The sequence below is a fragment of the Papio anubis genome, chromosome 8 (assembly GCF_008728515.1).
Source record: "Papio anubis isolate 15944 chromosome 8, Panubis1.0, whole genome shotgun sequence".
Lineage (NCBI taxonomy): Eukaryota > Metazoa > Chordata > Mammalia > Primates > Cercopithecidae > Papio > Papio anubis.
Window position 1 is genome coordinate 98,542,762 of NC_044983.1, and position 117,106 is coordinate 98,659,867.

Here is a 117,106-nt window from a genome sequence, read left to right on the forward strand (position 1 = left end):
GGTTCTCCAGCCCTGGTCCTCTCTATGGCCAAGGAATCCAGGGGGCACAGAATGCACCTACCTGGAGCCTGAGTCTCAGTCCCTTCTAACCTCCCTGTTGGGTAGTTGAGTCCTTGCAACGGTCTTCTCCAAACCCCCTGAGCCTACTTCAAGGGCTTGTACTGGAAGCAAACCCCATGAGGGCAGACCACGTCCGCTAGGCACATGCTCCTCAGCCAGGGGGATGGCCAAGGGCAGCTATTTGTGGGAGGGGAGTATGGACAGACCTTAAACCCATGGGCCCACAAGGACCTGTGTGTAGCAGGACTGAACTGAGAATAGAAAGAGGAGTGGGTGGGTCAATTCCACCCACAATCCCACTGCCATGTTCAGTGCAGAACTCCAGAGATTGAGAGAACTCTACATTAGAACCTGGTCTTTTAGATTGTTATGAAGATAACTTGTCAAGGTAGGAGGACAGCACATGTTTCAATTAAACTTGCTCACTTGGTTTATAGCTTTTACAATGTAGACATATGGGCATATGGTTTCCATTTGGCCCCAGCATACCCCTCCACTGCATATCACATTTACTCTGTTTCCTGTGCTCACCAAGCTGCAGCTCTTTCAGTTTCTTTCATTTTCTAGAACTCTCCCAGGACAGTCTAACTTAGACACTGTTTCTGGCCTGTCTGCTCTTTGAGTGGTAACATCACGAAGTAGCTGGTTATGAAAGGAGCACTGTGCCATAGAACTGAGGAAAGCACAGGCTCTGCTAGAGATGTTAAATATTCTCTCTCCTCGAAAGCTGGTTCTTCTGAAATCAAAATATTCAGGGGGAAAGCAAAAGGGGCACAGGGCATCTGAATTCCAAAGGGCTAGGGAAGCCACCACTTACCGGATAACTGCACTCCCTCCACCTTACACCTAAAACAAGGTTGAAGAGGCCTGCCAGGGCCATCTCAAAAGGAGAAGCAAAGCCTGCAGAGGAGGCCAGCCTGAGCCCTGGGGTGGGAACGGGTGCTGGACTCAGCATGATGAGGAGAGCCTGGGGTCAGTTCCATGAATCTTGGCTCCCTTCTGCATTATGAATTCTGGTTAGTACCTGCCAGAGGGATGTCTGATGGCTCCACCCTCAACTGGATCACCTTTAGCCCAAATTGCAATAATTTAAGTGAATCAAATTACTATAAAAAGATACTTTATTATTCATTCACTGGACATTTACTGAGGGCCTACTATGTGCCAGGCAATGCTCTGAACTTGCCCTGCCTACTGGATGTTACGTACTGTTATAGACAATGTATTCTAGTACATTCCATAAATTGTATAGTATATAATGAGTACTATATCTATATTCTCTATGCTTGACATGCTGTATTAAACATCACACCCTGTAGTCTACATATAGTGGATAATATACACAATATATTATATATGTATTATGTCTACTAGAACAGTCTTTTGCCACAATAGGAATTTAGTATATATACATTCATTGAATGAATGAATGAATATGATACTTACTTAATACCATATTCTAGCAGAGCTTGGTCATTGAAGAGTTATTCTTCCAAACCCTTCCCTTTCCTACCCGCTTCTTGAAGGCTAAGAAGATTTTCATCTTTCACCACCTGTTCTGGATTCTTGGAACAGGTAAATTCATTGGCCTACCCAAGTCTGAGCTCTAGGTCTGAACCCGCATGGACCTGAGGGTGCACCGGGAAAAGAAAGGCTGACAACTGGACCCCAGGAATGTCAAGGCCACCCTGGGCTTGGAGGGAGGAGCCATGCCTCCACGATCCACTCAGAGAGGGGGTTCAGGATACTGGGTGGTTCCAGGTGATCTATTGCTTTCTGGAGTTTAAAGTTCAGGGGATAATGAAGTCCCACAGCTGGAAGGGGTGTTAGTGACACTGCCTAGTCCAACTCTCTTAAAAATCATAGCCCTACTCCTGCCTCCCCAAATCAGATAAGACAGGCATAGGCTCTGACTGTTCCTTAAGTCTTAGCGGCAATACTCTGGCCGGGTTTGCGGGGTTGCCTCCAGTTCCATTGCTTTTGTAACAGGTGGCCAGAAAGCTTGGGGTCCCATGATAAGCGTTTCAGTTCTTTCCAGGATGGATCGAAAGAAGGAAGGAAGGATGGATGAATGAATGAGTGGGTGAGGGGATGGATGGATGGATGGATGGGCCAGAGACTGGGAACGGTAATCGCGGCCCGACGGGTCCGAGCCCCTCCGGAGCCCCAGCCCTCCTCCGGCTGCGGGGCCGCCGCTCCTGCTCCCGAGCCGGCTTGGAGCCCTGAGGGAGGGGGCGGGCGAGCGGGGGCCCTGGGGTGGCCAGGGCGTGGGGAGGGAGGACTGGGCGGTGGGGACCGGAGGGGAGGGAGGACCTTGGAGACGGAGAGGAGGGACGGGCGGGGAGAGGGCCCGGCGGAGGGGCGGCGGACACCGCGGGAGCTCCGCGCGGCTGCAGCGCGGGCGGGAGCGGGGACGCAATGTCGCCGCTGCCGCCTCCTCGCGGGCCGGGGCTGCGCCGCCGGGGCTGAGCCGCCGCCAGAGCCTACAGCCGAGCAGCCGCCGGGCGCGCCCGCGGCGCAGGAGGATGGGCTGCGGCGGGAGCCGGGCGGATGCCATCGAGCCCCGCTACTACGAGAGCTGGACCCGGGAGACAGAATCCACCTGGCTCACCTACACCGACTCGGACTCGCCGCCCAGCGCCGCCGCCCCGGACAGCGGCCCCGAAGCGGGCGGCCTGCACGCGGGTAAGTGGCCCGGTGCCTGCAGACCCTCGCCCGCCCGCTTCCCAGGGCGCCTTGGCCCGGGCACTGAGAGAGGAGCCGGTTCCCCGAGGAATTGATGGCTCGGTGGGGGTGACTGGGAGGAAGCAGAGGCAGGACCTGCCCGCTGAGCGGTGGACAGACGCAAGCCCAGGGAGCGGGGTCGACCAGAGCCCCTTACCGAAGGCTGCGCCGACCCCCAGCTTTGGGAAGCCCAACGCTGCTTGGCCTTGTTCAAGGCTTGCTCGCTGGTCGGGGGACCGGTGGGTGGGAGGACAGCCCACCTCCCCCGCACACCTATCCCTCAGCCACCCACCCTGATCCCCCCGGGGCCGCCTCCGCCCCGTTTTGGCCCATCTGCCACCCCCGGCCACCTGCGTACCCAGCCTGGTGACTTCTCATCCATTGGCCACCTGGCGCCCCTCTCCCTGGATTTATACACAAGGCGCCTGACTGGGTTCGCCTGGGTGGAGTCTTCCTTGTCGCTTCCCCTTTTCTCCCTCTAGGAAATGAACCCAGTCGCGGTCTTCAAAGACCAGAATCCTAGTTTAGGTCAAAATAAATGCATGCCGGCCCCATCGCTAGTTCTGCACTTTAGGTTACTTTGGAGCAGTTGTTCCATAGCAAAGGACTTCTCTCCCTACCCCATGGTGTCCCAATGCTTTGTAGGAGGCAGGGCATACACGTGGATTTTGACTCTAAATTAAATACTCTTGCCTAGGTCTTTCCTCATCCAGCAGAAATCTGATAAAAGGAGATGCAAAGAACTGTCTGGTCAGGTCATGAGTCAAGATTTTTTTTCTTTTTCTTTTTCTTCCCCCCACCCCTTTTTTTCTTTTTTAGCAGAACAAGTAATTACAGTGCAGAGATGCAAACTGTTGCCACAGACTGACCTTTAACCATACACGTATTGGTGACATTAAAAGGAAAAAAATCTCACTACTTATTACATGGATGTTGTCCAAAGCTAGATCAATATCTGGATAAACATGTTTTAAGTGTTTCTTCGCCCACTGATGTTTTTGGCATTTTTGAATAATGAAATCTAAAATGGAAAATAGGGTTAATTTGAAGCATAATGTATATCATAAGAGGAGGAAGGAAATGCAAATTACTTTTAAAAGGTTAAGAATCTTAAATCCATGCCTACTAAATAAGAGCTGTCACTTTAATCGAGAATAGGTTTCTCCATTTTTAAGGACCAAAGCTGGCTCCTTTTCCACATTAACTTTGTGACTTGCTTTTATTCTGTCTGTGAAAGCTATACAATACAATACACACTATATTTGTCTCTTGGTTTTCTGACTCACAGTGGCAATCATAATGGTTATTTTGTATTGCCTATGCTTTTAGCAAGTTACCAAATGCTGTGTTGGCTGAATTCAGTGTCAGCATGAGCATAGATATGAGCCTTCTAGATGGACCTGGTAAATGTTAGATGTGACAGCGTTTCCCAAGGAGGTGTGGTACTTCTCAGCAGAGAGTCAAAGGCCAGAGATGTACTCCAAAGAAATAAGGGTGAAAAGATCTAGCATGAAAAAAATATAATAAACAATCAAAACCCCGTTAAGTACCGCTTTAAGAAATGGTTACCATGGTGACTGGGAGTATATGGGGTATGTGTGTGTCTCTGTGCGTATATGCATGTGTATGGGTATGAAAGTTGTTATGGGATGGCTCATGTACATACATGTTCCTCACAACTTTCCTGACACTCCTTGATTTATTACTCTGCTATACTAATTCACATCCCATCCATCATGAGATCTGGTCCCCGCAACAGGTGGGGCCTGGGACAGACACACTCATTCATGGTACCCTGCCAAACATGGGCCAGCCCTGCCAGACAGGTGGTCCTGAAGGCCTGCATCCTCCAGAGGAGGAGCTCCACTTCAGCCCCAGGACAGCACCCTGAAATTGGCAAGATGCTTGTATGGGCAGGGTCATTTTAATTCCCTAGGAATTTCTGTTAGCCTCATGGGAGAAGGATATTTCTGAAGACTAAGATTAAATCAAGGCCTTCCTTGGGGGTGTACTGACATTCCCTAGGGCCTTTGGGAATGGCTTGACTCCTGCGGGTTTTTCAGACTGGGAGCTGGTCATCTTTAGTCAGAATGGGTCATCTATGAAAGCCACAGATCTCCTGGGTTTCAGCCACCCTGGGAGATGGGCCAGGACTCTGTATTCCTTTCATCCTCTTTGCCTCCTCACTCCCGCCTCACCCACCCCCTGCCAGCGCTTTACTCATGAATTTACCGCCAAGCTGCTGGGGGATACCTAATAGCCCCCAGTGGCTGTGTTGTGATAGGAGGCCAGAACGCTACTTTTTCCTGTTTACAGCATTTGTTTTCTGATGGGAGAGGTGGGTAGGAATGAATGAAGGAGCTAGATTCAGGAGAGTCCAGATTGTAAAATCAACAAAAATGGCTTCACTACTAGAGTTCTAGAGCTGGAGAAGGTCTCTGGAAGTCAGCCAAGTGAGGCAAATGAGACTCTCAGGGGAATCATCCCTGGTTGAACACTCCTTCAACCACTCACAGACTTTACCCTCAGTTCCCAAGAATCCTTTCTGGGATCTTAGTGATTCTCCTTTGGTGTCAAACTGAAGCCACCTTTTCTTCTGGCTACTTCAGGACTTTTGAGGGTTAGGGGTGAAGCTAATTCATCTTTGCATCTTCTGTACTGAGCACATCTGGGACTTTGTAAAAGTTTTCGGAATGAATGGATGCTCTGTGTAAACCTGTCCTCCATCCTGTCAGCTCATCCTGTCAGCTCTTCCTAGATCCCCTTCTGCCCCTTCTTTGCAGTCCTTGCTACTGAGGTTTTCCTACTTGAATCAGTGTAGCCTAAATTCTCCCAAGGGCCTTTCTGATCTCCACTTCTCTTTAAAAAGTTCTCCCCAACTTTACCCTACTCCCTTCAAACACCTGACCCAACCCAAAGATTCCATTTCTTCTGTAGCCTCCCTGAACCCACCACCTCAACTCCACAAACACATCTGTCCAAGAAAAGTTCCATTTAATCACATCTGCTTTTAAATCTCACTTGTGTTTCTCTTAGCCCAATCCAGATTGAGGGTGTGTCCCGTGACAGGTGTCCAGCAGATATTTGTTGAGTGAATTCTGAATTTCACTGCAGATAGGGAGGGGCATGTTTTTCTGCCAGTTCCACAAAGAAGAGGGTTTCTTGCATCTTCTTCTTACGCAAAAAGTGATCCCGAGCCTGTGGTTCCTGTTTTTGGAGATCATCTCCACTACTCAGCGGAACTGAATTAATTTTTTAGATTTGACTGTTAAGTAGGCTAGAATTTAAGACCTAGCTGAAGCCATGGTATGTGATAGCCATTGCTTTCCTGTGTCACCAAAGTCTGTCCCTCTGTTACAGAAGAAAATCAGATTGGTCTGACATAAATTAAGCCTCATCAAATTAGTCTGCTGGATTGATTTTTAATTCTGTTGCCTGGTGGGGGTCTCCAAGGAGAAAGGAAGTCTCTGAGGTTGCCATGACCCAACCTAGCTCAGTCATTCCACACATTAATAACTTCCTAGCTTCACCTCAGTGTAATCACAAGCCCCATAAATTGCATCCTTAAGCACTCTTTTTTTTTTCTAATTTCTGCAGAGAAAACATTTCAAAACTTTCTAAAGAACTTCTACTTTACATTTTTAAATTGCTAAATAATTATCTTAATATAATAGAGGTTCGCAGAATTACAGACAGCAAAATGATTTACCTAAATAAACTGAAAGTCAAATAAAATGGAGAGTATTTAATATTACGATTACCCATCATTTATTAATGACTTACCAGGGGCCTGGTGCTTTGTTGGGCACTTTGAATTTTCTCCATTGAATCCTCACTGCAGGAATGAGGCAGGAACTATAACCACCCTCCTTTTATAAGTGAGGAAATGAGGCTTGAAGTCTGCAAGTAACTTTTCCCAGTACCAGCCTGGAATCTAGCCCTATCCAATTCCAAAGCCTCTACTCCTAAATACTGCCTTCCTGATTAATAAGGGATATGCTATGAAATTCTTGATTTTACAGTTCACGAAACTCAAAGTCAAGTCTGATCTTTTGATATTCTACTCTGATCTGAGACAGCACAATTTTCTTCTGCATCATCTCTAAGGACGGAATATCTTTTCCCTAAGGAAGGAGGCCTTCCCATACCTTTGTGGGGCAGTTCTCTTGTGAGACTCTTCCTGCTTCCTTGTAATTTCTACCCGGTGAGCTCCAGACCTGTGTGATCAAGTTTGGCACAGACAGCTCTTTCAATATTTGAAGATGGCTGTCACATCTCTTACCATTGATCTTCCAGGCCAAATACATGCAGTTCCTTCAATCTCTTCTCACACCTCATGTAGGCCTGACCACATTCTCTAAATACACTACTCGGTTTGTCAAAGTCCCTCTTGATACAAGGGACCTATGGCTAACTCTGAGCTACTGATGTCAGCTGAACGGCATAGGGCAATATGAGGTGTGTTATGATATGGTCATTGAACAGACCTCTCTTGGTTTGTTCAGGTTAGGATTTGTTTGTTTTCCTGCTGTTGTTTTTGCCATATTACCTTGATGACTCATATTAAGCTTATGATTAGTTGATTAGTTAAAACCCTTAGATCTTTATGACATCAAGGACATTGTCTGTATTTTCTCTGCTATGTACCCAGCACCTGGTACAGTGACTAAAACATAGGTGGCGCTCAATAAACGTTTGTTGAATGAATGAATTTCTTTCCTTATGAATCCTGAATTGGTATGATTGATTTCAGCACCCCAAATAAGGAATTTTTGCATTTATTTCTGTTAAATTTCATCTTGTTGGTTTCAGTTTAGTGTTTAAATTTGCTGACCTTGATTCATTTTGATAGAGCTATGAAGACAATATTCTAGGTCTTTGTTTCCCTGTGTTGATAGAATATGATAAAAGACATGTCTTTTTTAGCTCTTTTGTTCACTGAATAGACATTTGCACAAAGATGACCTGAAGAAGTTACTACTATAGGGAAGACAGACATAAAACTGGACACCATTCAGGTCAGCATGGTCCATGGTCCATACTAGAAGGGCATGGAGAAAAGCATTAGAGGCATTCAGGAACTAAGCAGTTTGTTCTGCCTGGGGAGGGGTCAGTGTGTATACAGAGCCCTGCAGGAGCCCAGCAGAGGAAGGGGACTGTCCCAGCCAACCCTCCCACCCTGGAGAGGAACAGGAGGGCAGCCCAGCTGGCCTGACTGCATCCCTGAGAGTGAGAGCACCTGTGGAGAGGACAGCCTGGGCTTCCTGGTGGATAAACCCCCCTCCACCCACACCCCAGCTGCCTCCACTTACCTGTTACCACTTGTAGTTCTATCTTTGAATAATTAGTGACTAATAATAATAATTAGTCTGCTCCCCTCAAGGATGGCTGTTAGGTTTGGTAAGGCAAGGGGTCTGTTGGGTTAGATAAGGGGTCATTTCACGCACAGTCCTATCCCTGTGCCTAACGCTGTTCTGGTTACATTAGGACCCTGAGTAATTTCTCATAAATGAGTAAATCTAAAACTTCTGTTTGTCAATTTCTTCTTATAGACCCCAGAGATGGTGTTCTCTTTCCTTATCAGTTCCTCTGCTTAACTTTTTGTTGTCTGTCTGATGGGCTGCATAGTAAGAAAACATCCCCACCTTCCTTATACCCCTTTTGCCAAACACAAGTCTCTTTGTTATAAGTTGTTTCTTAAAATCACTGCAAGAGACAGGTGGTGACAAACCTAGGCAGTTTGTAAAGATTTAGGAAGCCTCATCTTCCCATGGCCCTTGTCTCCTGGGCAGAGTATCATGTTGTGCCATTGGGTCTCCAGACACTTTGAGAGTCTAGTGATGGTACGTGTCACACTGCATTGCCAGGGCTTGGGTATTCCTCTGTCTTTCTAGTTAGTCTGTGAGCTCTTCCAGGTTGGGGACCACATGACTGACATTTGCATGCCTGGCATCTTCCACACACTTGTCGAATGACTGTGAAAATGAATAAATGAATGAATGATCTGGCTGTGCAAATGAAGCTTAGTCTGTCATTCTTATAACCTCTTTCCTGAGTCTCATCTTAGATGCTTTTGTCTTAGATATCAGTCCACTGAACCTTGCCTTTGTTGGACGTTAGATAAAACAATTCCAACCCTAACCAAAGATGAATTTAAGGTGACTCCACTGCAGGGTGTAGTAGCATCCTAAGTGCATTCCAGAATTTCCTCCAGAATATGTAGAAAGAATGAGTAAGACCTACTATTTGATTTGATTTTTTTTTTCTTCGATTTATAGACCCTGGTGGGAAGGGCCTTCTTCTTTGAGTCAGCAAGGGGTCTTTTCCTGGCTCATCCTGCACTCAGCAATCCCTCAGGTTTGGACTCTGGAGGTCCCACCTTCACCCTGGGATCTGTGCACCTGTGATCCACAACATCTTCTTGCTGATAAGGCCATTCTGCCCTTGTGAAGTTAGGTGTCTGAACCTGTTCTTAGACAATGATGCTGGGCCATTCATCCCAGGAGCCCTCCCATGTCAGGCCCACAGCCTTGAGACACGCTCAGCAGACTTTTGGCCTCTGCTGCAAAATCCTATCCCTTTGAAGACTCCTTCAGAGCCTCTCTGGCCAGTCTATATGCCACATTTACTCTCCTCTGCAGAGCAGACTTGAGGGGTTTACGCTGAGCCCAATTGTGATATAGCTCCAGCTAGCTTGGCTAACGAACACTTGCTTCCTCACACACCTGACTCCCATTCTGTCTCATGCCCAACCACAGCCATCTCTCTTGAGAATGTTGTTCTTTTAGAATGTTGTTATGGGCTGATTTGTGTCTCCCCCAATTCACAGGTTGAAGCCCTAACTCCCCTCTACCCCAGTACCTCAGAATGTGACCTTATTTGGAAAGAGAATCTTTAAAGAGGTAATCAAGTTGAAATGAGTTCATTAAGGTGGGCCCTAATCCAGAATGACTGGTGTCCTTATGAAAAGGGGAAATTTGGAGACAGAGACAGACACATAGGGAGAACTCCATGTGGAGATGAAGGCAGAGACTGGTGATGCTGCCACCAGCCAAGGAGCACCAAAGTCTGCTGAAAACCACTGGAAGCTCAGAGAGAGGTAGGGGACAGATTCTCCCTCAGGGCCTCCAGAAGAAACCAACTCTGCTGATATGTTTTTTCATTTGTAATTTCTGTGGGTACATAGTAGGTGTACGTACGTATGGAGCACATGAGATGTTCTGATACAGGCATGCAGTGTGAAATAAGCACCTCATGGAGAATGGGGTGTCCATCCCCTCAAGCATTTGTCTTTTGAGTTACAAACAATCCAGTTACACTTTGTTATTTTAAAATGTACAATTAAGTTATTATTGACTATAGTCACCTTATTGTGCTGTCAAATAGTAGGTCTCATTCATTCTTTCTGCCTTTCTTTCTTTTTTTTTTTTTTTTGTAACCGGCCTGCTGATACCTTGGTCCTGGAGACTTCTGGCCTCCAGAACTGGGAAACAGCAGGTTTCTGTTGTTTAAGCCATGCAGTTTGTGGCACTTTGTTATGGCAGCACTAGCAAACCAATGCAAGTGTGTTTATGAGCACTAACACTGTGAACATTTGGAAATAATAAGTCGATGGATTTCCACTGTTACTTACTCACACTTTTTTCTGAGATTCGACTTGTTTCCTGGCTGTTTAGATTCAAATAGCATTTATTTGAATCTACTATTTGCATTTACTGTATGTGAGAATTTTTCTTTTTGACATTAGTTTGTATCACCCTCCGAAATAACCTCATAAACCATTGCTCTCGTCACTTGCCAGAGGAGGAGCTTGGATTCAATGAGATGAAGAGATTGAGCCAGGCCACCAGCTTGGAAGTGGGAGAGCTGGGATCAGAATTCAGGTCTCTTGTTTCTGAATCCAGGGCAGGGTACATTGTGCTGTGCTGCTAAGCATGAATGTAGTACCCTCCCCCACCCCATCTGCCTTGGGTTTTTCTGAAAATATTAACCATTTAATGTGGGAGCCTCCTGCCAGCATTTATATGGCTGAGTCCCGCAGCTCTGCAGTGCTTACACTCTCCTCTTCCTGTGCTGAGTGCTCGTGCTGCTCCAGTCTCCATCTCCATAGAAAGCGTTGCAGGAGGTGCCCCAGGTATCACCTGCATCCCAGTCACCTGATAGGCCCATTAAACCGGAACAGTCTTTAGGCAGAATCACATATTTTTTTCTAGTTTCAAATGCAATGCATGCTCCTAATTAAACATTTAGAAAGTATAGAAAAAGCTTGCAGAGGAAAATAATGCCTCTCTCAGCATTGAGGTTTCATCTGTCAGGTCCCATGAAGATGATGCTGTATTTACATCTTACGTGAAGGTGATGTTTAAAGTTCGGGATGGGGGATGGGAAAAATTCCTCAAACCACTTGGAAGCTCAAAAACCAAGAAAAAAGATTTTTTGTTCATTTTTATATTTAGGAAACCATATGCAGGTAGTGGGAGCCCAAGTCTAGTTTGAATGGAGGAAGAGAAAGGGGGCAAGGTCATGGAGAAGTAAAGGGATTTTTCTTTTTTTCTTTCAATACTGAGCAAATATACTTGAATTCAGGCAAATTACATACCAGGGAAATGTACATGTGACTCTACTGTACGTAATTCCTCCATGTTTCCCTCTTACCTCCCCCTCATGTCCCCACAATAGGCTCAGGCTGAGTATGCTGTTCTATGTTGTTCCTAGCTGTTTCCTGGGATTTAGTCTTTTTATAGGTTGTATTAGTCCGTTTTCATGTTGCTGATAAAGACATACCTGAGACTGGGTACTTTATAAGCAAAAAGAGGTTTAATGGACTCACAGTTCCATGTGGCTGGGGAGGCCTCACAATCATGGTGGAAGGTGAAAGGCACATCTCACATGGTGGCAGACAAGAGAAGAGAGCTTGTGCATGGAAATTCCCCTTTATAAAACCATCAGATCTCATGAGACTTATTCACTATCTTGAGAACAGCATGGAAAAGACCCACCCCCACGATTCAATTACCTCCCACCAGGTCTCTTCCACAACATGTGGGAATTGTGGGAGCTACAATTCAAGATGAGATTTGGGTGGGGACACAGTCAAACCATATCATGTATATAGAAACATGGCTCTGTGTGTGTGTGTGTGTGTGTGTGTGTGTGTGTGTATGGCTGGGTGTGTCTGTGTGTGTGTGTGCAGGGACCAGCTTTCTGAGTCTCAAATGCCCATGAGGTCAGACAGGTTGGCTGCCCAGAGCTGTGGCTGGTACCACTCCATGCGCTTCCAGCTCCAGGTCTTTGCATCAGATGGGATAGGTACCTAATGTCTGCCTACATCTCACCATGTGGCTTCTGTGTAATAAAGCAAAGCCAAAAGCCTGGGTAGGTTTTTCTTAATCTAACACAATCTGCTTTACAAATGATGCCAACTTCTCCTAGATTCTGGGATTAGGTTGTCTACCAGTCTTCACTTGTGGTGATGTTGTGAGTTTTGGTCTTTTTCTATGTCTTCATGGGCATTTTAGTGGGCAGTTAGGCAAAGCTGATGCCGTTTGGCCTGGAAATCCAACCCAGGGATTCTTGACCTTCTTCTCTAAGCCATTATCCTGAATTCTGATGCAGCCACACCCACAGCATCACCTGGCTAGATCTGGTCTCTGTTTACAATTTCGTACACTTCCTCCCCAACTAGTGAGCCAGCTTTTTGCGAGCATCATGACCTCAGGTCCCTGGACCTCGACCTGATCTCTTCATCCATCACTCTCCCTGTTACTTTGTTTGGAATAATATAATAGTTCAGTTGTTAAGGAATTTGATTTTTTTTTTTTTTTTTTGAGATGGAGTCTCGCTCTGTTGCCCAGGCTGGAGTGCAGTGGCTTGATCTTAGCTCACTGCAACCTCCACCTCCCGGGTTCAAGCGATTCTCCTCCCTCAGCCTCCCGAGTAGCTGGGACTACAGGCACATGCCACCGTACCCGGTTAATTTTTTGTATTTTTAGTAGAGACGGGTTTCACAGTGCTAGCCAGGATGGTCTTAATCTCCTGACTTCGTGATCTGCCTGCTTCGGCCTCCCAAAATGCTGGGATTCAAGGCGTGAGCCACCTCGCATGGCCTAGGAATTTGATTTTAACAACAGGCATTTATCAACTGTGTGACCCTGAGCAAGTTTCTTAGCCTCTCTGGGTTTCAGTTTTCACATAGTAGGACGGGACTTATTGAAGAATTAATGCATTCACAAGTATGAAGGGCCTAGTGTTTCAGTGTTGTGCATTCTAGCAGCCAGGATCCCCTCACATCCTCAAGCTTGCACCAGGCTTGTCATGCCAATCTCAAACCTTGGGTCACCTTTCCCCTCTGTTCCTTACACACTGTTTTGGAGCTGCCCAGCATTTCTGGAAAAAGTCATGAATGTTGTGATTGCCCCTATGAGCAATTCATGCTCTAGAACAATGATCTCACCACCTCTCAGCAATTCTATTCATTCCTCATTAATATGTGGTAACAGAACCCATACAGTAGCCCCCGATGCTATCCTATACTTTCCCTCTGAATATCAAAAAAAATCACAGACTTTCTGTGAATTCTCCCATTTTTCCTTCCAGTGACCCAGCATACATCCTTCTTGCTATCTGAAGGTTTCTAAACATCTTTAGCCACCCTTTCCTCTTAGTCCGTCCATTTGAATTCTAAGTGCACTGACAAGGTTGCTCCTTGTTGTAATCATAAACAGGAAGCTCACAGGCAGCTCCATTTGTATGAAGGTCTACTCTGCATCTCCACGGGCCCTCCCCAAGCCAAGCCACATCTGTCTTCCACTTGAACATCTGCCATAGCCTGCTTCCATTCATACCCTTGACAATTCATTCTTCATGTCTTAGGCAGAACGATCTTTTAAAAACATATGTCAGGTCCTGTCACTCTCTTGTTTAATGCCTTCTGATAGCTTCCTGTTCTACTATGCGTAGAATAAAATCCCAGTCCCTTCCTTGGCCTCCGGGGGCCTGCATGACGAGGTCCCTGCTGCTTTTCCAGCATGATTTCATTGTTTACTCTGCTCTGTCTTTTGCTCAGCATGTTCCGGCCACGCTTGATTCCCCTCTGTTCTCTGAATACACGGAGCCCCTTCCTGTCACAGGCCTTCACACTTGCTGGAATGTGCTTCCTCCCCACACCCACCCCCCTCTGTGTGGTTAACTCCTCTTCACCCTTTGGTTCTCAGTTCAGATGTCACCTCCTCAGAGAGACCAGCCTTCCCCAGTGGCCGGCTGGCCATTTCCTTCCTAACACCACAGCCTGTCATGGTCTTGTTCATTTACTGTTTAGTTTTTGACTCTCTTGCTCTGTGAGGTCAAGGGTCTGACAGACTCATCCACTGTTACAGTCCAAGCGCTTAGTGCAGTACCCAGCACAGAGCAGGCCCTCGGTGGATGTTTGCTGAATGAAGGGAACCCTCCTCACCTGTTGGACCAGTTAGGGAGTGCATCTGGCTGCCTGAACAGAAACCAACTCCAGGAATGGGATTTAGCCCATGGAAGGTCTGCACAGAGGTCTGGAGGTCAGCGGGCACACCCAGTCACAGACATTGTTGAGGAGCTGGGCTCCTTTAGGTTTATTGTTCTGCCATCCTTAGTGTATGGATTTCATCCTCATGGCTTCAAGATGCTGCACCATCTTATTTCAAATGGGAAGAATGAGAAGGGCAGAAAGGGGTATTCTGCCTGATCTGTTCCTTATCTGTAAAATGATAGTTTTCCTAGAATCCAGTAAACTTTGCTTGGGTCTCATTGGTCAGAACTGTATGACGTAGGTGTTCTGGGCTGCACAGCGTCTAGGAACTCAAGACTTTTAGTTTTTTACCCTGTATTGACCAGGCATTGGATGTGGGCTTCCCCAGCAAGGGGACGTGATATTGTGTGAGGTCATTTCCTTCTACACAGGGAACTTTCAAGCTACCCTAAAAGTATCAGGGTCCTCTTGGCAAAGGAAAAATGGTAGAACAGATACTGGGCAGGCTGCCAGCAAAGTGGTCACATCTTTTATCCTAAAGCTGTGGTCAGAGAGGAGAGAAGATTTGTAGGAACAAGAGAGAAGGGGAAAAGGAATTAAGTAAGTGAGGAGGGAGAGAAGTTCTGCCAGAAACCAAGGTGACAAGATTGCTAGTATTACAATTTTGCCATAACAACAATAATAATATATTGTTTTTAATAGTTTCATGTTTCAAGTAAGTTCATAAGGTAAACATTTTCTGGAAAAACTACGTGTGCTAATATTGAAATAATTTTAAAAATAATGCTGCAATATCTTAAACTTACATCTTTTAGAATGGTCTTTTAACTTCAGACTGTGCTATGTACATGAAATGCACGGTGGACATTCCCTTGCCTTCTGCCTCATTTTCCTGCAAGATTAATGCCAACCAGAAATTGATGTGCCAGCTAATATTCCACTGAACCAATTTCCAGTTAGTGAGAACATTTGTGGAAGTCTGCTGTGCAGGGTCACACTGCTGCTCAGGCTGGGAGCTTCTGTTGGAGAAGCAGCTCACAGCCAACTGGCAAATTTAAAGAGATGACAGTGTTTTCTGTGGAAGTTCAAAAAACCCACCGTGCTGCTGTCTCTAGGGTTTGTGGACTTTAGGGCATGAAGAAACTGGAAAGGCTTGCAGAAAATAGCAGGGCAGTTTGGGAAACCGGTCGCCATAACAACAGGGCATGGCAGCGGTTACAATGGAAGCAGAGATCTCCTGCACACCCTTCCTAAGAGGAATGATTCAGGGTTAAGCACCTCAATAAACAACTGGAGTGTTTGAAACCGAGGCCTCATTAAACGATTACCTCCAAGAATCACTTTTCAAGGGCAGTCTTCATAGCAGTCAGGCTCACACTTTCTTGCTGGGGTGATAAGTGACGATGTACAAGCACAAACGAACACAGCTACAACCTCATGGTGTGGCTTCCATTAATTGGGTGCTCAGCATGTGCCGGGCTTTGCAGATTTATTACCTAACTCTATTATTTCCATTTTACAGAAGGGGGTAGTCAGAGCGGTGGGATGGCTTTTCTATGTGTACATGGGCTGTGAGCAGCGGGGTGGGGTTTGGAAATCGGGTCTGTCTCATTCTGAGCCCTGCGGTCTTTCCTGTACACCAGCCCCTTCACAGATTGCTAGCTTCTGTCCTCATCGCCTTTCACCCAGCATTTGCAACAACTTTTGGACTAGTCTTCCCACCCTCAGTCACTCCCACTCCAATCCCCTTCACATTATTGCCAGGTGAATACTCCTCAAGCACAGCTGGGATCATTATTGTGTTATTCTTCTACTCAAAACCTTTCATGATTTCCCACTATCTACTGAATGCAAATGTCTTAGTGTGGAATTCAAGGCTCTCTCTCCAGCCTCTTCATACAGCCTTTGGGGTGACGGGTGGCGCAATGGGATCAGGTGCCTCAAAGGGCATCCCATCTGATCCCACAGCCTCACCCATCACCCCAAAGGCCTACTGCTCCTGCCCTTCTGCTTCAGTTATGTGTTCCCTGATAGCACATGCCATTTAGGACACTTACTCCATTTTGAGTTTTCTTATTTATCATTGTGACTTATTTCTGCTATTATACTGTATACTCTTAAAGACAGAGCCCAGAAACAGACTCTGAGATAAACCCTTACTGGAGAGAGCTCTAGTAAACCAGCTGTGATGTGGGCCTCTTAATCTATCTCAAGATATATATATATCTTGGTTATATACATATATATATATATGGAGAATAGTATAATAAACCTCCATGTACCCATCATCAGCTTCAAAAATTATCAACATATTGCAAATCTTGTTTCATCTCTGCCTCTATTCCCCTTCACCAATTAGACATTTTTGAAGCAAATTCCACAAGTCATGTAACTTCATCCACGAATACTTCGGTATGAATCTCTGAGAAACTAGGACTCTTTAAAAAAGATATTAGATTGGACCATAAGAAACTATTATTTTTGTAGGTTGAAATAGTGTAATATTAGCAATTTCATATACTTCAAACTAATATATAACCACAATACCATCATCACACCTAAAAATTAATGAAAATTTCTTAATTCTGTAATGTAATAATAATTCAGTCAGCATCCCAGTTTTTCCAACAGGGTGAGGGGCACAGGCCAGGGCAGACGGAGGAGTGGAATGGCTGTTGCAATAGGGATTTCAGCCGATGCCCCAGGGAGCTCTGGAGCTGGAATGACCATTCAGCAATTGAGAAGACAGGGCGTTTTTACCCTGTATTGGCCAGGTGTTGGATGCAGGCTTCCCCCAGCAAGGAGATGTGACCTTGGGTAAGGTCATTTCCTTCCACAGGAGCAGTGCCTGGAGAGGCACTCGGCTGTGATCCTTTAGCAGCTAACTCTCCCAGCAGCTGGAGAATCTGGTGCAGCAGTCCCACAGGAAGACCTGGCAGGGGTGGGGGCGTAATCACCTTACTCATCTTTCTGCTTCCCTAGTGACTACATATCAGATTCACCTGGGGAATCTCAAACAAAGGTCCCACCCCTGGCACTTCTGATTTGGTAGTGCGGGTGAGGCTAGAAAACCTGCAGTGTCTCCATGTTCTCTAGGTCCCTGGAGAGTGGAGTTTTGTAGGTCTGGGGTAGACCTCAGATTCTGCGTGTTTGACAGGCTTCCAAGTGATGCCAATGTTGCTGGTCCAGAGGTCGTAGATCAGTGGTTGGCAAACTTTTTCTGTAAAGGGACAGAGGGTAAATATTTTAGGCTTTGTGGGCTATGTGATTTCTTTTGCAACTACTCAACTTCTCTGTTTTTAATGCCAAAGCAGCTATAGACAATACATCAATGAATGAGCGTGTCTGTGTTCCAATGCCCACTCCTGTCCTAGGTGATTTTGAAGCACAACCAGATTTAAGAGCCACTGTCTTTGATCCCCAAGGCAGTGTGGAAGAGAGAAAAAAAAAGTATAGGATTTGCAGTCACTAGTCCTAACCCTCAAATACACCTCTAAATAGCTCAGCACATGCTGAATACTCAAACAATCTTTCTAGAATAATGAACAGACAACGAATTAATGGAATTAAGCTCATTTCTTATCTTGGAAGCAGTTTTTAAAGTATCTCGGATGACATTTGCTCATCAAGGTATTAGAGATTTTATTATGCAAATCATGCTCTTGAGTTGGGTGGGATTCAGGAAGAATGTGGCATCATGCAGAGTAAGGTAGAGGGTGCTTGAAGATCAATTTCATCTTCTCAAGGAGTTCTGCTAGCCTTGGGCTCTGAGGAATGTTGGGACGCCTTTGTCCCTTCAGCAGAGGTCACTGTTGATTTAGAGAGTTGGGTGCAGCTACCATGGCCTGAGTTGTTTTCTCAGCTGAATCAGATTCAGAAAGTGCTTCTTCTGAGAGGGTGGAATGCTCTTCTAAGAGGCGTGAGGAATAATCATCTCCCTGTGTCTCTGTGAGTTTCACTTTCCTTAACTCTCAGTTATTGCCACAGGCTGTAATGCCAGAAATGAGGGTTTTTGGAAAGTCGCTGCATGTCTGCTTGGTTGTGAGTCTGGGCAGCTGATGAATGGGTTGCTGTTATGGTGTTTACTTTTCTGAATCAGGTGTTCCTCTGCAGAGGCGGGGGGCTTCCACCCATTATGTAAGCTTTCAGAAAATACCCAACGATCTTCTTAGAGAAAAAGCACCATTTAAATAGAAGCTACTAAAAATGTTAACATGGAGACCCAGAGAGAGTGTGCCCACGCCCTTTAGCCATATTTGTCTCTTTTGAACATAAATTCAAAATTCAAACACTGTCTGTTCTTGGGATTCCAAAATCCTGTAGCAGTAAGCAAAAAATTAGTGTGGAATGTATATGATATACAAAAAAGTTATATGAAAAGGTGATTTGAATATGTGTGTAGGTACACACACACACACACCACACAAATGGGAATTATTTCTTCAATTGAGCATCAAACACCATCTGGTTGCAATTGCTCAAAACAATTATAGAACCCCTTAATTGTAGCCTTAGACATTTTTTAATATAACATTTCAAACATATATGAAAATTTGAAACTTTAAAACTATGCACACATATTTCAAGCTATATATATATATATAGAGAGAGAGAATAGTATAATAAACCCCCATGTATCCATCACAGCTTCAACACATTGCAAATATTGTTTCATCTCTGCCTCCATTCCCCTTCATCAATTGGGTAATTTCGAAGCAAATTCTGGAAGTCATGTAACTTCATCCATGAATACTTTAGTATGAATCTTTAAGAAATTAGGACTCTTTAAAAAAGATATTGGGGCTGGCATGGTGGCTCACACCAGTAATCCCAGCACATTGGGAAGCTGAGGCAGGAGGATCACTTGAGCCTATGAGTTTGAGACCAGCCTGGGCAATATAGTGAGGCCTCATCTCTACAATTTTTTTTTTTTTTTTAATTAGCCAAGCGTGACGGGGCACAGTGGCTCACGCCTGTAATCCCAGCACTTTGGGAAGCCGAGGCAGGCGAATCACGAGGTCAGGAGGTCGAGACCATCCTGGCTAACACGGTGAAACCCTGTCTCTACTAAAAAAACAAAAAATTACCTGGGCATGGTGGCGGGTGCCTGTAGTCCCAGCTACTTGGGAGGCTGAAGCAGGAGAATAGCATGAGCCCAGGAGGTGGAGCTTGCAGTGAGCCGAGATCATGCCGCTGCACTCCAGCCTGGGCTGCAGAGTGAGGCTCCATCTCAGAAAAAAAAATTAGCCAAGTGTGGTGGTGTGTGCCTGTAGTCCCAGCTATTCTGGAGGCTGAGTGGGAAGATTGCTTGAGCCCGGGAGGCAGAGGTTACAGTGAGCTGAGATTACACCACTGCACTCCAGCCTGGGCAACAGAGCAAGACCCTGTTTCAAAAGAAAAATTTTAAAAAGTAAAAAGATACTGGATTGGACTATATGAAATTGTCATTTTTCATAGGTTGAAATGGTGTAATATCAGCAATTCTATATGCTTCAACCTAATATATAACCACAATACCATTATCACATCTCAAATTAATGAAAATTCCTTAATTCTTAATTATCTAATGTAATAAAAATTCAGCCAGTGTCCAAATTTTCCCAATGGTCTCATAAATGTTTTTCTATCATTGGTTTGTTTGAATTGAGATACAAACAATGTCTGCATATTGTCTTTGGTTTATATTTTTCTTGTTTCTTTCAGTTTATAGGTTTCCCATTTCCTCCCTTTCTCCTTCAATTTATTTGTTGAAGAAACTGGTTGTTTTGTCTTGCAGAGTTTCTAATTTTTTGGATTTTGCTGATTGCCTCCCTGTGGTGTTGTTTAAAATGTTGCTATATTCAGTTAGACAGGAGGAAAACCTTCAGGAAATCTATTGCACAACATGGTGACTAGAGTTAATAACAATGTATTGTATAGAGTAGTTCCTCCTTATCCATGGAGAACAAGTTCCAATACTTCCAGGGGATGCCTGAAGCCACAATTAGTACAACACCCTATATATACGGTTCTTCCTTTCCTTACCAAATAGAGAACTTTCACACCTTCTTTTAAACAAGCACTTTAGGGCTTCTCTTTGGCATATCGGAATTGCCACCATCACTACTCTTGCTTTGGTGCCATTATTAAGTAAAAGAAGGGTGACTTGAATGCAAGCACCATGATACCTGGACAATTGATCTGATCACCAAGAGGGCTACAAAGTAACTAACAGGCCAATGGTGTCTACAGCACGGATACATAGGACAATACATACAATACATACATACACATCCCAGGCAAGACAGAGCAAGATAGCGAGACATTTCATCATGCTACTCAGAATGGCACACAATTTAAAACTTATGAATTGTTTATTTCTGGAATTTTCCATTTAATATTTTTGGACTTTGGTTGACCATAGGTAACTGAAACTGCACAAATGAAAGCTGCAGGTAGGGAGGGACAACTGTATTTGAAAATTGCTTAAAAAGTAGATTTTAAATGATCTCACCACAAAGAAAGATATCTGAGATCATGAATATGTTAATTAGCTTGATTTAGTCATTCAATAATATATATATGAAAACATCATGTTGTACACCATATATAAAATTTTATTTGTCAATTTAAAAATTAATTAATTGAAAAAAGTTTCTGTATTCTCTGTAAACTGATAGAACAATAGGCTTGATGGAATTCCGGTTTGATTTTTTAGTAAGAAACTTCATAGTTGATGAGGTATTCTGCATCAGGAACCACACATCAGGTTATCTCTCATTTTTTGTGATGTTAAGATTGGCTTAGGCCACCTGATCCATCCTTTATAAAGTTTCTCATCAGCTTTCTACCTAATGCTTTTAGCAGCTATTGATAATCATTGCCTACATGCATTATTTCATTAAGCATTACAAAGTGGTGATAGTCTAACATTTCTTCAACATTTATTACCAGAAATTCTTTTATGAAGAATAACTTTTCCCCACATCCCCTTTGGCTTCCCTGAAAAGTCTGAGTTAATGCCAGATGTTTCCCTTTAATGATCAGTTCTCAGTTTCTCCCCTAGTATCCTCTGAAGGTGACCCAAAGAGTGTTTCTTAAAGCATCATGATGGATTCATGGCTCATTAGCATATTGGATGGGTTTTAATTCATTGCACTTATTATCTTGTATGTGTGTGCTTGGGGTTTCCCATCTTTGGCTAGTGGGAGCCCCTGTTTGACTCTTGACTCCTTTTCACACACCTCTAGTAGTCTTTGATAGTCCTGGCTTTCTGGTATGGTATGTTTTTCTAGGCTTATTATTATTTCTAGGCTTATTATGTTTTTCTAGGCTCATTCTTTTATTTTTCTGGGCTAGGACTTGGAATTATCGATATCTCTAAGGAGCCCTGGTTCCTGTAACTGAAATATAATACTTAGAGCCTACAGCCTGAGCACCTAGGCTGCTTGTTGCTACTGGATTAGTTGTTGTTTATATCCCTTTTCACTGGACAGAACCAGAAACTATTTTTAAAGAGACTATGTGTTCATATTGATATTATCAATTCAGATTTTTCATCCTTTTAAAACTTTATTCTTTTTTTAGATGCTAAAATTCTTGGTTCCTAACGACATTATAAGTAAGCAACTAAAGTTTCTTTGTCTTACATATGTAACGGTATTGTTAACGGTGGAGGGAGTCCAGTTTCTTGGCATCTTGAACACATAATTGGACAAAATGCACAAACAAAGCAAGGAAAGAATGAAGGGGGATTTATTGAGAATGAAAGTACACTCCACAGTGTAAGAGCAGGCCTGAGCATAGGGGCTCAAAGGCCCCATTACAGAATTTTGAGGAGTTTAAATATCCCCTAGAGGATTCCACTGGTTACTTTGGGTATGCCCTATGTAAATGGAGAGAATGAAGTAAAGGTACAAAGTGATTTACCACCTATGCCCTATGGAGAGGATGTTTTCTGTTATAGCTGAAGTGTGGATCAGCCTTATGTTCCCTACCTCCAGACTATTTTCCTCCCTCAACGTGATGACTGAAAATGTTTGTAAAGATTTTGTGGGAGATTTTGTCTTTAGGGTATATCCCAATAGGAACATATAGTTAGATTACTGTGTTTTAAAGTACATTGAAATAATTTCTTGCTGGGTGGTTGTATTAGGGTTCTCTAGAGGGACAGAACTAATAGGATATATATATATTTATGAGTTTATTAAGCATTAACTTACATGATCACAAGGTCCCACACTAGGCTCTCTGCAAGCTAAGGAGCAAAGAGAGCCTTTCCCAGTCCACTGACTCAAATGTTAATCTCCTTTGGCAACACCCTCACAGACACACCCAGGATCAATACTTTGCATCCTTCAATCCAATCAAGTTGACACTCAGTATTAACCATCACAGTGGTTAAGCCATCCACTTGCTAGATAGGTAGGTTCGTTTGTTTCATTTTACTTTTGTATTTCAGGAAAAATTGCTATTTCTTTCATTTCAGTTTAATTTTGTTTTATATTGTTCAAACATTTACATGGTTCTAAAGACAAATCTATAAAATAAGCTACATATAAAAAGTTCGGCTTTCATCATCTCTGCCCCCTTTCCTCTGATTCCTTTGTCATCCTATAGATAACCATTTTATTAGGTTTTGGTTTATCTTTTTTTTTTTTTTTTCAAATAAGCAAACATACGCACACATACACACAAATCTCTATATCTATATCTGTATCTATATAGTTAGATGCTTTTCATTTTTAAGATAAAAGGCAGCATACTATACCTACTGTTCTGTCCCTTGGCTTTCACCAAAGACTATATCCCAGATATCACTTCAAAGCACTATATAAATTCCTCATTCCTTTTTATAGCTGCATAGTGCTCAATTGTGTGGATGTGTCCTAGTTCAGTAAACCAGTATCCTACTGATAGCCATTAGGTCTGTTCCCAATCTTTTACTGTAATAAATAATCTTGCCCAGGTGTCTTTTCATTTTTTGCCAGTGTAGATTTAGGTAGATCCCTAAAAAGTGGTACGGCTGGGCCAGATGCTGAATGCAAATGTAATTTTGCTAGATGTTGCCAAATTTCCCCCCAGAGGCCTTGTGCCATTTTGCATTCCCATCAGCAGCATATGAAAGTGCCTGTTTCCCTATAACCTGCCAGCAGGATATATTATCAAACTTCGGGATTTTTATCACGTTAGTAGGTATGGAATTGTAGCTCAGTTAGTTTTAGTGTGCATCTATAAGAGTGAAGTTGCCATCTTTTTATATAATTCTGTAAAAACTGCCTTTTCTGCCCTATATACAATCTGTTCATCTCTGGACCTGTTCTTTGTTTTTTGTTTTTGTTTTTTTGAAACAGGGTTTTGCTCTGTCCCGCAGGCTGAAGCATGGTGGTATGATCACGGTTCACTGCAGCCTTGATCTCCTGGTCTCAAGCAGTTTTTCTACCTCAGCCTCCCAACTAGCTGGGACCACAGGTGAGCTGCCATGCCCAGCTAATTAAAAGTTTTTTTTTTCATAGAGATGGGGTTTTGCCATATTACCCATGCTGGTCTCCAACTCCTGGGCTGAAGCAATTCTCCCACCTTGGCCTCTGGAAGTGTTGGGATTACAGGAATGAGCCACCATGCCCAGCTTGGGCCTGTTCTTTTGACCACATTCACTAGTTGTAAATCTTCATCCTTTGAAGGTGACTGAGATGTTTTGAAAAGCAAAAAGTCTAAAAGCAAAAAGTTGAAAAGCAAAAACCTAAAGTTAATTGTTGAATAAAATTGCTGGGGTTTTGCTGTCAGATGGAACAGCTGGGACTGCCTGGGCATCTCTCTCAGTAAAGTCCCAGGACTTCTCCATATGCTCTTTCTGCAAGGGCTAGTTTGGGCTTCCTCACAGCATGGTGGCCCAGGGCAGTCAGTATGTTTGCGTAACTGCTCAGAACTCCAGAGCAAGCCCCAGCTAGCAAGGTAGAAGCTGCTTTGCTTTTTGTGTCCTAGTCTTGGAAATTATACAGTGTTACTTCTCCTGTACTCTATTGGTTACAAATGAGTCACAAGCCTGCCCAGATTTAAAGGAAGGGGAATCAGACTCTACTTCTTAATGGAGGAATGGCAAGTTTCTAGATGAGCATGGCAGTTTTAATAACTATGAAGGATTTTACCCTACAAGTTAGCCTGTCACAGTTTCTTGAATACTGGTAAGACATGAGACTCCAGGGTCAGAAACAAAGGACTTTACCACTGTGGCATAGTAAACCTTCTGAGCATTAGCATATTTGCATCAGTCCCTGTTCCCCCAAGTCTCACTGGGGAGAAGCAGATGGGTCCAGATAGATTCCTGCACATGTGTTACAGGAAATTTCCATTCCTATTAATCTACTGAAGCTCTTCTCACAGAGTACCAATTACCTTGTAAATGGAGAGTCAGCGCTCATGTCCCTTTCTGCAGCTTTCAGCACCACTGACCTGGCCAGTCTCCTCTGCCTACCCTTCCTCCGCATTTTGGAAATGGACCTTCTCCCTCAGTTTCACTACACCATCATTTCCCTTCCACCTCTGATTACATCTTCTCTGCCTCATCCTCCTTTTTTAGTTCCTCTTTCCTGATTTGTCCCAGGCTCCACCCACGTCTCTTCATGCCCTTGCCCAGTTCTCTTCTCTCATCCAGCAGGCTCTCCCAGAGGACTCACCTGCTGCTGATGTTATCCTCCCAGTGGCTGCTTCCCACCGTATCTGCTCCTGATTCCAGACCACATTTCCAACTATCACAAGGCATCCAAATACTGTCAGCCAAGTTCCTGAAATTCAACTTGCCCCAAACCAAATTAACCTCTTCTCCCACATAACTGCCCACCCTATGGTGCCATCCCTCTCTGTTCATCAGAATCATCTCTGGTTGTTCAGGTGTAAGACTCGGGTTATTTTTGTTTTACTCCTATCTTTCTCTGCACATCTAATCAGGCACCAACTTCTACAGCCTGTCTCTGAAATGAATGGTTGCAGTGAATTGTTCCTTTCTTTCCAGGCCCGACTGCTGCCCTAGTTCCAACCCTCATTAATGGTCCCCTTCAAATCACCTACCACTGCCCTTCCTGGATGTGGGGGCATCTTGGTGGCTAGATAGTCATTCCCTTCCTCCCCTATTCCTCCGTGTGTGTCTCTTACAAAATCACAAGCTCAGTTGAATTTTGTGTATTTATCACACAGAAAATCCTTTCTTCCTTTCCTTCCTTCCTCCCTCCCTCCCTCTCTCCCTCCATCCCTCCCTCCCTCCCTCCCTCCCTCCCTCCCTCCCTTCTTCCTTCCTTCCTTCCTTCCTTCCTTCCTTCCTTCCTTCCTTCCTTCCTTCCTTCCTTCCTTCCTTCCTTCCTTCCTTCCTTCCTTCCTTCCTCCCTTCCCACAAATATTCTTCAGAACCCACTCTGGAATGAGTGCTGTTTTAGATGCTGGGGTTTGAGCAGTGGACAAGACCAAGATTCTTCTCTCAGAGCTTACATTTGGGTTTGAGCTAATGGTGATGGGTAGAGAAAGAAATAACCAAGGCAATTTCAAACATTGGTAAGCACCGTGAAGAAAACCAAGATAATAAAATAGAGAATGACTGGATATGGGGAAGCAGATTGGGTGGTGAAGGAAGGGGTCTTTGAGGAAGGAGCTAACTTGTGAGTGAAGAGCAGGAGCTGCCTTGTGAGCATTAGGGGATAGAGTGCTCCAGGAAGGGCCCCCAGCAGTGCAAAGGCCCTGAGACAGGAATGAGCTTGATGTGTTTGAGGCCCAGAGTGAGGTGAAGGTAACTGGGGGAAACTGGCGGGGAGGGATGTCGGGTAGGAGAGGATGTCTGTACGGATGTAGACTATTTAGGGCCTTGTGAGTGATGGGCAGGGGTTTGGGCTTTATTCCAGTGTCAGTGGAAGCAGAGATAGGATTGTGTGTCCCTGCTGGAACCTCTAAACCTCTCGTTTACTTCTGACTTTTCTTCAGTTCATTTTTCACATTCCTGCCAAAGAGTCTTTCTGGAGGATGGATGTGATTGTGTCACCCTTGTGCCCAATAATGTTTCATGACTGCTATTTCCTACTAGACAAATGATGAAATTCTTGGCATGGCATTCCAGGCCTTCAGCCATCAGGTCTGAGCCTTCTATTTCTGCCAATTCCACACTATTGAGTCCTCACTGGGCCTGCCCTTTCCTTCCTTCTCTGTGTCTTTAGTCTTGCAGCTTCCTCCGATGGAACATATTACCCTCACCCTTACTCATTGTACAAATCTAACCCAAAAGCCACTCGCTCTGCAAAGCCTCCCTAGGCCCTCCCCAAGTGGAATGAATCTCTGTTTTCCCCATATGCCTTTTCTTCTCATCACTATTTCCACTGCTGTATGGTCAGCCTCTGCACATGTGTGCAGGTCTGCCCTTCCCCGGGAATGAGTGTTTCTTGGGGTCAGGAATTGGGTCTTGCTCATCACCCATCCCCTAAAAAGGCTTGCCATTACTGTTGTCTGAGATTGACAAGGTAGGAACACACTTACTTTGGTATCTGTCTTGCATTGGAAGAATGTGATAGGCTATTGCTTGGTTTCAAAACTGTGGGATTTGGGGCATGGCTCCATGGACATCCAGCTGTGTGGTTGCATAGCTGCCTAATTGTGTGACTGTTTAGCTGCATGAGAATATGGAAGCAGAGCTGTCTGGTCACAGTTTGCATGGTTCCATGGCTGGGTGACTCCACAACTTTGACAGAAAACCTTCCCTTTGCATTTCTGTGAGTTACATCATGATTTCTACCAGCATTCTGAAGCTGACTATATTTTCTACAGGAGAGCCATTCGCATCTTGGGTGGGACTGCAGCAAGCGTTGCTGAACACTAAGCATCCTTTCACTCTCCTACCAAATGCAGTATGGCCCCCTTGTCATCAAGACAACCCCAAATGCCCCTGGTCCTTTACACAAACTCCCTGTCTCCCTGCCGGTTAAGATCCCTAGATTATGAGCACAAGGGGAGTTAGGTGAAGGAAAAGCTACAAAGAAATTATGTTCTGCTCATTAGAAGAAGCTTGGAGCTGAAAAAGGATCCAAATAATCATTGAGTACAAATGATTATTTGTACTCTGAGGATTTTAAGAGGCAATCAAGACCCAAGAGCTTCACCACCTTTCCTGAAGTCCCATAGTTTGTCAGCAACAGAACCAAAACTAGAATGCATTTTCTTATCTGTAAGATGGAGATTTACAACGAATTTGTTTTTGCATAACAAATACTTGTATATTTTACTTCTTCAGCCTGCCACTGTTCTAATTGTAAAATAAAACTAATTGAATACTTGTGGCAACCCCATGGGGTCAGACAACCCCTGCTTTGCAGATGAGCCACACAGTTAGTAAGACACTTACCCTCTTTGTGCTACAGTTCTCCTAAAAATACACCCCCAGAACACTGAGGTGCACACTGAATTCTGTAATGTAATGTATGCCGAGGACTCAGCCAGTGCTTGATACATGTTAGCCATTATTTATTACAGCTGTGACTGTCTCTCCCCGTGTGACTGGGGCTCCTCCCAGGGGACTCTGCTGCATCGAGTTGTGTAAGTGCAACTCCTTTTAGTTGTCCCAGGTCTAAGTATCATCCAAGCAGATTCTCCATTATTTGCTTTTCCTGAAATGGCCACACACAGTCAACGCGGGATGAGGACATGTCCTTGGGAGAGGAGGTCGTCTTTGCATCATGTCTTTTAGGGACTCAGAATTTAATTTTCTGCCATTCCATGTCTTGCTTGATTCTTAGAGTCACTCGCTTCTGTAACCTTTGTTCCTGCTAGTGTCTGTTCTTGGAATGCCGCAGGCCTGCCTGCTGGTTGTTTTGTTCTAGAGAGTGGGAGAACCAAGAGGGAAGAGATACAGATAAAGAGAAGGAGAAGCTAAATTTCCATCACTGGAAAAGAGCCAGAGAGCCCTGCTTCCTCACACTCCTTTTTCTTTTTTTCTTTTTAAGCCTCAGGAATATTTTCTTTGTTTCCAGGGACCTCCTGGAATCCAGGCTTGAAGTGGAGCAGATGTGTGGGTAGGTAGGGGAGACAAAGGGCCTGAGGGCAGAAACCGTTTTGTTTTTTTGTTTTTGGAATGGACAGTGACACTGGCAAGGAGATTCTCCCACAGTCAGCATGCTGGGGAAAGAAAGATAGTGATTTTACTGTTGTCTTGAAAGATCTGATTTTATTTTTTTGAAAACCTCCAGAATGCTTAAATAAATATATTTGAATGCATCTCTGGGTTGTTGAATTTGTTGGAACCCAATGAACACATTGACTATTAATGAGGTGCTTGTGCTCCTTTGAAAACCTGGTAATAATCCTCTTAAAAGAAAATTGTACCTATTTAATATCTTTCTTTGTGTATAATGCTAAATATGGCATCTAAATTGGATTTATAATCCACAATGCCCAAAGTGACTTCACTTGGCAGTCAAAGGATACTTTAAGATGCTTTAAATCTATATGGACTCTGAAAATACACATCTTCCAGGTTAATTCTAATGATTGGTTTGTAGGACAAATGGGGAACCTATTTCTAAGAATGATACCTGAGGTGAAATGAAACCCTTTGCCTTCATGAGTCTCTAAAGTCCACTATTATGACCTAAATGGTCCCATGAGTATTTATTTTGCTACCTAAATTTTAATTTTCTTTGATGTGGATTTTGCCATTGGGATTATATAGAAATAGACATTATTGAAAGGCTTAAGATACCAAGATAGACCAAATATAAATGTCCTTTCAGACAGGGCAGTGGCCTTACCCTAAATGAAATAATAAATTTATTTATTCAACAATTATTTAGGGTGCACTTTCAAAGTGCTAGACATAGTCCTAGGCACTCAGGTTAGATCTAGGAGGAGCCCTTGTGGAGTTTGCAGTCTAGAGCAGCGCTGTCCAGAGACTCAATGTTCTTTGCATTGTCCAATACAGCCTTGTGACTATGGATCACTGGAAATGGGGCTAGCGCTGCTGAAGAACTGAATTTTTCACATGATTTCATGTTAATTTAAATTTGCATAGCCTGGTGGAGCTGGCAGCTACCATACTGGACAGCACAGGCAGAAGAGGTAGATAGCAAATGAACTCACACAATTAATTATTATTGTTGCAAGTGCTACAAGAGAAGTCAGATACAATGAAAAGTTGGTATGGGGAACATTTCTAGCAAAAGGAACAGCATGGGCAAAGGCCTTGAGGCAGGAAGAGTTTGGCACTTTCCAGCTATTGAAGGACAGCAATGTTATTGGAGCATCATGCAAGCCATGAGTGAGGGGAGGCAGTGCTGGGAGCAGGAAAGGCTGGATCACATGGGAGCCTGTAGGCCACATTGAGGAGCTTGGACTTTATCCTAACAGCGATGAGAAGCCTTGGATGGGTTTTGAGCAGGAAAGTCCCTTGATCCAATTGCATTACATTTTTAAAAAGATATTCATCAAATATAGCTTTTGTTTTTAGCACAGATGCCAATATCTCAGAAATCTTAGCTGACTCTTAGATTATGTGACATTTCCCAGTTTTATTTTTTCATAGTGCCTGACTTCTCTTTCAGAGCACTTACATTTATAATTAACTAGTTGTGTAAATTAGTTTGTTATTTATTTCTCCTTCTACCTGTGCCGTCCAGTGTGGTAACCACTGGCTCTACTGGGCTGTATACCGCATGCATAAAATTTAGACAAAGAGTTCTAAAAGGCTTGCTATGAAAATCAACCCTGTTATGCATCCCAGTTTATCAGTTCTCGTGGAGTAACCACTATCAACTTTTTAAGTTCGCTCTCTTGTTTTATTTCCTTGTCTCTAAATAATTGACAAGTCATACTCTTTTTTTGTTATTATACTTTAAGTTCTAGGGTACATGTGCACAATGTGCAGGTTTGTTACATATGTATACATATGCCATGTTGGTGTGCTGCACCTGTTAACTTGTCATTTACATTAGGTAAGTCTCCTAATGCTATCCCTCCCCCAACCCCCGACCCCATGACAGGCCCCAGTGTGTGGTGTTCCCCACCCTGTGTCCAAGTGTTCTCGTTGTTCAATTCCCACCTATGAGTGAGAACATGCGGTGTTTGGTTTTCTGTCCTTGCAATAGTTTGCTCAGAATGATGGTCTCCAACTTCATCCATGTACCACATTTTCTTAATCCAGTCTATCATTGATGGACATTTGGGTTGGTTCCAAGTCCTTGCTATTGTGAATAGTGCCACAATAAACATACATGTGTATGTGTCTTTATAGCAGCATGATTTATAATCCTTTGGGTATCTACCTAGTAACGGGATGGCTGGGTCAAACGGTATTTCTAGTTCTAGATCCTTGAGGAATTGCCACACTGTTTTCCACAATGGTTGAACTAGTTTACAGTCCCACCAACAGTGTAAAAGTTCCTATTTCTCCACATCCTCTCCAGCACCTGTTTTTTCCTGACTTTTCAATGATAGTCATTCTAACTGGTGTGAGATGGTATCTCATTGTGGTTTTGGTTTGCATTTCTCTGATGGCCAGTGATGATGAGCATTTTTTCATGTGTCTGTTGGCTGCATAAATGTCTTCTTTTGAGAAGTGTCTGTCCATATCCTTTGCCCACTTTTTGATGGGAGTCATACTCTTTCTTGGTGTTTCAGTCTAAGGCCTGATCTGTTGATTACCCACATGAAAGATGAGGGTCTTTCACCTCCATCCCACCACTGCCAATACATTGTAGCATAATTCGGTTAGATCAGTGTTCATTGTTGGTATTTTGTTAACACTTTCGCAGCTAAACCAGATTAGGATTACTTTTCCTTTCACAGATGATATTTTATTTTTGCTGCATTAAAAAAAAATTTTTTTAATGTGAACTCATCACTAATTCACATCAAACCTTCTTCTGGTTGTGTAAATCTCTCTTCAACAAGTTTGAGCACATTAGGAATTCTATCACTTTTTTTTTTTTTTAGTTGCCCTTGGAGCTTTCTGACCTGTTCCAATCTGGGCTGGTTGCTGTCCAGGCTGGCTGCATACCTCTTGGCCCAGACTCTTTCTTTGACATTAACCTGAGGATTTCCTTGGCTTCTCTCCTGTGTTGAATTGATCTCATAGTTCCTGTATTCTGTGTCTTTCTCTTCCTTGGTTTGTACTCTTGTTTGGGCAAGAACATCCTGAAGTAGCTTTCTACGTGAGGGGTGACATTTGTTTGAGACTTTGCTTTTCAAAAAATTTTTTATGCCTTGTACATTTAATTGATAGTTTGGCAGGGTGTAAAATCACATTTCCTTAGGGTTTTGAAGGTGTTGACAAGTCTGATGTCATTCTGATCCTCAATCCTTTGTATGAGGTTTATCCTTTCCTCCTGCCCCCATCCCTCTGTGTGCCTTTAAAAAAAAATCTCATAGCCTTCAATTATGAAAACATTTTCTCAAGTTATTATTGTTATTCTTTTTTACCCTAGGCTGGTCCTCTAATTTTCTTATCTTTCCTCTCGTATCTTCCATCCTACTTTTTTTGAGATTTCTTCCATATTGTCTTCCAAATTTTCTTTTGAATTTTTCATTCCCTCTACCTTATTTTTAATTTCAAAGAACTCTTTTTTGGTTCTCTGAATGTTCCTTTTCATAGCATCTCATTCTCAGTTTTTTAGATGTAATATCTTTCTGATTATAACATTAATTAGGTTTTCTCCCCTTATCGAGTTTGTTTTATGTCCCCTCTGTCTGTTTTGTTGGCCTTTCTCTTGTTTGGAGGCTTTCCTCTAATGTCTGCTGGCCCTAAACTGTTGACTCATATTTAAGGAGAGAGCACTCCGACGTTGGTTGGAAGCTCCATTTATGAAGTTGGGCTTAAGGTCTGCTGTCTTCACTGTAGAGTATCTGGCTGGATCATTCCTTTCAGGAACTTTTGATGTCTGTATTTTCAGGCCTTTTTGAGGGAAAGGGATTGATCAGATTCCACTGAGCAGACTCTCCCAGTTTCCTACCTGGAGGGCGCATGCCTGACTGAGTAGGGGAAGAAGCCTGGAGTCCCAGTGCTTCATATTTTCAGCACAATAGCCCCGACCTCAATTGTTCTAAGTGATCCTCTGCCCAAAAAGTGTCACCAGGAAGTTTTTTACTAGAAAATAAAACAACTTCTTTCAGGGTGAAGGACGGGCAGTCATTCAGATTTGGTATTTTGGGGAGAGGTCCTTGGGTTCCAACTGTTTCTTAAGCCAGTTTTCCACAAATCCTTTCTCTCCCCCTTCCAAAGATATCTAGCATCTTCAATTCCTGAGTTCCTTGGGGATAGAGGGATAAAAACCACGTTGTATTCAAGTTTTCTTTTCTTTTTTTTTTTTTTTCCCCTTAGGATTCAGATTTCTTGAACTGCTAAGATAGTAAACACTTGCTTATCTCCTTTCCAGCTTCCAAAATTTTGTAGTACATCTACTCTCTGTTCTTTTTCCTATGAGTTCATGCCTCTAAACGTTCTCTTATGTTTGTTTTAGTGGGACAGAGCTCATTGCATTTGCAATGACAGAATTTGCCATTTAAAAACTGGAATTCAACGAGCTTTTTTTTTTTTTTTTAAAGTCCCTTGGTTATATTGTAGAAAATGGACTTCATGGTTCTGTTGGTTTTGTATTGGATGGTATAGAGAGTAGAATTGTATCCCCGAGAAAGACATGTTGAAGTCCTAACTCCCAGTACCTGTGTGTGGCCTTATTTGGAAATAGGGTCTTTACAGATGTAATCAAGGTAAGATGAGATTATACGATATTAAGGTGAACCTTAATCCAATGGCTAGTGTTCTTGTAAGTAAAGGGAAATTTGGACACAGACACAGAGAGAGAGGAGAATGCCATGTGCAGTGAAGGCAGAGATTGAAGTGATGCATCTACAAACCAAGGGACACTATGGACTGTCCGCAGCCACCGCAAGCTAGAAGAAGAAGGCGTGGAACTGATTCTCAGGTCTTCCAGAAAGAACCAACTCTGCCAACACTTTTATTTCAGACTTCTAGCTCCCAGAACTGTGAGACAATAAATTTCTACTGTTTTCAATCACCCATTTTTGGGTTCTTTGTTACAGCAGTCCCGTGAAACTAATACAGATAGGTATTAAGTTACGTGATTTTAGTATTCTTAGAAATGGGGGCCCTTTGAGAAACTTTCAATATTCTTAGAAATGGAAGATGCTTTGAGAAATGGAGGGTGATCTTCCCTGAAGCAGCAATTTATTCTCTATATAATTTGTTATCTGGCAGTTTCATTGAGTAAATGTCTTAATTGTTCTTCAACACTATAAAATTGTCATGGTGTAGAACACATCTGATGTGTCTTCTTCTTCTGGCTAACTTTTAAAATGCCAATCTGATTTATTTGGAAAGCTATCAAGCCAAACAGAACCAGCTGAACATTGAGAAGGCTAATCAGAAGAAAGAAAAAGGAAAAAAGAAAGAGAGAGAGAAGGGAAGGGAAGAGAGAAAGAAAGGAAAGGAAGGGAGGGAGGGAGGAAGGAAAGAGAGAGAAAGAAGGAAGGAAAGAGAAAAAGAGAGAAAGAAAGGAAGGAAGAAAGGAAAGAAGGGAAGAAAGAAAGAAGAAGAAGGGGACGGGTAAGGGGAAGGGGAAGGGATGGAAGGAAGGAAATGAAGGAAGGAAATCGAGGAGGGAAGAGGAAAGAGTAAGAGAAACACTAGTTCTAAAGGACACATTAATAAATGCAGGTGACCACAAGGACCTGTGGAGAACAAAGAGAAACAATGAGAAAAGCCCCAGGAAAGACCTCACTAACAGATTTTCTGTCTCCTTTGCATCTGTTTACCTCTCATGTCAGAGTGAGGACCAAGCCGGATGCAGGAAACCCAGGCAAAATCTGCTTCCCAGCAGAGTTCACTATTGGTGAAGAAATAGCCCAAAAACTAGATTTCACACAGTTCAAAAGCCAATTCTCACAAAATGAATTTGCCGCTTAGTGAACCCACCTGAATACCTAAGGTCTTTCCCTGGGTTTTGATTCTGTCTCAGCTGTTGCCGCAGCTGCCTTGGGTTGGAATTGTTAGTCCAGGAATTCTTCTAAGTGTGAATGACGGGCCTTTCCTTTAAATCCATTTTTGCTGTTTTATTTCCCCTAAACTTTCTCTTTGGGCTTCTGCTCTGCTCCTGTTCCTGCCCCTGCCTGTATCTACTTCTATATCCATGGGGCAGTGTTTGGGAGATTGGAACCCTGGGTTCTTTCTTTACCCCTGTTCAATGAAAAGAACATTTGACTAGCTCTTGGCTAGTATTTCTGGACTTTCAGTGAAATGGTTGTTGGTGAATTACAACTTGATAAAATGATCCAGAGGCCAGATGTCCTATCCAAGAAAGCATCTTTTGCTTTAGGAAGGCAATAGAAGGTCATTAGGATTAGGTAGCCTGAATTCTATTCTGGCTTGCTTTTTTTTTTTTTTTTTTTTTTTTTTTTTGAGACAGAGTCTCGCTCTATTGCCCAGGCTGGAGTACAGTACAGTGGTGTGATATCAGCTCACTGCAACCTCGGCCTCCCGGGTTCAAGCAATTCTCCTGCCTCAGCCTCCTGAGTGGCTGGGATTACAGGCACCCACCACCATGCCTGGCTAATTTTTGGTAGAGACAGGGTTTCCACCATGTTGGCCAGGCTGGTCTCGAACTCCTGACCTCAGGTGAACCCCCTGCCTCAGCCTCCTAAAGTGCTGGGATTACCAACATACACCACCATGCCTAGCCTCTGGCTTGCTTTTCACTCATCGAGGTAGAGCTCTACATCCCCAAGCTCCAGTTTCCCTGTAAAATGGAGATAATATTGCCAACTTCACAGATGTAAGGATTAAATGACCCTGGGGATAACTTGGATGCTTTTTAAAAAATTATGATTTACTTAAAAATGTGCATATTAAATCAGATAAAGTTATTCCTTATAGCTTACAAACAATTATAAAACAGAAATATGATTTACAAAGGAGAGAGGTGCAAACCAGGCCAGTGACATTCTGAATACCAGCATTAATCTAATAAAACAAGTAGTTTTGTTTTATGGAAACTGAATCACAAATATTGCTTTTAGTGGTAGAAAGATACAGTTGCTTATTTTCCATTTCACTTTTGCCCACTGGATCCTTTTGATTTTTGAGGCACGATGGGCTGTCATTTGAATCGTTATCACTATCAGTTATTTTTCATTTTAACGGTGGTGCCAGCTTCAGCCATCCACTGCACTTACTATAAGTTGGTGCCTCTAAGGATGGAAACTGTGTGACACAGATGTGGATGCCACTGTTTCCATCACAGGGCTCCTGCACAGGTGAAGATTCAATGCTCTCACCTTCTTCTATATTTAAATGACTCAGAAGCTTTCATCCATGATACCATTTTGCTGTCATGAAGTATAGAGATCTCATTTATATCTTCCTTTCTTCATACTTCAAGACTACTGAAGGAGTTGATGCCATTTCAGCCTTTAAAACAATACAGATGTCAGCACCAAATCATGGAATTCTATTAAGTTGAGATCATTTGGATGATTCCAAATTTGCTAATAATAGTGTTTTTTGTTTTTTGTTTTTTTTTTCACAATTACCGTAAAACAGAAGAATGATAGTATATCCTCAGATCCCCCCAGGAATTTGCTGACTGTCACATTTTTAGGCAAATTGGCCAAAATGTAGGAAAGTGTCTGGCATGTAGTAGGTACCTGGTAAAGAAAAGTTTTTATGAAATTCACGCCAAAACCATCCAGGAAGGCCAGAGATTTCCAAACTTTAAAGTTCCATAACTGGACTTCAGTGATTCTATGTCTCAAAAAAATTAAAAAGCATTAGGGAAAACATTACTCAACTTAAACTTTGACAAAGATAAATTGGAATATTAAGTAACTAGCAACACTGGTGCCAGAAGTGAGTAAAGTTGTTTGCAGAGTGCAAAGTTAGTCACGGTCCTTGCCCACAGACTTGTAGTCTACATAAGAACCAAAAGGGCCTGAAGAAATTACTGTAAAACCTGTCACATTAAGGAACAAGAGGCTATGGAAAGGACACCCATTCTCACAATGAGCAAGGTTGTCTTGTAGAGAAACTGAAGGCCTTCATCCATAGACAATCCAGAGCAAGAAAATTACAGGGCCAGGATACAGAGCCGATTTCAGAAGATTCAAACCCCAGAAGCTGATAGCTGCTCAGACTGTGAAAGGGAATCCTGAATCCATTCTGCTGGCCTCCCCCATCAAGATGGAGTTCTCACAGGAAAGGACAAATGCACAAATTCCAATGTGGTTGTCAGGGAACCCTCTGGCAAAGCACCACCAAAAAAAAAAAAAAAAAAAAAAAAAAAAAAAGAGTGTGCCAGTGAGGGTGCCCTGGGAATAAAGGAGAAAGTCATTTTTGTGTTTGTTGGGAAGCAATTGTGGTGAGACTGGATCTTCTCACATTGGGCACAGCTAGGGGCCTGATGGCAAAGGAAACTGCATGCCACGCTCCAAGAAGGGCTTCCCTCACAGGCTCACAGCATGGCCTGCTACTCTTCCAGCCGTGACCTTGGGACTCTGCTGCAAGGATGCCAGCTAGCTGATTTTCTGGGCTCAACTTGTGAACTGCAAAGATGCAGGCAAGGGGCAGAGAAAACCCTGGATGAATGCATTTGGAAATAGATCATGGGCAAATGGTAATTCATAGATGTTTGGACCTGGAAGAGACCTGAGGATAGAGAAAGTCACTTTTTTAGACTCACTCCAAGAAGGCAACTTGGCCATGCTTCATGGTTCGACAAGCTTGGGAAATGCTCCATATCCTGAACTCCTCTTAGAGAGACACAGTGTACATTCCCATAGTAATAGTTGGAACTATGTCACATGGCCACATCTAGCTACAAGGGAAGCGGGAAATGTCTTTTAGCTGAGCAGCAACAGATCAAGCTAAAAGCCAAGATTCTGTTACAATAGCAAAAGCAAAGGCCTCATATTGGAAGACAACTAGCAGTCTGACAACAGTCCCCCAACTTTTGGGGCATCATTTTGAAAAAATGGTAACCACTGCTAAAGGGGGCTTTTCACTTCCATTTCCATTGCATGGAATTATACCAGTTGATCTCCCCCCAGGATAACTCCAGGACAGAGCCTGTCAGCCTGTGGCGGAACTTCCTTATGCCCTGCAGTTACTCACCTCTTGGCCCTCCCTGCCCTAAATAGTTGAAAGCCCAGAGAGCTTTGTCTCAGGCCTCTTCATTTTGACTCAGCTCTCTCTTTCTCAGGGCTAAGCTGCAGAGACCTCATCTCTGCTTCACTTTCTTTCTCTCTACACAACTCCAAGTTTACTCACTTTCCTTTATTAACACAATCCTCTAATAGTGTGAACTACAACAAAAGGCAATACTGTGTGCTTTCATGAAAGCAAAAACATAAACAATTGAAAATGTGTGCAATTCAAATAGCTCAGAAATGATTTGTGTTTCTTTGCTTACTTATGTTGTAATTTTAGGACTGTTTTGTCATCATTTCTGAATGATATCCTTCTGTGAGGCTCCTGACATGATTCTTCTCTTTCTTAGTTAAATGGGCAAAGGAACTCATGTGTAAATCTATTAATTTGGGAGAATCTCAGAAGTCACCACCCCCAAGCGAATAGGCTTACTTCAGCAATTTGGAAGTGGTACCTTAAAACCTTTGATTTCAATGTTCACATTTATAGCAAGGTAGTTGAATTTGAAGCAGGACTGAATTAAGAATAACTCCACTGAATGCCAGGAAACTGCCTTTGGGTGGCATTTGACTGGGCATGACCTCAGTTGTGGGCAGTCTCACTGGAGCAAAGAGCCCAAACCCCAAGGAGGCTTTTGAGACAAGGCCTGGGTGGAGAGGTCCTGCCTTGTCCACAGTGGAGCCACACTGGGGGTGTCATCTATTTATACCACTAATCCTATTCTGGACCAGGTCCCTGCTTGACATAGTATCCTCTCAATTAATTTGTACAACAGCCTCATGAGGTTAGCATCACTATTCCCACTTTGTAGAAGAAATTGAGGCTTCGAGATATAAAAGAAGCTACCCAAAGTCACACGGTTGAAAGTGCCAGACTCAAGCCAAGCTTTGCTTTACTCTAAAACCCTTTTTTGAGACCACTGAGTCCCAGACTTTTGGAATTCATTGGCCAGTAAAAAGGAAAAAAAAAATGTGTACGTTTAAAAGAAAAAAAGGTGTGAGTGTGTGTGCGTGCTGATCGAGGTGCTAACGTTTTATTCAGGGGGGCATGAAAAAGACCTGTCATTTATTACTTCCACCATTTCATAAGAAAGGCTATCTTATGCATACCCACGCACACATGCACACGCACACACACTGCAGAAAGCACTGCTAAATAATTCAGAAAGTATGTACTAGCACTTATGATGCGCTAGGCACTGTTCTAGTCGTTGCAGAATATAATAGTGACAAAAAAAAAAAAATTCCTGCCCTCATGCTTAAAGCCTAGGTACAGGGTAATAGATTTAAAACAAAGAAGAAGGAAAGGACATAGTGTTAATACATAGAACTAAGTGCTATAAGAAAAAAAAGAGAGGAGAGGGATAGATAGGTATGTGAGGAAGGAAGCCCTTCCTGAAGAAGGGACAGAAACACACCAATCTTGCTAAGAAAGGGAGTGAGCAATCCTAGCCCCCACACTAACCCACCGCACTATCTCATTTTTCTCGTTGTACCATGTGCCAGGGAAATTGTCTCTGTGACCCGCCTTTTGGAAACCTCTGCCCTGTGCTGTCCTAGCTCCACAGAAGTTGAAATGGGAGGGACCTGCATGAAGGGTTCAGACTCTGCTTCTAGTTCATTTCCTCTCAGGCTTCGTTGGCTGCAGTCTTATCTTGCCTCTGACATGATCAGGGAAATTTTTCATTTTGCCCCAGTGTGAATCAATAGTTTGAAGCAAGAACTGTGAATAAACACTTCTGCTTTCTGAGGGCAAAGGCTGCAGGGCTTCGCGTGCCTTCCTGCTGTGCTACCTCCCCTTTGCTGGACTTGTTGAATTAGTTTGAGCTGGTGGATACTTGTTTCATCTCCCCATGTGTTTCTAGCCTCTTGTGGGAAGAAAATTTAGACAAAATATGCTTGTGTTCATTTTATGAAGGTTTTCCTCTGGGTTTTTGTTGCTGAAGTTGTTAAAAGGGATATTTCTCAAACTATGAAGATGAAGAGCATATATGGATCTCAAAATTTCCTCTTGCTCTCTCTGTGTGTGGGTTTTTTTTTTTTTGAGACAAAATCTCATTCTATTGCCCAGGCTGGAGTGCAGTGACATGATCTTGGCTCACTGTAGCTTCAAACTCCTGGGCCCAAGTGATCCTCCTGCCTCAGCCTCCCAAGTAGCTGAGACTGCTGGTGTGCACCACCACTCCCAGCTAACTTTTGTATTTTTTGTAGAGATGGGGTCTTACTATGTTGCCCGGGCTGGTCTCAAACTCCTGGCCTTGAGTGATGCTCCCACCTTGGCCTCCCAAAGCACTGGGAGTTTATAGGCATAAGCCACTGTACCTGGCCTTCTCCTTCTCTAGGTAGCCACCTATCCCATGCAGAACTCCCCACTATCTTCGCAGTCTGTATTCTCCTAGAACCACAGTTTCTGGTTTTTACTCTGAGTACAGCATTCCAATTTCTCACAAAATTCCAATTTCTCACAGTAAACAGGGCAAGGTGGTGCTTGGAATCACAGAGACTAGAGTTCTAATTGTTGCTCTACCTCTTACTAGGCTGAGACCTTGGGAAATTACTTGAACTTTCTCAATCCTAGTTTTCTTATCTGTTGCATTCCAGTAACAAGAGTCGTTACCTCATAGGATTGATGTGGATATTAAATGAAAGAACATATCATAAAATTTATTGAAATTTATTATGTGCAATGCACTATTCTAAGTGCTTTGTGTATGTTAACTAGTTGAATCCTCCACAAATTCCTTAAAATCAGAGATATTATTTTAGAGAAGAAGGAACTAAATCATGTAGAAGTTAGGCTGCTTGCTCAAGGTCACTGTGTGTTCCTAACATGTAGAGTGATGGTTTTCCTTAATATAATCTCTCGTGGGGAAATTAGGAACCATCTGGTCTTGTCATTGGAGCTCAGCTATCGAGTTGCTACTTAACAGGTAGTTTCATTAAAAAGCAAAGGAATATATCAAAGTGTATTTCTCAAAATGTTAAAAACTTAATTATCATACAAATAAATAGTGAGCAGGTATCACTATCTTTTTAACTCATTGATGAGGGTCACAGCCGGATGATAAAGTCAGCTCAAAAGAGGATATGAGGATGTGATTATTACAAGGGCAACATGAAGAATCCTTGTGGTGATGGAGCTGTTCTGTATCTTGGTTGCAGTGGTGGATACGTGAAAGTGCACATGTAATAAAATTGTATAGGATTAAATACAAATATACAAATGAGTACAAATTAAAACCAGGGAAATCTAAATAGGATTGGTGGATTGTACCAATGTCAGTACCCTGGATAGAATCTCGTACTACAATTCTGTAAGATGTTACCATTGGGGGAAATTAGAAAAGAGAATGGAGATCACTCTGTACGATTTCTTACAACTTCATGTGAATCTATAGGTGATTTTGAATTGAAAAGTTTAATTTAGGCTGGGCACAGTGGCTCATGCCTGTAATCCCAGCACTTTGGGATGCTGAGGTGGGCGGATCACAAGGTCAGAAATTCAAGACCAGCCTGGCCAACATGGTGAAACCCTGTCTCTACTAAAAATAAAATAATTAGCTGGGCATGGTGGCATGTGCCTGTAATCCCAGGTACTTGGGAGGCTGAGGCAAGAGAATTGCTTGAATGGGGACCCGGGAGACAGAGGTTGCAGTGAGCCGAGATTGTGCCACTGCACTCCAGCCTCGGATACAAAGTGAGACCCTGTCTCAAAAAAAAAAAAAAAAAAAAAAAAAAAAGTTTAATTTAAAAACAAAATAAATAAATGGCTCAAAAAAAAAAGGGTATATGAGAAACCTTTAAAAAAAGGAAAGCTGAGATAAGATTGCTAAATTAAATATGAAACTAGTTACATCCTAAAAGACAAAACAAAACAAAAACAAAAAAGTCCCACAAAACCCAAACCGATAGTCTTTGGGGTTCTCTTCTCTATCAGACAGAAAAGAAACTCATCACACATGATCAGTTCTCAGAATTGTAAACTGTTTGGCCCTAATCAAATGCACAAACCAAGTTGCATGCTCTAGGCCAGGATCTCTCTACACCACCAGCACTATTGAAATTTGGGGCCCAAATAATTCTTTGTTGGGGGTGCTGTTGTGGGCATGTAGGATGTTTAGTAGCATGTGTGGCCTCTACAGCTGAAATGTCTCCACATGTCCACCGGGGATAAAGTCATGCTGGGTAGGAACCCCAGAACACCTTTAGGCGAGCTTGTTGGGAAGCGCTCCTAGCATAACGTTAATCATCTTTTCTGCATTATCCCAAACTCTGGATAATTGTTCTTCACAAATAAAACTACCAGTTGCAGGGTCACTGTGCTGAGTAGAAGCACAGTGTGCTCTAGGAGGAGTCACAGACTTTTAGCAGAACAAGATCCTTAGAGATTTACTAGGCCTGCCTCACCCTCCTCGTTTCCCAGCTGAGGAATACCAGTGGAGACAGCTCCCCTAAAGGCACACAGCTAGTTCATGTGGGTGTGTCCAATTCAATCCTGTCTTCTTTCAAAATGGATGTGAAGCAGTCATTACAAAGTCATTAAAACTTTGTAGGTGCCAATTATGTGCTATGCTCTGTGCTGGGCTCACAGCCAGGTGATGGCTAACAAAAGGTCCTGCTCTTGAGGCACTGATGGTCTTCCTGGGGAGATAAGGATGTAGGCAAATTATTACTGTGGGAGGGATATTCAGTAGTGCAGGCTGAGGATGAAGGCTGTGATGGCCTTAGAGTCTCAGGAATAAGCCCTAAGGGAGTCTGAGGAGGACCAGAATTCCCAGCGCCATGGTCAAAGAGAGGTGGTTGTACTCATTGCAGAGGGAAGTTGTTGTTCCTGGCTCAGAGGGAATGTGAGGCCTGAAAGCGAATCTGCCCACAGTGTAGGCCTGGGCCAGGTTCTAGGATTACTGGGAGGCCCAGAAGGCAATGATAAGCGGGGGCGGGGGAGTGAAGAAATGGGGAGCTGTGAAGAGAAAGTGGAAGAAAGGAACAGATTTATAGCCAAGAGATCAGGCCAAAGATAGGACAGGGTGGGTGAGTGGGAGGAATGCAATTCTGAGATGGAGAAATTAAGACAACTAGAGTTCCAGGAAGAAGAGAACAACTGGGTAAAACCACAGCAGTGTTTAGAGCACGGTGATGCCCGTGGTTTACTGTTAGTGGTCACTATGGTTTCCAGAAATCTGACTGCATGAATGGCACCCAGGATCTGAATCTGGGACTTCCTGGCTGGCTGCACCCTGCAAAGCTCATGTGCTTGGCCTCGGAGAGGAAAGGGACTGGAACTGGGACTCAGAACAAAAACTTGGCAGAGCATGAATCCAGGCCTGGCTGGCACAGGAGCTGCTTCCAAGATATTTTACATCCAAAGCACCAACCTCACATGTTGTGGCAGTTACAGGAAGGAGGCTTCCAACTTTAGCATCCTTCAAGCCGTTGCCTTGTTCCTCATGATTCACCAGGGAGAGAGAAACTGGAAAACAGGGACCAGAAGGATGTAGGGAGAGGATTAGACAAAATAAGGGCCAGAGCAAGGTGCAAAGTGGGGATGCTGCCCGACAGTTCTTTGGGGTTCAGCAGGCAAGCCTTCCTTGGGGAAAACCCTTTCAGGCAAGGAGGAGAACAAGTTGAGATATAAAGCAATGATCGTGTGAAAATAGATAGGATTGAAAATGAACCAAGACAATCTTTTTATCTGCCCAACTTCTTGAATTCAGGTGACTCTAGATGACCAAACATCTATGTAATAGCTTTTCTGTTATTCTTTCCTTTCTGGACAACTGGATTAGAAAACTCTAGTAAACCTCAGTTATAGCATCCCTGAAAACACAGCTCAAAAGGGGAAAAGTTGAAGAGAGCTGGCTTTCCTTTCTCTGGGATATAAGATGTAGAGTAGGTTTGGTGTTGAGGTTTTGAGGCCTTTTGGAATATTAAAAGGAAGAGAGAGGATTCTCAGGAAAGGATGGAGGTGCTGTAGGAACTGACTATCCCACAAGGGTTCCTCCCTGCCACTCCCTGGAGGTGAATGGTTGTGCTCTGGAGGTGGAAGGGGAGGGAATTAGCAATTTTGGAGTGTTCATCTTTGCAAAAGCTCCCTGGGTGAGTCAGTCTGTGAGCAGGGAGTTGCAGGAATATCTTTTTTTTTTTTTTTTTAAACAGAGTCTTGCTCTGTCGCCTAGGCTGGAGTGCAGTGGTGCAATCTCGGCTCATTGCAAGCTCCGACTCCTGGGTTCACACCATTCTCCTGCCTCAGCCTCCCAAGTAGCTGGGACTACAGGCGCCTGCCACCACACCCGGCTAATTTTTTGTATTTTTAGTAGAGATGGAGTTTCACCATGTTAGCCAGGATGGTTTGGATCTCCTGACCTCGTGATCCGCCCGCCTCGGCCTCCCAAAGTGCTGGGATTATAGGCGTGAGCCACCGCACACAACCAGGAATATCTTTAGGTAACCCCATGCCACTAATAAAATTCCCCATGTCCTGTAGCTAAATAGTTTCTGTCTTAGTGTACATTGATTTCCTCGGGACCTAGGGCCATAGCTACAGGGGATTTGGACCTAATAGCCATAAAAAAAAAATGAGAATTTGGTTAATAGTAGCTAATATTAAAACTAATATTTATTAGCAGTTTCTATGGGCCAAACATGCTGCCTACTGGTGGTGGCACCCACTTAGGTAGCAGGTGAAAAGTTGGCTTCCTTTAACCTGGGATTTGCAACCAAAGTTAAAAACTCCAAATCTGTATTATAGAACACACCTTATGCTGTTCATTGAACATAAAAAATGTATTCATATATATAACCATACTTTATCTACTGGATAGATTTTGCAGTGTCGTTCTGGGGCTGACTCCAGATCCCTCTCCGTGAGGATTTTGGGTGAAGCACCTAGCCGGGCATAAGACATGAAATTTCCTGTTTGCTTCATCCAGAGCCTTTTCTTCTTTTGTCTTCCTCATTCTGCATCCTTTGCTGTTTCACATCCCACCCTGGTTTGCCACAGAATTAATTAGCCTCCAAGGAACCCCCATTTCTTCATCTGCGGGTGTGCAACATCTCAACTGTAACTACATTTTCTGAGGCTCCAGCTGGCTCCCTTCCCAGTATCTTACTGTTTAGATCCGCACAAGGCTAGGGCTTTGGGCTTTTGAACATTTACTGCCCTTTGATGTGACCTCTGCAAAGTGCCTGCTTCAGCTGCTCTTTCGCCCAAATGGCTTTTATTGCCTTCTCCCTCATTCTGCAGTGTTGAGAAGAGGGACAGAAAGGCTTAACATGTGGTTATTATATATGGAACACCTGGGCTTTTAAGAGAACAAATTTTCCGTCTGACAATCAATGATCTCTAGTGAGATTTAAGTGTGGATTTAACATGAAGTAAGTGACAAGACTCACACTGTCTTCATGACTTCTGGAATCCAGAGGAAGGAGCAGGTAGGAAGAGGTTTCCATCCTCACAGCGTTTGACTGTGAAGTCCTCATAGTAGAGACCCTGTGTTGTTGATTATTACTGTGTTGTCCACTTGGTCCATACATCTCCATTAAGAGGGCGCTAACTGACCAGGAATTCCTGAGGTCTGCGTAATCCCAAGATGCTTATCCGTGAGAGAGCTTTCAGCTGCAAGTGACAGAATGACCTACCAGGCTGCTAAGTAGCAAGGAATTTGTTATCTCCACAGCAAGAAACTCAGAGGCAGGGAGGCTCCAGGTCGAGCTAACTCCATAGCATAGGGAGGCCAGGCTTCCAGGTCTTCTTCCCCATGAGGTCAGGTCTTCATTCACTCTCAGGCAACACCATTCAGAGGCAGGAAAGGAAGTTTCCTCCATTATCTTTTTCCCAGAAGCCCCACAGAAGATGAACTTGACATATCATGGGGCAGAATTAAATCACATTCTCACCATAGAACACATCACTGGAAAATGAGAGGATTTAACCATAACTATCTCAAACCAGTCATACTTTATTCCCTGGGACTGGGGGAAGTGCTGCTGGGGAGCTGGGAGAGCCAAGATTGCCATTTCAGCCTTTGTCACAGGAAATTAGGTCTACCAAGAAGAGTGAAAATGGCTGTTGGGTGGGCACCAGCAAGATGGCCAAGAGTCCTTTGTCAGAATGTCAAAGGAGATGGGAAGTGGAGAAGAACATGAAACGTCTTATTTCCCTTTTGAGTCCTAATCACTTCTACTGTTCTTACTTCCTGGTTTTGCCCATTAGCCCATTACCCTCTTGCCTTTGCACTTGCCTGGAGAGACAACAGTTTAGGGGCTCTGCTGGTTCAAGAAGGACTGTGCAGGTAGCGTGGCCACACACCATGTATAGGTAAGAGAGGAGATGGCGGGGGTGGGGGGACAAGATCTGGGGAGGTGGGTATGGGACAACCCTGCAAAACCAGGTAATTTATAGCTCGGGAGAGCCTCTCAGGCTCAGACATCACGAGGCATGTTTTCTGGCAGTGGGTGGACACTCAGGCTTCAGTATGACTGCCATGGAATTGCTAGCAGTGGTCAGTTCTTTTCCAGCAAAGTTGCAGTGAGTAGCTATCCATCCCTGCCACCTCTGCTCCATATCTGCTCATGAACCTAGGCATATAATTACTGAAGCTAGTTGCAGGCACAGAAGTTATGGTGGTGTCACTGGAATACCCAAGTTTACAGAGCACCATTAGGTATTAACTGAATTCCTGGGCATGGTCCTTGAAAACAGAATGGGAAACTCCCATGATGTCAAGTGTGTTTGTTCCCATTGCTACTGCAACAAACTACCACAACTTTAGTGGCTTGAACAATACAAATGTATTATCTTCCAGCTCCATAGGTTAGAAGCCTGATATGGTCTCCCTGGGCTAAGTTGTCAGCAGAGCTGCATTCCCTACTGGAGGCTCCTTGGGATAATCCATTTTCTTTACTTTTTCAGCTTCTAGAGGCAGCCTGCATGCCTTTGTTCATGGCCCCTTCCTTCGTTTTCTCTCTGTGCCTTTTAAAAACAGTCATATCTCCTTTAAGTCTCTCTCTTCTAGCTCCCTCTTTTACCTTTAAGGACTTTGGTGATTACATTGGGCCCACTAGGATATTTCAGGATAGTCTATTTTAAGACCAGCAGATTATCAACCTTAATTCCACTTACAACCTGAATTCCCTTTTGCTGTGGAACCTCATATATTCACAGGTTCCAGTGCTTAGGAGTGGACATCTTTGGGACCGAGGGTTATTCTGCCTTCAAACCATGTCACCAGAGTTGTGCTAATACACAGAGAGCTGCAGGGGATGAGATCTGCCATTCATTGAGCACCTTCTGTGTGCCAGACAGTGTTAGGTACCTTATAAATGATTTCACTGCATCCCCCAACATTCAATCCTTAGTTTGCAAGTGAGACAATGATGGCTCAGAGAGGCTTAGTGACTTGCCCAAAGTCATATAGCTGGTGACGACAGAACTCAGTCCATCTGTCCTCCAGTCCATGCTGCCTTGTGTTACCCTTTGCTCCCTCCCAGATAGTTCCAGAGGCTTCAGCATGTGCATGAGCACATGTGAGTCTATATGGGAGGGAGGACAAAAACATAGTAAAAAGTCACCTTCTGAATTTGAAGCTAAAGAGGTTCAACTTAAAATAGATGAGTGTAGCAACCAGATGTGGTGACTCACCCAGGGCAGATCTGGTGACTGTTCGGCTGCTGACAGCCAGGATGCAGGCTCAAGAGACCCATGTGGACTAAACCACAGAGAGCTGTCATTTATTCTGTTGATTTATGACTTGCCCAAGTGTGGGAAATGGGTAATAAGAATGTCTCAGTGTTTATCCAGCCCTCAGTAAAGGAGAGATCTATGTCCTTGGGCATGGTGGCACGATGGGCAGGGGAGCGGTGTTCCTGTCCCCGGCTTCACCACTCCCTAGCTTCTGAAGAGTAGCCTCAACACCTAATTCTGTGTGCACTGATTCTGTACATACCAGGCAGCTTTCTGCCTGATTTGGTATCTTTATAGCTGATTGCCTCTATTGCAAAAGCGTAATTGAAGTCTCAGCCAGGCCCTGGTTGCTGCAAGATGATTACTTGACTCAATCTAGATGGTCTCTCCTCATTTCTGTCTTTAACCATTCCAAACTTGCCCGACTCCCAGCATGGCCCCACCCTATCCAGGGAGCACCACACTTTCTGCTCATGCAGAGAAATGGGCCCATGAAACTCTTCAAATTGTCTCCTCCTACTTTCCTAATTTTTCCTCTGTGTTTTCATCTTCTTTTGGATTGTTCCTCATTTCTTATGTTTTTCCCTATACTAGTTTGGAGTCCTTGCATTCTCTTTCTATTCTCATGGTTATCCTAAAGTTTATACACACATAATTTATCGAAGTATAAAGATATCAATATCATTCCCTGTTCCTATGTCAATTTAATTTCTTGCTATAACAAAGGCATCAGTGCTTCCGAATAACATACAGAGCTCTGTCCTAGGCCTCAAAATTGACTCCACAGAGACTGAGACCAATGACACCTCACTGAGCTGTCTGTGGACACTAGAGGGACTGGGATTGTAAACTGGATTCTCTGTGATACTGTGTTTCTTTCCTCCCCAAAATGGCACCATTTTTCATTTGAGAAAGGATTATCATCTAGCACTGGGGGCAAACAGTAACCAAATCATTAATGAAATAGTCATTAATGAAGTCCAAAGTGTACAAAGGACTTTGAACTTGAAATACAAGTCACTGTGGCCACAGGCCTTGTGGGGACATTGGGTTACTTGTTCATCTCCTTAACTGCTTAGTGCATTGTGCTTTATATGGATAAAAACAGCATAAATACGATCAAAAGCTGAAATACTAAAGCTCCCTTGAGATCTTTCTTCTTCCAGGATTAGCAAAGACAGTTGAGCAAAGGGAGAGATTTTGTTCCCGAGGGAATAGACAGCCCAGCTGGGGAGAGAAAACCTGGATACTTGGAATAAGGGAGGGATCATTTAGAGTTAAGCTGTGTGACACTAACTGCAGATGGCAGGCATCAGCAAGCAAGGCACGGATCAGAGGTCGCCCCCTCACTAGACTGGTAAGGTGAAGGAGGGAAGAAAGCATTCCAAGTAGGGGATCATCTGGAGCAGTAACACCCAGGTGGGCATGAGCCTGGCCTTTCTGAGGAGCCTAGGGATACCTACCCGACCGGAACCAAGCTTGATGATTACCATGAGCCCATAAGATGGAGCTCTTGCAAGCCAGGCAGAGGTATTTGGACCAGATGCAGTGGGGCAATACGGTGTGAGGGAGAAATACATGCTAAGGGAAGATCTGTCTTCCTGTCGTGATTAGGATGTGCTGGACAGTGGGAGGAAACTGGAGTCAAGGAGGTCAGCTGGAGGTTACTGCAGTAATCTAGAGGTGAGATGAGGTGAGCTGGACCTTTCCAGTGGAAGCATAGAGAACAAAGGGCGATTTGAGGAGATACACAGGGATTAGTGTCAGACGTGATTAGAGGTAATGAAGGAGAAGGGAAGGGAAGTGATAGCTCACCAGTTTTTAAGGTCAGAGGTTAGAAAATTGGTGGCATGTCTGACAGAAATGGCAGAGTCAGGAAGGGGAACTGGCTTGAAGGTAACATGGTAAATGCAGTTTGGACATATTGAGTCTAAAGTGACTCGAGAAACCACCATGTGGGAGAGTTAGACTTGCAGCTGGTTCTGCAGGGCTGTGAACATCACTTCCTGAATCGCTCCCTCACATCTCTCTAAATATCTCTTGAATTCATCCTGTTCAACTCCGCCCATTGTTTGAGTGGAGGCTCTCGTCACCTCTTGCCTCCTATTACTACCACGGTAATAGGTCTAGCCAATTTTCCTTCCTCCAGTCTCACCCCCTTTCATCCATTCTCCTCCATGTCTTTGAACTTTTCTCTCATGTTTTCATTAAGGCTATATTTCTGTTTTCTTGACTATTCAGCAATTATCTAGGGATATTATAAAGTGTTGCAATGGAATATGAATGAGACTTTCTTTGCTTTTCTTTGAAAAAAGCAAGTAAAGAATTTAGATTACTTTCCAATAACTTATGAGTATTGAACATTATTTCTTTTAATCTAACGGCACTCCGGGACTAGACCACAAGGATGACATGATTTATAAGGACTTCATTGATATCCATTTTCAACTCCTGCCCTAGATCTGAGTGCCTGCAGGATGAAGATGGCAGTTTATGCCTCTGTGAGTCCCCAGAGCCTGGTGAAATGGCTGGCATGTATAGTCAGCAAATCCCAGTTGAGATGAACTGATGGGAGCAGAGAGTTGGGTATCAGATGTGAGTTAAATTAGTTGAAAACAGGCCGGGCGCAGTGACTAACACCTGTAATCCTAGCATTTTGGGAGGCTGAGGCGGGTGGATTGCCTGAGCTCAGCAGTTTGAGATCATACTGGACAATATGGTGAAACCCTGTCTCTACTGATAAAATACAAGAAACTAGCTGGGCATGGTGGCACATGCCTGTAGTCCCAGCTCCCTGGAAGGCTGAGGCAGGAGAATCGTCTGAACCCAGGAGGCAGAGGTTGCAGCGAGCTGAGATTGCACCACTGTACTCCAGCCTAGGTGACAAGAGTGAGACTGTCTTAAAAAAAAAAAAAAAAAAAAAAGTTGAAAACAGATGTGGTTTCTGAGAGAGGAATATCTTAGAACAAAGAGTGGAGAACCACTTCTTAGGGTGACCACCTTCTTGGTAACACATGAGCTATGTGTGCTGATTTCTAGGACAGAAACTGCCAAGCCCTGGGTCAGTAGTGTAGAGTCTGGATAAGCCAGTCCCAATTCTGCCCTAAGTCCCTGCATGACCTTGAGTTTATGAGTTTTTCCATAGGTATTCTTGTATATCCCTGAAGCGTGATCCAGGTATTTTGAATGGGAAACAAAGAAATAGAAACAAAGAAATATCAGTTTTGCTGCTGTTTTACACTGAAGAAAAAATACGGTACAAGAAAATCCCTAGAAGGGGTTTCAATTTTTCTGTCTTCACATACCCTGGTTCTAGTGTGCCGAACCAAGCAGAACTTCCAGTTCAAAATGGAATCCATACATCTAGAGTGGGGCCAGATCACACAAGCAGGTTATGGACTTTACAGATGATGATGCTCAAACTGTTCCATCAGAAAAGCCAGCCCCCTACATAAATATCAAGAACAGGAATATGATTTAAGGCAAATCCAACTGCATCCACTCCCAGAACTTTGCAGGCACTTGTCAAAAGGGGGAACTCAAATTAGATTTCTCACAAGAAAAAAGTAAGCTTAAACTTGCTTTTGAAGCTACCCAGGGAAAGCTACAGAGACAGGAATGGGAGTTTAAAAGCCAATTGCCCGCATTTCAGAAATACAAAATCAAATCAGCCCACTTGGAGTTTTTGTTTTATACTTTCAGTAGAAAACCCACAGCATCAGTGTCTTATGTGACTGCCAAAACAGAGAGTTTGGGTGTCAACAACTACTTAATTATTATTATTATTACTGTTGTTGTTATTATTATTTGAGATGGAGTTTTGCTCTTGTTGCCCAGGCTGGAGTGTAGTGGTGCGATCTCAGCTCACCACAACCTCCACCTCCCAGGTTCAAGCGATTCTCCTGTCTCAGCCTCCTGAGTAGCTGGGATTACAGGCATGTGTCACCACGCCTAGCTAATTTTTGTATTTTTAGTAGAGATGGGGTTTCATCATATTGGTCAGGCTGGTCTCGAACTCCTGACCTCAGGCAACCTGCCCGCCTCAGCCTCCCAAAGTGCTGGGATTGCAGGCGTGAGCCACCACGCCCGGCCAACTACTTAATTATTAATAGTGAGCTATGTAGTGAGTAGATTGTCAAACATCATCCTGTTCATCCTGACTGTGTCCTTTCTAAATTGTTACTGAAATCCTTCTTATTTAGATTGTGGCTATAGATCCATGATCATCCTTATTAATTCACCATTGTTTTGCTTTTCCCCCTTTCTTTCTAAATAGTCAGTTACACTTATCAGGTGAGTTTTTTGGCAAAAGCCATCAATTCTGAAGTGGCACAATTCCCAGTTACAGCCTTCTGAGAGAGATTTCCAATTCAGTGAGTCCAGGTGGGAAGATAATACATTCAGATGGCCAAGGGAAACTCTAAAAGGAGGCAGCAGCCCCAAGGCAAGGCTCCCTTGGCTGGACTCCCTACTTCCAGGCTTGAGCCCTTCTAATGGATCCTCCACACGGTTCCTGGGCTGCCGTTGCCATGGGACAGCATCCACTCCTTAGCAAGATACATATGGCCGTGCATGACTTGTCCTGTGCCTCTCTGTGGCCTGTTCTGTGCTTTGCCACCAGCAATACCTCTTAGACTTCTCTCTTACCAGCATCCCAGATATCACCACCGGGAGGCAAGGACTGAGCCTCTCTCCTTCCCCTCTGCACCCCCAGCCCTAGAGCACAGCCTAGCCCATCAGAGAGGTGCAGTATTTGGTGTAGAACTCCACGATCTGCAACCCCGTGGTCTGTTTTTCTATGGCTCTGTCCACTTCTATTCAGCATGACCAAGTTTCAGTAGCTAGCCAAGCCCCCAATTATCTGCCCTTCTAAAGAAGGTGAGGCATAGAAAGAGCTTGCGAACATTACGTTTTATGGCTTACCCCGTCACAGGCGTCACTTACCAGGCCTCTGATATGCATGCGGTAAACAGACCCTGATAGAGCTGCAGTCTGCTCTGTAAATCTGGGTTTCCTGCTTCAGCTCAACCTCTGACCTCCTGGTTAGCCTCCTGGGGCCCTTCAGTATCTGGATTTTAGTTCCTTTCGGAGTCGCTGCATCCTGGCCAACTTGGCAAAGTTTTTTTTTTTTAAAATAAAAAGTTTTTATTCCAAATAACAACATAGGCCAAGTCATTTTTATGTTGTCTACAACTACGTTATGTATGAATATTTGAGTTTCTTTTCTTTTTTTTTTTAAATTACACTGTAAGTTCTAGGGTATATGTGCACAACATACAGGTTTGTTACATATGTATACATGTGCCATGTTGGTGTGCTGCACCCATCAACTTGTCATTTACATTAGGTTTATTTCCTAATGCTATCTCTCCCCTGTCCCCCCACTCCACGACAGGCCCCAGTGTGTGATGTTCCCCTTCCTGTGTCCAACTGTTATCATTGTTCAATTCCCACCTATGAGTGAGAACATGCGGTATTTGGTTTTTTTTGTCCTTGCAATAGTTTGCTCAGAATGATGGTTCCCAGCTGCATCCATGTCCCTATAAAGGACACGAACTCATCCTTTTTTATGGTTGCATAGTGTTCCATGGTGTATATGTACCACATTTTCTTTGTCCAGTCTATCACTAAGGAGTATTTAGGTTGATTCCATGTCTTTACTACTGTGAATAGTGCTGCAATGGACATGCACGACATATGTCTTTATACTACAATGAGATACCATCTAACACCAGTAAGAATGGTTATTATTAAAGAGTCAAGGCCGGGCGCGGTGGCTCAAGCCTGTAATCCCAGCACTTTGGGAGGCCGAGACGGGCGGATCATGAGGTCAGGAGATCGAGACCATACTGGCTAACACAGTGAAACCCCGTCTCTACTAAAAATTCAAAAACTTAGCCGGGCGAGGTGGCAGGCGCCTGTAGTCCCAGCTACTCGGGAGGCTGAGGCAGGAGAATGGCGTAAACCCGGGAGGCGGAGCTTGCAGTGAGCTGAGATCCGGCCACTGCACTCCAGCCCGGGCGACAGAGCGAGACTCCGTCTCAAAAAATAAAATAAAATAAAAAAAAAATAAAGAGTCAAAAAATAACAGATGCTGGTGAGCTTGTGGAGAAAAAGGGCACTTATATACTGTTGGTGGGAATGTAAATTAGTTCAGCCGTTCTGGAAGATAGTGTGGCAAATCCTCAAAGACCGAAAGATGGAAATACCATTCAGCCCAGCAATCCTATTACTAGATGTATACCCAAAGGAATATCATCTAATTTCTAATATCTACCTCAGAGAAAAATTTAGTGCCAACTACAGTTGATGTGGAAATAGCCTAATGAAAGACTAGTTGTACTAAGGTCAGAAAATGTCAAGGGGTAAAAAACAAACAAAAACAACCAGGAAAACAGCTGCCACTTCCTTAAAAGGTTAACCACCCCCAAAAATAATTTAACCAAGGAGTAAAATACAACAGGGAATATCTTACTCTGTTCTGGTTTAGACTGAAATACCTATACTGAGTAATTTATAAGCAACAGAAAATTATTTCTCACAGTTTTGGAGGCTGAGAAGTCCAAGATCAAGGCACCAACAGATGCAGTGTCTGATGAAGGCTTGCTCTTTGCTTCAAAGATGGCACCTCTTGCTGTGTTCTCACGTGGTGGAAGGGTCAATGAGCTCCCTTCAGCCTCTTTTATAAGGGCACCAATCTCATTCATGAAGACAGAACTGTCATGGCCATTGCTTTCTAAAGTTCATACCTCTTAATACTATTGCATTGGGGGTTAGATTTATGTATATGAATTTTTGGGGAACACCAACATTCAGACCATAGCAGGGAGGAAGATTGCATTAGAATACTTTTTTGCCAAAGAAAAATACCAGTGACTAAGAAAAAGAGTCTAAAGTGAAGGCCATCAGGCATCCTATGGTATTAGGTACCTTTGGAGCAGTTTAAGGGAGTCACTTCCAGGGCGTTTTAAAAATCTCCTACTGATTAGATCTGCTGACTTTGTGGAGAAAGGTCAGGCTACAAGCAGGGAATATTGTCTGGATATGTAAGGAAGTGAAATAAGAATAAAAGATCAAAGTAGGTCTCTGTATTCAAACAGAAATGAGGCCATGATGGGCAGGGCCTTGGCCAAGGAAAGTCAGCAGCTCTTCCTGAGTAAACCAGCCACCAGAGGGGCAGTATGATTCTGAGGACCACCCCTCATAGGCAACCCCTGGGACTTTGTTCCCAGGCATCTGTTGGTCACCCTAGGGGAGCATTCCATGGTAAGGGTGCTGCTTGTTGGGACTGTACAGGTAAACAATTCCCTGGAGAGACCATCTGAGCCTGAGTAAGAAGGTGAGATCTATACTGTGTCACATGCAAGAGGAAGGGGGAGTTAGACATGTGGATGGATAAGACGTATTGCCTTCTAAATGTTCTCCACTTTGCCTTGTTCTCCCTCTCTTAAGGAGAATTGTGTTAATGCCCATTCAAATTCTTCTCTTTCTTCTCCCTCCAATGAGAATTCAGTCTTTGCCATCTATGCCCTGTATCCTCTCCGGTGTAGAATTGAGGAACTAGGCAGAGACAGGGAGAAGCAGCAAGGAAAGGAAGGTGGTTGGAGACAGGATTTAGCTGAGAGACTGCAACCTACTGCTAAACTAGAAGCCTCAGATGTGACCCCAGCACCCACCATAGTGGGTACCAAATAAATACTTTTCAAATAATTAACTGATTGAAAGACAAAGGAAAGAATACATCATCTATGATGAAGAAGAAGCAGATGAAGGAAGAATGAAACAGAAGAGAAGTGTTGGCAGATAAAGGTGGAAAATGGAACCGTATTATTGTATAGTCTCAATTTTTAGAATCTATGCATGTCTATGCACTGAATGAAGTTTTGGGACACAGTAGGCAAAATGTCAATAATAGTTATTCCTGGTAGATAAGATTATGGGTAATTTTGTTTACTTTTTTCTTACCAATATAGTACAGATTTCTACATGAAACACCTATTTCTTATGTAAGAAAATCATAAATGTTATTTTATAAAAAGAAATGCAAGGTAATATGGGCTGAGCTGTGTACCCCTAAAATTCACGGCTTGAAGGCCTTTCCCCAGCACCTCAGAATGTGATTATAATTGAAGATAGGGCCTTTAAAGAGGTAAAGTAAATGAGGTCGTTTGGGTAGGCAGAAATCCAATATGACTGGTGTCGTAAGAAAAGATTAGGATACAGACACTCAGACACTCAGAGGGAAGACCATGTGAAGACAGAGGGAGAAGACATCCATCTACAAGCCAAAGAGAGAGGCCTCAGGAGAAACCAACCAGTTGACACCTTAGTCTTGGACCTCCAGCCTGCAGGACTATGAGAAAATAAATATCTCTTGGTTAAGCCATCAGTCTGTGGTACTTTGTTATGGCAGCCTGAGCAGACTAATACAGAAAGTATACATTTTAAAAGTGTCAGAGAATTATTCAAGGAGACACAAACAGGAAAAAGAAGAGCATAAGAGAAGTGTTTTGAGCAATTTTGGAGGAAGGCTCTGGTAAAATATAGAGTATTGTTACAATCCTAGCAATATTGCATACTTTAGTAAGATATAAACACATTTGGTGGGAGAGAGAACTGAATTTCATGAACGAGTTGGGACACCCCACGGTAATTAACACAAAGATATGGCAGTACCTGCCTTGAAGAATCCGGTCTGTGGTGCTCTTGAAGCAGAGGTGAAGAAATTTCAAGGAAGGCAGGCACCTCTGAGAGGAGCAAAGGGAGAGAGGAAAGTAAGTACACCCTCAGAAAAGACTGGCAGGTCCAAAGTGTAGCGCTAGAGAGAATGCAAGTGAGATTTTAACTTTTCCTTTTGGCTGCCTTCCAGTTCATTAGCTTGTCTATTGTCTCCTGGGCATCTCTTTGGGAAGAGAAGAATTCAGGCCCATTTCACCAAAGACAAACAGGACACTCCTTGCTTCTGCCTCCTGTCCTGTCAATTCCAGCTGTCACTCTCAGCAGGCTCCTGCCTTGTATGCTGCTGGGTACCATGGGGAAGCCATTTCCCCTACTAAACCCTATGGCCAATGGCAGATGTGACAGGCTGGTGGTTCATCTCAGGGAACAGTGGTCTTCCAATGTCTTCCTTGTCAGGACCCATGTCCTTTGGGGACTGTTGCTAGTCCTTAAGGACTATACATGTCCATTAGTCAATTTCTCTCCTTGATCATTGCTGTTCAAATCCAAATGTGCTTCTATATTTTCTTTAGTCAATAAACATTCCAAAATGTATTACTCATCATTTGAAAAAATGACAGCTTTGCTGAGGTATAATTCACATACCATACAATTGACCCATTTAAAGCATACAATTAAATGATTTTTTAAATTCTTGGTGTTGTGCACAATCAATTTTAGAACATTTTCATCACATCAAAAAGAAACCCTGAACCTATTAACAGTCACTTTCATTTCCTCCCAAACCCCCAGGCCTACACAACCACTACTTTTCTATCTATAGAATTGCCTATTTCTGAACATTTCATATAAATGGAATTATATAATATGTGGCCTTCTGTAACTGGCTTCTTTCATGTAGCATAATGTTTTCAAGGTTCATCAATGTCATAGTATATATCAGAACTTCATTTTTTGTCAAACTGCCAAATAATATTCCATTTTATATACATACTATATTTTATTTATCTATCCATCAATTGATGGGTATTTGGGTTGTTTCTACTTTTTGGCTATTATAAATAAGATTGCTAAGAACACTCATGAACGAGTTTTTGTGTGGATACAGGCTTTTGTTTCTCTTGGGTGTATACCCTAGAGGAATTTCTGGGTTATGGTACCACTATGTTCAACCTTTTATGGAATTGCAGACTGAAAGCAGCTGTACCATTTTGTCTTCCCACCAGCAGTGTATGAGATTTCCAAATTCTCTACATTTCTGAGAACACTTATTCTCTATCTATTTTTATTACAGCCCCATCCTAGTGGGTGTGAAGTGGTATCTCCTTGTGGTTTTTGATGTGCAATTTTTTGATAGCTAATGATGCTAAGTATCTTTTCATATGTTTATTGGCCATTTGCATATCTTCTATAATGAAATGTCTGCTCAGGTCCTTTGCTGATGTTTTATTTGGATTATTTATCTTTTTTATTATTGAGTTGTAGGAGTTCTTTGAGAGTTAGTTCCTTACCAAATATATAATTCGTAAAATTTTTCTCCTATTCTGTGGATTGTCTTTTCACTTTCTTCATGGTGTCCTTTGAATCACAAAAGTTTTCAGTTTTGATAATGCTCATTATATCTATTTTTCATGGTTGTTGCTTATGCTTTTGGGGTCATTTCTAAGAAACAATTGGATAATCCAAGGTCATGAAGACTTACACCTATATTTTCCTTTCAGTGTTTTATGATTTTAGCCCTTACATTTAGGTCTTTGATCCTTTTGACTTGGTTTTTGTATATGGTGTGAGGTAGGGGGTGCACTTCATTCTTTTGTTTGTAGATATTCAGTTGTCATAGCACATGTGGTGAAAAACTATTCTTTACCCATTGAAGTGTCTTGGCACCATTGTCCAGAAAAAGAATGACCATAAATTTAAGGGTTGCTCAATATTTTCTAAGAATATGTTTGTAATAGCCATGCAAAAAGTCATATATTATAGTATTATACATAGAATGTGGCCAACAATTTCTCATCAGATTGAAGAAATGACACTGTCCCACTCTAGTTCATTTTAAGGATGAAACAAATTCTTAGTAAGTGGCTGAGCAATCACAGCTTGTTTAACTTATACCTCAGTTTAGACAAAATTATTATCAGCCATGTGTTCAGGACCTGAGAGTCCAGACAGTGTTTGATGAACCAGAGTTTCACTGGCTGTGACTTTAGGAGATTCTTTCCATATTGATTGCCAATGTCTTATACTTTGGTTTTCTGTCATTGAGGAGAATGACTTGCAGGTTGTTTCTGATGATTTTGGACCAACTCTCTGTGACCACCTTCACCAAGGAAAGCCAGGTGCTCAAGCTAAGGAGAAATTACCCCTTGACCTGCTCTCCACATGGCTTCCAGCTACCATTTTTAATTTCTATACTCTTCCCTCTTGCCCAGCTCCATTTCCAAAATAGCAAGAAGCTTTGGCAAGGGATCACTGGGGTTGCAATTTATCAGCAAGCTGTGGATACAGCTCTTTCCCATCTTTTGGCAAAGTCAGTGATTTGGCTTGTCTCCTGCATGGAATGAAAATTTTGTGAAGGGTGTCAAAAAAGACATACTCTAGGGGCACACAAATGTCTCTTAATTTACTGGTACAGACTTCACTATGGAAAAAACATGGATGAGTACTTTGTGACCCTCAAAACTAACATGAGTGTGGATGTCTATGTCAGATAGATAGATAGAAAGATAGATGATAGATAGATAGATAGATAGATAGATAGATAGATAGATAGATAAATAGATAGATCTGTATATATTTATAATATAGATGAGCCTCTGCAGTCTTTAGAATCCCCTGCCTCAGAATCCCTGGGGGTGGGATAGAGGGAACTTGTTAAGATGCATATTCCTGGGCCCCTACTGAATCAGAAGTTCTGGGGGAATGAATGTAGAGGTCTGCATTTTAACAGACACCCCAGGTGAGTTTCATGTAGTTTCATGCATTAAAATTTGAGAACTGCCTACTTGGGAGTTTTTGCTGATACTACAAGCTTTGGAAACATATAGAACCTGGGTTAAACTTCAATTTCTTCCTCTGTAAAATAAAGGGATTTCTCCTGTCTCCTCAGCATGAGAGGAGTGGTGTGGAGTAGACATGCAAATAGAGCCCAGGGTTTAGTACAGTGCAACTTTCACAACAGTGTCCCCACTCGGGGGCACTTGATGAGTATTTTGCATAACCCCAATAGGGTTGCCAGATAAAATTCAAGACACCCAGTTAAACGTTTATCTCAGATAAATAATAAGTTTTGAATATAAGTGTGGCAGCAGTGAGGGCAATTTCAGAGTCTAGGGTTGGTGGAAAGATTTAGGAAGTTGTCCCTTGATAGCGTCCATGCCTCAACCTCCAGCCTTCCCAGAAACGCTGTGAGCTCCCAGATTATTTTAATAAATCCTTTTTTAAAGCCTTAATTCTCCAATCAATTTCTGTTGCTTACAGCTGAGAACCCTGACTGATACAGCATCTGTAACTCTCTACTTAACAACTGACCATCTGTCTTCTGTTCTCCTCACTTCCCTGAGCTCTCCCTGAAGTCATCAGGGAGAGTTAACTGAACAATCTCTCAGGCTTTTCTTGCTTACACCCTTTTCTGGTGGAGAAGTATGTAGAGGACATGGTCCACCCACAACAACCTGCAAGGAAGGAGCTAGGGAAATAAAAACCTGACCTCAATGTGCCGCCGCAGACCCTTCCCCTCTAAAGCTAGTGCTTCCTATTGGTCAAACCTCACTAGAAGCCAGCGGACAAGAGAGCCTGTTGACGTGCATTCAGGTCAGTCTCCTGGGAGAGAAAGCAGGGTAGAGAGAAGGGGAGAGTGAGACTGGAGAGGCAGAAGAAATATATCCAATAAGCAGGGTATGTATATTGTCTTGGGTTTGGCTCCCTAGAAACAAAGCCTGAGATGGAGATTTTGTGCAAGTGACTCCTAGGGGCATTCCTGGGAGGAGAATGTGAAGGAGGGAGGGAGAGAAGCAGGATGGGGCAGGACAAGGAGCTGAGCAAAGATGTAGTTTCAGGATTAGTCTAGCCTCAGCCTGATCCTATGGGTCACTTTGAAGTGAAAGGACAGAAATTGCTTAGAAGCAAAGGAGCTGGGCTTAGAAGCAAAGGAGCTGGGCTGTTGTTCCCACTCTCCCCATCAACAGATACTTTTAGTTGGTCATTAGCATGGACTGCCACTGATATTAATATAACTGGCAAGGCTTCTCCTGGTAAGGGGGCTCCCTTCAGCCAAGGGCAAGCCTTAGGAGAAGAAGCCAGAGGTGAGCTGTTAGCCACCAACATCCACCACACCTGGGGATGGGTGCAGGGTCAGGTGTGTGGATCTGGGCAGGCACTAATAGCATCTGTTGGAAGGACATACAGCTCTGTTGACAGGTCCAGGGGAGGAAAAAATAACTTTCTTTCCACTCTCAGTTATTAGCTGTGATTAATCCTGTAATGAAAGATAGATTAATAAGAGAAAAGCAAACAGAAGCTCATTAACATGTATATTTTACATATACATGGGAGATATCTAGGCAATTACTAAATCTCAAAGAAGTGTCTTGGAATTCCAGCATATGTAGCATCTTCAACAAAAACCAGTAAATTTTTAGAGAAGTGACAAGAAAAAGGAAAAGGACTTTGAGTCTCTAGGGATGAAAAATTATGGGAAGGCAGACAGACAGTAGATAAAGGCTAGTTAGTAAAGCTTGTTAATGTAGATTCCTCTGGTGCCCTCTCCAGGCTGACAAGGGTCTAAAGTTGTCTTCAGTGATCAACCTTTGTCTTTCCTGGTGGAGAGGGGAAGAAGCCTTTCCTCTTGTTTAGTGACCAGTGAAAAGTAAATTTATGTCCTACTTTTAGGCAAATGGCAGGGGGAGGGGGCGGGTGGAAGGCAGTGGCAGAGAACTTTTTGTAACTACTTCTCCATTACCTTCAGCTTAAAATAATCCTTATGCCAAAGTGGCATTTTTTTGGAGTGGCATATTCTGGTCTCCTACACAGGACATATCGCTGGGTGAGGAGGTAAAAAAATTATTTTTCCTTTGTGTTTTTCTGAATTCTAAAAGTTTTCTAACATTGAATCTATTTTTCATAACCAGAAAATATGAGTTAAATTAAATCCATGCAGCAAAATCACCTGGTTTGTTACAGATAGAAGCAACAGAAAATGACCTTATATTCCTAACCCCTTGGGGTGTCCTCTTGACCACACTGGGCAGATGACCCCTGCTCATTGTTTGGCAGGTGCCAATCCCCCAAGCTGGCCCTGCTTGGCACAGAGCTTCTCTGTTTCATCATACTCAGTAAGCCAGTGGCTTAGCACTTAGCTGGTTGTGTGACTCATAAGTCAGGAATGCAACCAGTGTGGCTAATGGAGAGGGGCCAGAGGCGGGGATAGGCTGTGTTACCAATAATCAGTGCAATATATGTGCAGGCACTGTTAGAACCTTTAGATATGGTCTCACTTAATCTTTACAATCACCCCATGAAGGTGGCAGTATTATCTCCATTTAATAGATGAGGAAGTCTCTAGACTGGGGGGTTAAAAAAATCGAAGTTGTAATTTTTGTTTGGCGAAAAATGAAAACTTTAGACCAAATGATGGATTTTTAAATTGCGTTTCTAGCAGCCCTTAGGCTTAGCAAAGATGCCAGGGATAGGAGCTGCTGAGAGAGAAGGACTGGCCATTGGCACCTCAGTTATGGTAGCTCTGCCTTGGTCTGTTTTATGGGTTGGCAGGGATGGCTTCATGAATGTGCAGCCAGTGCAGCCTCACAGGGCCTGCTGTGCTCACAAGGGGCCCTGTGCTTAGGATCTAATGCTCTGCAGGCACCATCTTGAAATCCTTCACACTTTTGTCTTTTAATGTGTTTTGTAAGTAAATCCAATGGACAAGGGAGCGTGTCTCCGGGCTTGGAGCTCTAAATCATACTTGACCCCACTTGCTGTTGCCTTTCCACCTCCCTGGGATATGTTCCCTGCTGCCTGCTCTTCATCCTGGTGCGCTAGGCCTCTCCTTGCTTCCCCGCTGCCCTCCTTGGGTGTCAGCAACTGGATTGCATTGGGGGAAGGGAGAAGGGAGCTGTGTTTCATGTCCTTCAACCCCCAGAGGGACCTGGCCATAGGCATGGGGAGGATTGGGGTCAGGTGTGCCCCTTGAAGTGCCTCAGGTATGACAAGGGAGTAGCCATCCCCATCCAGGCTGGCAGCATCATGGTGCATTCAGAGGATGGCTTGGTAGGGGCCTCTCACTCACCTTTGACCCCGGTACCAAGTCATGATGCACATAGAAAATGGCAACATCTGGAGGTTGGGTGTGGGGGCTCACACGTGTAATCCCAGCACTTTGGGAGGCCAAGGGGTTTGAGACCAGCCTAGCCAACATGGTAAGACTCCATCTCCACTTAAAACACAAAAATTAGCTGGGTGTGTTAGTGCGTGCCTGTAGTCTCAGCTACTCAGGAGGCTGAGGCAGTTCAGTTGCTTGAACCCAGGAGGCAGAGGCTGCAGTGAGCTGAGATCATGCCACTGCACTCCACCCTGGGCGACAGACCAAGACTCCATCTCAAAAAAACAAGGGAACATCTGTATGGTACACTGGGGGAAACAGCAAGCAAAGGGAGCCCTGGCCAGCCTTGACTCCCACTCAGTAGCCCTAAGGGCTGAAGGCAGTCCTACCCTAGGCTTAGGAAATGGAGTCTCTACCTTGGTCTTGTGCTTCAGACACCCCTAGCCCCTTTCACCCCATCAGCCCCACCCTTCCCACAGGGTGAGTTATCCAGAGGCCAAGGGGACATATCTACCAAAGCCTCAGCCCTCCTTCAGAATTCATTGCTTTTATTCCCCCAGTCCATCACAGACAAATATGTGGTTCTACTGTTTGTGATTAATACACAACTCACCCCACTTGTGACTCACCATATGAGTTTAAAAGCACTCAGCCTAGTTTGCACCCAGTAAGTTCAATCAGGCAAGTCTGCCTTTGGATGTTCTGGCAATGTCAAGTTGCTATAGAAATTTGTAAATGCTTGCACTCGGTTCTTATATGTATCCCACAGCAGACAGTAACAACAGTTTGGTCCCTGGAGGACACTGAGTAGCACTATTCTAGACTCTTCTGTGGGTTGTGGGACCCTAGAATCTAGTCTGAATCACACCAAATCCAAATCCACACCAAGCCTGCTTCCAGGGTCTTCATGGGCCTATTTTCCTGATCTCTCCTGCAGGTGTATACTGCCCTAGCCCCAGGCTGTTTGCAGGGAGGAGTGGGCAGAGATGAGACATGTGTGCTGTGGTGTTCATACACACGCATCTCAGGCTCCTTTAGGTACAGGATGGAGAATGGGTGGGAATGGGAAGAGACAGCGGCAGGCTGTAACTGATGGAGGAAGGAAGCCATAAGGATTTGGGGCAAGCCCAGCTGCAGGAATCCATTTATCTGTTCACCTTGAATCCATCACAGCACCCCAATGTGCTGAGGCCTGCCAGTGAGGGAGCTCTGGACCAGATATTTTCCACTGTGACTTTCAATGTTTTGAATTCTGATTTCTATCCCATGGTCACAGTTGAAAGCTCATTAGCATTTGGCAGAGCAATTGGGTGACACACGGATAGGTGTCCTGTGGACACTGCCATCTCACTGTGTGGGAACTGCAGTCTTAGTAGCTCTGCCAGTCAACACCCTCCCGCCCTTGATATACAAAAATACACTGTGCTTCTGATGCCTGCTCCATGGCAAATAATTTCTCAACACCCAGGGAAAGCATTTTGTTTGTTTTTCTTTACGTTTGATTAAAAGCAAGCCCAGGCAAATACCCCAAAGGAAAGAGAAACAAATGACTTTACAATTAAAATAAAAACCTACACAATTAGTCATTAGGCATATAAATAATGTAACATCTTTAGTAAATCAAGAAGCATTAATCCAAGCAATGAGATACTTTATTTTACCTCTTAAATTGACAAAGATGAAAACCAGAAAAGAAAATATTCAGTATTTGTCAGGATTTAGGGAATATTGCTGTCTTACATACTATTGACAGGTGGTCAACAGAAGCAAGACTTGTAGAAGTAAATTTGAAAATACATTGCAAAAGACTTAAAAATGTGTATATCCTTTGAAATCTTGAAAACATCGTTTCATAGTCTTCTTATGAAACGATGTTTTCATAAGATGAATGAAAAGTTGATGTCAGTCTCACTCTTGAGTTTTTTTTTTTCCTCTTCTGAAGCCGTTCTTGATATAATTGATGTTCTGAAACTTCACTAACATCTGTCTTAGGTTGGGCTTCTCTTTTTACTTATCTTGCCAAGTATTTGGTAGCCTACTTCAAATTGAGGTTTCACATCTTTCTTTGGTTCTAAGAAGTCTTTATCTATCATTTCTGTGAATATCGCTTCCCCTCAATCTTCTCTAGCCTCTCATCTAAAACTCTTGTTAGATCAAGGTTTAATTTACTGGATTTCTATCCTGCATTTCCTAATAACGTTCAGCCCTCTGTGCTACCACAGAGGATTCCTTGGCCTGCCCTTTCAGCTCACTAAACTGCTCTTTCTGTCTATTGTGTTGTTCAGCTTCTCTATTGAGGGTTTTTTCTTTCAACATTTAAGATTATTATTTCAAATATCTCTGAACCTTTTTGGGTGACTCTTATCCTCATTTTGTGGTTATATTATCTTCATTTTTCTGAGCAGATTGACTATACTTATTGAAAATTCTTTTCTGTATACCATATTAACTCCATTTCTTTTGGGGATCTCCATTGCAGAGTTAGTTGTCTCTTTTTTATGGTGTTGGCCTTCCTCAAATGTTTGCTCATTCTTGTTTTTGTATGATTTTTGTAACTGAAGTTTCCTGCTAGAATGTCATCTGCATCTATTTGAGAGACCCATTTGGAGAGCAGGGATGGGAACTACTATTGGCCTAACTCTTGGCACTATTTTCAAAATACCACTCTTCTTAACCAGGGTTTTTGTTTCTGTCAGGTGTCTCCAGCTCCTGAGAGCACTGCCCTTCTCTCTAGTCCTTGCCCCTCACAGACTCCTCTATGGTTGCTGACTGGCCTCAGCAGGTGGAGGAGTAGAAAGCCCAGGCTACCTGGCTGCTCCTTGCCTCTCTGTAACTACAGCAGAGACTCTGTCAGCTTCTGGCATCATACTTGGCATTCCCTGTCATGCTTCCTGGGCTACCTTTTCTCTTTCCAATAAGATTATTTTCATCCTTTATTAATTCCTCAGTGTAGTCCTCTCCCTTTTCAGTGAGGCGTTTTATTTAAACTTCTTTCTATCATTTCTTGGCATTTGTTGTAAAAGGCACACATACTCAGTCCAATACTTTGAGATGGAGCTATTTAAAAAATTTATGTATTGGCCAAACATGTTGTCTCATGCCTGTAATCTCAGCACTTTAGAAGACCAAGGTGGGAGGATTGCTCAAGGCCAGGAGTTCAAGACCAGCCTGGGCAACATAGTGAGACCCTGTCTCTACAAAAAAATATACAAAAATTAGCCGGGCATGGTGACACATGCCTTTAGTCCCAGCTATTTGGAAAGCTGAGGTGAGAGGATCGCTTGAGCCCAGGAGTTTGAGACTGGAGCAAGCGATGATCATGCCACTATACTCCAGCCTAGACAACAGAGCGAGACCCTCTCTCTAAAAAAACAAAACAGAACAAAAACCCGACATTTATATAACCTTCAAGCCAGTAATTCCACTTCTAGGAATTTATCCCAAGGAAGTAATTTAAAATAAAGCTTTAACCACAAGGTGTTTCATCACAGTAAGATTTATTACGAAAATGTGGAAACAAATATCCAAGCAGAGGGGATTAGGTAAATAAATGATGACACAGACTTGCGAAAAATAATATGGCAGAATATTTAATGGTGTAGAAAAAAGTCATCAAGTATCATTAAGTAAAAATTTCAGGTTACAGAATTGTTTTAAAATCTCCTTTTTGTAAAAAGCATACATGTTGTTATAGAAAAGTGTAGCTCTGCATGGTGGGATTTCTGCCAACTTTTGTTTTTTCATTTTGACTATCTTTTTCTCCTTCATTTTGGGATTGTTTGCAATATCTGCCATGTGCAAGCTTCTGGTTCCATCCTCTGCTTACCTCCCCCAGGCGTGCTGGAAGATGGACTGTCCTCCAATGGTGTGCCCCGATCTACAGTCCCAGGTGGAATACCCAATCCAGAGAAGAAGACGAACTGTGAGACCCAGTGCCCAAATCCCCAGAGCCTCAGCTCAGGCCCTCTGACCCAGAAACAGAATGGCCTTCAGACCACAGAGGTAGGGTTGCAGCCACAGAATCAACTGGGGACTGGAGAATGGGGGCAGGGCTTGCTTCAGGGCAGAGCCACGCAGCAGCTGTGTCCAGGGAGGGACCAGGGATGGCTCACCTTGGCAATAAAAAGTCTCTACCCCACCCATGTAAAATTGCTGCAAACCCCACCCCAAAACCCTGCCTTGAGGGTTGCTGCTTTTTGTTTCCATGTGTATGTTTGCTTAAGTACAACTTTATTCAAGGATCTTGTTTTCTGTGGCCACTGTCACCATGTTGATGGTGAGGACTGTGCTGGTTAGAGGAACCAGTCTTAGGCCAGGCAGCTGGCCAGTCTCAGGGGTTGGCAGGGTGGAGAGTGGGCAGAGGAAGGAAAGAGAAGACCAGAGTTGTTGGAAACAAGCCTGGCATTTTACTCAGGTCCTCCAACCAGGAGGGCAGTGGAAGGGCCCCCAAAGGTGGCTCTCATAGCAGAATGTGGTGACAGTATCATCCCCACACTGTTGGAAGAGGTAGGGCAGTGATGTCCCTGGACATGGCTGGCATCCTTTCTTTTCTCCGAGAGCTATTTTTGGGAAGCTCCTCTTATGGGTACAGGAGGGGCAGCCCAGAATGAATGCTCTCAGTAGGCTGGGCTCAGGCATCTGCAGTCTCTTCCTCTTCCACCCAGTTCCTCCTTCTGACTTCCTTGTCTTCCCTATGCCCCACTCCCTTCAAAATCCACTGCTTACCCTATGCTCCATACCCATTTTCTCCTATCCTTCTGTCAAAATGATACTGAACCAGGCTCATTCTGTCTGTGCACAGCAAACCAATCACTGTAACAATAGGTTTTGCAAAAGAGAAAGTTTATTCATGAGGCAGCCAAGTGAGGAGGCAGAAGAACAGATCCCAAATCTGCCTCCACAAAGATAGGGTTTAGGGCTATCTATGGGATAAAGAAGCTGGGTAGTCTAAGGCATGGGGAAAGATGATTGGCAGTGGGGTAAAGTGAGATAATCAATAGTCTGTGCTTGCATAGTCATGGTTCATGGCTCTTCACAGGACTCATGTTGAGAAAATGGCTGTGTTTGCATGATCTTCAGAAAGGGTTTTGGTCTTCTGACTTCAAAAGGTCACCTCTTGGGCATTTCTACAAACCCAGTTGAAGGGTCAGTGATCTCATCTGGCTTTAACTGGATAAGAGCTAACCCCAAGTTCCTGAAAAACAACTTTAAGCAACTGTTACAGTGGTGATTTATATGTCAGATATGTAGTCTGTAACAAAGCTAGTGGATTGGTTAGCTATGGGACTTTTAGCTATATAGGTTTTAAGATTAACTAGAAGTAAGTGATTAAAAGCAAGCAATGCAGGTTAAGTTTGATAGGCTTAATCAGGTTAGCCCCCAGTTCCAAAAACTTACCAGTCCTGTGTCCTTGGGTCAATGTCAGCTGTTTTCTGAGAGTGCAACTCATTATCTAATGATGGAATTCTTGCTCATATCAGTGAGTTTGCCTCTCTAAGTTTTGGTCAGAAAACCTGTTGCAAATTCATCTCTAAAGCTCATTAACTAAGGGCCTTTCAGAAATCACTAAGCTCTCAGAATCTCAGGTTCATTATCCACACAATGGAAATAATACCAAAACGAGTGAACAGATGGGTCTGCTCTTATAAACTGGGATATAGATAAGAATGGCAGTTAGGATTAACAGGGGACAGTTAGGCACACAGCACCATAACCTACTTAAATGAAACACTAATGGGGGCCCTGCAGACACTGGAGAAGGTAATGGGGGGTGTAGATTTCAGGGTTGTGGTGTCCGTCTTAGAGTTCTGTATTGTCTACTTTGCCTATGCATAAGCTGGCCTTCTAGAGACCTAATCATCATTGCCATCTCTCAAGACAGTCTGGACCCTGTGGTGACTGCTCTACCACAGGCACAGATATTTGTCTTCTAGTCTCCTCCCCACATTTGTGCCCTCACCCTCTGAGCCAGGATGAGCTGTGGTCAAGAGGCTCAAGCTTTGCCTGGTGGATGGCATGATCCATGCACTTGTTTCCCCACCTCATTTTCTGCCCGCCTCATTCATCACTTTAAAATTGTGTTTTGCAGTATACAAAGTGCTTTTAAGTGTACTGGCTCCTTAAGTTCCCCTAAGAGCATTGTGAAGTAAGCATTATCCCCATTTTATAGACAAGGAAACTGAGATTCCTTTGATTGTGTTACATGAATAAGGCCATATAAGTGCTGTAGAAGGATGTTGGTAACTTTAAATTGGAAAAGGTTTCTATTAAGAAGATAGAACATAAGAGCTGCAAGTACATTTTAAAAATGAATAGGGTATTAGTCAGTTGTTGCCTCAATAATGCTGCATAACAAAACACAGCAACATTCAGTTGCTTGAGACAACACCTCCCCTGACCCCCACCACTGCCACCATGGTCAGCTGTAACTTAAAAAGGCTCAGCCTGACTTTTCAAGGGCTGGCTCAGTCTGTTTCATATATATTATTCTGGAAACCAGGCCAAGAAAGCAGCAGCTTTCTGGGGTATATTCTTATGACTACGGCAGAAACACGAGGGGGCAAAACCAAACTACTTGAACACATTTCATGTCTCTGCTCACATCATACCGACTAATATCCCATTGGCCAAAGCAAGTCAAATGGACAAGCCCAGCTTCAAGCAGGGAAACACACTCTGTCCAAAGTGGAGAGAGAGCAAAGAATTAGGGTCAATAATGCAGGCTACCACATGCCACATACATACACAAAGAAATGCAACTCATAACTTCAATGAATTCTTGTAAGGTGGCACATCCATGTAACCATCATGCGGATGAAGATATAGAACATTATCACCAGCCCAGAAATCCACAGTGTCACCATTCTTCTCACTCCTAGTATTATAGATCAGTTTGATTTATTTTTGAGACTTTTATAAATAGAATCATACAAGTGTGAGCTTTTTCATGTCTGGCTTCTTTTGCTCAACATTATCCTTGTGAAAATCACCCATGTTGTTCTGAGTTGCAATAATTTTCTCATTTTCATTGTTATGTATATTTCTTTATATGAACACACTGCAATTTAACCATTTTACTTGATAAACATTTGGGTTGTTTCCAGTTGGGGCTATTGTGAACAATACAGCTTTTAATGTTTGTGTGCATGTCCTTTGGTGGACAGCACTTCTTTTGGGAATATACTTGGGAGTGGAATTGCTGGGTCATAGGACAGGGGTATATTTGACTTTCATAGACACTGACAAATAGTTTTCCAAAGTGGTTTTGCTGCTTTATACTCTAACTAGCAGTGGTTGAGTTTCAGTTACGGAACAAAAGAATTAAAAATCAGTAAGTTGTGCTTAGTCTGTCTTCCTCGTGGTAGCAACTACTTATTTATTATTTATTTACTTATTTTTAGACCAGGTCTCACTCTATTACCCAGGCTGGAGTGCAGTGGTTCGGTCACTGCTCTCTGCAGCCTCCAGTGCCTGGGCTCAAGTGCAGCCTCCCAACTAACTGGGACCATAGGCACACACCACCAGGCCCAGCCAATTTGTTAATTATTTGCAGAGAGGAGATCTCACTATGTTGCCCAGGCTGGTCTCAAACTCCTGAGCTCAAGCAATCCTTCTGCCTCAGCCTCCCAAAGTGCTAGGATTATAGGTGTGAGCCACTGCACCCAGCCAGTAGCAAATATTTATTCGTGTTCGGTGGATCTGGATTAATGAATGGATTCTTCATTGCTGGTTATCGTGTCAGTCCTCCTGATGGCGCTCAAGATGCGTTGATATCCAGTTTACGGATCGGGATTGGTTATCGGATATTCAGGAGGTGGATCCCCGATCCCCCCACCTGCAATACCGCTTAATACCTGCGCCTGCAATGCACATGCATGCCACGATACCACGTACGCCTGCTGCCACCTGCATGCCTGCACGTGCCTGCCCTTTACCACCACATTGCACGTAATGCGTGCACATGCCTGGCAGCCTGTGTCATCACCTGCTGGCCACGTAATGCGTGCGCAACGCTTTATCACACACCTTGCCCACTCACCTGCCGCACGGCACATGCCGGACGTGCCGTCTTTGCCTCAGTCTGCCATCCTGCCACCACGATGCGCAGTATCCGCCACCGATACCGCAATCCGTTGCCTGCTCGCGTACCGGTCACGATGCAATGCGTCTCGTGCTGCCGCAATCGTCGCCTGCAATCTGCTCCTGCGATGCGCATCACGCTGAAAGTCAAATGGATGATCGCCATCACCACGCCCTGAATGCCGGATGCGCCGCCAATGCGGTCGCCGGATCAGCTCGTCAGTTGGCTGCGGATCTTCAATCCTGGCCTGTCTGCCACGGTCGCCACCTGTCTGCAACCTGGGATCTTGCCTGCCTGTCGGTCGTCAATGCCACCTGCTGGCACTGTCGCAGCATCTGCCGATGCTGGACAATGTCTGCCTGGCTCACTGGTCTTTATTCCACCACCTGCGATATTTTCCGCAATGCTGCCACCCTGGTTGAATGCCACACCACATGCCACCAGGCCTTATACACGCTTATACACATACACACAGGCCTTATACCTGAGTAGCATACATGCACATACACACACATGCACACACATACACACACCTGAGCCATACACACACACACAGGCCCTTTATGCAATGCACATACACACATACACATTTTGGGAGCTCTTGGGGCTTTAAAATGGGGCAGGCAGAGTCAGCCCCCATAGGGCTTCAACAGCAGTGGAAACTGTCTGGAGAATTGATGACCACACCGCACCTGCTAGCGCCAGCAAGCGCCCCTGGACGGGCCGATGCGCTTAATCATGGAGCGGCCTGATGCAGCTTTTGTTTTCATAATTAAGTGAACGTGGCTGTATTGTAACTATTTTCAAAATAAGATCAGGGAGCTGATAACTTCAGTTTTAAGGGTTTACATTTAAAAGATAATCAGTGGTCTTCATATCCTGAGACCTCACCAGTCACTGGCCATTCTGAGTCCCTCAAAGGCCAAGGCAAAGGTTTTCTGTCTAAGATGTTAGTTTGGAAGCTAAATTTACCTGTGATTGATGCTTCTGTCAGCAGTGCTATCTCATACCAACACTCAGGCAGGCTCTCAACTGCCTACTATTTGCCCAGAGAAAATACTTTTCTTCCTATTCCCTCCTGGGCCTTTGATATACTGTTTTTTCCTAGTGTGTCTCTTAGACTCTGGGCCAAAGCTTTGTGCATTTTCAGTATCTGGTTCAGTCAGTATCCACTTGCCCCTTCCAGTCTTCCATCACACCCCTATGTGAGCTATTAGCATATCACAGCGCTCCCCTTAGGTGCCATCAGGCCACCTGGTTGGTGGTTCTTTGGCATTTTTTTTTAAAGCTCTCCTTCTCCAGAAGACCCCTTTCATGAAGCATGCGTCCTCATCCACAGGCCTACTGCAGTGCTGCCATTCAGATTTACAAAACAAATTTGTATGTGAAAGGCAATCCTTGCTAGGCCTGGAACATTTTTCATCACTTCCTATAACTACTCTTAGGATTCATTCATCAAATGTTCACTGAGTGCTGTCTAGGTGCCAGGCACTCTTCTAGTGCCAAGGATCCAAGGGTAGAAAAGACAGACACGGCTTTTGCTCTGAAGCAGCTGCTAGTTTTAATGGAGGTGGGTTGGGAGCCAAATAATATAGAATAAATAAAGCATTTATAGACTCTGAATGGTGCTATGAAGGAAGTAGAAGGTCACTAGTCAGGGGTAGCAGCTACTCTATTTAACGCAGATGACACCTCACGTTTAAGCTGCTTTCCGAAGGGTGATGGGGCAACTAATGCTGCTCATGGCTGTCAGCAACTGCACCTTGTGTTTGGAGCCCTTCTCCACTTCCTGTCCCATCAAACAAACCATATCCTCCTTTTTGTCAATTCCCTCCAGTCCCCCCGCCGCCTTATGCCTGGTGTTAATAGGTGTTAACTGGCAAGAAGATTGTGGCAAAAATGATCTTTCACAAATTGGAACTGACCGTCTCGGTGGGGAGCTCTTTCTCTTTCTCTGTTGCACCTTGATTTCCCCAGTCATTTGGAGACTTACTGACTCCACAGTGTCTGATAAATCATTGGCTTGGTCTCCTTCATCCAGCTCCCTACCTGAGCTCAACAAACAACATGAGAGGCAGTGCTATAGTTGCTTGTCTTCTCCCGCTAATTAGTTGTTCAGGAACTTTGAGCTGCCTCCAAACATTTACTCTCTAACCTGAATGTGCCATTTCCTTGGGCTTAGGACTCTTGTTCCCCACCTCCCCCTATCCCGCCCACCGCGCTTAAAATACCTCCTCAAGTATTCAGCTACAGTAGAAATGTATATGTGACCATAGCTCAAGTGGAAAAGGCTCTGACATGTGGCTGGCCTTCCAGGGAACCCTCCTGTCTTCAGAAGCTACATATTTTCAAGTTGCTTTATTATTATTGGCAAAGTGACTGGACCGTGCTAAAGGAATTAGCAGGGGGACTGATTCTCAGCTAAGGAGTTTTCTCCTCCTCCTCCTCCTGCCCCCTCCCCCAGTGTCTGGTCAACATCATTGGCAAGGCCTGGCCAGTCTAGGAGAGACAGGTGAAGGTCCACAGAGCTAGGAGACCTGATCAAGAAAGGAGATTAGGACCAGCCCAGGATTTCTCCTGGATAACACTTATATGAGACATACCAAGGAAGAGTTTGGAAAGTAAATATGAGTCTCTCCTAGAAAAACAAAAACAGGACCTTATAAGGAGGGAGAGAATAACAGAAACCTGTGGGAAAACCAAAGGGAGGGAAAGCTATTAGAAGGGCACTTTGGTGTCCTCTCTAATGCAAGCCTGGGGAAAAAGGAAGGAATTTAGCAATACAGAGATGTGCACCTACCTACTGGCTGCTACCTCTTGTAGAGATTTGCAAGACTCCGTGTTCGTCTAAGGGTCTGCAGTCAAACCAGTTCAACTAGAAGGCTCTCAGGGCAGAGACTGCCTTATTTTTCTTTATATTCTTCCCTTGACTCCTGAGCCTACTTCAGGGTTATGAACCTAACCGGTACTTGCTACCTACGTGTTGATTAAATGAGACAGCCTAGTCATCACTCAGATTAGAAAAGGTTCCCATAGCTTTGACCCCACCCATCCCGGCTCTGCACCACCATCCTGTGATGACTGTTCTGTGGGTGCCCAGTTGCTTTTCTAAAGCAGGTTCTGCTGCCTTCCTAATGTCTGTTCATCTATCTGAGGTTCAAGTTGAAAAGCAACAACTCCTTTTGGCACTTGATACAAACTCCCAGGGTGAGTAAGTCTAAGTGTAGATGGGGAAGGGGGCTGTGGTCTGCATAGAATGTGCTCCAGGCTTGGAGGATTCTTGAGAGTTTTACCTGCAGCATGGTCTGGCCCCTGCCTTCCAAGGCTAGCAGCTGGCCCTTGGTGGAGTTGCTAAGATCGAATATCCCCCGACTGACCTTGCATTAATGCCGCACAAATTCACAAAGCAGCAGCAAATAAATTCACAGAATTTGAGAACAACTAGGGTGTGTTATTGTGTACCTTCCTTTCATGAGACCTGTCTGAAAAGAAGTCAAACATCTGGAGTTGCAGCTGTCAAACTCTAGTCCTTAATCTTTTGGGAAGGAAGAGAGGATAAAACTAATATTTCGAAGTGCCTGCAACGTGCCAGACACACTATGACATCATTTTTAACCCTTACAGCTCTAAAAGGTAAGCAGCATCATTTCCTACCTGGGAAAACAGAGACTCAGAAACTAGGTATCTGGTCAACATGGCCCAAGGAGTCATGATTTGACTGTGTTCAAATTCAAACCCAGATCTGTCTCCATCTAAGCCCCATGTTCTTCCTTCCCATTACCTGAAACTTAGTGGTGGAGGATTTAGAGTGAGCCTTGGCAGAGTTGTGAGAGGTGGGATATGAAACCTGGGGTCACCATCTTTTTTGACTCATCACCAATATTGACATTGGCCTTGAGTTAAGTGCATTTGCCTGACTGGTTTCAGCTGCCTCATTGGGAAAGTGAATACAGTAACATTCCCACCTGTCTCTCAGGAATGGTGCAAGGAATGATTAATCATGGATGTAATTGAAATCTTGTAGCAAAGTTCTGGGACACTGAGGCAGGGCAATGCACACAGTTTCTGTTCCCAGGGATTTTCCTTTTCTTTCCTTTCTGAAGATTTATCTTCACACATGTGTTCATGGTCAAGTTATTTATTGGGTGTCTATTATGCGACAGGCACTAAATTAGAGTCTGGCAATACTATAATAAACAAAATAGACTAGGTTCCTCCTGTCTTGAAGTTTACAATATGAGAAGAAAGTAAAAAATAAGTTTAAAAAAATGCATAATTTAAACTGTGGTTAAAGGCCAGGAAGGAAGTAAAGAATATAGGGAGAGAGAATAATAGAGCCCTATGCTTGTATATGCCTAGAAAATCCCTGCAACATTCCGTAAGAAATTATTAGTCATAATTATCTCTAGGGAAAGCACTAGAAGCCCTTCTTTACTCGTTGAATTTCTTTTTGCCATAATTATGTCTTCCTTTTATAATTAAAAATACTACTTATGCAGAAAAATTGGTGTCTCACACATCATAATCTCAGAAGCCATGCTTTTCTTTGTTGTCTGTGAAGAACTATGAAAAGGTTTGTATAATCCTGTATTAGGTACAGATATATTTGTGGAGTTCAAGCAAAGCTGAGAACATCTCTATTTCCATCTGTGGGGAAAGTGAAAAAAGGCTGAACAAAGGTAGCTGCAGTCTTGAATCCAGGTCTCCAGGAGCAGCCAAGCTGTCCCAACCTCCACAGGAAACAGGCTAATTATTGACATCTGAACCCCAAGATAAACAAGTCCGTCTGGGTCAGAGACTGGCAAGAGGTCATCACGGCCAATCTGGTCACCCTTGAGAAATGGCAGACTGCTTTTAATTAAAGAGGCAGTATCAAGAAGACTAAAATCTATGATTCATGGGTACGAAAGCTGCAGAACTTAAAATGAGGTAAGCAAAGAGTTGAAAAGCTGTAAAACTGGGTGAGAAAACAGAGGTGGCCCATTAACAAGAGTCAATGGTGATAAAACTCACAAAACAAGAATGTTAGAAGTAGAGGAAGGATTGGCGCGGCTGCACGAGAAAAAGGTGCCAATTAGGCTCCTCTCATTATGAAATTGGGGCCCATACTTTTTTTTTAAGCCAGTAATTGCAATAGAAACACATTTTCTTTTCTTGTCATTAAAAAGGGGCGGGGGCGTGATGTTAAATAAAAAGGTTTGGCTGGCTGAAAACTACATCAGAGGGAAAAATATGTTGTATAAAGCATCACAGGCACTGAGGGGCAAAATGGTGTGATTGTTTCTTGTATTTATGTTGCTCTTCTCAGCAGAGGGCAAAACAACTCACTTCTCCAAACTTCTAGATAAAATATCTGGCATGATAGTTCTTTTTCTCATCTTCTTTCTCTCTTGTTTGGACTTGAAATCTAAGGTTTTTGAGTTGTAACTAGATCGTGTTGATGAAAAGAGTCAAACTCTGTAAAATATTTGAAGAGATTTATTCTGAACCAAATATGAGTGACCATGGCCCACGACACAGCCCTCAGGAGATCCTGAGAATATGTGCACAGGGTGGTTGGGGCACAGCTTGGTTTTATATATTTTAGGGAGGCATGAGACATCAGTCAAATATGTTTAAGAAATACATTGGTTTGGTGTAAAAAGGCGGGACAACTCAAATCAGAGTGGGCAGGCGGGGGGTGGGGGCTTCCAGGCTATAGGTAAATTTAAACATTTTCTGGTCGACAATTGGTTGAGTTTGTCTAAAGACCTGGGATCCATAGAAAGGAATGTTTAGGTTAAGAAAAAGGATTGTGGAGACCAAGTTTTATTGTGTTGAGGAAGCTCTTAGATGGCAGACTTTAGAGAGAGCAGGTTGTAACTTTTTTACAGACTTAAAGCGGTGGCTGGCTCTTAGATGATTACCTCCTGGATCTGGGAAGGAAGGAAGGAAAACAAAGGGGAAAAAGGATTCTCTATAGAATGTGGATTTTTCCCACAAGAGACTCTGTAGGGCGATTTCAAGATATGGCAAGGAAATATATTTTGGGGTAAAACATTTTGATTTTCTTCCTTGTTATGCCAGAGTCAGACTGGAAAGTAGACATAATATACAGGGTCGAACAAAACCTATCTGATGAGAATTTATGGTTTGTAGGTCATGACTCCCCAGGCCCCTTAGATAGGAATTTGGGCAAGATAAAACAAATCAGAGTTTAGTCCTCAATTGCAACGACTACCAACCTCTTGAACATCCTCATGGCTGCTTTTGGTTGGGTACTTTTCTGTCGATACGTCAGATTCAAAAGCTTCTCTTTCATAAAACGTTTCTGAGAAAATGCATTGTTATTCTAATTGTTTAATTTGCTAACTTAAATGCAGTGTCATTATTTGAAAGTGGATTTGTTTATGGCTTGGAACCTTTTGAGTCCTGTATCATCGGAGTTACAGAACTCCAGTTTGTCCTTTATCCGGAAGCACAACTTTTAGAGTTATTGTTGTTGCCATTTAGAAGTAGTAGTAGCAGTAGTCCTCGTTTCAGTATAATAGGGCTTTATATTTTAATTTGCTGTTTGACTGACATCATCTTTTTACAAATAAAATTAATGTTAATAGCTATAATTGATGTGACTAACCATCCTGGTTTGCTGGGGCCTGAGTAGGTTTCTGTGATGCAGGATATTTAGTTTTAAAACTTTTTGGCAGGCCGGGCATGGCGGTGGCTCACGCCTATAATCCCAGCACTTTGGGAGGCTGAGGCGGGCAGATCACAAGGTCAGGAGATCAAGACCATCCTGGCCAACATTGTGAGACCCCATCTCTACTAAAAATACAAAAATTAGCTGGGCATGGCTCACACCTGTAGTCCCAGCTACTCAGGAGGCTGAGGCAGGAGAATCTCTTGAACCCGGGAGGCGGAGGATGCAGTGAGCCAACATTGTGCCACTGCACTCCAGCCTAGCAACAGAGTGAAACTCTCTCTCAAAAAAAAAAAAAAAAAAAAAAAAAAAAAATTATCAGCCCTGGATAAACCAGAATAAACTAGGAGAAGTTGGTAACCCTCTCAATGTTATGTGACATACTTAATTCTCTCAAAGAAAAGTAAAAAGCAGGCATTATTTCCTTCATTTTTCAGATAATAGAACTGAAACTCAAATGCCAAAGCAACATGTCTTGTTGCAACTAACTGGTAGCAAAGGCTTGCTCCATGCCCAGGTCTATCTGGCCCCAAAACTTGTGCTCTGAACATTTCCATTGTGCAGGCTTATGATATACAGATTTAAGAAATGGCCCTATTGTAATTGGGTTACAATTACATATATCTGTGGCTGTTACAGGAATGACTACTTTGTAGCCTCCTAAATAGGCTTGGAAATCCAACTACTGGATTTTTGCTTAGATTTTTAAGCTTAGAAGTACAGACTGAAATAGAGAGCTTTGTATTATCTGTGTATCACCTTTAATAAACTTTTGTGAAATCTTACCAACAGTCTTTTCTAAAGAAAAGCATTTCTGCAGTTTGGAACATTTCCATTTCCATTCTGGAAAGCCCTCTTACCTCCCACCAATTTGAAGGGAATACTACTGTCAATTTGGCTCACTTTAAAGAAACCCCTGCATTGTATTCCATGCCCCAGTCCTCAAAGCTGTGTAGCGACACCAGAAATGGAAGTCAGATGGAACTGGTCTCATAATCATCACGGTTTTCTTTAGGAAACAGAATCACTGTTTTCTTTTCCTTCACAACGCTTTGTGTGTGTGTGCATACGTGCGTGTGCATCTGTGTGCGTGTGTGTGTGTGTGTGTGTTTAGCAGGCATGGGATAGTGCAATGTGACCTCGGAAAATGAAATAACTACTGTAGATGAAAACAGTCAAACTCTGTAAAACATTTGAAGAGATTTATTCTGAGCCAAATATGAGTGACCATGGCCCACGACACAACCCTCTGGAGGTCCCAAGAACATGTGCCCAAGGTGGGCAGGGCACAGCTTGGTTTTGTATATTTTAGGGAGGCATGAGACATCAATCAAATACATTTAAGAAATACATTCGTTTGGTTCAGAAAGGCAGGACAACTTAAAGCAGAGTGGGCGGACAGGGGGCGGGGGCTTCCAGGCTATAGATAAATTTAAACATTTTCTGGTAGACAATTGGTTGCGTTTATCTGAAGATCTAGGATCAATAGAAAGGAAATGTTCAGGTTAAGATAAAGGATTGTGGAGACCAAGTTTTGTTGTGCAGAGGAAGCTCTCAGATAGCAGACTTCAGGGAGAGCAGGTTGTAAAATGTTTCTTATCCTACCTAAAAGGGCACCTAGCACTTAGTTGATTATCGCCTGGATCTGGAAAGGAAGGAAGGAAGACAAAAGGAAGGGGAAAGGGGATTCTCTACAGAATGTGGAGTTTTCCCCCAAGGGATGGCTTTGCAGGACCATTTCAAAATATGACAGAAAAACATTTTGGGGTAAAATATTTTTATTTTCTTCCTTGTTATGCCAGAGTCAGATTGAAAAGTAAGTCACGATATACAGGGTTAAATAAAACCCATCTGACGAGAATTTATGGTTTGTAGGGCATGACTCTCCAGACCCCTTAGGAATTTGGGCAAGATTTTTAAAAATCAGAGCTTAGTCCTCACTACTCTTAGAAAGAATGCTTTAAAGGACAGGAGGAGTTACAGACAACAAGAAATGCTTAGTTTCAAGGTTGTGTGATTTTATCAGTTCTCTGCTTTTGGGGAAAAATAAGCCCATAAAAGTCTTTGCTAGCCCTGGTGCCAGTTCAGGCTCAGAAAACCTGAGTGTAAGACTGAGCCCTAAACAGTATTGCCTACTGGTTGTTAAAGCAAGGGTACACTGACAAGTGTAGTGCATTCATTCATTCATTCATTCATTTATTCGAACAAAGTTAAACTGAGAGCTTGTGATGTCTCAGAACTGTGCTAGGCACTAGGAACACACAGAGGAAAGCAGTGACATCCTATCTCATGAAATCAATAGATAAGACTAAAATTATGTAGAGTCAAAATTATCCTTAAATGTTTCTCAAATCACCCATAAAGTGTTGTCTTTGGTTAGGTTCCCTAGAAGCAGAACCTGAGATAAGGATGCAAGTAATTGAAAGGATGCAAGTAATTGAAAAAGTACTCTCAGGTGAAACCTGCATGGTAGTAGAGGAAGCAGGGCAGGGCAGAGGATCAGATTCAGCAAATGTGTGAGTTCAGTCAGCTGAACAGCTATAGTCTAGCCTCAGCCTGACTACAAGGAGCCGTGGGGCACACAAAGCACCATGGATTTGTACCCCCAAAAGACAAAAAGGGCAGCCTTTTGTATCCTAACAATCAGGCATGGGATATGGGCCTCTCCAGGACATGGGCCTGTTTGGCATTCCTGGAGGAGGTGGCTCCAATTGGATGTGGGCAGTTCTCAAAAGAAGAGTGTGCTGTGAGCAGTTAGCAGCCAACAGTCACAGCAGCTGGGAGGGATGCTCTGGCAGAGTAAAGGGAATCTGGAGAGGGATGTCGCCATCAGCTACACAAGGACACAGGATTTATGTGACATGTTAGAAACATACATATCATTTGTTAATAAATACAACAGAACAATAGATTTTTCCCCATCAGTGCAATAGTTCACCATTTATTTGGATGCACTACAGAGGAAGTAGTTTGCTTGTGTTCAGGGGCCATGTTGTATGAAAAATGCGCGTCTCTCAACACCCAGCACAAGGAGATGCTCATGCCTGGAAGGGTGTTCCCACAGGATCTGAGGCAGACTATGTTCCCAGGAGGCAGACCCAGATGTCATCACACAGGATGTTAGGAAGTGCCCTTGAGGCCAACACCTGTGGAAAGGGGCGATGGAAGCAGGAGTGAGTTAAGGGAGAAGTCCAGCCACCCCTGCCCGGTGCAGCTAAATGGCTTGTGGGAGCTGACCTGTTTAGGGCCCAAATGGTCACACCTTTATGCCCTTCCATTTACCTGCATATTGGGCCATCTTGGGAAGGGCATGAACTTGAGTGAGGTGGCTCTCTGCAGCTGATGCTGTCCCCTCAAGGGACAACTGGAGGCTACTCGCTGACTGTTCTCCCTGCAGCGAGGCAGCAGGTCCTTTCTGGAATGGGGCTGGGCAGCAAATAACTGTGTCCATCCACTAGTGGAGGCAACTCACAGGCTCACTCGTATTCACCCCCAGCACACAATCACAAGAATAGGCACAAGACTGCCCCTCACCAAAGTTGTTTTCTCATTGCGGGGGATGGAAAGTCAGGGACTGGACACACATACTTAAAGAACCTACAATTTAATTAATGCTTTAATGTTTAATATTAATTCAGAACTTTTGTCACTGGTTTATCCTTAGTTAGAAGTGGATAGTCTATCCTACTTTTTAAGGTTATTTTTTTCCCATTTTCATTTAGTGACAGGCATTGTACTAAGTACCTTACATGCATTACCTTATTTAATCCATACAAAAATCTTATGAGAGAGATAATATTATTATTTCCAATTTTATAGATAAGGGTTAGAGAGGTTAGAAAAAACTTGCCCATAGTGAAATCATATAGCCAGTATTTGAACCAAAGTCTCTCTGACTCCAAAGCTCAAACTCTTAACCACTCTACTAAAGCCAACTATGAAAACTTTCACATTACCCTTTGATGGACCGTAGCTCATTCACTCATTCACTCAGCAATGGTTCTTTTTTTTTTTTTTTTTTTTTTTGAGACAGAGTCTCACTCTGTTGTCCAGGCTGGAGTGCAGTGGTGCGATCTCGGCTCACTGCAAGCTCCACCTTCCGGGTTCACGTAATTCTTCTGCCTCAGCCTCCCAAGTAGCTGGGACTACAGGCACCCGCCACCACGCCCAGCTAATTTTTGTATTTTTAGCAGAGACAGGGTTTCACTGTATTAGCCAGGATGGTCTCGATCTCCTGACCTCGTGATCCACCTGCCTCAGCCTCCTGAAGTGCTGAGATTACAGGCGTGAGCCACCGCGCCCGGCCACTCAACAATGTTTTAATGAACATTCCAGGCTCTGTGCTGTGTTGGTATTAAAGATTCAACAAAGAAACCTCTGATAGGAAGCATATGTGCATGCGTTCTCGTGGGTCATCCTTCCTCACTCTGTGTGTGTGTGAGTGTGTGTGTGTATTTGTGATAATCTCAAGAGATTAATGCAAATTGTGAGGACCTTCACATATTTCTGTGAAAGGAAAATAAAAATCTCAGGACTCCAAACTCACTATGCCAAAGGGAAAAGTTAAGCTTAGGAGTTAAGTCACCCAAAACTGCCTTCCATTTTGTTCCTAAATAGATAACTGCAAAGACAGAAGGCCACATACCTTTCTAGGGGACTCCCTCACAATTTCTCACAAAGAAATTCCTTGTGGGCCCTAAGGTCTTTACCCTAAAACAGATTTCTGTTGGATTTCACCCCATGTAAATTAACAGCCTATCTTCACAGGTGTGGGACAAAGACAGGACTAGGAGTCATCCTTCTGCTCACTTGAGACAAATGTACATTTTACTCATTAACTATTCTATGTTTCTTTTATCTTATGTAAAAATGCAAGTTCATTGAGCATGAGACGAATGCATATTTGACTGTTTCTCTATCCCTTCCTCTCACATATAAAATGTAGATTCAGTGAATGCTCATCAAAGCTTCAAAAGAATGTAACTGTTTTCCCCTTTTCTCTACCCTCCCTTTTCCTTTCCTCTTTCCCCTACTGCCGACTCTTTCCCCCTTAAATATTGAAGTCCTCAAACCCTCTTTGGGAGTTTTCTCACAGATCACAAATGTTCCTGTGATTTGTGTTCCTTTTTCCCAGGCACACTCTCAACTGGGGCAAAATAAACCACTAAATTGATTGAGACTTGCCTCAGTCATTTTCTTTGGTTTACATTTCCTAGTAACTCAATTCACTGTTTTCAACTTAACAGGCTAAAAGAGATGCTAAGAGAATGTCTGCAAAAGAAGTCACCATTAATGTAACAGACAGCATCCAACAGATGGACAGAAGTCGAAGAATCACAAAGAACTGTGTCAACTAGCAGAGAGTCCAAGCAGAAGGGTAGATGGACTTCTTCTGTGTCCTTCAAGGCACTGGATACCATCAAAGAACCTTGAAGAAGTGGCTGCCCCTTGCTGGACCTGAATGCTACTGAGTCCCTGGCAAGACTGTCTTACCTGGCAGCAAACTGCTGCCTGATTTGTTGGGACCCTTCTGAGCCTTCTACTTATCATGTAAATGTATTGGCATAGTGCTTACATATGTTAATAAACTGCAAATGTGCAGTTCAGTTTGTCTCTTTGCAACTCCTATAATAGGGTCTGGTGTAAAAGTAGTGAGTTAAAACTACAGGTCAGTTTATGAAACAGAAAAGTAGGAATGCATTTCCTGGGTGAAAGAGTCACACCTTAGTACTAAACTCTCCTGCCCATTATAGTGTGTTCTGTTTCAGGCAAGCTTATTCTTTCCTTCTTTCATTTTAAATATTATCATTACAAATCTTACCAGGGTCACTTAAAAGCTGGCTTCCATCCAACTCTAAACCCACATATTGAAAAAATCAAGGTAGAGAAAAACTCCTTGTTATCCTTGTTTCCTTAGCTTCGTATGAGACAGATCAGATCCAGTTTCCCATGGATCAACCCACTGCCCATAGCATGTCTTTGGGAGGTGTCTGTGAAGCAGTCATACCTGCTCCTCATCTGCCTGGAAAGTCCTCCTATTCTGATGTCCACGTTGGCCTCCAGTCCTTAATGTCACCATGCTTGTGGCCAATGCATCCAAATAAGGATACCCCTCAGGGCTCAGCCAGACATTGCAATTTTACATAGCTTTCCAGTTCCCTTTGCTTGTCTTCTTAACTGTCTTCCCTCTCTATTGGGGTCATTTGCAATTGTTAATCAAAGATTGAACACTGCGTAGGAGAAGGAGATGATCCAGAGACATGTGGCAGCATGCATGGCTTCACCTTGGTCTCTCTGTTCACCACCCCAGGACTGTCATTTTGGCATCTACAAAGGAATCACTTTAGAAAGCCAGCACCTGGTTGATGTGTATTCACGCTGACATTAGATTGATGTGCACTGCATTAGAAATGAGGTAGCTGACACAGAAAAAGGATGTTTTGATAGGAATAATTTTCTAGTATGTCTTGAAACGTTCATCTGGATGTATTTTCCTCCAAACTAATGTAGCAGGATTTTTCAAGGATTGTTAACATGCCTGGGATTGGGAAAGATAGGACTAAAGTTGTACCAAACTATACCAATAAATTCCATGTTTAGCAGAAATAGGCAGCCTAATGATGTTATGTTTATATAACATAGTCCGGAGAACTGACATGCAGGTCAAAAGTCAGATACACAACCTCCTTATCTGCTAACTCTGTTATTCTTCAAACACAAGTGGGTAGTGTCATTTTTCCTTCCTTCCTTCCATTGGCAGATTGCATATTTATTCAATAAACATTAAATGTCCATCCTGTGCCAGGTACTATGCAGATGTTGAGGGATTTGGAGTCTGGTTAGTCATTACTGTCTATCCTGAATCTAACAGTGACTTCATAACTAGGAGACTGAATTAGACCCTTAAGGTATAGTGTGTGTTGCAAATCACTCAGCAATGGAATCTTTTATATTCAGGGTAGGTTTGTGTCTTAAACTAGGTGTTCTAATCACTGTACAAGACTTTACCATACACAAAACTATAGTTTTTCTAAACCTTTATCATTTTGTGATTCTTTGAGAAAGGGCTTTTAGGAACTTTATGTTCTAAAAAAATTGTCTTAATAATAATAAAATAAAAGCAAAACCTGTGACTCATATGTCCCCACTGACATTACTCAGCAGGAGCCCCCAGCTGCCAAAGGTTGGCAGTGATCCTGCAAGTTCAAGGGCTCTTTCTCCCTGGGGATGTGCTTTGTGGCTTCTCTTTACAGCTTTGTTTCTGCATCAGTTCACTGCTGCATGTTGTTTGGAATTTATCACCGTAAGAAAGTGTCTCTGTTTTATATAGAAACACTTTCTCACTTCCAGGGGAGAAGGAAATGCAGGGCATATGATCTGGCCCTCCCCAGAACAATCTGGATTTCATGGAGACAGCAACCAGAAGTTAAACCATGTGACTAAAAATGCATCTGGCTACTTTTTCATGTGTGTATGAGACAGAAACTAATCCTTACTATCCTTTTAGGATAACACTTTTCATGGCAAAGTTTGTGTCAATAAAGTCATTAATTTTAAACATATTTGGGCAGTTACAGAGAATCTTTACTGGAACCTTAAATTTGTATGCAGAGCTATTTAGACTTTTTTTTTTTTTTTTAAACGAAGACCTTTTACATAAGTGATCCCTGTGAATCCTCCAAAAAGCCTTGTGAAGTAGGTAAGGAGAATGCTATTAGCACCAATTTACACTTATAGAAATATTTATAGTCTAGTCAACTAGTAAGTTTTGGTGTAGAGATTCAAGTGGGGGAAGACTGTCTGCAAATTCAGTTCTTTTCCTACCACCACATGGTGCCACCATGTCTAGAAGGTCTGGTGTAACCGGGAGATGAGGCCATTTAGAGGGGAATTGTCATGGAGCCTTGGGCTGGGCTGAGCCCAAGTCTAAGAGGACAATTTGGGTGATTGGAGGGGGCTAGAGAGAGAGAATTGAAGAGGGCTGGTAGTGAAGGCAGTGACTGGAAAGCGCCAGTGAGTTCTCAGGGAGTTTGGGTCTGGTCCAGGCTCACTTATCCCTCCAGAGAGGGTGACCTTGACCTGGTGTGAGAGGTCAGGATACTGAGAGGGACTTTATAGTTCAGAGAACATAGAAATTGCACTCCTTGGAATAAGTGCTTAGACCTAAAGGTAAGGGAAGCCAGGGACTGCCCATGCTGCTGCCAACGCCCTGAGCACAGCTTGGATGTACAGGTAACAGACAGTAGCCCCTCAGACTTTATTCATGGCCCACCTTCACAGTGCTTTCCACAACCCACCCCCACCTCCCAGGGTACCTGAACACACTCCCGTTTGCACTGCCTGTCTGAGTCCTGCTAACCTGCATCTGTTTTTGATCCTCACCAGCCAGACTTGCAGGCTGCCCCATGTGACACTGAAATGCCTCCCATTCACATTTGCTGCTCTAAGCAGGGTTTACGATACTGGCAGCTCCTCTGCTGAAATCAGGTAACAGAGCTGCTGTTTTTAGCTGTCATGGTGTCAAAATTTAGGAATTTCACATAAATAACCAGCTCTGGCAGAGACTCCTACTTTAGAACTCCAGTATCCATCCTTCCCTTCTTCCTTAGTTTAGCACATGTCCACTTAGAACAAACATTACACTTTCCAGCCTCCCTTGCAGCTAGAAGTTGCTGCACAATTAAGTTCTAGACAATGAAATGAAATAAAAATGAGGCATAGAAGTTTCCAGGAAGTCAGGCTCGCTCTTTCCCCTTTTGCTTCCTGGTGTACAGAATGAGGAGGTAATGGCTGGAGCTACCTCAGTCCACTGGGCCATAAAGTAACTTCAAGAATGAAAACCATGCCAAGATGAGCAACAAGTTAGAAGGAGCATGAGTCCCTAATTCCTTTGAGCTTCATGAGTCTTTGACTACATACCTCAAACCTCTTTTTGTGGGGAAGTCGCTGTTTCAAATGATTACTCACAGCCAAAACTAATTCCTTTTCTTTTCAAGTCTGAGAAATTGAACAAAACTATTATAATTTGTATGCATATACTTCCATCTTTCGAAAAATTGGAAGATCGCTCACCCTTGGGCCCTTGGCTGCTTGGCCACATCTGGCTGGAGTTGATGAGTCTGCATTGGCTATAGCTGGGGGGTCTCAGATTGTGATGGTCCCTACCACTTATTGTGGCTTACACACGGTAACCTCCCCATTTCTGTTACCTGCCAGAACCTAGAGACGTTTGAGCTTGTAACTCCTGCTCCACTTTATGTTCCCAAGCATGTTGTCTTTACACTCTTTTCAGGAGTCATTAAGATACACAAGGTCATATTCTTCTGTTTCACCAGTCTGGGAAGTGGCTAATCTCAGGAGAATTTTCTGAGCAAATTATGAATATTACCTAATATTTAAAATCATGCATTCACTTAACTCATTTATTTAATCCAAATGTATTTACTGAGACTCTTCAATGTGCCAGAAGTTGGGATGTGGTGAGAGATACCACAGATATGGTCCCTACCCTCATGGAGATGGCAAAATAGTAGAGGAAACAGACAATAACAATGTAAAGAAATAAGTTATTACAGTAACTTAAGATGGGGATAAATGCTGAAAAGAATGTTAACAGGAGAATGAGCTGGACAGAAGCAGGAATGGAAGCAGGAGACCGTTTAGGAGGCTACAGCTATAACCCTGGGAAGAGATGTCAGTGCAAGGAATAGGGTAATGGTTGCAAAGATGGATGAAAATAGATGGATGCTGAGAACATTTTGGAAATAGAAACATTAGGACTTGCTGATGGACTGGGTGTAGAAAGTGAAGTCAAGGGAGAAATCAGGGTGATTCCTAAGTTTTTTGATTTGAGCAACAGGGTTCTTGGCAAGATAGGGGAAAACAGGGCGGGAAAAGTTTTTTTGGGGAGGCAGTGAAAATCAAAAAGAACCATTTTAGACCAATTAAGTATGAAATAACCAAAGGGAGGTGTCCAGCAGGGAACTGGATGTACGAGTCTAAAGTTCAAGGAATTGGTCAAGGGAGGAGTTGTGCATTTGGGGGTCATCAACACATGCAAGATATTTAATGGCACAGGAGTTAGTTCACCTGATGAGAAGCTAGTGAGGGAAGTCCAGGGCTGTGCCGAGAGACACTCCAACATTCAGAGACTTGGTGGTGGAGGAAGAGTCAGTAAAGGGTACTGAGAAGTGCTGAGGCAGTTAGGAAGAAAACAGGGAGCTCATTTACTGAAGCCAACATTTAAAAAAAGGTTTCATGAAGGGAGAAATGGTCAGTCATGGTGAATGCTGCCAAAAGGTGAAATCACGTGAGAACAGAGATGTGACTCCAGCTAGCACCATGAAGGTGACTGGTGATCTTAACAAGAACAATTCCAGCAGAGAGGTGGTCACAGAGCCAGACTACAGAGGTTGATGACTGGAGGGGTGGTGAGGAAGTAGAGAGAATGAAAAAAAACAAACTGTCTTTTGAGAAATGTTGCTATGAAACAAAGCAAAAAGAGGCCAGCAATTGGAGAAAGGGACAGGTTAAGGAGAAGTCATAAAAAGTGTGACATAGTAGAGTATATTTCTCAACAATTGCAAGGATTCCTTAGGGTGAGGTTGAAGCTGGAAGGGTGGGGGCATTATCCATGGAGTAAAAAAGTCCTTGAGGAAGTGAGAAGAGAACAGATCCAGGGCGCAGGTAACCACATTGAAATTTAAAACCTCTGTATGATAAACATCCACATAAAGATGAATGATAGTCTATTAGAAGATATCTACAGCCCATGTATCACAGAGTTAGTATAGTCATATACATTTAAACAAATGAGAATTTCATAAGCAAAAGACAAATGACCAAGAGAAAATAACATGAACAGGCAGGAGGAAAGTTGAATGGCCAATAAAAATATAAAAAGATCCTCAGTGTCATCAGTAATTAGGCATATGTGGGTTTAAAAAAAAAAAGATGCAACTTTTTTACCTATCTGATTAGCAAAGTTTTTAAAATGTGATAATATCAGTGTTGGGAAGGGTGTGGGAAAGAAGTAATGTCACACACTGCTGGTTGAAATGGAATTAGTGATACTATGTTGGATGGTGTAGGGCAGACAAAGCTTTACCTCTACCTTCATAGGAACCCCAGCAGGGCCTGAGAATTAGATTGGCATAAAACAGACTAGCAGGAGAGGAACATACAGATTTATTTAATTTTAAGTTTTATGTGACTTGAGAGACTTTATAAAGAAATGACTGCCCAAGGAAGTTGCAAAATCTCAATGCTTTCCTACTATGTTGCACAAAGTGAGGCAATTGTGAAAAAGTAATTAAAATATACAGGAAAGCTAAAGAAAGATAAGAGTTGTTTTAACAAAATTCGATTGTTTACAGAGAATTTTCTCTGTCTCTGTTGATAAAGATATTTCTTTCCTCCTGATACAGAGCAGGCATCTTTTACATGGGAGTTTTATATGCTTTCAGGAAAAAAAGAAGTCAGAAAGTTCTGCTTGAAGAACTGAGCACTTGGCTCATACCTGTAATCCCAGCACTTTGGGAGGCTGAGGCGGGAGGATCACTCGAGGCCAGGAATTTTAGATCAGCTTGGGCAACACAACAAGACCCCATCTCTACAAAAAGAAAGAAGAAAGAAAGAAAGAGAGAAAGAGAGAGAGAGAAAGAAAGAAGGAAAGAAAGAGAAAGAAAGAAAGAAAGAAAGAAAGAAAGAAAGAAAGAAAGAAAAGAAAGAAAGAAAGGAAAGAAAGAAAGAAAGAAAGAAGGGAGGGAGGGAAGGAAAGAAGGAAGGAAGAGAGAGAGAGAAAGAAAGAGAGAGAGAGAGAAAGAAAGAAAGAAAAAGAAAAAGAAAGAAAGAAAGAAAGAAAGAAAGAAAGAAAGGAAAAGAAAGAAAGAAAGAAAGAAAGAAAGAAAGAAAGAGAAAGTTAGCTAGGCATGGTGGTGTGCATCCACAGTCCCAGCTCCTCAGGAGGCTGAGGCAGGTGGATCACTTGAGCCCAGGAGATCAAGGCTGCAGTGAGCTAAGGTCATGCCACTGCACTTCAGCCTGGGTGACAGAGTGAGATTTTGTCTCAAAAAAAAAAAAAGTTTTGTTTGTACCCGCTTTTTAAAAGTGCTTTTAGCTCAAAATAACCCTTATGCCAAAATGGCATATTCTGGAGAGGCATATTCTGTCACTCTTCAATGTCAATTTAGCCAACTTATTCAAATTTAAAATGTATATATTATTTGGAAAAACAATCCCATTTTAAAATATATACCTGTAAAGGGCTGAACTGTGTCCCCCCCAAATTCAAATTCATATTTGAAATCCTAACCCCCAATACCTGAGAATATGACTGACTGTATTTTTATATAGTGTCTTTCAGGAGGTTAAGTAGGGTAAAATAAGGTCATGTAGATGGGCCATAATTCAATATGACTGGTGTTCTTACAAGATTGGGAGATTAGGACAGGCACACACAGAGGAAAGACCCTATGAATTCAAAAGAGAAAATGGTCACCTACAAACCAAGGAGAGAGGCTTCAGAAGAAACCAGCCTTGCCTCAGACTTCTAGCCTCTAGGACTATGAGAAAATAAATTTTTGTTTTATAAGCCCACTGGTCTGCAATATTTTGTTATGGCAACCCTAGCGATCTAATACAATACCCTAGAAAAATATCTGCACATTTTTATGAGACACGTGTTTGTGGGACAGGACTCAGACTTGTAGAACTTGATTCAAAGGAATCAGAATGGCAGAGGACAAAAGAGCACAGGACTACAGCAGACAACACTGGCTCTACCTTTCCTTCAACCCCTTTACTGCACCCATGTTGACTTCCAACTGTGGCACCTGCTCTCTGTGGCCTGAAGTCTTTATCTCACCACTCCCATGGCAGGAGTTGCTAGGACTTTGGCGCTGTTGATGCTTATTCATTCCTATCCCCATCCCAGCACCTGTCAATCAGTCAATGACTGCTGAGAGCTCCCTCAAGCTTGGGTGGGGTAATGCTGAGATAGGTATTTTGTACAAGCTCCTAGAGTTTTCCCAGCTGTATTAAGTTCCAGTTACTCAGCAGGTAGCTGGTTTAATAACACATTCCTTTACTGGATGCTTCCTTGATCAATCTCCAGGGTAGAGTCATTGTAGTTGCAGGCTTCTATATAAACAGCATCCTCTCTCTTGTGTTTCTTTTTTATTATCATTGTCAAATATCATCTTTTCCACAACTTGGTTTCCACCAGTAGATAGTTCTCCACTTCCTCCCTAGCATGAGACATACATCCCACTGCCACTGGTCTATAAACATTCTGTTTATGTATATTGTACCACAATAAAAGATGTTAAGAACAATAAGTAAGTAAATAAATGTTCTGTTTTGCTTTAGAGGGAAACTCTGATTTATCCTAGATATAAGAAGTAACTTGGAAAAGAGCCCCAAGAGATACCTTAACAGAAGTCACAAACTACATGCTTTCAGGGGACAGGCATGTGATATAAATGGATGCTATAAGGCATTGTGAGTAGTGGGAGCTGGGATGAGAAGGAAAATGCATGCAAACTTAAGAGCTCCACACAGTGAGCCTATCACTCTCCCTGATGAAGAAAGACATTTGCAATAGCTGACTCAACTAAAAACTGTTAAGATGGCACTTCAAGAAATATGGTGCCCAGCACAGATTTACTGACTAATTGAGATGTCATGATCAGTAGTTGCTTGGGATGCCAGAAAAGTCTTCCATTGTCAGTGAGCCCTCTGCTCCATAACTCCACTTCATCACTTTGCATTTCCTTCTCAGGCCTCTACCATCTCACTTCTGATTCCACCACTCCAACTGAAACTACACTCTAGGATCATGAATACTCTAATTGCCAAAGTCAATGACACCATCTAAGTTCTCATCCTACTGGACCTCTCTGCATCTGTTAAAATAAATTTCGTTTTTAAAGCCCACTGGTCTGTGGTATTTTGTCATGGCAGCCCTAGGATGGCTTTCCTCAAAGTTTTGTCAACTTTTAATGCTACCCTGCTTTTGGGCACCCCTGTCTTTCTGATTCTACTCTTTGTCAGTCTCCTTTGCCGATTCCTCTTCCTCTGCTTGTCCCTTAGTTTCTGGTATTCCTCAAGGTTCCTTTTTCAACCTTTCCTCTGCAGACTCTACCCAATTTTCTTAACAAGTTCATCTGATCCCATGGCCTCAACAATTTAGATGCTATTTCCACTCTATCCCAAGCTCCTATGCCATATTTCCAAATGACCACTGCACACCTCCACTTGATGGCCTGTGTGGCAGGGATTTTGTGCCTATTCTGTAAAACCCATTCTCTTCCTTCCTAGGAACCCAGCTTGGCTATATTTCCCAAGTTCCCTTGCAGTGAGCTCCCAAATTATTTCAACAATATTTCATTCTTCTTAAATTACTTCAAAATGTACCACAATTTGAATTTTTATGGTCTCTCATGGGAAACCATAAAAGCCAGTGGCAGAAAAAATTTATGCTTAATTCTCTTGGGAATGGGGATATGATGTGATTAGACAATGGCTCACCCAGGTTTTTCTTTTTTGTTTTTTTTGGGTTTTTTTGTTTTTTTTTTTTTAGTTTAGCATAGAGCTAAGGCTAGGAGTACTTAAGCCAGAGGGAGCTTTGCAATTTCAGTTTCTTAGATGCGTGTTCTCCAGGTAGAGCTCCACCTTAAAAGGAAAAGGGGTAAGTGATAGTGCCCTTTCTGAGCCAAATAGCCTTTTTCATAACATTGTCATGTGCTTGGAAGATAGCTGAAAATTTGTTTGCCTTTTAAATTTGATTCCATTATCCAGACACTCGATCTCCCTCTATTCTAATAGATATATCAGCTACGGGATGGCCTGTGAAGCACGGTGTGGCAGCCAGCCTTCACAGGCTTTGGGTACAGAAGACCAGTCCTAACTGGACGTCTCAAGGCTGTGTGCCTTGGGGCAAATTGTGGAGCCTCTCAGGGCTCACCTCCATCAATGAAAATAACAGCATCTTTTTGAGGGTGTATTGTGAAGATAAAGGGAGATAACAAATGTGGATAACATGGCATCTGCCACATGATTATAATTATCACCATGCGTCAGATACTGTACTGGATGCTTTGCACATATCTCATCAATCATACAGTCCTGCCAGGTGAGCCTTATCAGCCCCCGCTTCACAGATGAGGAAATGGAGACTTACAGGCCCAAGGCCAACCAGGCACAGTGGCTCACGCCTGTAATCCCAGCACTTTGGGAGGCCCAAGAGGGCAGATCTCCTGATGTCAGGAGTTCAAGACCAGCCTGGACAACATGGTGAAACCCCCGTCGCTACTAAAAATACAAAAATTAGCCAGGCATGGTGGCACAGGCCTGTAATCTCAGCTACTTGGGAGGCTGAGGCACAAGAATCACTTGAACCCGGGAAGCGGAAGTTGTGGTGAGCCAAGATGGCACAACTGCACTCCAGCCAGGGCAACAGAGCAAGATCCTGTCTTAAAAAATAAAAACAAACAAAACCAAAAAAACCACAGCTAGTAAATGACAGAGTTGGGATTTACACCCATGTCTGCCTGTCTATAAAAACCCATGTTCTGTCCACTAAACCATGAGTAAGGGCTCAATAAAAGTTCATTCACTTTCTGTCACTATGCAAGTAACTTCACAGCCCTTTGTAGAGCATCATATCTTGGCACTTCCAAGTTGTCAGTGCCACTCTAGGATCAATTATAGCACCCTAGATACAAATCTGCAAAATTCAGCTTTGTTTCTTTCTTTTCTTAACAGCAATAAAGCAGTAGCAGTCTTTCCAGTTGTGCCACAATATTAAAAATCATTTGAAGATAATACTAATAAATTCATTTTTTTTCTAAAACACATTACAAATCTAAGCATTATCTAGGTACCACCGTAATCACTTTTTCCTCTTCCTTAATAGGGAAGTGAAGGCCTGAGCTAGCTGGGTCCCCAAAGAGAAAGGAAATGCAAATATAGGGGGTATACAATGTCTTGTACTCATTGGCCTCTTGACTATTCCTTGTGGAAAGCAACAAATATAATTATTTTCTAGTTTTAAAAAATAACAGGTGGAGGCTGGGTGCGGTGGCTCATACCTGTAATCCTAGCACTTTGGGAAGCCGAGGTGGGTGGATCACCTGAGGTCAGGAGTTCAAGACCAGCCTGACCAATATGGTAAAACCCTATCTCTATTGAAAATATAAAAATTAGCCAGGTGTGGTGGTGTGTACTTGTAGTCTCAGGTGGCTGAGACAGGAGAATTGCTTGAATCTGGGAGGCAGAGGTTGCAGTGAGCTGAGATCACATCACTGCATTCTATCCTGGACAAGAGAGCTAGACTCCGCCTCAAAAAATAATAATACAATTTAAAAAATAACAAGTGGAAAGAATTACGATTGTATAGAACACTGATTGGCAATACGGCTGCACACTGGAATCACCTAAGGAGATTTAAAAACTATTGCTGCCTGGGCCCCACCCCCTAGAGATTCTGGCTTAACTGGTCTGGGGTACAACCTAGAATCAAGATGTTTAAAAATTCCCCAGATGGTCCTGACGTACAGCCATGGTTGAGAATCACTGGCTCAGCAGATCACAGATGGAACTCATGTCTCAAAAACTCCATGAGGCAGCCTTAAGTCAGACTTCCTGGATTGAATGCCAGCTTCACCACCTACTAGGTTTGTAACCTTGGCAAGTCATTTCAGTTCCCCATGTTCCCTTCTGCCCATTTAGAAAATGGGACTCAAAATATCTCATGATATTGGGAGGATTTAGTAAGGATATATTGAAAAAGCACTTAGCACAGTATCTAGCACAGGAAGGTAAACACAAGGTTAATATTGTTGAACTGTGATTCAGCCCTGAAATTTTCAGGAAATGAGCAAGACTAGCATAGAAAATTCAGCTGTCAAGGGTAAATGTCCCAGAAGGCTGGCCCTTTATTTAAGTACTTTGTTCCCATCCACCACAAAATGAACCTTTTTTCAAAATAAGCACCTTCTTATCTAACACAAAATGGAACTTAGACATCCCTGGGGTGAGGAAAGTAATATCTTCAAGAAACCATCCTGAGGAGCATGTACTTGTTGGTTCTGGGAAGAAGCACTGACTCCAGATAATGTAGAGGAAGACATCTCTTTAGTTGGTTTGGGCTCTAGGAACTTTATGATGTTCCTTTAAACTTGACATCTTTCATTTGCAGACTCTTTGGCAGGTAGTTTTCCCCAAACTGGTAACTGGCAAGTGAGACATGATTTCGGATGTAAAGATGTGATTTGTTAGGAGTTATAGGGCAGTGAATTTGGGGCTTTCACATCTTTCCTTTGTACAGATAAACACCTAGAAGTTAGCATCAAATATGCAATGTTGTTCTCCAGGCAGACAGAATACTCATACCCAGCAGTGTAACAAGGTCAGCAACACTCCCTGTAGATCCATGAAAGACCCAAGTAAATATGTATATTCCAATACATCAATTGAGTGGGCAAAGAAAGTTAAATTAAATCCCTTTAAAGAAGAGATGCTTCTAAAACAGTTTTTTATTTGAGATATTCGAAAGAGGAAGAATAGGAATTAGAGTTTTTATTTTTATTTATTTAATTTTTATTTGCCTTTATTTATTTATTTTTGAGACGGAATTCTGCTCTTGTTGCCCAGGCTGGAGTGCAATGGCGTGATCTCGGCTCACCACAACCTCCGCCTCCTGGGTTCAGGTGATTCTCCTGCCTCAGCCTCCTGAGTAGCTGGGATTACAGGCATGCGCCACCATGCCTGGATAATTTTGTAGTTTTAGTAGAGATGGGCTTTCTCCATGTTGGCCAGGCTGGTCTTGAATGCCCAACCTCAGGTGATCCACCCGCCTCGGCCTCCCAAAGTGCTGGGATTACAGGCATGAGCCACCGTGCCTGGCCGAGTTTTTATTTTTAAAGGATCCCTCTGGCTACTGTTAGCAGAAGTAGATGGATTTGGGATACATTTTAGAGGTTGAACTGACAGAATTTGCTGTTTTGGCCTGGAATTGGTACAGAGAGCAGATGAGAAAATCAAAGAGGATTCCTAGATATTTGGTTGATGTCATTTTATGGGAAATAGAAGGTATGGGGAAGAATAGGTTTGGGAAAGAAAATCAAGAGTCCTCTTTGGGCCTGGGCACAGTGGTTCATGCCTATAATCCCAACATTTTGGGGCCGGGGCAGATGGCTCGAGACCAGCCTGGGCAACATGGTGAAACTCTGTCTCTACAAAAAACAGAAAAGGAAAAATTAGCTGGGTGTGGTGGCAGGAACCTATAGTCCCAGCTCCTTGAGAGGCTGAGGTAGGAGGATCACCTGAGCCCAGGAATTTGAGGCTGCAGTGAGCCATGATCGTGCCACTGCACTCCAACCTAGGTGATAGAGTGAGACCCTATCTCAAAAAACAAACAAAAAGAGTTCTGTTTGGTCATGAAAGTGTTTAATGCTTATTAGACATTTGGGTGGAGACGTCGAGTAGGCCATTGGAAATTCAAGTCTGTAGCTTAGGGATGAGAGCAGGTGGTCTCTCAGCAGTCATTGGCAATACATGATTCGTGGGACTGCAGGAGCTCATCTCAGGAGAGAATATAAAGAAGCCCTTTCCCCTCATTCTATAGATGAGGGAACTATGCTTAGAATGTATCTGTTTTCATAGTGAATCAGCAGTAGAATCAGGATTAGAATCCAAACCTAATCCCACTGAGGGATTCCAGGGTGCAGCACTTGCAGTGCTAAAACCATGGAAGTTCCAGGCAGCCAAGGAGGGTTGATCACCCTATTCCTAGGCCAGTGATTATATCATCTAACCATTTTCTCCTTTGGTGACCTGGAAGTGATTGATTGCTGTGACTGCTTTGTTTATTCTTGTTTTCAAGGGAAGATTTTCATTCTTTTCTATGTCAATGAAATATTATGTTCATTTGAAATAAGACTTAGCTTTCCCCGAGAGGAAATTACAAAGTGGTAATTACCATGTTTTCTTGCTCCTCCTGGAATAATCAGAACAAGAAAGACAATATTTTTGATGGTGGCACATGATTAACTCTCAAGACAAAGCTGAAATCTCAGCTGGAGGGAGAGGGGCAGGAGAGAATAAAGTGCCTCAAACTGAGCTCAGCATCTCCCTGAATTCAGCCACTCCTCCTGACTCTTCTGCTTACATTGCTATCACATCTTTTCTCTCCTCTTTATCTCTCCCTTCCTGATACCACTCCAGTTTCCTAGCTCTATAAATTTGTCCTCATCAACGTGCCTTGCATCTGACATTCAATGACCCACTATACACAAAATTGCTCAAAACAGAAACTCTGGAGTCGCCCTTGACCCTCCTTTCTCCCTCTCTGATGGAATCTTTTCTCCCACACTTCCCAAATACCTCTTATATCTGTCTTTTCCTCTCATGTCTCACAACCACCACCTTAGCACAGGCCACCAAACCCCTAGATTTCTGTAGAAGTCTACTGCATTATTTATCTCCCACTTTGCCTCTAATCCAGGCTCCACACTAATGACAAAATTATCTTTTTAAAATGCAAATCTGATTATAGCACTTGCTGCCTTCATCATTTATGCTTTTTAAATTTTAAATTTTTTATTGATATATAACAGTTGTACATATTTTGGGAATGCTGGTGCTATTTTGATTGCTGTCTACAATGTGTAATGATCAAATCAGGGTCATTGGAATATCCATCACCTTAAACATTGATCTTTTCTTTGTGTTGGGAACATTGCAATTCTTCTCTTCCAGCTATTCTGAAATACACAATAAATTATTGTTAACTATAATATCCCTACTGTACTAGCAAATACTAGGACTTATGCCTTTTATCTAACTGTATCTTTGTACCCCTTAAGATTTAGACTTTACTAAGACTGGCTTCCTCCATATTTACTTCAAAATCTGGCTCCTTCCATCACTTCCAGTCAGTTTCTATATTCAGATCAGATCTTTTTGGATCCTCTCATTGGGAAGATGGGAGATCATCTTATGTTTGAGGTTGCTTTGCTTGTGGCAGTGATTCAGTGCCTGAATGTAAAGGAAACATATCTCCTTCCTCTCAGCTGAGATTCCTACCTTCAGTCACCCTCGCTGCAGTTCAGCCTATCCTGCTGCACAGCGAGAGGAGTGGCTGTGGTGTGCTGGGAGTATTGATCTTGGAGTCAAGGGAGCCCAGTAGAATTCTAGCTCTGTCACTTTCAATCCGTCTGACTTTGGGCAAGTCATTTAACTTGTCTGAACTTCATTTGCCTAATCTGTAAAATGAAGGCACTCCATAAACATTAATTAAAACTGAAGCTTCCTTGCTCTAAATTTTTAGTAACTCTCATTGCCGGACTTACCCAATTTCTCAGTCTGGCTGGTTTTCAAAACCCTCCCTCTGTCTGCAGCTTTAACCAACTTACACATACTTTGTGCTATACACCAGTCTACTTGCAGCCCTCTGGACACCCATCACACTGTGCCTTAGACACAAATGTCCACTGGAGCATCCCTGTCGTCACTGTTGTCACACTCATTCACCTTCTGAGGTTCAGTTCCATTGCTATCTCATTCTGCAATGAAACTTTTCTTAATCCCTCAACCAAATGTAATCTCTCCCTCTGCTAAATACCCCATCTTTCTATGTATAGTTTATGGTACCAATCTATTCATGTTGTAGAAGTTCTTGTGCTTGTCTAGTAAGTGATTAGGATCTTCCACTTTATTGTAAGGACCTTAGCATCATAAGACACATTATGTTGAGCATTCTATGTCCTCAACAATTATTTATTAAATTTAAAGTACTTACGGGACAAGGGCATTAGCAAAATCCATCATCTAAATGCCTAATTAGGAATCTATTAATTCATTTGTGCACTTATCAAGCATTCACTGAGGTTTTTGAAGTCCTGGAGATTTACAGAGAATTTTAGACAGAGTTCCAACCTTGAATGATCTCATAACATAATCAGACAGCTAAAATATAATGTGATAAATACATAACAGGAAATCAGCAGATAAATAAACATGATTACAAATACTTTATTTTATTGATTATGGTGAAATGCCTCAAGAGATTCCATTTTAGTCTTTGTAAAGTCCCACAGTTTAGATACACAAACCCATCCTGTCTGCTTAGGCAGAAGGAGCAGGGAATTATTATTTGTTTAATGCCTATTAGGTGCTGTTTTAGTTCTTGTACTGCTATAAAGAAATACCTGAGGCTGGACAATTTATAAAGAAAAGAGGTTTAATTGGCTCATAGTTCCACAGGCTGTACAGGAAGCATGGCAGGGGAGGCCTCAGGAAACTTACAAACATGGCAGAAGGTGAAGAGGAAGCAGGCACATTGTACATGGCTGGAGCAGCATGAAAAGTGGGGTGGGGAGGTGCCACACAATTTTAAACAACCGGATCTCACGAGAACTCTATCATGAGAACAGTTCTAGGGAGATGGTGATAAACCATTAGAAATCACCCCCATGATTCAGTCACCTCCTACCAGGTCCCACCTCCAACATTACGGATGACATTTCAACGTGAGATTTGGGTGGGGATACAGACCCAAACCATATCCGGTGCCAAGCAATATATACACATTATTTCATTGTCAGAGGTATTGTGGGATATTGTTATAATCCGCACTTTATAGCTGAGGAAACTTAAGAATTTTGTGTAAGGCCTTACAATTAGAAGTTGTGAGTCAGTTTTTCAACCCAAGACTCTTCGATCTCAACTGGCCTGTGATATCAACTTTTTAGACGACAACCAGACAGCAACCTGAGGGCCTGCGGGTAGTCTGTCCCAGGAACTTGAGCTACTGACTTGGAACTGCAGGAATTTGCTTCTTGGCCAGAAGACTTAGATATCAAAGGGACCAGGGATATTTGGCCAGGCTAAGGTAAGATTTAGAGGAGTCATTCAACCAGGAAATATGGTAAGATAGTCCAGGTGACAACTCAGGAAAGAATTGCCACTTTGAAGCCGGAACACAAAACCCTCTCCCTGAAGTTCTATCTTTGAAAATTTCACCTCTTTTGAAGCAGCCTCCAAGGGAAAGGAGCCAAGGGCTGCTCCTGTTCTAAGTTTTATTTGCTAACCTCAGCTTCCACTCAGTCACCTCATTAGAACAATGGAATGCAGTGAAACTGTAAGCACAGAATGATGAAGGTGGGAGTGCCATTAGGAGGAACAGCATGCTGTGATTTCCAGGAATGTAGAAAGAGAAGCTAACATTCTCAAGACTTTGTGGAAAGATTAAGGAAACAACTTTCTAGGAGGAAAACAATGCAATAATTCCTCTAACAGATCTGTTTGCCACAAAACAGATAGAAACAAATTGTTTAATGTGAAAATGCTTTCAAATAAGTGTACAAAAAAAGTGAGGTGGTAAAGAACAGACTTTGTTATTTTTCTGTCTTTACTCAAAGATCTCTAAGTTCCACTAAAATTATGTTTTCCATTGCAGAGGGCAGAGCTATGGCCAGATAGGGATCCTTCTGCATTCAAATTGAAAACTGGTGAGAACCGTGCTTATTTCTACAGATGGTGCTAACATAAGTCCATAGACTTAGGTGTTCAAGAAATGCAAAAATCTGTTCGAGTTCTATAACTCAAAATCTACCATAGTCTTCATTCTTCCAGGTGAAAGAAACTTAATCTCAGCCTATTTAGGGTTTCCTCTTTTCCTAAGAGCTATATCTTTGTACTAGGAATACCAAAAGGCTGGGACAGGGGTGCACACGAGAGACAGTATTCGGACATCCTTCCCTATCCATCCACACTGCCATCCACTGAGGTGGACTTTGGTCTGCATGATGACTCATTCCAGTCTGCAAGGTCCTTTCCTACCCAGTGGTTTTCTTACACTCTTGTGGGCGCACAGGAAACATTTTGTGGCTTCCAAGCCACACTGGGTTCAGGAAAGCAACCCCATGCTTCTAAGACCCTATCTGCTTCCCTGCAGTTTGGGGACCGGTGAAGTTATTCCACTGCCCTGTGCTATGCAGGGCTGCGATAGCGTCTGCTGTTCAGGCCTGTTAGCCAGGACCAACCACACTGCCCCTTCTCCATGGATATTTTCCCTCCCTTCTGGGGACTTACTTGGGAAAGCACCTCTAGTACCCCCACTGTCTTACCTCAATCCTCCAAATCTATCTTGAGATTCTCTTGCCCTCCTCTCTCTCTCAGGACCACACCTTTAAAACTCCAAAACCAGGTGGCTACTCTGTGACTGGAAGGAGAGAGGGAGGTCACGGGGTAGCAGAAAGTATGAGGGGGAAGGACAAATTGGTCTTGCCTCAAAATGGCACTCACAGTTTTCTGTTTTGTTGTTGAGTCTAAAGGATCCTCTCTTCCCAAAACAAACAAACAAAAAACATGTTTTTTAAAATTGAAAGACATATTTCAAACTGTTTATAGCCCAATTCATTTAGCTTTCATGATCTCTCCTATTTCTGACAGTTACAAATGCAAATGTTCTCTTTGGGAAATCAGATGTTACTTTGAGTCCCTGGGATGTTTATGCAGAGCTATTAGAAAGGGAGGGAATTTATGACATGGGAACACACAAACTTAGCCAGGGGTAGGGGTGCACATTTTCCTCGCACTCTAAGACAGGGCTAATAGCTATAATTTCACCTGCATTCCTGGATATCAGCCCTTTCTCGCCCCAGGCTCTGGCATGATGCCTCTGAAGATAAGGGAAGAAAGCAGCCACTCTAATCTGATAACAGACCTGGCTACACAAGAAAGCAACGTAGGTCATCCTAGTTAAGTGATTTGAGGGCAATTACCTTCCATTTGAGGATGCCGCCTTCTCCAGGCATCTTCTTCACCCTGTGGGCTCTCCCCTTTCTCTGGGGAAAATTTGTTTCATCAACGTTATTTCTTTGTTTTAGAAAGCATAGATTTGAAGACCCTCCCTTGACTCCATACAGACAGAAAGCCTTTCCAGACGCCTTCTGATTCCTCCTGGCACCTGCAGACTGCAGGGCAACCAAAGGAACTGGGATGATTGCAGAGTTCTCTATTCATTCACAGAGTCTTCCCATCTCTTTTCTCTCTTCCCCACAGCAAGTCCTCTTCTGAACCCTCATCACCAAATATCTGCATGCTGTTATGGAGCTGTCTTAGCACGGGGCCTTTGATGTCTGTATCCTCACACCCTTACAAGATCCTGAGAAAGGAAGGTGACATGTGAGAAACTTCAACGTCTTCCTGCCACGAGCAATGTCTTTCTGCAATCAGCCTCCAACTCTATGCATCCAAAGGTGGTAGAATTTGTTAGCTCTTTTTTCCTTCTCAGTGAATTTAAGTTACAAGCCAGAGCATAATTTTCTTAGTTTTTATGAAGTCCTTCAGAACTACAAGTGTTGAAACAAAGTTCTGAAGATATTTTTCATTTTTCATTGGAAAACAATTTCTAACCTACTCCAGTTTCAAGAGGAGCCCCGGAAAATACACAAAAGACTGAAAATTCCCTTATTCTCCTGCCAACTTCTCCATTTACTATGGAGGTAACCTGAGTCTTTGTGCTCAGTTCCTACTCAGAATTCAAGTTGGAGAGAACAATGTTGATTACATTTCTAACAGCAGCAAATACAATGGGAAGTAAAGCTCTTTGGGTATGTGTTGGGGTAATTTTTATCATAAACAATTGGATTGTTGCAGATTAGTCATACGTAAGTATTAGATCCATAATAATGTGTTCATTCTCCAACTTTGACATTTAACATTAAGTTTAGTATACAGATTTTTCAACCATAGCTGCACATTAGAATAATCTGCGGATTTTTAAAGCAATAGTTAAGCCACACACAATCTCAGAGATTCTGACTTAATTGCTGTGGGGTGAAAATCAAGGTGTCAGCATTGCATTAAAATCTCCACAGGTGATTCTAATCTGAAGCTGGGGTGTGGAACCACGAGTGGAGAGACCATAATGCAGGCTTTGGAGGTGGACAGACTTTGGTTCAAATCCCTGCTCTACCACTTACTGGTTGTGTGATTTGGGGAGAATTACTTAATGATTTTAAGCCTAAATTTCCTCCTCTGTCTAAAGGAAGATGGAGTAGTCAGATAGTTTGAATATATGTCCCCATCAAATCTCATGTTAAATGCAATCCCTAACCCGGGAGGTGGGCCTGGTGGGAGATGTTCGGGTCATAGGAGTGGATTCCTCATGGCCCAGTGCTATCCTTGAGCTAGTGAGTGAGCTCTCTCAAGAGCTGGTTATTTAAAAGTGTGTCACCTCCCGCAATCACTGCTGCTCCTGCTTCATCTTCTGCCATAAGTAAAAGCTCCCTGAGGCCTCCCCAGAAGTGGAGCAGATGCCAGCAACATGCTTGTACATCTTGCAGAACCATGAACCAACTGAACCTCTGTTCTTTATAAGTTACCCAGTCTCAGGTATTTCTTTATAGCAACACAAGAACAGCTTAATACAGGTAGTGTTTAAGGGCTGTATTAAAGATTAAATGAGGTAACTGGTGTATGTAAAACATGAATTGCCTGGCACAGAATAGGTATGCTATAAATATCAGTGCTCATCCTCCCCTTTTACACTTGATCTTTTTTTTTTTTTTTTTTTTTTTTTTTGAGATGGAGTCTTGCTCTGTTGCCCAGGCTGGAGTGCCATGGCATGATCTCCGCTCACTGCAAGCTCTGCCTCCCGGGTTCACACCATTCTCCTGCCTCAGCCTCCCAAGTAGCTGGGACTACAGGCGCCTGCCACCACACCCTGCTAACTTTTTGTATTTTTAGTAGAGATGGGGTTTCACCGTGTTAGCCAGGATGGTCTCAATCTCCTGACCTTGTGATCCACCCGCCTTGGCCTCCCAAAATGCTGGGATTACAGGCTTGAGCCACTGCACCCAGCCATACTTGATCATTTTTAAGATTCAAGTGCTAATCCATGAGGGAAAGAGGGGAACCCCTATGGACCTAGTGCTTGGAATTGAAGTGAAGGCAGATTTGGCGTTGATCAGAGTAGAGAATAAGGAGGATGAGGTCAAATCTCAATTTTCTCTGTGATGAATAATCACACAAGGGCTGCAAATCACAGCTCCATAATCACAGCTCTCAGAACATTCTGGTACAGTTTCCTTTTTTAAAATTAAACCTTCTGGTACCATACTGTAGAATCTATATTTTAAATTTAATATTCAATAAAGTTTTTCTGAGGTGTTTTTAGATATGACAAATCACTTGGATATTCTGTTCCATGCACTTTATTTGTTTTCTAATATTGGCTATCAGTAGGAAATTTACAACTTTACAGTTGTATTTACAACAACATTCACAAAAGATAGTTTATTGAAGATATTCCATGTGTTCCTCCTAAACTCCTATTTTGCCCCCGTGTTGTGCTGAACCCTTGTTAACCTCAACAGAGAAGCCTCCATTTTCAAGAGGCCAAACAAGAGATCCTGAGCCAGGACACGAGACATGGGGTTTTATTAGGGGCTCACAAACAGCAGAGAGAGCCCAGTGGCGGTGGGCTGGACAACGTATCCACCTTCCTTCAGTCCAGTGACAGTGGGCTGGACAGGAAAACTGCAATGGCTTGCAAATATCCAGTGTATATAGCATTTTCACTTAATATCCTCCCCTTAACAACCTCCACTTGCAACCTTCATATAACCCAAAACCCAGGGCCTCCATCTCCTGTACGGCTTATGTTCCACAGGATGAGACAGGGGCTCAGATGTTCTTCATAGACAAGGAGTGAATCTCAGGGTTGGCCACTCCCAGATTCTATAGCTTGAAACACACATTCAGGTGTGTCTGCCCTATGGGGTCATGATCGGAGTATGCTTACATTATTGCTATCAGGTACATTTCCTTTATACCACCTGCCAAGAAACAGCCCTGAGATTGCTCTTTAAATGTCTTAAAATAAAAGCTATGAAGAAAGACGATGCTATCCAGGCCATCAGCAAATAACAAAAACCTTGTGAGCAAGAACATGACTCATGCTCTGTGCTATATCTTTGAGGGCTCAAGGTGATCTTCTCTGGTAAACAGCTCGAGATGCCAGAAAAACCCCTAAGCAGGCTGAGGGCAATTGGAACAAGAAATTCAAAAGAACAGAAGAGTGAGGGAGAGCAGGTTTGGGGAGAGTGGGAAGAAAGACATGCTCCAATGCTTGAGGTAAACCGTGTAATGTGGAACTGGGTCCATCTGATAACTTTGTTGGAAACCAGTTGAGCCAAGAGTCTAAGAATTTGGTAATTCTGGGTCAGATCCTTTTCCTCTTAGCACTAACAAATTAGGAGCTAGCCTAGCACAGGGAATGACTCATTGTTGTATTGCTTTCTTTCCTCATCTCCCCTCTCCTTTTTTTAAAAATGGGGACAGGGTCTTGCTTTGTTGCCCAGGCTGGTCTTGAACTCCCGGGCGCAGGCGATTCTTCTGCCTCAGCCTCCCAAAGTGCTGGGAGTACAGGCATGAGCCACCACACCCTGCCTCTTTCCTCTTTTTAAGGATATGGATATTAGATACTAATTTTTTAAATTAAATAGCTAGAAGGGAACCTGGGTCATTTCATCTAGACTGTCTTCAGCAGAGCAATGTTCAACTTATAAATAAATCTCCAATTCATACACACACACACACACACACACACACACACACACGGGGTAAAATTTCCTTATAAAATTTGTAAATATATTTTATGTCGTATAGTATAGACTAAGAGCTTTGGCTGAGGAGTAGCACAAATGTGCATGCTAATCCCAGCTTCCCAATTACTAGCCAGGTCACTATCTTGCTAAGCCTCAGATTCCTCATCTTTGGAATGAGAATAATAATAGCATCTACCTTACAGATTTGATGTGAGGATGAAGTGCTACTGCTGGACACAAAACGACCACTCCAAGTAGTGAGCTATTGATGTTAAAAATATGGGGAAAATCACATATTTGTAATTGATGACACATGGTATGGAAAGCACGTAAAACAGTGTCTGGCACATGGTAGGTGCTGATTAAACCTTAGCTGTTATCATTGATGTCATCACCTTCTTCTTCTTCCTCATCACTATACTAGACTACATTTCATTTCCTAGATGATATTTAGTCCAAGTTACTTTTGTGATACCTTTCTTTCCCCTCTAATTGCCAATGCACTTCTCCTAATATGAGTGACATGTATCTCAATATTTCCCAAAATGACTAAAAAAAGTATTAAACCACCTCCACCTCCACATAGCCATGAGATAATATTGGATATATAAATAATATATATTTGTAATTTACATTTCAAAATGTTATTTCCATATACAGTTATTGTATTTTGTAACCCAAAAGTCAGGATACAACATTATATCCACAGTCTGACAAGGGGACAGAACACTTAGAATTGAGCCTTCCCCACATCAGCTTGACTACATTCAATGATAGAAATGTATTAGACTTGACCAAGCTTTGTCCTCAAAATTGCTTCCTAATCAAATTCTGGCCTAGGAACTCCATGGCATGCCTCCATGCAAAGATGGAATGGGTCTCTTCTTAAGGACAGTACTGTTGGGTTCCACCCTGGTGCAATAGGATGCCAGCCTTCCTCTTCATTGTCTGGTTTCTAGGACATCTGCTGACAAACAGGGTGTCTATCTACCAGTATTCCAGAGCCTTGCAAGAGAGAGTAGCATCAAACAGTCTGGTCTGCTTCTATCAAAAGCCTCCCCAATAAAAAAGATATATACTTGTTATTGGCTGAAGAATATATAGTTTTTCACCTTTCCAGGTACTCTAAATGATAGACTTGTATCACATTGAATCCAAGGCTGCCTATACATGTTAACAGCTGATGTTTATTGAGAGCTAGGCATTATATAAGCACTTTACTTTCATTATCTCACTTAACCCCCTCTCTCTTTATGTATATATAAAGCAGAAATACAGAAAGAGCCTGGACCCAGAAAACATCCATGAATAGCTGCATTGGCCATGGATGGCTCACCCTTGTGCTACTCCTGAGCCGAAGCTCTTAGTCTATACTATATGACATAAAACATATTTCTATTATAACTTTTATAAGGAAATTCTACCCCGTTTTGTGTGTGTGTGTGTGTATATATATATGTCACCTAGGCTGTCACCTAGGCTGGAGTGTAGTGGTGTGATCATGGCTCACTGCAGCCTCCACCTCCTGTGCTCAAGCAATCTTCCCTCCTCAGCCTCCCAAGTAGCTGGGACTACAGGTGCATGCTACCACACCTGACTAATTTTTAAAAATTGTTTTGTAGAGACAGGGTCCCACTATGTTGTCCAGGATGTCAAAATTAGTCTTTGAGTGACAGTCTCTTATTATCCTCCTATGGCTGATGCTTTGTATTGGCTACTCACAAACAATGTACATTTCTTTCCTCCTTCATGACTGAAATGCTGATGTGAGAATGAAGGTGCCACAGCCATTTTGCAACCATAAGGCAACAAGCATGAAGACAGAGGGCTCCATACTAAGAACATCAAAGCAGGAATACAGAAAGAGGCTGGACCCAGAAAACATTCATGAATAGCTGCATTGGCCATGGATGGCCCAACCCTGGACTTATTATATCAGAAAAATAACCCCCTAAGTAATTCTGATAGATTCTTTTGTTCTTGGAGCCAAACACGTTTCGAATTGATGCACTTCATCTTATGAATGAGAAAACTAAAGCTCAGTGAGTTTGGGTAATTTCTCCAAACTCCTGTGGCCAGTAGGTGCTAGAAACAGGATTTGTACCCACATCTGCCCAGCACCAACACACATGCTCTTACTCAGAAGAGCACTGCAGTGCCCTCCCATCACCGTATCTGCATCAGTTCACCACGTCTCATCCTTCCCGAACCATGTGTCACAGAACTCAGACATTCATAGACATGCCTCAGCAGAAAGGTTTCTGTGGTAAGATAAGTTCTAAGAACACGGAGTTGTGTATTCCCTTTTTGTAGAGAACCACAATGCACATCAAAATGTCAGTTTCCCAAAAAAAAAAAAAAAAAAAAAAAAAAAAAATCTATTATTAAGAAACCTTGTTGACTTTGATTAATTCAGTGGTTCCCTAACTTATATGAGTATGGAATACATTTTTTTAAAATGACATTCCTATAAATATCTTCCAGAACATTGTTTCCCTGAACACCAAATTGGGAGATCACTCACTGAATTTTAAGCATTATTTCCTCAGCTTTGGTTTAAAGTAAAAGGAAAGTGAGTCACAATTTTGTCCATTCTGCACCTCCGGGTCCCCTATGAAGTCCCAAAGGGTAAATTTCTTTGAGAATCTGGTGCCAGGGGAAAACATGTACCTCCTGAGGAAGTTGTTTGCTTCCTTTTTAAAAATAAAACGATGTGACTTACAGAGCTTCTCCTTTTGTTTTGGCTTTCTGGAGGCTGAGACAAATAGGAAGCAATTATCAGCTCAGGTTCCTGGGTTTTACGTATTTGTTGGTTTTTGTTTTTTTAGTCTGATCTTGATTTTCCTCTTGATTTTCCTTGTCCTAATTCTGTATTTGAGTTTTATTTGGCATTATTGTATATGTTCTTGTGAGTGACATTATGTTTGTGGAGTAGAGTGGAGTACAAATTCATTAAATAAAAATCAAGACTGACCTGAGGCTGGGTGCAGTGGCTCATGCCTATAATCTCAGCACTTTGGAGGCCGATGTGGGCACACCACAAGGTCAAAAGTTTGAGACCAGCCTGGCCAATATAGTTAAATCTCGTCTCTACTAAAAATACAAAAATTAGCCGGGTGTGGTAGCGGGCACCTGTAGTCCCGGCTACTTGGGAGGCTGAGGCAGGAGAATTGCTTGAACCCAGGAGGCGGAGGTTGCAGTGAGCCAAGATCGTGCTACGATACTCCAGCCTGGGTGACAGAACGAGACTCTGTCTCAAAAAAAAAAAAAAAAAAAAAAAAAGACTGACCTGCAAAATACAAGTCATAGGGCCTGTTTGTCAACATGATTGTACCGATAGTATCTGATCAAAGAATCAGTGTAGTTTTTAATAATTGATACTATAAAACTTGAAATTATGGCTCATGAATATCAGAGAGGAAAGGAATAGATTTTCAAGTGGGGATATATTCTTGGAGATAGAACATAAATGCCTTTGCTGAATTTTTATTGAAATTAATTGTAGTTATAGATTGCCAAGCTAAATCAATATCTATACCATCAAATTCAGTAATCAAATTAATCACAACCTTGCAAAAATAAAATAAAATTAAGAAAGACATGCCCTGTGATATATACCTATTTCAGGAAACCTAATTAACTATGGTTGAATAGCTATCACTTCCTTAAGAAGGAATACAATTTGCTACAGCTATCAACACAGAGGAGCAGTAAATTATTTATGAAGTTGGTGACTTGTTCCATTTATTGAAAAGTCAACCCGACAAGCCCCAGATCAATAAACAAATGTTAACTAAGGGGCATACTGTGAAATACAGTAGGCGATACAAAGAAATATGATGCTACAGCTGCTATGAGAGAACACTCAAGTATTAAGAAGGGGCTAGGAGAAGAAGCTAAGAATGTTATTTGCAGCTTTTGTTTTAAAACAAACTCCTATAGTGCTGTTTTCAGACATCATCAATTGTATTGACAATCTTTCATTTTTCTATATGGCTTCTCTTGGATCTTTAAAACCCTAAAGTTCAGATTTTAATCCGAGACATGGTGACTGCTTAGATAAATTTCATGTGTGAGGATAGAACATTTTAAAATATTAGCATTTGTTTCCTTCTCTCTAATTTTTCAGATAGCAAAAAGATGTCCTCTCGGTGGCTTTCAGAAAAGGGTTCTTGCAATATAAATGCAAAGAAACGAAAGGGATCCGATTTTATCTTTTGAGTTTCAATGTCGATCTTTGGACCCATGGCTGAAAAACAGCTTGAGAGAAAAGAGTTTTCAAGAATGAAAGCCAAATCCCTCTTAGAGTTAGTTAGCCTGCATAAAACAGAAAATGGGAAAGCGTGAATACAGTTTATTTCTCTTTCTTGAAGAAGTCTGGTAGATAGGCTAGAGCTGGTGTGGTTATCAGAGATTCAGACTCCATCTGTATTTCAGTTATCTGCTAGTACTAGCTTGCAGCCTCAAGATTACCTCCTGGTACAAGATGGTTGCTAGAGCTCCAACCGTTATAACTACATATGAGGCAATAGGAACTAGGGAAAGGCAAAGAGTAGCCCTTCCTGCTGAGTCAGATCACTTATGCAGCCATCTCAGAAGTATCACACAACTCTTATGCTTATATTTCATTTGTCTGATTGTAGTTACATGACCATGCTGGGCTTCAAGGGAGGCTGGAAAACATAATCTTTTAGCAGGGCACACAGCTGATTCAAACAAAACCAGCATTTGTTACTGAAGCAGAAAGGGAGAATGGATGTCGGGTTGCAAATAACAGTCCCTGCCACATCCCTAAAGAACCCAAGGGGTAAAGTTGATACCATAAGTATAAGTTGAGAATAATTCTTGATTATGCAGGTGTAAATTTTCTAGTCCCAGATGAGATAAACATTCTTTGGACTGGAGGATGAGCAAAGTAACAGAAAGGAAGTGAAAAGAAAATAGATGTTATGCATCCCCATGCAGGTCCCTGTGCCTGCCCTAAGATTCATCATCAGATCCTCCAGAGGGGGCACCAGAAACCTCAGATAGACTGGCAGATCCAGAAGAGGGAAGTCCTGTGCCTTGCACCTGATAGAGGCCTGGTAGGTAACAAGCTTCATGGCATTTCCCCTGACCTGCCTGGTGAGATATCCATACTGGAAATGGCAGCCTGGTGTGTCTAGGCAGCAAAGCCTGCGACAACTCTATGAGACCATGTGTGATCCTACAGTAGTTTGGAAGAGCACCCAAAATGTCCCAAGGTCTTCACACTTCATTATGAGGGGCTCAAAAGTAGCTGAGAGGGACCAGCAGGTTTGAAGACTAAGTCAGAGATGAGCAAGATATGGGGTAATCTTCCTGGACCAACTACCAGAAACCAGATGGGGAACCCAGATGTCCTAGAAATTTCCTTTGGGGATGATGTACAACTCCACAGATGCCAGCAGGGACAGATGCCTCCCCCTCCCTCAACATGTGGCTCTGTGAAAACTTCTCAGAATTTAGACATGATCTAGGGAACAGAGAGGGTGGTGAGAACCTTGAACTGACTGGGGTGGGGGGGAATGCAGATCTGAGAGTGAAAATTCTGATTTGACTGTGTTTTCTTTAAAATGGCCAGGGTTAAATTATCCTACCAGGCAGAATGGAGATTTAAAATTAAAATTCAGTTATAGAAAAAATTATTTTGTACAACTGAGTGTATGACTTGTGAAAATTCATCTGCAAAACATGCTTTCTCAGTTTGTCAATTCGCACTTCTAAAAGTCACTTTTGAAAGCTCAGAATTTTGGCACATTCTTCATTGATGTATGAAAATTCGTAACAAATGAGTATTTTGCTGTTCCGTCATTACTTCAATAACATTGTACCTCATACTCATGACTCACAAATACCCTTTTTAACCCTTGCCAACAAGTCAGGCATTGTTGTATTTGTACAACAGATACAAATAAAATTTGTATTTCCCAACACTTTAGCTGCATCTAAGGTGCCCAATTTGTCCTAACTTGTTCAGGACTTTACTGGTTTTAGCAATATAGTCCAGTACCCCAGAAATCCTTCCAACAATCCCAGACAAACCAGGATGGTTGGTTACCCTCTCTGCATCAGAATCACCTGGAGGACTTGTTAAAGCACAGATTCCTGGGCTGCACCCCTGGAGCTTTTAGTTCAATAGGAGTGGGGTGGGGGCTCAAGATCTTTTATTTGTAACAAGCTCCCAGGCTACAAATCTAGGGACCTTGTTGCACTGACCTTGTTGCACAGGCCACAGTTTTCTCCCCAACATTAACATAATAAAGCCATTCTGTCGATCCATAACCAACACAACAATGACAAATCAATGATGGATTCTTAGCAAAAGCTTTGACCAAGGTCTCAAGTTTTTCTCCTTTTCTCTTGTAGCAGTTCCCTGAACAGGGCAGCTCTGTGGAGCTGTACCAGAGTTCATTCGTGGGAGGTTAAGCTGAGAACCCTTCCAGAGGATCATTAAGCATCTAATTTTTCAAATTAAATCCCTTTCTGCTAAAACCAACAAGAGTGTTCTGTTATCTGTAACTAATCTTGATGGACACATCATGGGACACCAGGCCATAGGGTTTGATAAGTGGTAGAGGAAGGGGGAAAGAAGTTTGTGCACATTTCAGGGACACGAGGAAAAGGAAAAGCAGAGATTTCCTGTGAGTGCAAAGGCCTGTCTAGGCAAAGACACCCCTGCCCACCTTGGGCCATTTACAAGGAAAACACTTACAACACCAGCAGTAGAAAACCATATCAATACATTCCTGAACAATTACTACAGTCAGCAGAGATGACATCATTCTCCTTCCCATCAGAACAATAAGCCTGGCTCTAACTCTATAAACAATAAAAGCAAAATGTGTTTCTCTAACAGATGGAAATGAATAGGTCTGAAGTTGATAGTGATCTTTCTGTGGTCTAAAAGGCCTCGCCCAGTACAAATATCTTACCCTAGACAATTACAAATGTAAACACAACCAAATACAGCGAAACCCCCTGAGCCAAGTGAAGGCTGCCGGAACCAGAGACCCAGGTCCTGGCATACTCAGACATTTAAGGACAATCTAGCAGAAAGGAGTCCCTACATTTTCACACATCTCCAAATAAATCAACTTCAGAGCCATTCCTTTTGAATGTTTATTTAAGCCTTAAAAATTAATTCACCATGTAAGGTAGAGAGGCAAAAAGATACAACAGATATACTCTCCACTACCAGGTCACTAATCTGCTAAATCAAGCATGGCAGGGAAGCAAGTAACCATGAAATCTCAATGTAGACAACCCTTGATTTTAACTGAAATATGCCAATTAAATCCTTGAAATTAGATTATGCCTATGTAAGGAACCATTGTTAGATGTTAAAGCTAATATTTCTCCTGATGAAGCATCACCTTTGCTAGGACTTAGTGAGTTGGTAAGCATGCACTGACAACCCCGTCCTACAGCAGAGGCGTCCACACACTCAGGGAAGTACCACATATCACTATAGTCTGATTCTCTTACAGTGTTGTGGGCAACTTAACACCATCTCTGATTCACTTAAAAAATTCTCAGCTGACTTGCAAAATAATTGCAACAGACTCTCTTTGTGTAAACTTGATTACTATTCTGTAAGGTCCCGTTTTCATAAGGCCAAGGAATCCGTGAAATCCATTTTTTTTCCTTCTTTTAAAACTTGAATTTTTATCCCAATAGATGCTTTTTACCCATAGAACTTAATACAAGGTATAAAATTGTCATATGTTATGGTTTTTACATTTTTATTTCTGCTTTTCTTTCCTGCTGCACTTGCCATGAACTTACTGTAATAACTGTATCCATTCATTAGAAGGCACTTTACATCCAACAAATCTTCAAGTCACAGGATTTGGAAGAGGAAAAAAGTGGTTAAGAATATAATGACTAGTTTCTACTCTTGAATATTTCCAAACTTTCCTCAACACAGCAGCAGGCCCTTTGTGAGATTTAAACCCAAACATGGCTCTCCCTGCTTAAAATCCCTCAATGGTTTCCCATTACATTCAGAATAAACACAAGCCCCTTTACAAGGCCTACAATAACAGGCCGCTCATCTGGGGTGTCATGTGAGTTAATAAATGTAAAATTCTTAGAACTGTGCCTGGCATACAGCAAGTGCTCAGTGAATTCTAGCTGTCGTTCTCCTTCCCCCTCACCTCTCCCTCCTCTACCATGCTTACCTGGCAAGGTTTCCCATGACCTCTCCCTTGCCTCACTCTGCTGTCAGTCACTTTCTCCCTCCTGCAGTATGCTGCATTCACTCTGGTCATCCTCCAGATTCTTGAACACATCAAGCTTTTGCTTATTTCAGAATCCTCCCCTAAGCGGTTCCTTCCCTGTCGTCCAGGTGGCCCCTTCTCATCTTTTACGCCTAAATGGCTCCTCCTCAGAAGAACTTCCTTTTCTGTCTAATCTAAATTGTCCCCCCTATTATTTTCCCACAGACTAAGTTCTTTTCTTTTAGTGTCCTAATTACAATTTGTAATTGATACTTGTTTGTTTTAAGTGTTCAGTGTCATTCTTTCCCGTCAGCCCTCATACTCTGTTAGGAAAGAGGACAGATGTTTTGTTTGTTAGGTACACTCAGTGTTTAACACTGTGTTTGCCATCTAGAAGAAACTCAATTAGTAAGGAAGGAGAAAAAAATAATTATTTAAAAGTAAATTCAATATTTATTAAATGTTTACTATGTGGCTAGGCATTCTACTAAATACTTAGCATATACTAGCTCCTCTAATCTTTCAAATATCTATGAGCTGTGTTATTATCTCTTTTTCACATTTGTAAAAAGTGGAACTCAAAGAATTCATGTAAGCCATACTGGGACTAAGTGTCAGAGCTGAGATTTGAACTGAGGTCTTTGTAGCTCCAAATCATTTGCTTTTCCTCTCATACCAAGTTGCTTTCAGTAACAAGGGAAAGGAAGTATGTGAAATTACACAATATGACAAATAGCTACTTCTGCTTCATTTATGGCATGTAAAATCTCCAAGTAAGTGGTTCAGTTGTCCTTCTGGAATTGAAACATCAATGAGACAATTTTGCTGCCATATAATGAGCTTTTCCCTGGGCATGTGCTATATATTTTATCAGCCCTAGTAATACTTCAGGGCTTGTGTACACACCATGTATTAATTGTATGACTTTAAAATACTGAGTAGTGCTCCCTCAAGGGCTGTGTGTTCTATCAGGTGCCATTGTGGACCTGGGTTTGTTAAATGAGGAAGTGACCCATTTCCAGAGCAACCAGAAGAATACTCTGCAGAGTGCGCTCAATGGAAAGAAAGCAATCAAGTGTTAAGGGATAAGGGGAAATAATGGCAAGAGGTAGGGGGTGGGGGATGGGGAGATCTATTGGTTCCAAATCAGATGCGCTCAGTCTTAAAATCAGTAACATCTCCAGTTATACCAGTGATTACTCCCAGACTAAAGGTTCTTTGACTCCCATTTCATTTTCCAAATAGTGAGATGTTCTTGAATACCAAATTGAAAATTACAGAGCCAAGAAAAGAAGAGACAAATAATAATATTTAACATTTACTATGCTAGGTCTTTTACATGAATTAACTTATTTTATCCTCAAAAACCCTCATGGTAGACACTAACATTACTCCTAATAAACAGATGAGTAAGCTGAGGCACAGAAAGGTAAAATAAGTTGCAGTGTGGTCTTACTAAAAATTGTATTAGATGATGAAATCAGTAAGAATGATGGAATGAGAATCATTGAATATCATCTCGTCTACAAAAGCAACAAAAACACTAGAAAAAAATAAATCAACTTCTTCAGAATCCTGGATATTAACCAAAAGCTTGCAACCATTCAGGAAGCATTAATTCAAGAAAAATGACTGAATTTTAACAAATTTTTTTTGACATTTTAACTCATTTTGTTTCTATGCCTCTCTCCCAGCTCTGTGGTAGCCTTGAAAACAAATAGCCCACAGTTACTGTGAAAATCAGAAGCTTCTGGGGGACACACAATGGGGCTGGAGTTCTTTCAAAGCCTCATTTTCAGAGAATTGTCATTGCTTGACCTGTCTGCGAATTCCCTGGAAAATCCACTCGCAGAGTTTGTCTTAAGCTGACCTACTAGAGCTTGCCCAGTGACAACATTTTCCCCAAGAGTGTTTATTGAAAACAATCAGTGGCAGTTATACACAATGAAACAGCTGTATGAAGCAGCAATAACAATTTGGGTAAGCAAAAAATTGGACAAAAAAATCTTAGAAAAATCTGGGGAATGACATTCCATAGGGGGCTTGACAAATTCCAACATATTCCTGGAAATCTAGAAGTCCATGCATGTGTATAGAGCTGTGTACAGGCCCAGGAAATACTTAAGAAAGTCCTAAGCTCATTTCTCTGGCTGCCCCTGAGGCTCTACACAAGCAAGAAGTAGAAATTTGGCTGGGTATAATGGCTCACGCCTAGAATCCCAGCACTTGGGGAAGTTGAGGCAGGAGTATTGCTTGAAGCCAGGAATTCAAGACCAGTCTGGGCAACATAGAGAGGCCTCATCTCTACAAAAAATGTAAAAAATATCCAGGTATGGTGGTGCACACCTGTAGTCCCAGCTACTTGGAAGGCTGAGGCTGGAGAATCTGTGAGCCCAGGAGTTGAGGCTGCAGTGAGCTATGATTATGCCACTGCACTTCAGCCTGGGTGATACAGCAAGACCCCATTTCTAAAAATAAAATAGGCTGGGGGCAGTGGCTCACGCTTATAATCCCAGCACTTTGGGAGGCCGAGATGGGCGGATCACCTGAGGTCGGGAGTTCCAGACCAGCCTGACCAACACAGAGAAACACTGTCTGTACTAAAAATACAAAATTATCAGGCGTGGTGGCCCATGCCTATAATCCCAGCTACTCAGGAGGCTGAGGCAGGAGAACCGCTTGAACCCAGGAGGCAGAGGTTGCAGTGAGCTGAGATCACACCATTGAACTCCAGTCTGGGCAACAAGAGAGAAACTCCGTCTCAAGAAAAATAAAAAATAAAAAGAGATTGAGGTTGTAAATGGTGTGCCTAAGCATTGATGGTATGTCTCAATACGTATGCAAAACCTCTTAGCAAAGGCTAGAAGACTTACTGGTTTCAGGTATTTAAGGATATCTACGTCCAATTATTAGCTGACCACAAAGCCGACTGAGCAGATTTCCATGGTTATACACTACAATGAATATAGACCTTGCAGAATAAGTTTAGCAATGTCATTAAACAAACAACAAGTAAAAACAGAAATAACAACAATCCTGGGGAAGGAGGAAGAATCAGATTTTCAAAGTCGCTGCATTTTATAATTTAAAATGTCTAATTTTCAACAAAATAAGAGGGATATTTAAAAAATTAAGAAAGTATTGCCCATACACAGAGGGAAACAAAAGTAGTCATTATAAATATTCATTGAGGAAGCCCAGATGTTGGACTTAATAGCCAAAGACTTTAAAATACCTATTTAAATATTTTCAACTAACTAAAGAAATATTATGTCTAAAGAATTAAAAGAATATATGAGAACAATTTCTCACCAAATAGAGAATATCAATAAGGAGATGGAACATATCAAAAAGAATTAATAAAAATTCTATAGTTGGAAGGTAGAACAACTGAAATTTGAAAGTTATCTAGAGGGATTCAACAGCAGATTTGAGCTAGCAGTAGAAAGAATAATCAAATCTAAAGATAGGCCAACTGACATTATCCAGTTTGAAGATTAGAGAGAGAAGAAAAACGAATGAAGAAAAATAAACAGAGGCTTAGACATCTGTGGGACACATTAAACATGTCAACATACTCATAATGAGATTGCCAGAAAAGGAGAAAAGAAACAAGAGTAGAAAGAATATTTGCAGACATAATGACTGAAAACTTCACAAATTTGATGAAAAAACATTAATTTACAATCCAAGAAGTCTCTACAAGCTCCAGGTAGAATAAAACTCAAAGAGATCCACCCATAGATGCATTATTGTTAAATGGTCAAAAGACAAAGATATAATTTTGAAAGCAACAAGAGGGAAGTGATTCATCACATATAAGTGATCTTCAATAAGATTAACAGATAATTTCTCATCAGAAATTGGAGGTCAGAAAGCAGAGGGATGGGGTGGGGGTGGGGGCATCCTGTCAACCAAGAATTTTATATCCAGCAGAACTAACCTTCGAAAATAAAGGAGAAATTAAGATAAACAAAAACTGAAAGAATTTGTCACTAGCAGACTTGTACTACAAGAAACACTAAAGGGTGTGTTTCAGGCTGAAATGAATAAAAACCAGATAGTAAGTCAAATACAAATGAAGAGATAAAGAGCACTGGTAGGGCTGGGCTAAGTGGCTCACACCTATAATCCCAACAGTTTGGGAGACCAAGGCAGGAAGATCACTTGAGGCCGGAAGTTCAAGGCCGGCCTGAGCAACATAGGAAGACACTGTCTCTACAAAAAAATTTAAAAATTAGCCAGGTGTGGTGGCATGCACCTATAGTCCTACATACTTGGGAGGCTGAGGTAGGAGGATTCCTTGATCCCAGGAGTTTGAGGCTGTAGTGAACTATGATGGCAACTGCACTCCAGCCTGGGCAAC

At 42.7% G+C, this 117,106-nt stretch overlaps 1 protein-coding gene and 1 long non-coding RNA gene across 4 annotated transcripts; one reads left to right on the top strand and one right to left on the bottom strand.

The window, feature by feature from the left end:
- The first annotated feature begins 1,593 nt into the window (after positions 1–1,593).
- BAALC (BAALC binder of MAP3K1 and KLF4) lies at positions 1,594–84,442 on the top strand. 3 transcript variants are annotated; one of them, XM_031669701.1, is made up of 4 exons: positions 2,319–2,745; positions 53,668–53,772; positions 65,957–66,123; positions 82,127–84,442. In XM_031669701.1, the coding sequence occupies exons 1-4, from the start codon at positions 2,586–2,588 to the stop codon at positions 82,235–82,237; spliced, it is 543 nt and encodes a 180-aa protein (XP_031525561.1). In that variant the 5' UTR covers positions 2,319–2,585; the 3' UTR covers positions 82,238–84,442. The 3 variants fall into 3 exon arrangements, with proteins under 3 accessions (XP_031525559.1, XP_031525561.1, XP_031525560.1); XM_031669699.1 differs by lacking the exon at positions 53,668–53,772 and having other exon boundaries at positions 1,594–2,745; XM_031669700.1 differs by lacking the exons at positions 53,668–53,772; positions 65,957–66,123.
- LOC108584066 lies at positions 78,801–102,463 on the bottom strand. The gene is made up of 2 exons (XR_001898949.3): positions 100,670–102,463; positions 78,801–80,026 (listed from the first exon to the last, which is right to left on the bottom strand). It is a non-coding gene; the product is annotated as an uncharacterized LOC108584066 (long non-coding RNA).
- Positions 102,464–117,106: the final 14,643 nt, after the last annotated feature.

Bases quoted from the DNA above. Each gene is read 5' to 3' on its own strand.
- BAALC (XM_031669701.1), top strand. From the start codon at position 2,586: ATGGGCTGCGGCGGGAGCCGGGCGGATGCCATCGAGCCCCGCTACTAC. The intron at 2,746-53,667 runs GTAAGTGGCCCG...TATTTCTCACAG, and splicing joins AGCGGGCGGCCTGCACGCGG to TTTTGGAGGCTGAGAAGTCC. The intron at 53,773-65,956 runs GTGGAAGGGTCA...TACCTCCCCCAG, and splicing joins TCTTGCTGTGTTCTCACGTG to GCGTGCTGGAAGATGGACTG.